The sequence below is a fragment of the Loxodonta africana genome, chromosome 2 (assembly GCF_030014295.1).
Source record: "Loxodonta africana isolate mLoxAfr1 chromosome 2, mLoxAfr1.hap2, whole genome shotgun sequence".
Classification (NCBI taxonomy): Eukaryota; Metazoa; Chordata; class Mammalia; order Proboscidea; family Elephantidae; genus Loxodonta; species Loxodonta africana.
Genome location: NC_087343.1, coordinates 19,745,511 through 19,889,689, shown reverse-complemented (window position 1 = coordinate 19,889,689; position 144,179 = coordinate 19,745,511).

Genomic DNA, 144,179 nt, shown 5'->3' with positions numbered 1-144,179 from the left:
GGGTTTTTGGAGCACAGGTATCTGGCTGCAGTAGGGGGCTATGTGTGGAGCAAGGCAGGGGGCTGACAGCTCTTCCCTGGTGCCTGGGTGAAGGGCGTGTCCCTGTCCCCTGGAGCATGTAGTTGGGGGGATGAGTATTACAGCTGGTCCTTGGGCAGCTGGTGCTGTTGGCTGGAGGGACTGGGAGGCACCACTTATTCTCAGATTCCTGTTAAAGGTAGATAGATGGAGTGGGTGGTTTCGCCAGCCCTCAGGCCCTGATGTGGGTGGGTGAGGTCCCTGTTTAATGGGCAGGGTGGTGTCAAATGTCATGAATCTTCAACACCCCCTTGGCTGCTGCAGTTAAAAATGGGCTTCAGGTTTATGCCATGTTGTTAGAGGCTAATGAGGACATGTAGTGTTGAATTGACCCACACAGGTCTAGGCAGAGGTGAAGGGCCCTGCGAGTCTGTGGACCCCTTAGGCCAGTGGCTACACAAAAGGGCAGGGCCTCCCAACCTGCCCTGAGTTCCTGGCTTAGGGAACATGGTGTTTTTTAAAGTCGTGAAACTGGTCTGGGCACAGATAGCCCTGGGTTCCCGGCTTAGGGCACGTAGCAGTTACTGAATACTGCCGGACTGGTGCTGGAACAGAGCAGGGCGGGGGTGGGTGAGGGCAAGGAAGCACTTTTCTGCCGTGAAACTCCCGGAGGGGACAGGGTTATTTTTCCCCCACCCAGTAGATTAGACACTTGCTCTTAACTTTTGCAGGTCCAGCGCTGCTTCCACTGAGCTCCTGGGGCTTGTGCAGACCCGCCGCCACCCGGCCTTTCCTGAAGTGGTGAGACAGGTCCTGAATTCTACTGCTCACCTCAGCTTATGTTTGCAGGCTGACCCAGCCTGCAGGGCGCCAGCTACCAAGAGACTAGCACGTCTTCGCTGCTTTGGATTGTCTGTCCTTCTGCCTGCCACTCAGTCTGACTCTTCAGCTTTGCCTTTGGTGATTAGGGCTCCTAGATTGTCATGTATAATCAATTCACTTGTTTTTTTTTTTTTTTTGGTCTTTGTTGTAAGAGGGATGACAAGAAGGTCTGACTATTCCACCATGTTGCATTACGCTCTTCTAAGAGCTATCTATATGGGATCAAAGTGACAACAACAACTTGAAAGATTTGAGAGGAACCGAGGAACCTTAAGCCAAAAAAAGAAAAAAAAAAAAAAAACCCATACCTATTGCCATCGAGTCAATTCTGACTCATAGTGACTGTATAGGACAAAGTAGAACTGCCCCATAGAGTTTTCAAGGAGCACCTAGTAGATACAAACTCTTGGTTAGCAGCCATAGCTCTTACCCACTACGCCACCAAGGTTTCCAGATGGGAGCCTTAGGGGGCACTCAGCTTATGTTAATGGGGGAGGAACAGTTTAGGAAAGAAGGGTGTGAATTGTTATACAACTTGAAGAACGTACTCAACATCACTGAATTGTGGAAACAGTTGGATTGGTGTGTGTTTTGTTGTGTATATTCTCAACAACAATGAAATAAAATAATAACAAAAAAGGGCTGTCGGGAATAAGCAGTTTAGAAACAAGCCATTTTCCAAACTCTGTGTAGCCATTTCTTTCCCATACAAATGTTCCTTTTTAAATTCAAGATCTTTAAGATCTTCAAGATTCAAGATCTTTTATCACTGACATTAAATCCATATAGAAAGCACCCGGGGATGCAGAGCCCCTTTAACTGAAAGGAAAGAAAGAGACTCTGAAGTGATCCTCTGATAAGACATCATTTATATTTTAGGCTGAATATGTTTTCAAGTTGGCAAACTGATGCTGGAAAATCAACAGTATTTCATAATCTACATTCATGCCTGTTTTGTCAGTATTTGAATGCATGTAGAGATGGTCAATGAAAGGAATAAGTGATTTCCTGCCCAACTTAATGGATGGAAATATACTTAATGGCCTCCCGTGTCTTGGTTTTCATTCTTCTTGTCTGAAGGAAAGGAAATGCGTGGTCTCAACCTAGCAAACTGTGAACAGAGATCTGTGTCATACACCGTGGAGCTGTGACCAGGAACTTGCCCATGGAGTGGGAAAATAATTCTAGCATAATAAGAGAGGTGCCCTCTCTCCCCAGCCTGGAAGTGTTGGGGAGAGCTTGCATCACTGAACAGCAGTGTCAATTCATTGACTATCATAAACCTAAGTCTCACTGAAGCACCGATAAACAATGTCTTCAAAGCGCATAACAGGAAAAGGAAGTAGAGAAAAGCGAAGGATCAAAAGAAAGCTTGAAAGTGCAGTGGTTTGGATAACGCAAGTGTTGAATCAGAGTTTCCCCTGCCCAGGTGTGCCCTAAAAATAACATGCTCCCTTTTTATGGACACTGATCTATAGAACCACTGGCATTTGTGAAGTAGGTAATTGCGAGTTATTTCTGCCACTCTTTTTTTTTTTTTTTAATGATTTCTTTGTCTGATAAAAGTGGAAATATACAGAGACTTGACCGGGGTTGGGGTTACCTCCTCTGACCTCAGTGTAAAGCAAGGCCCACTTGGGCCTGGTCTTGTGCTATCAGCCTCCTTGGGCTCCCAGAAAGGCTATTCTCCGAGTCTTGGGTGGGACTGTAAATTGACCGAATTGGGCTTACTGCAGTTTATTCTGGTGTAAATGGTTAACATGCTTGGCTGCTAATCTAAAGGCTGGAAGTTTGAACCCACCCAGAGACACCTTGGAAAAAAAGACTGGTGATCTTTTGAAAAATCAGTCATTAAAAACGCTATGGAGCACAGTCCTACTTTGGCACATATGGGGTTGCCATGAGTTGGAGTCAACTGGATGGCAACTTATTTTGGTGTTTTGCTGATCTCACAAAGGAGCATATGCCTGGGAGTGTGCCCATTACTTTGCTCCATCCCCGGCACCTCTCAATGACACTGTGTAGTTTGGCGAGGACAGTATTGATGCTACAGGATGCTTTCCTCTCACAAAGTGGTAGAGAGTAAGCATCTCTCCAAGGTCCTAAATGCTCCCTGGTTATTTTGACAGGGTTGCAGAGACCTCTGGGGATGTTTATTGAGGCCCAAAGTATCCTAGAAACTAAATATTTCTCTCTTTGTTTTATGAAATGACCTCAGGTACAGAGAGACAGGCCCATCATAATCCTTATTCTATTGCACGTTGCTCAGTGTAGTTCACTGTCCTCTCTCTATCCCTCTTTCTCCCTCTTATCTCCCCCATCCTGCCTGAAAGGGCAAACATTCTGCTCTGAGATAGAAACCAAATTGATAGTAATGTCACTAATTTGGTGTCTGGGGCAGGGTGATTTCCATATGCTGAGCAGTTATTCAATGAAGCAAATGGGTAATTCAAATAGCTGCCCAGTCCTGTGAATGACACCATGTTCTAATTATTTCTGCAATGCAGACATGTGACCAGAGTTCTCAAAGAGACAACCAAGGCAGCTTGCTCCACTTCTTCCCCAATCTGCAAATCTTTCCTGGGTGATTTTGGATACTTCAATAGCAGGGATGTTGTTAGCTACTGTCTAGTTGGCTATGACTCATGGTGACCCTGTGCACAACAAAATGAAACACTGCCTGGTCGTGTGTCATCCCCATGAATGGCTACAGATTGGACTGTTATGATCCAGAGGGTTGTCATTGGCAGATTTTTAGGAAGTAGATTGCCGGGCCTTTCTTCCTAGCCCGTCTTCAACTGGAAGCGCCACTGAAACCTGTTCAGCATCACAGCAACACACAAGCCTCACTGACAGACGGGTGCTGGCTGGGCGTGAGGTGCATTTTCCAGGAGTTGAGCCTAGGTCTCCCTCACGGAAGGCGGGAATTCTACCCCTGAAAGACCAAAAACCAAACCCACTACTGTCAAGTCAATTCTGACTCATCATGACCCTATAGGACACAGTAGGACGGCCCTATACGGTTTCCAAAGCTGTAAATCTTTACGGAAGCAGACTGCCACATCTTTCTCCCTCGGAGTGGCTGGTGGGTTCGAACCACTGACCTTTCGGTGCAAGTGCTTTGACCACTGCACAGCAGGGCTCCTTTCACTGAACCACCAACGCCCCTAAATAGCAGGAATAGACTACACGACCCGAGCTGAGCTCGCGGAAACTGTGCTTTCTGAAGGCGCCAGGCTCAGCAGAACTTGAGTGGCTGGGTCAGGACTAATTGCTGTACCAACCCCTCTTGTGGGTAACACTTTCTTCTTACGCTATTGAGTGCACAGATTCTTCCAGTAGCCCCATTCTCAGCAGGTGTGATGAAGAAGGGCTTCCAGCAAGAGGTGCAGAATCTGAAAATGCAATGCTACTCGGCCCAGCAAATCCCAGGTCAGCTTGATGCCTCTGCTGGGTGAGATAAACCTCAGGCTCATTTTCCTGGTGGGCAGATGATCGACTGGACAGATGGGGAGGCGGGCTGGCAGTTGCCGGGAGATGGAGACGTTATCGAGAGTGGAACTGGGCAAGGGCAGGCTGCCCAGCTTAGCCGGACTAAACCTTTCCTGAGCCTGCACTGCAGAGGTCGGACAAAGCACAGCCAAAGTAGCTCGTTGCTGCCTGTTATGGATTGAATTGGGTCCCCCCAAAAGATAATGTTGAAATTCTAACCCCTGGGAATGGAGCCCTGGTGGTACAGTGGTTAAGAGCATGGCTGCCAATCAAAAGATTAGATCAGCAGTTTGAATCCACCAGCCATTCCTTGGAAACCCTATGGGGCAGTTCTACTCTGTCCTACTGAGTTGAGTTAAAATCAACTTGATGGCAACTGGTTTGCAGTACCTGTGAATATGACCTTGTTTAGAAATAGGGTTTTTCTCTTATTATCAGTTAAGTCAGACAAGGTCATACCAGAGTATGAGGATCCTAACCCTAACGCCTTCTGAAGGTTTTATAAAAGGCAAAGACAGACACAGAACAGACACACACAGGGGGAAGACAGATGTCATTGATAACAGAGGCAGATGCATCCATGAGCAGCAGAGGAACGCCAGGGATTGTCAGGAGCCACCAGGAGCTATGAGAGAGGCAAGGAGCAGTTTCACTTTCAAAGCTCCCAGAAGGAATCAACGTGGCCCATACCCTGATTCAGATTCTAGCCTCCAGAACTGTGAGACAATACGTTTCTCTTCTTCGACACCACCTACTCTGTGGTACTTTGTTATGGCAACTCTAGGAGACTAAAGGAGTCCCTGGGTGATGCAAATGGTTAGGTCCTTGACTACTGGCTGAAAGGTTGGCATTTTGAGTCCACCCAGAGGCGCCTCAAAAGACAGGTTGAACCCCTGAGGGAGCAGGAGATCAGTGGAATGCAGACCCCAAATTCTCATAAAAAGACCATACTTAATGGTCTGACTGAGACTAGAGGAATCCCGGCGGTCATGGTCCCCAAACCTTCTGTTGGCCCAGGACAGGAACTATTCCCGAAGACAACTCATCAGACACGGAAGGGACTGGACAATGGGTTGGAGAGAGATGCTGACGAAGAGTGAGCTACTTGTATCAGGTGGACACTTGAGACTGTGTTGGCATCTCCTGTCTGGAGAGGAGATAGGAGGGTAAAGAGGGTTAGAAACTGGCAAAATTGCCACAAAAGGAGAGACTGGAAGGAGGGAGAGGGCTAACTCATTAGGGGGAGAGTAAGTGGGAGTATGGAGTAAGGTGTATATAAGCTTATATGTGACAGACTGACTTGATTTGTAAACGTTCACTTAAAGCTCAATAAAAATTATTAAAAAAAAAAAAAGGTTGGTGATCTCTTTTCAAAAGGTCACAGCCTTGAAAACTCTTAAGAGCACAATTCTACCCTGACACACATGGGATTGCCATAAGTTAGAATTGACCGGACGGCTCCTAGCAATAACAACAGGAAATTAAGACAGTAGCCAAGCACGTTAATGAAGAGGCTAGAGGCCTTCCGATGGGGTGTTTTGACCTTGCTGAGTTCCGTGGGCTGACGAATATTGCAGTAGAATGACCTGGATCTTCATCACAATTCTTGTATTCACCAGGGGCAGGGATTCTGGCCCGGAGTCCTGGGTGATGCTGCACAAATGAGGAACAGAGTGAACGCGAGTTAAAGCACTTTCCAGAAAAGGCTGTACATCCTAGTGGATTTGCTCAGATGGAGCATCAGGCTCACCATGAGTCAGGTACTGGCCTGGGGAGAGGGCTGGGAAGTGTAGGCTGCATGGACTGCCGAGTCCTAGTAATTCTGCTTGAAGAGCTTTGTGGCCACTGGGTTAGAGCATGGATACCTGGAGGGATGGATGGTATGATCCTAGTGTGTGTGCGTGTTTAGAGGATAGGGTGAAGAGGAAGCTGAGTTAGTGTTCACTTGAATTTCCCAGCCCCCAGCCTGAGGAGAGATGTACATCTTTGAGGCTAAGTGTTGAGGAGTGGTCCTCGTCTATATTTTAGGCCTGGCAGAGAGAGAGAGATAAAAGTTGACATGCATCTCTCCAAACCAGCTGTTGCTGTCAGGTCTGGTTTATGGAACTGAGAAGAGCTGTATCAGACTTCAGAGTAAAATCCAGCCTCTCTCCATGGCCTCCACTTGCTTGTCTAGCTTTGGAGACGTGTCCCAAACCCTCTCTGTTTGTCCTGCTTCACTGGCTGAGTGCCTTGCTTGGAATGTGGGGGGAACGTGGCCCTTGCTGTTTGGTCCTTGGCCTTTGGGACCTGAGCCAAAAATGAGACAGAGTTTTTTTTCTAACATTCACTTACATGCCCTCTCCCAGGGCAGGGCAAAGGGGAAACACGGTTACTTAAGGAAATGCAAGTTAGGGATTTACGGCATGTTCAAAAGTATCTAGTAGGCACTTAACGTGTGTGCAGGACTATACCAGCTGCTGACATGGGTGTTAGAGATGTATAGTCATTCATTCATTCATTTGATGAATATCTATTAGATACCTACTACAGACTAGCCACTGTTCTGAGCATTGGAGATACAACAATTAAAAAAAAAAAAAAAGACAAAACTTCCCTGGATGGTGTGAACAGTTAATGCGCTCTGCTGCTAACCAAAAGGTTAGTGGTTCAAGTCCACCTAGAGGTACCTTGGAAGAAGGGCCTGATGATGTACTTCTAAAAAATCAGTCATTGGAACTCTATGCTACAGTTCTGCTCTTACACATGTGGGGTTGCCATGAGTTAGAATCAACTCAATGGCAACTGGTTTTTGTTTTTTTCTGACTTCATGGAGTTTACCATATAATGGGGGGGGGGTGGTGTCTGAAACTAAGCAAAATAAATAAGCAATGAAAGTGTGGTGGGTAAGACCATGGACTTGCAAACCAGAGACTGCCTGATATTCAACTCCTAGCTCCATCACTTTGTAATTGTTTGGCCCTGGGCAACCTACTTCATTCCTCTGTGCCTCAGTTTCATCATCTGTAGAATGGGGTAACTAGAGGACCCACCCTACATTGTTTCTGTGAGGGTTCGATGAGGTCTTAGAACAGGGCCTGCTCTAGAGTGAGCCCTCTAGAAGGTTTGCTGTTATTGTGTTGAGGTCAGATAGTGGTGTGTGCTCTAGAGGAAAACAAAACTGGAAAGGGACTGGCAGTGGGGAGGGATGGTTATAAGTTTCAGATAAGGCCATCAGGGAAGGTCTCGTTGAGACGGGAACATTTTGCGAAGACCCAAGGAGGTAAGGGATCAAAGCATAAAGCTTGGAAGGTAGAGGAAGCTGTGAGTACAAAGGTCCTTGTTTGGAGGGAGTTAGGCAGTTACAAAACCAGAAAGAGGCCCAGAAAGAGCCCTGCTGCTAACCAAAAGGTTGGTGGTTCGAACACATCCAGCAGCTCTGCAGGAGAAAGACCAAATGATCTGCTTCCATAAAGATTAAAAAACCAAAAAACCCATTGCCATTGAGTCAATTCCAACTCACAAAGCCCCTATAGGACAGAGTAGAACTGCCCATAAGGTTTCCAAGAAGCACCTGGTGGATTCAAACTGCCGACTTTTTGGTTAGCAGCCATAGCTTTTAACCACTATGCCACCAGGGTTTCCCCCGTAAAGATTACAGCCTAGAAAATGCTATGGGGCAGTTCTACTGCCCAAGGTGTGGCCATCAGTCAAAATCGATTCTACTGCACATAACAACAAAAAGAGGCCTATGTGGCTGGAGTGAGCCAACAGGAGAGGGCACACATGAAGGGGGTGGTAGAGACTGTCACCTAGGGCTCCACAGGTCACTGTAAGGATAAATATATGTAGAGATCTTCTGACCTCAATAAGGTGATGGATTTCTTGGCAAAGCTGACAACCCGGAGGCCATTGACGACAATAATCCTGGGGTTTTTAATTCAGAGTTCAGGGGACTTAGTTAAAAAAGTTCCCCTCCATATGTGTACTATTTGGTCAGCTAGTCTCTGACAGGTAGAATGTGTCCTTGAGTTTCCAGTTGAGTCTATTCTTTTTCTATAACTAAGTAACAGTTTAACAATGATGGGAAAAATAAGTGAAAAAAATTACCTGCGATTCTGTTACCTAAATAAAATAACTAGTTTTAATTTCTCCACATTTCAGGCCGGAAGCTTTTAAATAAAATGGAGAGAATAATATCTCCTCGCAAGGTTGCTGGCAATGGAATAAAGATTTCAGTGAGATTTCACTAAGGCTGGAGGGCGAATTCTGGCACTACCCGCCTTCTAGGAATCCACATAGACAGAAGCTGGGGGCACAAGTCATGGCCACAGTTGGGATGTGGGCACAGGCAGGTGTGTTTGACAGACCGAGGAGGGTCCAGCCAGAGCCAGGTTGCTTGGAGAGAGGGCAAGGCACCTGAGAGGAAAAAGTCACCGTAAGACACAAAGGAGTCAGGAAAACTCGTTTTATAGATGACTAAACTGAGATTCAGAGAGATTGGGAGTGTGGCCCAGAGAGCTATCTCCGTAAACCCTTATTTAAGGCCACCTCTGCTCAGCTAACACTGAGGGAGGTCTACGCTGTCCTGTAGGGTCGCTATGAGTCAGAATCAACCTGACAGCAGGGAGTTTGGTTAGGGTTTTTTTTAGGGGAGCTTTTCACTGGCTATTTTCATAAGTAGATCACCAGGACCATCTTCCTAGTCTGTCCAGCCTGGATGCTCTGCTGAAATGCTGCTCTAGAGGATCTCTGCCCTAGAGGAAAATCCAAGTGCTGATGCTCCCAAGAAATTAAAGAGCTAGAGAGAAATCTCTGGGGGTCGGTTGCACAAAGGTGAGAGCTGAACTCATGAGCTTGGCCAAGAAGATTTAGGAAGAAGAAATAAGAGAAGTCTGCCATTGCTCACAAAGGAAACAGAGGTAAACAGTACAAATGGATCCACATAAATCCTTCATCAATTGTGGGAAAACCCCTCAAAACCTAAGCTGCGTTCACAGAAGGAAGTACTGGATTGAGCGCTGGGAAATGTGGCTTTTACTGAACAGCTTTGATACTAACGAGCAGTATGATCTTAACAAGTCATTCAATGAAAATTTATAGAGCACCTATTATGTGCCAGGTATTATCCTAGAAAGTGGGAATAGGGCAGTGGATGAAACTAACCAAAACCCTCCCCTCCTCGAGTTTACATTTTAGTCAAAGAGACTGGGCTAGATTAACCAACTCCTGTCTCCTTGCATGTCAAGTGTGGGGAAGCACGGTTCTCTAGTGTGCCCAGAAATAATGACGACATGGAACTAGGCATCTTAGTCATTTAGTGCTTCTGTTACAGAAATACCGCAAGTGTGCGTCTTTAACAAAGAGACATTTATTTCCTCACAGTACAGTAGGCTGAAAGTCCAAATTCAAAGCATCAGCTCCCGAGGAAGGCTCTCTCTCTCTGTTGGCTCTGGAAGAAGGTCCTTGTCCTCAATCTTCCCGTGGTTGAGGAGCTTCTCAGGCACAGGGACCCTGGGTCCAAAGGATGAGCTCTGCTCCTGGTGCTGCTCTCTTGGTGGTATGAGCTCCCCCACTCTTTAAGAGATAAAAGGTGGTACAGGCCACAGTCCAGGGAAACTCCCTTCACATTGGATCAGGGACCTGGTAAGGGTGTTACAATCCCATCATAATCCTTTTTACATAAAATTACAATCACAAAATGGAGGACCGCCACAGAATTCTGGGAACCATGGCCTAGCCAAGTTGATACACACATTTTTGGGAGGACATATTCAATCCATGACACTAGGGAGGAAGAGGAAAGGTATGGGCATCTGTTTGCTCTTTGCCTGGAAGGTAAACTGTGTAGCTGCATTGAAGCTCTCCGATTTCTGCGTGGGTTTGATCAATGGGAGTGCGGACATTGCTAGGAGACGGCAGAAAAGGCCATTTATTCCTTCACCTCTCTCCTTGCCAAGTCTCCATGGTTTATTATTTTCCTCTTCTAACGGCCATGACTCCTAGCAGATGGCCTTCTCTGCTTCCTCTGTGGGATCTGGTAACTGGTCTTCCCCTTACCCACTTAAGTCTTAGAGTGTACTGTCCTTATTGATTCCCATAAACCCTGCTTCCACCTTTGTAAAGTGGCACTTTGCTAAACTTCCCAAGTGCACCAGTTTGAGTACGCCATTTGCTTCCAGCTGGGCCCCTGAATGATTGGTTTCAATTCCTACCCAAAATCATGAGCCTAATTATAAACATTTTTGAGTAATGGTAACATCACTGAAATAAGTGAAAAGCTTGCTCAAATGCTCTCGTAATCTGACAAAGGAGTCTCTTTCTTTTGTGGACATTCACTATACTCAGGTATTGAGAGGGCATAAGTTTTGGGGATCATGGATGCTAACTATGACTATAATGCTCTTGAAATCCTTCCAGCAGGACTTAGGTGCTGACCATGCTTTTGGGCATGTTGTTGTTAGCTGCTGTTGACTCAGCTCCAATTTATGGTGACCCCATGTACAACAGGATGAAATGTCGCCTGGTCCTGTGCTATCTTCATGAACATTGGTATGTTAGAGCCTATTGTTGGCGGCCATTTTGTCGATCCATATCATTGAGGATCTCCCTTGCTTTTCCTGGCCCTCCTCTTTACCAAACATGATGACTTTCTCTAGCAATTGGTTTCTCCTGATGATACATCTAAACTACTACTAACTAACCTGTTGCCGTTGAGTCGATTCCGACTCGTGGCGACCCTATAGGACAGAGTAGAACTGCCCCACAGAGTTTCCAAGGAGCGCCTGGTGGATTCAAACTGCTGACCCTTTGGTTAGCAGCTGTAGCTCTTAACCACTACTCCACCAGGGTTTCCGATACATCTAAAGTAGGCAACATTTCATTCTGTTGTACATGGGGTCGCCTTAAGGTGGAGTGGAGTCAACGGCAGCTAACAACATGCCCCAAAGTCTCGGACAATATTCTGTGAACCGTAAGGTTTTCCTTGGCTCGTTTTCAGAAGTAGATTGCCAGAGCTTTCTTCGTAGTCTTCTCAGTCTGGAAGCTCTACTGAAACCTGTCCACCATAGATGACCTTGCTGGTACTTAAAATACCAGTGGTATAGCTTCCAGCATCACAGCAACGTGCAAGTCAGCATGCAAACTGACAGACAGGTGGTAACTTCTGGGCATAGGTGCCCATTTTATGCCAGAAAGTACTTGTTCAGCCATATCCAGTTCCAGGCAACACAGTCACAGAGTTCAGAAAGATCTGGATAGGGATAATGTGGAGAGAGGAGGGGCACTGAGAAGGTCTGGGAAATATGCACGATCACCCTGACGTAAGAGGGGGAGGGACAGCCGAGAATCAGTGCTGGCCTGGGCAGGATCAAAGCTGTCTGCTATTCAGCTTCCTTGTCTCAAAGATTTGAGAGAGTGAAGATGTAAACACCAGCCCCACGGAGATTCCACTTGAAGCAGTATCTTGGGAGTTTTCTATTGAAATCTTCAAGTTAATGTTGAAGAGCCACCAACATATGGTTCTTTTTGCCACAACATCAGCCACGCCTCGCAAGCACCCCAAATGTGCTGGAGAGTGTGAGTAGGTCAGCAGTTGCCAGCAATTGTATAAGCCAGCTGCTTCTAAAACAGGTTGGGAATAGAGCCACTGAACAAAGGCGGGTGAGGGTCCACTTTTCTTTTTTCCCTTTTCCAAGAGCAGGGTAGAAGCGCATGAGATGGAGGGGTATGTCTAGGACTCTCCTGGTTTTAGCACTGAAAGTCCTGTTTCCTGAGAACACCTCAGCCCTGGGCGAACAGGGGTGGTAGCTTATTGATTCTCCAAAACAGCAAAGATTTGAATGCTGCTTTGTTTTCTTTATGGTGACTTGCCTACTCTTTCGTAGAATATTTTCACAGTGAAGTAGGATGTAGAGATACATATTTCCTAGTGTTACATTTGAAATTAAACCTTTTACTCCTGAATTTGGAGAGCTCCATGACTAGAAAACTTAATTCATATTTCCTTTTCTTCTTTTTTATTGTACTTTGGATGAAGGTCTACAGAACAAACTAGTTTGTCATTAAACAGTTAGTACACATATTGTTTTATGACATTGGTTAACAACCCCATGACACATCAACACTCTCCCATCTAAACCTTGGGTTCCCTATTACCAGCTTTTCCATCCCCTCCTGCCTTCTAGTCCTTGCCCCCGGGCTGGTGTGCCCCTTTAGTCTCATTTTGTTTTATGGGCCTGTCCAGTCTTTGGCTGAAAGGTGAACCTCAGGAATGACTTCATAACCGAGCTAAAAGGGTGTCTGGGGGCCATACTCTCAGGGTTTCTACAGCCTCTGTCAGGCCAGCAAGTCTGGTCTTTCTTTTTGAGTTGGAATTTTGTTCTATATTTTTCTCCAGCTCTGTCCGGGACCCTCTATTTTGATCCCTATCAGAGCAGTCCGTGGTGGTAGCTTGCGCCATCTAGTTGTACTGGACTCAGTCTTGTGGAGGCCATGGTAGATGTGTGGTCCATGAGTCCCTAGTATCTTTAGTTCTCTTCATTCTTCCTTTTTCCCAAAGGGATGAGACCAGTGATGGCCACTCACAGGCTTTTAAGACCCCAGATGCTACTCATCAAAGTAGAATGTAGAACATTCTTTATAAACGATATTATGCCAATTGAGCTAGATTTTCCCTGAGACCATGGTTCCCACAGCCCTCAGCCTAGCAATTTCGTCCCTCGGGGAGTTTGAATGTGTCTATGGAGCTTCCATAACCTTGCCTTGTACAAGTTGTGCTGGCTTCCCCAGTACTGTGTACTGCCTTACCTTTCACCAAATTTACCACTTATCTACTGTCTATTAAGTGTTTTTCCATCTCCACTCTCCCCTCTCTTGTAACCATCAAAGATTGTTTCTTTTTGTGTGTAAACCTTTTCATGAGTTTTTACAGTAGTGGTCTCATACAATATTTACCCTTTTGTAATTGACTTATTTCACTTAGCATAATGCCCTCCAGATTCATTCATGTTATGAGATGCTTCACAAATTCATCATTTTTCTTTATTGTTGCATAATACTCCGTTGCGTGTATGTACCACAGTTTGTTTATCCATTCTTCTGTTGATGGGCATCTAGGTTGTTTCCATCTTTTTGCTATTGTGAACAATGCTGAAATGAACATGGGTGTTCATATGTCTATTCGTGTGACAACTCTTATTTCACTAGGATATATTCCTAGGAGTGGGATTACTGTATCATAAGGTATTTCTGTTTCTAGCTAGAAATCTTAATTTATATTTTCTTTTCCTTTTGCTCACTTCTAAAGTTAGATTTTCAGTGAACCATGGCTTGATTTTTCCCTACGGAAAAACCATGATGACGGTGGTGGTGAGGGACAAGAGCATTTAAGTGAAATGTAGGTGGAAGTCCCTCGTGAGTTTCACAAGAGCAGGGCTTTTGGGGAGTGTGAGCAACCTTAGCTAATCTCAACCTTGGCTGCAAGCTGTAGTCACCTGGTGCCTGGGTTCCACCACCAGAGATTCCAAAGTAACTGGTTTGGTGTTGGCCTGAGCATCTGAAATTTAAGAAGCTCTCAGGTGAGTCTAATGAGAAGCCAGGGTTGATAACCTCTGCTCTAGTGACATTAAACACTTGCAGATTCCCCAATTAACAATCTTGCTCCATGTCTTTGAGTCTTTGCTCATACTCTTTCCTCTGCCTGGAATACCCTTCCCACCCCTCTTGACTTGGTTAACTTTTTCCTAACTCTGCTTCTTCTTGGAGGCTTCCCAGATGATCTTGGCCAGGAGCCTCTCCTCTCTCATTATAGCATTTTCCACGTTGTATTGAACAAATCTATATATGTATCTCTATTTGTGTAGTACATAGTTATCCTTTTTGTTTTTTCGTTGGCAGCATTTAATTCTCCTTCTACTCAGGAAGAAATCTCCCACTATATGAGTTTGGTGAAGGTCCAGGAGCAGATCCTTGCTAGGTTAGACTTAAGATTTTTAATCTTGGGAAACTGACAAACAAACATGGTGAAAGTTTCACATTCATTAGCTGTCCAGTGGCAATGATGGTGGTAGCATCCAACAGTGAGCATCTCAGTGGCATCAGTGGTACCACAAGTGGTGGCCCAACCAGACTGTCTTTCAACATGACTTCGGCATCGTTAGCCTCTCTTAGTTCCAGTGTGAATATCCAGTTCTCTTGGTGATTCTCCAAACTAGTCGGTAACCTTATTAAAAAATACTTTTCTGCTGAAAATAGCTAGAGTGGTAACCAGGAAGACAGACTGACACTCTACCCTACCAGGGTTCTCTGCTTCTCAAGGGCAGGAACCACATCTTCTTCCTCCTTTATTGCTCCAGGGCCTGACACATAGTATGTTCACAATAAATGCTGGACCCAAATTAGCAAAGTTTAGTTTAAACTTCATAACCCTCTGTTATTGTTGATAGCTGCCATCAAGTTGGCCCTCAAGTCATGGTGACCCCATGCACGATGGAAGAAAACACTGCCTGGTCCTGTGCCATCCGTGTGACTGGTTGTTATTGTCAGGGTTTTCATTTGTTGATTTTTGGAAGTAGGTCACCAGGCCCTTCTTCCTAGTCCATCTTAATCTGGAAGCTCTGCTGAAACCTGTTCACTATCATAGCAACAACACACGAGCCTCCACTGGCAGACAGGTGCTGGCTACCAACGAGGCACATTGGCCCAGAATTGAACCCACGTCTCCTGCATGGAAGGTGAAAATCCTCCCACTGAACCACCACTGCCTCCATCTTAATTCTCTAGAGAACCCCTTTTGGGAACTTGTGCATGTCAGAGGCAGTGTTTTCAAGTGATGCATAGTATGTCTTGAATTTTACAACATACCGTTCTGTCATCCAGGGTAAATTAATAAGATTGTCAAGATAATTTTTGTGGATGCAGTTATCTTTTTAAAGGTACTGCAGAGAAACAAATCTTTGAAGTCTGATGTCATCTACCACAGACCAAGCGTGGTTCTCCTGGGTGAGATGCATATCCTGTCAAAGCCAAGATTGCAGGCGCTCTCTTCCGTCCCTCCCCTCTCTTACTGGCTCCATCTCACTTCTTCCTTCCCTGCCCTTCCTCCTGCATCCCTTTGACAGATTGCTGACTGCACAGGGGCCGTTGTGGAGTCCCAGACTCCTGGCTCCCCCAAGGCACCACATCCTGCTAGACTGCAGGCTCATTACAGGATGTGCTGAGGCCAGACATCCACCATTGACAGAAAGTTTTATTTTATGCCCCCGGGATCCACAGTGCCCATCAGCTCAATGAAAAGTTCTTGGACTGGGAACAAGGGGAAGCGAGGAAGTAAACGCATGAGAGACATTCCTGGCTCTTAATTGCATTTCTCCATTTCCGCCAGACAGTGCCCTCCCTCAGCTTCTTTCTCTCTCTTTCCCTGGTCTCTCAGCTTTGTTTCAGATGGGCAAAAATAGCAATTGGTTGGTAGCACAAAAGAAAAGGGAGATAAAGGGGGGAGGGGCATAGAAAAGAGTGTGATCAAATGGAAAATGGCAAGAAGTACAGGCAAATTGTATTGACCGGGTAAAGACTTTTTGACGTAAAGGGCAGGGTCTGAAGCTTGAGGGGCAGATACAAGAGAAGAACAGGAAGAACGTTCTCCCAGGGAATTCTCTGGTGAACAGCCAAACCCTAATTTTCATATTCCACTTAATTTTCTCCTTATCTTCTTCCAGTTTTGAACTAGTGCTCCCAATGACTTGGATACACTATTATGCTATTAACCAGTGGAAACTTATCCTTCTACTCTCAGCATTCATCTCTACCTAGTGCTGGATGGAAATTTCTCAAATTCTCATTCAGGGAAGCATCTGGGTTGCATTGGGGGGGGGAACCCCACCCTACTCCTAAATCTCCATATAAAGATGACAAATGATCAGAGCTGACAGGCCATAAGATCATTTAATCCAACCTTTCCCTGTATAGATAAAGGAACAAGACACACACATTTCGAGTACACAGCTGTTTGACAGAAGAGCCCAGAATAGAGACTTTTCTACTGAGTCACGGTAAGAAGAAGGGGAAGGACATAAAGTCAGAGAGGGGCAGAAAATGATGAGGTCAGGGAAGCTCGAGTTAATAATTCATTTCGTTTTTGTGTTGTTCAGAATTGGAGAATGCTTTTTGATAAATTATTTATGGTGGAAGAAGGTAAAGAAAACATCAGATGCCATAGAACATCTGATCTGACCCTTTTGAGAAGGACCATTTCCTGGGTCCAGGCTGGTGCAGTGAAATGAACAACTGGAGGCAGCCAATCCATCAAGGGCCTGTGAATTCATTCTCTTCCATGAGCATCTTCCAGAGACAACAGGCAACAGTACAGAAAATAAAGGCAGCATCTGCCTCAAGAGGCCATTAGGCATCCACTTGCATAAGAAGCCTGAAGAGACGTCTGATGCTTGGAGTTAGGAGAGACCCCTCTCTGAGAGGTCTGGTAGGTGAATGTGAAATGCTAAGTTTCTGCAAGTCACAAAGGCAAGAGGCAATGCCTCCCAGGGTGAGAGGGCTATTAGCGAAAATAAGATGGGGGATTGTCTTAGTCATCTAGTGCTGCTATGACGGAAATACAAGTGGATGGATTTAACAACGAGAAGTTTATTCTTTCAGTCTAGTAGGCTAGAAGTCTGAATTCAGGGCACCAGCTTCTGGGGAAGGCTTTCCCTCTCCATCAGCTCTGAAGGAAGGTTCTTGTCACAAATCTTCCCCCAGTCTAGGAGCTTCTCCATGCAGGAACCCTGGGTCCAAAGGATATGCTCTGCTCTCTTGGTGGTATGAGGTTCCACTCTCTCTGCTCACTTTGCTTTCCTTTTATCTCTTGTAAGATAAAAACTGGTGCAGGCCACACCCTAGGGAAACTCCCTTTACACTGAATCAAGGATGTGACCTGAGTAAGTAATTCCCACCCTAATCCTCTTTAACATAACCCGATCTTGCCTCATTAGTTACAGGCTGAGATTAGGGTTTACGACACACAGGAAAATCTCGTCAGTCACAAAACGGAGGACAACCACACAATACTGGGAATCATGGCCTAACCATGATTTTGGGGGGACCAATTCAACCCATAACAGGAGTCATTACTGGTGATCTATACTGTATTTCATGTCCCTGGTTGGCACGAATTGTCTGTGCTCAACTACTAACCAAAAAGTTGGCAGTTCAAATCCACCCAGTGGCACCACTGAAGATAGTCCTGGTAACCTGCTCCTATAAAGACTACAGCCAAGAAAACCCCGCGGAGCACAGTTCTACTGTGAAGCACACGGGTTTGCCAGGAGTCAGAGTTGACTTGTCAGCAATGGGTTCGTTTGCTCTGTTTTGGGCACTGCGTTTCGACACTGGTATACACCCATAGCCGTGCTGTGGTTGTTGTGTGCTGTTGAGTTGATTTTGACTCATAGCAACCCTGTAGGATAGAATAGAGCTGCCCCATAGGGTATCTAAGGAGCAGCTGGTAGATACGAGCTGCCAACTTTTTGGTTAGCCGCCGAGCTCTTAAGCACTACGCCACCAGGGCTCCTCCATAGCATTACAACGTCTTGCTGTGACGTCAAATCCAGCTTATAGCAACCCTATAGGACAGAGTAGAGCTGCTCCATAGAGTTTCCAAGGAATGCCTGGTGGATTCGAACTGCTGACCTTTTGGTTAGCAGCCGTAGCACTTAACCACTATGCCACCAGGGTTTCCTCCTTGGCATTAGTAGGTACTTAATAAAAGCCTTGGTGAACAAGAACAAAAAAAAGAATAAGTGAATGAATGCATGAAAATGAATTAATGAATGAACTTTCAGAGTTCAGTGGATAAATTTTCCAGCACTTAAAGCAAGAGTATCTGAAAGGCTAGACACACGTTTTGCCTTCTTTTTGTTCTAAGGCCCTTAGCCTGAAAAAACTGAGGGCTGCCTTTGAGACTACAGAGTCAACCTCAAGTTCCATCAGGTTAAAATTGTGAACGAAGCCCCTCTGCGGCTTGGGCAACGTTGAGAGTTCACTGCAGGCTGTGTGTCAGGAGCAGGGATTAAAATCTTGAAAACAAGTTCTAAGTCTTTTAAGAAACAGAAATATTCGTAAAATAGTGGAAGTGTTTTAATTGGCAGTAGTTGGCTGGGGTGATGTCTAGAGCAAAAAAAAAAAAGTTGTAGCTGAGCCGATTTCAACTCCCGGTGACCCCGTGTGTGTCAGAGTACAGCTGTGCTCCACAGGATTTTCAGTGGCTGATTTTTCAGAAGTAGATCACGAGGCCTTTCTTCCGAGGCACCTCTGGGCGAACTGAACTCTCCAATCTTTCTGCTAGCAGTTGAGCACGTTAACCATTTGCACCACCTGGGGACTCCCATGTCTAGAGTAGACATAGTATTCTTTCTTCCTCACTTTTATGAAATTTTCCTTTTAGGATAGCCAAACCAAAAAAAAAAAAAAAAAAAAAATTGTGGATAGGCATTTGTAGATCTCTGCTTAGGGAGATGCCTTAGGTTCTGGAATAACAGAGTGAGACAAAATCTTGGCCAAGTGAATTATGCATAGTATATATATTTAGAGATGAATAGCCAGACAAATGTCTATAAATAATATTGCTAAACTAGCAGAGTCTCTTTCTTTTAAATGGAAAATAAATAACAGGGAGGTAGTGTAATTTCTGAAACTGAACTATATATATTTTTTGTAGGTCCATACAACAAACGGAAGCAGCAATTCAGCCCCTTTGCTTTGTCTGCTGTGTCCCCTGCTTCCCCTACCCCACCCTACCCCAACCTCCGCCCTTGGTACCCCACCAGATCAATGAATTTGTGAATACTGGGTTGGAACCCGGCCAGGAATTTCTGAAAATGCTATCTCACATTGCCTGAATCTGTACAGAGGAAATTATTCAGACAATTGATGGGTGGAACGTTAAATTGATCCTTTGGCAAGGAATCCCTCATGTAACTTAACACGGTAATTCCCATAAATATCAATGCGATTATCAGCCAGGAGGAGGACTTGCCTATTTTCTCAAAACCAGACAAGAAGGAGTTCTGAGTACCTTTCTGCGTAGCTGTTGTGTTTAATATGTGTGTGTATCTTGACATGCTCAGATCAACTATTACATAAAATATGCTAATGAAAGTGCTTTGTCAGTCAAGCCACGTGCTTGATGAAATGCTTCATTGTAAGACTTTGTTTTCCAGTACATGCCTTTCAAATAAAATTATCCTCTGGGTTGACATTTCTTTTTTTGCTTTTTCTTAGCTAAATGGAATTCCCTTTTCAACAGGAGATTTTATTGTATTTCCTTTTGCTGCATTACTATCATGTCTTAGGGATATGAGCTTATAGAAATTCAGTCTATTTTGCGTTGTTATAAATTTAAAACACTTCCATAAGTGTTCTCTCCTCAGGATGGCACTTCTTGCATTCTTTCGTTCATCCCTGTACCATCTACTCATTCATTCGGTAGGTGTTGCGCAAGTGCCTGCTTTATGCAATTGTTCTGTTGTTACTTGAGTTGACTCCAACTCACAGTGACTTACATGTAAGAGAATGAGACGTTGCCCAGTCCTGGGCCATCTTTACGATCATGATAATGCTTGGGCTTATCTTCCAGCACTATAGCAGATAATATTCTGTTGTGATCCATAAGGTTTTTATTGGCTAACGTTTGAAATTAGATTGTCAGGCCTTTCTTCCTAGTCTGTCTTAATCTGGAAGCTCTGGTGAAACCTGTTGTTATGGATTGAATTATGTCCTCCAAAAATGTGTGTCAACTTGGCTAGGCCATGATTCCCAGTATTGTGTGATTATCCACAATTTTGTCAACCGATATGATTTTCCTATGTGTTGTAAATCCTACCCCTAAGATGTTAATGAGGGAGGATTAGAGGTTTTATGTTAATGAGGCAGCACTCAATATACAAGATTACGTTGTATCTTGAGTCAATTTCTTTAGAGATATAAAAGAGAGAAGCCAGCAGAGAGACAGAGGAAACTCATGCCACCAAGAAAGCAGTGCTGGGAGTGGATTGTGTCCTTTGGACCTGTGGTTCCTGTGCTGAGATGCTCCTAGACCAGGGAAGGATTGATGACAAGCACCTTCCCCCAGAGTCAACAGAGGCAGAAAGCTTTCTCCTGGAGCTAGCACCCTATATTCGGACATCTAGCCTCCTAGACTGTAAGAGAATAATTTTCTGCTTGTTAAAGCCATCTGCTTGTAACTTTTCTGTTATAGCAGCATTAGATAACTAAGAGACCTGTCCACCACGGGTGACCCTGCTGGTATTTGAGATACTGGTGGCATAGTTTCCAGAGTCATAGCAACATGCAAACCACTATAGTAGCACAAACTGACAGACAGGTGGTGGACTGGTATTCTAGACACTGGGTGTTCACTAGTGACTAGAGCAGGCATGGTCCCAGGTAATGATAAAGGGTTATGACGAAAAATAAAATCGAGTAATTAAATTAAATAGGTGATTTATATTGAATAGGTGATAGAAGCTGTCTTAGTCATCTAGTGCTACTATAACAGAAATATCACAAGTAGATAGCTTTAACAATGCGAAATTAATTTTCTCACAGTCCAGTAAGCTAAAAGTCCAAATTCAGGGTGTCGGCTCCAGGGGAAATCTTTCTCTCTCTGTTGACTCTGAAGGAAGGTCCTTGTTATCGATCTTCCTCTGGTTTAGGAGCTTCTCTGTGCAGGAGCTGCAAGTCCAAAGGACATGCTCTGCTCCTGGCACTGCCCTCTTGGTGGTATGAAGTTCCTCACTCTCTGCTCACTTCCCTTTCCTTTATCTCTTGTAAGATAAAAGGTGATGCAGGCCACACCCCAGGGAACTCCCTTTACATTGGGTCAGGGATGTGATCACAAAATGGAGGACAACAACACAACACTGGGAATTACAACCTAACTAAGTCAACACATATTTTGGGGGGATACAATTCAATCCATGACAGAAGCATTGGATAAGAGTGCCATTTTAGACAGGGTGGGCCAGGAAAAGCCTCTCTGCAGCGACCAGAAGGAAGTGAGGAGTGAGCCAAGCAGACATCTGAGTGGAGAGCGCTTGAGGCAGAGGAAACAATGAGTACAAAGACCTAGGAGAGAGAATGTGGTGGGCGTTGCCATATCAAGTGCATGTGGCCCACCCTACCTGTGGCACAACATGCCTCCTCTTAAAACTAACGATCTGAGGCCACAGGAATTCAATTGCTTCCTGACTTCAGATACAACACCTGTTCCAGTGACCACCAATTTTGGGAAACTTGGCTGTTTCAGAATTTGCAAAGTGGGTATTCCATATTTGGAGAGCAGAGCAGTGGGAGAGAACGTTGGCATGACACGCTTCGGCAAGCTCATCACTGGAACAAAGAGATGAATAATTAAAGCTATGTGACAATGATTGCATGAGGTTTTTTGAAAGGGTCTCATACGAAAGTAGTTAAAATAACACTTTCCTCCAATTGTTGTCAAGCTGTAAAAAGCTTCATGGGATTTTGAGAAAGACGGTGCTATTCCCCTACCAATAACACATAACTGGTTGTTCATTTTATTCTGTGGATTTGGGTGGGTGTTTGTGAGCGAAATGGAAGGCAACATCCTGGTGTGCATTTAGCAGTCAGGATCTTACGGCCTCCAGGCTGCTGTGTATGCAGTATGTCACAGCAGGAAGGCTTGGCGGATTCGGAGTGTCTCCACCCACCAGACCCAGTTCACCCACAGGGGACAACCAGCCTGCTGTGGCTGGGTTTGTCAGGTCTCATCCACTCTAACTGCGTATTGTAGCAGACGAACCAATCCAAACTTGGTCCTTTAGGGGCAGTTCTCTATAATCCTTCCTCATGACAACTGTTGCCTTGTCCCCTTCCTTAAAGATTTTAGCTCTTGGCTTACTTTTTCTCCAACACTACACCAGTTGCTGCCGAGTTGATTCTGACCCATGGCAACCCCATGTGTGTGTGTCAGAGTACAACTGTGCGCCATAGGGTTTTATTTATTTATTTATTTATATTAACTTTTATTGAGCTTCAAGTGAACATTTACAAATCAAGTCAGACTGTCACATATAAGTTTATATACACCTTACTCCGTACTCCCACTTGCTCTCCCCCTAATGAGTCAGCCCTTCCAGTCTCCTTTCGTGACAATTTTGCCAGCTTCCAACTCTCTCTACCCTCCCATCTCCCCTCCAGACAGGAGATGCCAGCACAGTCTCAAGTGACCACCTGATTTAATTAGCTCACTCTTCATCAGCATCTCTCTCCTACCCACTGTCCAGTCCCTTCCATGTCTGATGAGTTGTCTTCGGGAATGGTTCCTGTCCCGTGCCAACAGAAGGTTTGGGGACCATGACCGCTGGGATTCCTCTAGTCTCAGTCAGACCGTTAAGTCTGGTCTTTTTATGAGAATTTGGGGTCTGCATCCCACTGATCTCCTGCTCCCTCAGGGGTTCTCTGTTGCGCTCCCTGTCAGGGCAGTCGTCGATTGTGGCCGGGCACCAACTAGTTCTTCTGGTCTCAGGATGATGTAGGTCTCTGGTTCATGTGGCCCTTTCTGTCTCTTGGGCTCTTAGTTATCGTGTGACCTTGGTGTTCTTCATTCTCGTTTGATCCTGGTGGGTTGAGACCAATTGATGCATCTTAGATGGCCGCTTGTTAGCATTTAAGACTCCAGACGCCACATTTCAAAGTGGGATGCAGAATGTTTTCATAATAGAATTATTTTGCCAATTGACTTAGAAGTCCCCTTAAACCAAGGTCCCAAAACCCCTGCCCTTGCTCCACTGACCTTTGAAGCATTCATTTTATCCTGGAAACTTCTTTGCTTTTGGTCCAGTCCAGTTGAGCTGACCTTCATGTATTGAGTATCGTCCTTCTCTTCACCTAAAGCAGTTCTTATCTACTAATTAATCAGTAAAAAACCCTCTCCCACCCTCCCTCCCTCCCCCTCTCCTAACCACAAAAGTATGTGTTCTTCTCAGTTTATACTGTTTCTCAAGATCTTATAATAGTGGTCTTATACAGTATTTGTCCTTTTGCCTCTAATTTCACTCATCATAATGCCTTCCAGGTTCCTCCATGTTATGAAATGTTTCATAGATTCGTCACTGTTCTTTATTGATGAGTAGTATTCCATTGTGTGAATATACCACAATTTATTTAACCATTCATCCGTTGATGGACACCTTGGTTGCTTCCAGCTCTTTGCTATTGTAAACAGAGCTGCAATAAACATGGGTGTGCATATATCTGTTTGTGTGAAGGCTCTTATTTCTCTAGGGTATATTCCGAGGAGTGGGATTTCTGGGTTGTATGGTAGTTCTATTTCTAACTGTTTAAGATATCGCCAGATAGATTTCCAAAGTGGTTGTACCATTTTACATTCCCACCAGCAGTGTATAAGAGTTCCAATCTCTCCGCAGCCTCTCCAACATTTATTATTTTGTGTTTTTTGGATTAATGCCAGCCTTGTTGGACTGAGATGGAATCTCATCGTAGTTTTAATTTGCATTTCTCTAATGGCTAATGATAGAGAGCATTTTCTCATGTATCTGTTAGCTGCCTGAATATCTTCTTTAGTGAAGTGTGTGTTCATATCCTTTGCCCACTTCTTGATTGGGTTGTTTGTCTTTTTGTGGTTGAGTTTTGACAGAATCATATAGATTTTAGAGATCAGGCGCTGGTCTGAGATGTCATAGCTGAAAATTCTTTCCCAGTCCGTAGGTGGTCTTTTTACTCTTTTGGTGAAGTCTTTAGATGAGCATAGGTGTTTGATTTTTAGGAGCTTCCAGTTATCTGGTTTCTCTTTTTCATTTTTGGTAATGTTTTGTGTTCTGTTTATGCCTTGTATTAGGGCTCCTAAGGTTGTCCCTATTTTTTCTTCCATCATCTTTATCGTTTTAGTCTTTATGTTTAGGTCTTTGATCCACTTGGAGTTAGTTTTTGTGCTTGGTGTGAGGTATGGGTCCTGTTTCATTTTTTTGCAAATGGATATCCAGTTATGCCAGCACCATTTGTTAAAAAGACTATCTTTTCCCCAATTAACTGACTCTGAGCCTTTGTCAAATATCAGCTGCTCGAATGTGGATGGATTTATATCTGGGTTCTCAATTCTGTTCCACTGGTCTATATGCCTGTTGTTGTACCAATACCAGGCTGTTTTGACTACTGTGGCTGTATAATAGGTTCTGAAATCAGGTAGAGTGAGGCCTCCCACTTTCTTCTTCTTTTTCAGTAATGCTTTGCTTATCCGAGGCTTCTTTCCCTTCCATATGAAATTGGTGATTTGTTTCTCTATCACCTTAAAAAATGACATTGGAATTTGGATCGGAAGTGCATTGTATGTATAAATGGCTTTTGATAGAATAGACATTTTTACTATATTAAGTCTTCCTATGCATGAGCAAGGTATGTTTTTCCACTTAAGTATGTCCTTTTGAATTTCTTGTAGTAGAGCTTTGTAGTTTTCTTTGTATAGGTCTTTTACATCCTTGGTAAGATTTATTCCTAAGTATTTTATCTTCTTGGGGGCTACTGTGAATGGTATTGATTTGGTTATTTCCTCTTCGGTGTTCTTTTTGTTTATGTAGAGGAATCCAAGTGATTTTTGTATGTTTATCTTATAACCTGAGACTCTGCCAAACTCTTCTATTAGTTTCAGTAGTTTTCTGGTGGATTTGTTGGGGTTTTCTGTGTATAAGATCATGTCATCTGTAAATAGAGATAATTTTCCTTCCTCTTTGCCAATCCGGATGCTCTTTATTTCTTTGTCTAGCCTGATTGCTCTGGCTAGGACTTCCAGCACAATGTTGAATAAGAGTGGTGATAAAGGGCATCCTTGTCTGGTTCCCATTCTCAAGGGAAATGCTTTCAGGCTCTCTCCATTTAGAGTGATGTTGGCTGTTGGCTGTTGTCTTTGCACAGATGCCCTTTATTATGCTGAGGAATTTTCCTTCAATTCCTATTTTGGTGAGAGTTTTTATCATAAATGGGTGTTGGACTTGGTCAAATGCCTTTTCTGCATCAATTGATAAGATCATGTGGTTTTTGTCTTTTGTTTTATTTATGTGGTGGATTACATTAATGGTTTTTCTAATATTAAACCAGCCTTGCATACCTGGTATAAATCCCACTTGGTTGTGGTGAATTATTTTTTTGATATGTTGTTGAATTCTATTGGCTAGAATTTTGTTGAGGATTTTTGCATCTATGTTCATGAGGGATATAGGTCTGTAATTTTCTTTTTTTATAATGTCTTTACCTGGTTTTGGTATCAAGGAGATGGTGGCTTCATAGAATGAGTTGGGTAGTATTCCGTCATTTTCTATGCTTTGAAATACCTTTAGTAGTAGTGGTGTTAACTCTTCTCTGAAAGTTTGGTGGAACTCTGCAGTGAAGCCGTCCGGGCCAGGGCTTTTTTTTGTTGGGAGTTTTTTGATTACTGTTTCAATCTCTTTTTTTGTTATGGGTTTATTTCGTTGTTCTGCTTCTGAATGTGTTAGTTTAGGTAGTTAGTGTTTTTCCAGGAATTCATCCATTTCTTCCAGGTTTGCAAATTTGTTAGAGTACAATTTTTTGTAATAATCTGATATGATTCTTTTAAGTTCAGTTGGGTCTGTTGTGATGTGGCCCTTCTCATTTCTTATTCGGGTTATTTGTTTCCTTTCCTGTATTTCTTTAGTCAGTGTAGCCAATGGTTTATCAATTTTGTTAATTTTTTCAAAGAACCAGCTTTTGGCTTTGTTAATTCTTTCAATTGTTTTTCTGTTCTCTAATTCATTTAGTTCAGCTCTAATTTTTATTATTTGTTTTCTTCTGGTGCCTGATGGGTTCTTTTGTTGCTCAGTTTCTACTTGTTCAAGTTGTAGGGACAGTTCTCTGATTTTGGCTCTTTCTTCTTTTTGTATGTGTGCATTTATCGATATAAATTGGCCTCTGAGCACTGCTTTTGCTGTGCCCCAGAGGTTTTGATAGGAAGTATTTTCATTCTCGTTGCATTCTATGAATTTCCTTATTCCCTCCTTGATGTCTTCTATAACCCAGTCTTTTTTCAGGAGGGTATTGTTCAGTTTCCAAGTATTTGATTTCTTTTCCCTACTTTTTCTGTTATTGATTTCTAGTTTTATTGCCTTGTGGTCTGAGAAGATGCTTTGTAATATTTCGATGTTTTGGATTCTGCAAAGGTTTGTTTTATGACCTAATATGTGGTCTATTCTAGAGAATGTTCCATGTGCACTGGAAAAAAAAGTATACTTTGCAGCAGTTGGGTGGAGAGTTCTGTATAAGTCAATGAGGTCAAGTTGGTTGATTGTTGTAATTAGGTCTTCCATGTCTCTATTGAGCTTCTTACTGGATGTCCTGTCCTTCTCTGAAAGTGGTGTGTTGAAGTCTCCTAGTATAATTGTGGACGTGTCTATCTCACTTTTCAGTTCTGTTAAAATTTGATTTATGTATCTTGCAGCCCTGTCATTGGGTACATAAATATTTAATATGGTTATGTCTTCCTAATCAATTGTCCCTTTTATCATTATGTAGTGTCCTTCTTTATCCTTTGTGGTGGATTTAAGTCTAAAGTCTATTTTGTCAGAAATTAATATTGCCACTCCTCTTCTTTTTTGCTTATTGTTTGTTTGATATATTTTTTTCCATCCTTCGAGTTTTAGTTTGTTTGTGTCTCCAAGTCTAAGGTGTGTCTCTTGTAGGCAGCATATAGACAGATCGTGTTTCTTTATCCAGTCCGTGACTCTCTGTCTCTTTATTGGTGCCTTTAGTCCATTTACATTCAGCGTAATTATAGATAAATAAGTGTTTAGTGTTGTCATTTTGATGCCTTTTTATGTGTGTTGTTGACAATTTCATTTTTCCACTTACTTTTTTGTGCTGAGATGTTTTTCTTTGTAAATTGTGAGATCCTCATTTTCATAGTATTTGACTTTATGTTTGTTGAGTCGTTACGTTTTCCTTGGCTTTTATCTTGAGTTATGGAGTTGTTATACCTCTTTATGGTTACCTTAATATTTACCCCTATTTTTCTAAGTAAAAACCTAACTTGTATTGTCCTATATCGCCTTGTATCACTCTCCATATGGCAGTTCTATGCCACCTGTATTTAGTACCTCTTTTTGATTATTGTGATCTTTTACATATTGACTTCAATGATTCCCTGTTTTGAGCATTTTTTTTTAATTAATCTTAATTTGTTTTTGTGATTTCCCTATTTGAGTTGATATCAGGATGTTCTGTTCTGTGACCTTGTGTTGTGCTGGTATCTGATATTATTGGTTTTCTGACCAAACAATTTCCTTTAGTATTTCTTGTAGCTTTGGTTTGGTTTTTGCAAATTCTCTAAGCTTGTGTTTGTCTGTAAATATCTTAATTTCGCCTTCATATTTCAGAGAGAGTTTTGCTGGATATATGATCCTTGGCTGGCAGTTTTTCTCCTTCAGTGCTCTGTATATGTCATCCCATTGCCTTCTTGCCTGCATGGTTTCTGCTGAGTAGTCTGAACTTATTCTTATTGATTCTCCCTTGAAGGAGACCTTTCTTTTATCCCTGGCTGCTTTTAAAATTTTCTCTTTATCTTTGGTTTTGTCAAGTTTGTTGATAATATGTCTTGGTGTTTTTCTTTTTGGATCGATCTTAAATGGGGTTCGATGAGCATCTTGGATAGATATCCTTTCATCTTTCATGATGTCAGGGAAGTTTTCTGTCAGCAGATCTTCAACTATTTTCTCTGTGTTTTCTGTCCTCCCTCCCTGTTCTGGGACTCCAATCACACACAAGTTATCTTCTTGATAGAGTCCCACATGATTCCTAGGGTTTCTTCATTTTTTTTTAATTCTTTTATCTGATTTTTTTTCAGCTATGTTGGTGTTAATTCCCTGGTCCTCCAGATTTCCCATTCTGCATTCTAATTGCTCGAGTCTGCTCCTCTGACTTCCTATTGCGTTGTCTAATCCTGTAATTTTATTGTTAATCTTTTGGATTTCTCCATGCTGTCTCTCTATGGATTCTTGCAACTTATTAATTTTTCCACTATGTTCTTGAATAATCTTTTTGAATTCTTCAACTGTTTTATCAGTGTGTTCCTTGGCTTTTTCTGCAGATTGCCTTATTTCGTTTCTGAGGTCATCCCTGATGTCTTGAAGCATTCTGTAAATTAGTTTTTTATATTCTGTATCTGATAATTCCAGGATTGTATCTTCATTTGGGAAAGATTTTGATTCTTTTGTTTGGGGGGTTGTAGAAGCTGTCATGGTCTGCTTCTTTATGTGGTTTGATATCGACTGCTGTCTCCGAGCCATAAAAAAAAAAAGATATCGTAGTGGTTTATTCTGTAATTGCTCACTGAATCTTATCTTGTTTTGTTTTCTTTCAATATACGTGTATGGGCTACTAGATTGTGCTGTCTTGTTTTTTGTAGCCCTTGACTTATGACCTATTACCAGCTGTTTTGGGCTGTTGCCAGATATATTTGCCTGAGTCTATTCACTATTCTTGAATAGAATCTGATTTTGGGTCATCAAGTGTGTGCTGCACCCTAACACCTATCCACCTCGAGAAGTAGTGGTGATAGTTGTGTGCATCAGATTCTATTAGCAGCTGGGGTTCACCCTCCGGGGAGGGGGGGCAGGATGCTGACAGGCTTCCCCCAAGTGTCAGTGAGGTAGGTGTGTCTCTGTTCCTGTAGCACCTTGGTGGGAGGGCACTGCAGCTGTACCTTAGGCCCCCAATGCAAGTACCTCTACTGATTGGTAGGTGTCACCCTCCTTAGACCCCTAAGGCAAGAAGCTAGGTGGTCTGGGGAGAGCTTCAGCCCTCAGTTCCCTGTTGTGGGTCAGTTAGGGCTCTGTTGAATAAGCAGAGATATCAGACCTGGGAAACTTGTTTTTCCAGAAAATCCGCCAAGAAAAAAATGCAGTCAGATCCCTATCAGAACTGCCTTTGGATTATAACCACCACCTTGTTCCCTGTAAGGATGAAAGTCCGAGATTTGGATCATATATGATTGGCTGTAGCTGTTTCTGTGTTTTTAGTCCAATTAGGGATGGATTTTTGGTCCCTGGGTTTTTTGTGGTTCCTTCTCTCAGGTCGGAAGAATGGGTTAGGAAAAGACCAAAAAAAAAAAGAAAACAAAAGGGAAAAGCAAAGCCGCAGAGGAGCCGGAGCCATTCTCCCTCTGGCTGAGGAAATTCCAATGTTAATGAAGCCTCCTGGGAAGGGTGGGGGAGGGTTCAGAGAAACAGGAGAGTAGCACCCCGGAATATAGCCAAAATTGCTTATCTTGCTTGGAATGACTATTTTATCTGAAATTCCCGAGGGGCGTGTCGCCTATGTGTGCTGGCTGTGTGGAGATTGCCCCCGAGGGTCTGGCCCGCTGAAGCCGTGGTCAGATCCTCCGCTGCCAGTCCAAAGCCCAGCGTCAAGGTTCCCCTGCTGGGATGCTGCACTCCCAGCTCCAAAATCAGTCACTGTCTCCCGGGGACTTCTCCTCCCGCCAGCCGCTTCACCGCACCGCCCCTGCGGACCGTCTGGGCCCCCTCCCGGGGTTAGTTCAGGGGAGTAGGGCTATGTCCCGTGCTTGTGCCGTGACAGCGCCCAGTCAAAAGCCCAGCGCCAAGGTTCCCCAACTGGGACGCTGCACTCCCAGCTCCCAAACCACACTGCCTCCCGGGGACTTCTCCCACCAGCCACGTTGCCACGCCGCCCGCGCGGACTGGCTGGGCCCCCTCCCGGGGTCAGTTCAGGGGGATAGGGCTGCGCCCCTTGTTTGCGCTGTCACAAGATTTTGGGTTCAGCTCCCCTGGGCCCAGACCTAAGCCTGGCGCCAAGGTTACTTGGCTGGGACGCTGGCTCCAAGCTCCAAAAACAGTCGCTGCTTCCCCGTATTTTTTAGTTCTCTGTCTCTAAATCTGTGTTTGTTGTTCAGGGTTCATAGATTGTTATGTATGTGATCGATTCACTTGTTTTTCCGAGTCTTTGTTGCAAGAGGGATCCGAGGTAGCATCTACCTAGTCCGCCATCTTGGCCCCGCCTCCCCATAGGGTTTTCAGTAGCTGGTTTTTTGGAAGTAGATTGCCAGGCTTTTCTTCTCAGGCATCTCTGGGTAGACTTGAACCTTCAACCTTCTGATTAGCAGAGAAGTGTGTTAACCATTTGCACCACCCAGAGACTCCTCACCAACAGTACTCCAGTCTTAACTTTTGACTGTCCACCCATGTCCACCTAGCCTCTCAGTTCTTCGATTTCCTCTTGCTGATGATCTTCTCCACCCCCCATCCCAGACTCTCACTCCCTCCTTGTCACTCGGCAGCTATAAACTCTGCATCTTTCCCGACTCTTGCCTTTGTAACTCTCTCCCTGTGGTGCCCTGACTCCAATGATCCAACAGTCTCTCTATCCTCAAATGTCCTACGACCTTTTCACCGTCCCTCACTTCCCTTCCCTCCTTGACTTCCCAAGTCATTCATTAAAGTCATTGCTTTGCATGTATCTTCATTCCCATTTCCCTTTTTTGATTAGTAATGTTTCCTTGGCTCCATGAACACGGCAGCAATGAGGAATGGTCTCATTCTGTGGTCATATTTACCAACATCAAGTCTACCATTCATGCTGCTTGGCCATCATGCTGGATTTCCCAAGGTCATCTACGTTCCTGTTCTCCTAGATGACAATCTCACCTTTTTTCCTCTCAGATCTCCAAATCTAAGCTTCCTATTCTCCTGAAAATGTTGACATAATAAAAAGAGAACTTGCATAAGTTCCCCCCACAACTACCACCTGTGCCCATGTAATCTTACTTCTCTCTCATTGTGGATGAACCCTCTTTGTGAATATCTCATTAGCTGGCATCTACACACTGATCTTATTCTAGCAATTTTAACCCCTCTCTAATGCAACAGAAATTTTCCTCGCTCTACTAGATAATTACTAGATAATAGCCACCATCATACAAGCATACTATTTCTCCATTCTTAGGAAAAAAGAAAAGGAAAGATCCTTCTCTTGACCCCATTTCACCTTCCAGCTATTGCTTCATCCTTCTCCTTCCATTTATAGCAAAACATTTTTTTAAATTGTGTTTTAGATGAAGTTTTACAGAGCAAATTAGTTTCTCATTAAATAATTAATACACATATTGTTTTGTGACATCGGTTGCCAGCCCAGTGATGTGTCAACACTCTCCCCTTCTCAACCTTGGGTTCTCTGTTTCCATTTGTCCAGCTGTCCCCTCCTGCTGTCTCTTCCTTGCCCCTGGGTTGATGTACCCATTTACTGTCATATATATGGTAGAGCTACATGTATTATTGTTTGTTTTATGGGCCTGTCTAACCTCTGGCTGAAGGGTGAACCTCAACAGGGACTTTAGTACTGAGTTAAAAGGGTCTCTGGGGGCCATACTCTCAGGGTTTCTCCAGTCTCTGCAGAACAATAAGTCTGGTCTTTTTTTGTGAGTTAGATTGAATAGGTATGGTGAAAGGATACAACCCTGATGCATACCTTTCCTGACTTTAAACCACTGAGCATCCCCTTGTTCTCTCCTAACAACTGCCTCTTGACCTATGTACAGGTTCCTCATGGGCACAATTAAGGGTTCTGGAATTCCCATTCTTCTCAGTGTTATCCATAATTTGTTATGATCCACACAGTCGAATGCCTTTGCTTAGTCAATAAAACACAGGTAAACATCCTTCTGGTATTCTCTGCTTTCAGCCAGGATCCATCTGACGTCAGCAATATCCCTCATTCCACATCCTCTTCTGAATCTGGCTTGAATTTCTGGCAGTTCTCTGTCAATGTACTGCTGCTTTTGAATGATCTTCAGCAAAATTTTACTTGCGTGTGATATTAATAACATAGATAATTTCCGCATTCGGTTGGATTGTCTTTCTTGGGAATAAGCATAAATATGATTCTCTTCCAGTCAGTTGGCCAGTAGCTGTCTTCCAAATTTCTTGGTATAGACAAAGGAGCACTTTCAGCGCTGCATTCATTTGTTGAAACATCTCGATCAGTATTCCGTCAATTCCTGGAGCCTTGTTTTTTGCCAAAGTTACCTCCTGAGTTGGTTGAATGTTGATCAATTCTTTTTGGTATAGTGACTCTGTGTATTCCTTCCTTCTTTTTTTTGATGCTTTCTGTATCATTTAATATTTTCCCTGTAGAATCCTTCAGTATTGCAACTTGAGGCTTGAATTTTTTTTTTTTTTTTTTTTCAGTTCTTTCAGCTTGAGAAATGCCGAGTGTGTTCTTCTCTTTTGGTTTTCTATCTCCAGGTTTTTTCACATTTAATTATAATACTTTGTCTTCTCGAGCTGCCCTTTGAAATCTTCTGTTCAGCTTTTTGACTTTGTTTCTTCCTTTCGTTTTAACTACTCGAGGTTCAAGAGCAAGTTTCAGAGCTTCTTCTGGCATCCATTTTGGTCTTTTCTTTCTTTCCTGTCTTTTCAATAACCTCTTGCTTTCTTCATGTATCATGTCCTTGATGTTATTCTACAACTGGTCTGGTTTCAGTCATTAGTGTTCAACGCGTCAAATCTATTCTCAAAATGGTCTCTAAATTCAGGTGGGATATACTCAAGGTCATACTTTAGCTCTTGTCAACTTGCTCTAATTTTCTTCAGTTTCAGCTTGAACTTGCATATGAGCAGTTGATGGTCTGTTCTGCAGTTGGCCCTTAGCCTTGTTCTGACTGATGTTGTTGTTGTTGTTAGGTGCCGTTGAGTCGGTTCCGACTCATAGTGACACTATGCACAATAGAACGAAACACTGCCCGGTCCTGTGCCATCCTTACAATCATTGTTATGCTTGAGCCCATTGTTGCAGCCACTGTGTCAGTCCACCTCATTGAGTGTCTTCCTCTTTTTTGCTGACCCTGTACTTTACCGAGCATGGTGTCCTTCTCCAGAAACTGACCCCTCCTGACAACATGTCCAAAGTATGTAAGACACAGTCTCTCCATCCTTGCTTCTAAGGAGCATTCTGGTCGTACTTCTTCTAAGACAGATTTGTTTGTTCTTTTGGCAGTCCATGGTATATTCAATATTCTTCGCCAATGCCACAATTCAAAGGTCTCAATTCTTCTTCAGTCTTCCTTATTCATTGTCCAGCTTTCACGTACTCATGATATGACTGAAAATACTATGGCTTGGGTCAGGTGCACCTTAGTCTTCAGGGTGAAATCTTTGCTTTTCATCACTTTAAAGAGGTCCTTTGCAGAAGATTTACCCAATGTAATGGGTCTTTTGATTTCTTGACTGCTGCTTCCATGGGTGTTGTTTGTGGATCCAAGTAAAATGAAATCCTTAACAACTTCAATCTTTTTTCCGTTTATTATGATGTGGCTTATTAGTCCAGTTGTGAGGGATTTTTGTTTTCTTTAAATGGAGGTGTAATCTACACTGAAGGCTGTGGTCTTTGATCTTCATTAGTAAGTGCTTCAAGTCCTCTTTGCTTTCAGCAAGAAAGGTTGTGTCACCCGCATAATGCAGGTTATTATTGAGTATTCCTCCAATTCTGATGCTCTGTTCTTCTTCACGCAGACCAGCTTCTCAGATTATTTGCTCAGCATACAGACTGAATAGGTATTGTGAAAGGATACAACCCTGATGCACACCTTTCCTGACTTTAAACCACTCGGTATCCCCTCGTTCTGTCCAAACACCTGATTCTTGATCTATGTACGGGTTCCTCATGAGCAGAGTTTAGTGTTCTGCCAGGTCCTTCTTCCTAGTCTGTCTTAGTCTGGAAGCTCAGCTGAAACCTGTCCTCCATGGGTGACCCTGCTGGTATCTGAATACCAGTGGCATAGCTTCCAGCATCACAGCAACATGCAAGCCCCCACGGTACGACAAACTGACAGACACGTGGGGGTTCTGACTAATAATATTGAGATTTTCCATTGTCTCTTTCCACAGATGTAGTTGATTTGATTCCTGTGTATTCCATCTGGCGAGATCCGTGTGTCTTGTTGCCATTTATGTTGGTCAAAAAAGATATTTGCAATGAAGAAGTTGTTGGTCTTGCAAAATTCAGTCATGCAATGTCCAGAATCATTTCTATCACCAAGGCCATATTTTGCAACTACCAACCCTTCTTCTTTGTTTCCAACTTTTGTATTCCAATCACCAGTAATTATCAATGCATTCTGATTACATGTTTGATCAATTTCAGACTGCAGAAGTTAGTAAAAATCTTCAATTTCTTCATCTTTGGCCTTAATGGTTGGTGTGTAAATTTGAATAATAGTCATATTAACTGGTCTTCCTTGTGGGCATATGGATGTTATCACTGACAGCATTGTACTTCAAGAAAGACACTGAAATGTTCTTTTTGACAATGAATGCAACACCATTCCTCTTGAAGGTGTCATTCCCAGCATTGTAGACCATATGATTGTCCGGTTCAAAATGGCCAATGCCAGTCCATTTCAGCTCACTAATGCCTAGGATATTGATCTTTATGCTTTCCATTTCATTTTTGATGATTTCCAGTTTTCCTAGATTCATACTTTGTATTCTATGTTCCAATTATTAATGGATATTTGCAGCTGTTTCTTCTTGTTTTGAGTCATGGCACCTCAGCAAATGAAGGTCCTGAAAGCTTATCTCCAACCATCTCATTAATGTTGACTCTACCTTGAGGAGGCAGCTCTTCCTCAGTTGTCATTTGAGTGCCTTCTGACTTTGGGGGGGCTCATCTTCTGGCACTATATCAGACAGTGTTCTGCTGCTATTCATCAGGTTTTCACTGGCTAATTCTTTTCAGAGGTAGACCACCAGGTACTTCTTTCTAGTCTGTCTTAGTCTGAAAACCGAGCTGAAACCTGTCCACCATGGGTGACCCTGCTGGTATTTGAATACCGGTGGCATAGCTTCCAACATCACATCAACACGCAAGCCTCCATGGTATGGCAAGCTGACAGACACATGGGGGATTCAACAACTATGCTCCTACTATTGTCAGACACTGTTCCAGGCATTGGCAATCTAGGGGTAAGCAAAGCCAATGAGGTCTCTGCTCTCGTGGGCTTCACAAAGTGTAAACTAGTTTAGAAACTATTTAATTTCAGTCTGAGATAAGTGCTGTTAAGCTGTTAAGCCAACAACAAAGAAGTAAAGGGGAGAAAGCCAGGGGGCAGGAAACAACCAGGGACCAGAGAAAACACAGGGACAGAGACAGGAGGCCAGGCAGGAGGTGACCATCAGAGATGAAGTAAAAGCCTAAGCGTCACACTCCCTTCTAGTTGGAGGCCCGTGGAGAGCTAAGGCAGACAGAACTGGAGGGGGATGTACTGGCAGTGTCATATGGAGACCATCAGACTCCGAGAGCTTGACCATGCGGTGTGGCCAAGCCTCAAACTGAGCTAGAGGAAGTGCAAGGAGTAGAAGAGAAAACTGGCTACAGCAGGTATGGCCCAGGTATGAGAAGGTGGGGAGGCCTCCGTCCTGGTTGTTTCTTGTTAGTTGCCATGAAGTTGGCTCATTGTGACCCCATGTATAACAGACCAAAACATTGCCCAGTCCTGTGCCATCTTCATGATTGTGAGTATGCTTGAGTTCATTTTTGTAGCCATTGTATATTTTGAGTGCCTTCTAAGCTAGGGGGCCCATCTTCCAGTGCTATATCAGACAGTATTCTGTTGTGACCCATAGGGTTTTCACTGTTAATTTGTGGAAGTAGATTACCTCCTTCCTAATCTGAGCCTGGAAGCTCTGCTATAACCTGTCCAACATGGTGTCCCTGCTGATATTTGAATTATCGGTGACACAGCTTCAAGCATCATCACAACACATAAGCCAGCACAGTATAACAAACCGACTGATGGGTGGTGGCTCTCCCTTCTAGGGGCCCACAAAATCAAGGCAAGTGGAGGAACATTGAAACCAGAGAAATATAGGGGCTGTTTGCACTCAACACAGAGTATTTCTGGGAGGGCTGGAGAAAAAAATCTCTATTTCTGAAACTCATTTCCCACTTCTAACTTTTTGGATGAACTTGGCAGTTTATACAAAAATCTACAACTCAGGCATGTTGCAAAGATGGACCTTAAACGTTCTGACCTTGTATAATAAACTGTTAGTATATAATTCAGTGCTTTAATTCTTGCCATAGTTGGAAACGACAGTTGATCTTCCTGCTGTAAGTCTCAAGCAAGTAAATGGGAAATGTGTAAAACCAGCTGCATTGAGCTGTTCATTTATTTTAAACTTAGGGCCATTCTTGTATTTTTTTTATGATGTGACCGGTTACCACTTCCAGCCTATGGGCGTGAGAATAGTTAACTCTACTGGGATCAAGAGGTAAACTGTCTACTGTTTTCCAAATGTAAAACAACTTCAACAAAATTGATTTCTCAGGCTAGTGTCTTTAGAAAGAATTTCCCATTAAGCTGAAACGCAGACCTCACAGCATGTCACCCTTAAAACTGGGTTCCTCCCATTATAGTCCCATAAATACACATTAGCCATTTTGGGAGTGTCCCTTGTATGGAATGAAACAAAGTCTGATTTAGATGGGGGGCAGGGCAGAGTAAAATATTCTGTTGAGTGAAGGAGAAGAAAGTAAAGTAACAACTATTTAGCAAGATGCCTGGCCATCTATTCTCCAATCTACTAAGTAGAGGAATGACTGGAATTTTCCGAGTTCAATGTCATATGGTTCAATGCCATCATTCTGAAGAATGACACCATATTCCAGGACAAACCATGAAGCTCTTCTGCAGTACCCAAAAGACTAGAGCCAGACAAGACAGGAGATTGTAGGAATCTTCTCCTAAAAAGAAACAATTGCTTGAGTTTTTATTAGGTTCTTGGTGCCATTCAGACCAGGGTACCCAACAGTCCTTAGAGTGGCCTTCAGAGCTGATGCAGTCCGGCTCAACTTCATGTATGTTAATAGCCTTTGACTAGTTTCTCATACTGAGTACTTAGCCTCTGCTACTATGGGGCTTGGGTTAAAAGCCTGGCCTTATCACTTACTTGGCTGGGGGACCTGGGGAAAATTACTTAATTTTTCTGAGTCTCACGTTCCTCATCTGCAAAATGGATGTGGATTGCTGCACAGGTGTGCTCTGTTGTTTTTTGTACTACTCTGTTTTATTGTGGTGCTTTATAGAAGCCACCTATTTTTTTAAATAAAAATCTCTTGCTGTCAACTTATAATTGGTGTGGATAAAAGACAAGGAAATAGCCCATGATATAAGCCGACATGAGTATAATTTACTAAAAACAAATGAAACAAAACAAAAGCCAAAAGAGAAGAGCTGTTTGATTTCCTGCAGCATCCATGAATGGCTCACATGGGAGTGATGCCTAATAGCGTTTCATTTAAGTCTGGGGCTTGCTGACTTCTTAATGCCATAAGCCCACCTGTTTAACCCTTTCAAAGACCTACTGCCTTTCTTAATTCAATATTTAACTTCCATGTCAACTAGTATCGCACTGTGCCAGGTGCTGCCTGAGTAGCAGAATTTAGCAAGAGCCTTCAGCTAAAGTCACTGAAGGTTCTTGGTATCATCCAGACCAGAGCACCCATCAATCCTTGGAGTGGCCTTCAGAATTGATGCAGTCTGGGCCAATCACATGTCTGTTGAAGACCTTGGGTTTGTACCTCATACTGAGTACTTAGCCTCTGCTGCTAGGCATAGGACTTGGGTTAAAATCCCAGCTCCATCACTTACCTGGCTGGGTGACCTGGGGAAAATTATTTAATTTTGGGGGTCTCAGGTCACTCATGTGCAAAATGGATGTGGTAATGTCTGTTTGATGGGCATCTTGTAAGGACGGCATGAACCAAGAATTGCTGTCCTCTGTACTTAATGAGGCTCCATGGTTACTTGAACAGCAGCTTCACCTGGGCCTTATCCCCTTGTTCTTCCTCCATACCTGATCTGCCAACCTCTACTCCTAAAGAAAGACCACAATACTGTTTCTCAGTTCTTGCTCCTGGGTTGCAAACATTCCTAGAGAAAAGCTCACACCTCTGCCAGCCAGCCTCACCTAACTCCTAGTATTTTCTGTTGCTGTTAGTTGCTGTCAATTCTGTCCAACTCATGGCGACCTTATGCATAATAGAATGAAAAATTGCCCAGTCCTATACTGTCTTCGGAAACCCTGGTGGTGTAGTGGTTAAGTGCTACGGCTGCTAACCAAAGGGTTGGCACTTTGAATCTGCCAGGTGCTCCTTGGAAACTCTGTGGGGCAATTCTACCCTGTCCTATAGGGTCGCTATGAGTCAGAATCGACTTGACGGCATTGGGTTTGGTTTTTGGTTTGGTGTACTGTCTTCATGATCATTGGTATGTTTGAGTACATTGTTGTGGCTGTGTGTCAACCCATCTCATTAAGGGTTTCCATCATTTTCTAGCTATGGGTCTTTCCTGATGACATGTCCAAAGCAAGCCAGCTGAAGTCTTGACATCCTCACTTCCAATGAACATTCTGGTTTTACTTCTTCTAAGACTGATTTGTTTGTTCTCTTGGTAGTCCACAATATATTCCATATTCTTTGCAAATACCACAATTTGAATATAACAATTCTTCTTCTATCAACTTTTTTCACTATGCAGATATCGTGTGCATATGAGGTGATTGGGTCAGACTCACTTTGGTCTTACACCATTTTGCTGCCTTTTAGGAATGGAAGTTAAATACAGAAATAGGAAAGGGTAACTTGCAAAGACTGTCAATAGTGGTCCACAATCCTTTTTGTGTCTCTCATCTTTGGCATGGCCCCCAACCCATATCACCTCTCTACTTTCACTCATCTCTCAGCTGATGATGTAACCTTTTACCAAAGAGAAGGTGGCCTATTGGAGAAACACTCTACACCTTCCCTCTTTTCTACTTTAGAATTGAAACTAGCCCCTGTCTTGGAGGAAGAAAGGTCCGCCATCTTCTCCATCTGGGTGCCAGGCTCTGTCCCACCACAACTTGTACCTTACCCTCCCTTTCCTCCATCCTCAGTACTTCCTTCATCTCTCTTCTCTTCTGACTATAAAGTTAAGAAATTGTTCCCTATTGAAATTTTTTTCATTTTTAAACTACTTTCTTTCAAATTACTATTCTGCTTCTCTCCTTTCTTTTGCTGCCAGCCTTCACAAGAGAGTATTCCACTCCCCACCCACTTTTACACTCCCATTCCTTCCTTGACCCATTTCAATGTGACTTCTAACCCCATACTCCCAAAACTATTCTTGCCAAACTTTCATCCTCCCAAAACTATCCCTGCCAAGGTTACGAGTGTCCTTCATTAATTATCAAATTCAATGATCTGTTTTGGGCTTCATTCTGTATTTTTTTTTTTTTTATGGAAAACTTTGGAAATAAATTAAGCAGAAAGAACAAGCTACTCAAAATAGATGATCCTTGTTAACATTTTGATGTATGTACCATATTTGATTGACTCTACAAAGTCATTGACTATAAGATATACTACCAAGAAAGATAAAAACAACCAAGATGGGGGTCTAATAGGAGCCAGCCCCAAGTAAATATAGGATACCAAGGTCCACACTCAACAAGAGGAAACAGAAGGAAACTTTTATTCTTAATTTAGTGCGAGGTGGAAAAAGGCAAGACATCCTCCCTTGAGAACTTGAATCACAAGCTGGTACCTATGCAGGGTTGTGGTCTGATTTCACAGCTCCTGTGTGGTCCAAAATTCCTAAAGGAGAGACTTAATTTAATTAAAAAACTGGTAGAAACAATTCCAAATATTCTCTGGAAGAACTAAACTTCTGTACTCCAGACTGTCAGCAATTCGAAGACACAATTGTAAGATGCAACCACATTGAAAAAAAAAATGTGCATCTGAGAATAAATAAAATCTTTTACTTTGTATATCTATGAATGTATTTTCTCTTTAGAAAATAAGATCACATTCTGCATGCTTTTCTGTACAGTGCTTAGAGCATTTAATTTAGAACCAGACAAACCTCTGTTGAAACCACAGCTTTGCTACTTATTGGTTCTGGGACTTTACACAATGTACTTAACCACTTACAGGTCCAGTTTCCTCGTGTGAAATTAGGTAACAATAATGTGTACACCTTGTTAGTTGCGTTCAAGTAGGCTCTGACTCATGACGACCCCATGCACAACAGAAAGAATTGTTGCCCAATCCTGTGCCATCGTCACGCTGTTGGTATGATCGAGTCCATTGTAGAGGCCACTGTGTATTTTGAGTGCCTTCCAACCTAAGTGGCTCATCTTCTATCACAATATTGGACAATATTCTGTTGTGACCCATAGGGTTTTCATTGGCTAACTTTTGGAAGTAGACCACCGGGTCTTTCTCCCTAGTATGTCTTAGTCTGCTAGCTCCACTGAAACCGGTTCACTGTGGGTGACCCTGCTGGTATTTGAAATACCGGTGGCATAGCTTCCAGCATTATAGCACCTGCAAGCTACCACAGTAGGACAAACCAGTAGACTGGTGGTGGAGGGGCTGGTTACAGGGGTTCAGATGAGATAAACACAGGAATTTACACACAGTAGGTGCTCATGACATCTTTTTAATAGCGTCATCATTCTGATTTCTCACTTGGCGATGGATCACAAGCATCTTTCCATTACAATAAATGTAGAGCCCCAAGGTCATGTTTGAGAGCTGCCTTGTATACTGAGGGCAAGAGGAGGCTCCTCTCATTCAGCATTTAGATCATTTCCAATTTTTTTAAACACGTATTACCAAATCTGGCATAGAAATCCTCATACCCACATTTTCACATACTGTTTCTTTTTAAGAGAAATTTCTAGATATGCTGTTCATCCTTTTTAATGCTGTACTTTAAATTTTCCTTGTAGCCCTATAATTGCCTGCTTTGCTTTTACCACTGCTCCTCATTTCATTCCAATGTGACCATGGACTCCGCAACCCGTTCTTTTATTTGGTTTCTTAAAGACTTCCTCACAGTTCTGATGGCGAAGAGCCCATAATCAGGGTGTTGGTCATGTTGGTTCCTTATGAGGGCTTTGAGAGATAACCTGCTCCATGCCTCTCTCCTAGCTTCTGGTGATAGCTGGCTACCCTTGGTGTTCCTTGGCTGGTAGATGTATCACTTCAAATCTCTACCGCCGTCTTCACATGGCTGTCTTCCCCTATACATCTCTCTGCGTTTCTTCTCCTCCTTTACAAAAACATCACTTGAATGGGATTAGGGTCTACCCTACTCCAGTATGACCTCATGTTAACTGATAACATCTTCAAAGACCCTATTTCCAAACAAGGTCATGCTCACCGGTACTGTGGGTTAGGACTTCAACATATTTTTTTGGAAAACCCAATTCAGTCCACAGCACTGGTTAATAAAATTTCAAGCACATTGAGATAACACAGCTAACAATGCACCAGATAATACAGAACATAAAGTAGCCCCGAGCAAACGTCTGTCGCTAATTAATGAATGTTGTACCAGCACAAGGAAAAAAACACTGCCACGGAAAGACTTACAAGGTCAATGTAATAAGCAGAGACAACACTGTGTTTTCAATACTGTGACAAGTAGTTCAGTTGAGTGAACGCAATTAAAACAGTCCTAACAATATAAATTGAAAACATTGTTTAGAGTCATTTGCTATAACATAGGATGTTGTTGTTGTCAGGTGCCGTTGAGTCGGTTCCGATTCATAGTGACCCTATGTACAACAGAACAAAACACTGCCAGTCCTGTGCCATCCTCACAATTGTTATGCTTGAGCCCATTGTTGCAGCCACTGTGTCAATCCATCTCGTGGGAGGTCTTCCTGTTTTTTGCTGACCCTCTACTTTACCAAGCACCATGTCCTTCTCCAGGGACTGACCCCTTCTGATAACATGTCCAAAGTAGTGAGATGAAGTGTCGCCATCCTTGCTTCTAAGGAGTGTTCTGGCTGTACTTCTTCCAAGACAGTTTTGTTCATTTGCCATAAAATAGGATTAAAAAAAAAAAAAAAACCTTTGCCATCGAGTCGATTCCAACTCATAGCTGCCCTATAAGACAGAGTAGAACTGCCCCACATTGTTTCCAAGGAATGGCTGGTGGATTTGAACTGCTGACTTTTTCATTTACCGGCTGCGCTTTTAACCATTGTACCACCAGGGATCCTAACATAGGATAAGTGAGTGTATTTATTGGCTTTTTATGTTGCCATAACAAATAACCACAAATATTGCTGTTGTTGAAAACCCTGGTGGCGTAATGGTTAAGTGCTACGGCTGCTAACCAAGAGGTCAGCAGTTCGAATCCATCAGGTGCTCCTTGGAAACTCTATGGGGCAGTTCTGCTCCGCCTATAGGGTTGCTATAAGTCGGAATTGACTCGATGGCAGTGGGTTTGGTTTTTTTTTTTTTTTTTTTTTTTGCTGTTGTTAGATGCTGTCATAGAGATCCCATGTGACAGAGTAGAACTGCCCATAGGCTTTTCTAGGCTAGGAAGCCCTGGTGGCATAGTGGTTAAGAGTTCAGCTGCTAACCAAAAGGTTGGCAGTTTGAATCTACCAGGCACTCCTTGGAAACCCTATGGGGCAGTTCTACTCTGTCCTATAGGGTTGCTATGAGTTGGAATCAACTGGATGGCAATGGGTTTGGTTTTTGGTAATCTTCACAGGAGCAGACTGCCAGGTCTTTCTCCCATGGAACTGCTAGGTGGGTTCAAATTACCATCCTTCCAGTTAACTGCCGAACGTCTAACTGCTGTGTCACCAGAGTTCCTTAACACAAATACAGTGGCTTGAAACAACACCCATCTATTAACTCGTGGTTCTGTAGGTCAGAAGTCTGGGTAGCCTTGGCTGAATTCTCTGCTCAGGAGCTAGCAAGGTTAAAGACAAGGTATTGACAGGTCTGTGTCCTCTTCTGGAGGCTCTGGGAAAGAACCCACTTCCAGGCTCATTCAAATTTTTGACAGATTCCAGCTCCTTGCAGTTGTAGGATTGAGGTTCCTGTTTCCTCCTGGTTGTCAGCCAGAGCTTTCTCTCTCAGCAACTTAAGTCCCTCTCGTGTGGCCCCTTCTGTCTTCACACAGCAACAGTATGTTAAGTTCTCATGCTTCGAATCTCTGACTTCCTCTTCTGCCTTCCTCTTCTGCCACTAACAGGAGAAATTTCTCTGCTTTTAAGGGCTTATGTGATTATATTAAGCCTGCTCAAATATATATATATATATTATATATATATATAATATATATATATAATATATATATATAATATATATATATAAAGTGCTCCATAGGGGTTTCAAGGCTGCGGCCTTTCAGAAGCAGATCACCAGGCCTTTCTTTCAAGATGGCTCCTGGTGGACTTGAACCACTAACCTTTTTAGTTAGCAGTGAGCCCTTAACTGTTTGCACCACCCAGGGACTTCCAGCCCAAATAATCCTTTCCTTGTGATGTCAACTGTGCCATATAATATAATACAGTCACAGGGTGATATCATGTCACGTTCACAGGTTCTAGGGAGTAGGATGTGGACCCTTGGGGGCTAGTCATAGAAATTGTGCCAACCACAGTGGGTTACCGGAAGCACACACAATCTCCTGCCTTATGAACCCAGAAATTAGAAACCCCTAGGAAAACACATTTGTGGAGAAATTTTCTTTTTGAGCTTTCTTTTGAAGAATGGTTTTGATTGTAAAACAACTTCACTTCAAGCTTCTGTAATTATTTTAGCATTTAAAGTTTGTTTTTTCCTCTTTGAATAATTAGCCACTCTGGGTTTTGAACAGGACGTTTGATATCAAGATGACCATGGGTTCGAAAAAGAAGCGGATAGGTTTGTAAGGAACATGAATTTTGTGTATAGTAAAAACTTGGAGATGAAACACATCCATGCAGTAATTCTTTTAGTGTGCAATGTTTTTATACTTTTTTGTTTGGGGATAATATTTCCTTTGAAATATTATTAGTATTAGTTTTCAAGGGCTACGATAACCAATGACCGCAAATTGGGTGGCTTAAAACAACAGAAATGCACAGTTACGAAGAATCCCACCAAAAAAACAAACCTATTGCTGTCAAGTCAATTCTGACTCATAGCAACCCTACAGGACAGAGTAGAACTACCCCACAGAGTCTCCAAGGACTGCCTGGTGGATTCAAACTGCCGGCTTCTTTTTGGTTAGCAGCCGTAGCTCTTAACCACTCTGCCACCAGGGTTTCGGGTTACAAAGACTAGAAGCCTGACATCAAGGCGTCAGCAGGGCCACAAGCCCTCAGAAGGCCCTAGGGGAGGCTCCTTCCTTGCTTCTTTTAGCTTCTCATGGCTCCAGGCATTCCTTGGCTCTTGGCAGCGTAACTCCAATCTCTGCTTCTGTCTTCGCATCACCTTCTCTTTGTCTCTGTGTCTTCTCCTCCTCTTAGAAGGATGCCTGTCCTTAGATTTAGGACCCACCTGCTTAGTCCAGAATGATCTCAAGATCCTTAGCTTATTACTGGTCTGACAGAGACTGAAGGAACCCCCGAGACTAGGGCCTTAAGACATGGTTGTGAACTGGAACTGAAGCCATTGCTAGAGACCACCTTTCGGCCAAACCATAGACAGGCCCATAAAATAAACAATAACACCCGAGAGGAACATACTCCTTAGACCAATCAACTATACGAGATCAAAAGGGCAACATTTACTGAAGAGGAAAAATGAGAAGGCAAAAGGGGGCAGAAATCAGGACATAAGGAAATGGGGAACCCAGGGCGGAAATGGGGAGAGTGCTGACACATTGAGGGGAATGAAACCAACGCGGTGAAACGCTTTATGTACATACTATTGAATGGGAAACTAATTTGCTTTGTAAACATTCACCTAATACGCAATTAAAAAAGAAAAAAAAGATCCTTAACTGCATTATGTCTGCAAATGTAACTCTTCTTCCAGATAAGGTCAGATTCACAGGTACGGGGGTTGGGACCCAGACATACCTTTTTGGGGGCCATAATACAACCCACTACAGGCACTAGATTTTCCTTGTATATAGGCCTTTGTAGAGCTCATGATTTGATCTGAGGAGTAATTGAATCTGTGTAACATTGTGACTAAGGCTAATTACATAACTGTGGAATTTTATTACTTACCCTTTCTGATCTACCTTTGGAAATTCTCAAACAATAAAGGCTTGTCTTGCACCTGCCCTTCCTGGTGGTCATAAATATCCTTTCCTTTATTTTTCCCCTGGGTTCTCATCTTCTGATGTATTATGTGTTTATTTATTGCCTTTTTGACTCCCCCACCCCACATCCAGAATGTAAGTCCATGAGTACATGAACTCTGTTTTATTGTGTCTGTAATTCTTGTGCCTAGAACAGCACCTGGCACATAGTTTTTGCTGCTGTGTGCTATCAAGTCGATTCCTACTCATAGCGACTCTATATGACAAAGGAGCACTGTCCCATAGGGTCTCCAAGACTGTAATCTCTACAGGAACACATGACCAGATCTTTTCTTCCAAGGAGCTGCCTGTGGGTTTGAACTGCTGACCTTCCAGTTAGCAGCTGAGCGCTTAACCATTGTTCCACCAGGGCTCATTGGCACATAGTCTATACCCAATAATATTTGTTAAATGAATAAATACATGAAAATTACGCAAGCCGCCAATTTTCCTGGAGGGAACCTCAAGCATCTGAAAGCATTTACCTTTATTTTATTAGAAGCTTAGGCTGCTCGGAGAAGTGAAAAGTTTCAGATTATTTAAATGTCCACTGGGGATATGTGTGACATCTGACTCTTGGTAGCCAAAATGGGAGGCATTTCTTTCGGGTATTTCAGGGAGAGTGGCAGACAGGCTTCCAGGGAACTGCAACTTCTTTAAGTCAGTCAGGAGCCCTGGTGGTGCAGCAGTTAAAGCGCAGCTGCTAACCAAAAGGTCATCGTTTCTAACCCACCAGCCGCTCCTTGGGAGAAAGATGGGACAGACTGCTTTGATAAAGGTCACAGCCTGGGAAACCTGGGGCAGTTCTACTCTGTCCTTTAGGGTTGCTATGAGTCAGAATTGACTCAACAGCAGTGGATTTGGTTTTTTGTTTTTTTAATTTGATCAGTCACTTGGCCACTAGAACTCATTCCTGGGGCCATTTTCAGTGAACTGGAGACACAGTAGAGCATCAGGATTAAGAGCATGGACTCTGGAATCAAGAGCTTCCAGAATCAAATTCTAGTGCTGCCACTTTCAGCTGCGTATGCACAGGTAGGTTTCTTAATCATACTGTGCCTTGGTTTCCTCCTCTATTAAATGGAGGTGATAGTAGTGGCTCCATCAAAGCTGTGTCATGAGAATTAAATGTTTGTGTATGTAATGTTCTCAGACCAGTGTCTACCACAGAGCAAGAAACGTGTGTTACCTATTGTTGCTGTTCAATGTGACTTCAGTCTCACTGGCTTTTGACCCCCAGTTCCCTGCGGAGTCTACTCAAAGTATTTCTCCACGTTTTGGTGGCAGTGGAAGATCAGTGATGCTCAGGGGCAGGCTTGTCAGGATTCGGTCATCAGCCATGAGATTTTCCCTTCCCTTAGCTCCCCTCCTCTCCCTGCTACACAAGGCATCTCCCTGCCAGCTGGCCATTGTGCTGGTTCTAGTGGGTGTGTGTCTCATCCTGGGGACTGCTGTAATCTCCACTGGGACAGTCACATCTCCCTGGCCATGTCATCCAGCCAAGGACCACAATGTCCACTACCATTTCTAGAGATACTGTGCTGGGCTCTATTGCAAAGCAGAAAAAAGGAGTTCTTCCAATTCCATGTTATACTGTATTAGGAAGGCACCTAGGAAGTGTGTCTTGTCTCCAGTGTCCTGCAGGGTTAGAAGTCAATAGCTCATCTTAGATTTTGTTACGGTAGTAGTGCATGCCCAACAACCACAAAATCTTAGCAGCTTCGTCATGCTCATGGGTCTGCAGGTTGGTTGTGATTTGGCTGACCTTGGCTGTTCTTGGCTGGGATCAGCTGATCAGGCTGGGTCTAGACGTGCTCCGTATGTCTTCAATATGGTACCCATGCTTGGAAGAAGCCATGACTCTTAGAGTGTGCTCTTCTCATGGTGCAGAGTAGAGACTAGAGAGGGCTGTTGGAAACCTGCCATGACTCTTACAGCCACAGCTTGGAACTGGCACATTGCCATATCCTATGGACCAAAGAATGTTCCATGGCCATGCCCACCTTCAATGGGTCAGGTAGGTATGCTCTGTATCCTTCAGTGGGAAGCACACAAACTCACCAGGCAGAAAGTGTGGGTGGATGATTCTATTACAGGGGTGGTGCACAGAGTTTGGAGCAATAACTCAATGTCCACAGAACCCTTTTAACTAATCTTCCCCAAAGAGGGCAGTGGGGGTTCAGTGGTAGAATTCTCCCCTTCTGTGTGGGAGACCTGGGTTCAATTCCGAGAGAACGCACCTCATGTGTAGCCATTACCAGTCTGTCAGTGTTAGCATGTTGCTAAGATGCTGAAAAGGTTTCACCGTCACTTCTGGACTAAGGACTAGGAAGAAAGGCCTGACAATCAGGCAATAAAAACCTATGGCTCTCAGTGATCCAGACTGAAACTGATGATGGGGATAACATAGAGATCAAGCAGCATTTCATTCTGCTGTACATGGAGGTGCCATGAGCTGGGGGCTGCCTCACTGGCAGCTAAGAACACCACCACCCATAAGGCTCAGGTATGAGTGCAGTGGGCCCCGGACTGGGAGACAAATCTGAGTGAGCGGGACCAGCTTTTGTGAGAAGGCCCACCCTTTGATTACTAAGGGTCTGGATAAAGCCAAACCCGCTCTACCTGATTTCTCTTTCCTCCCTTTCATACGATCTCAGCTCCGCAGTGTAATTCTGGCAAAAAGCCCAGGCACATCTGAGTCCCAGTAGTGTTCTAAATTCAAGATGGCTAATTTATAAATATGTGGGTAGGTAGGCAACTATTATTGTGACTTGTTCTCTTTTTATGACTTGTTTTCCCTTGAGAAAATCCTCCCTTTGTTACCATTTTTTTTTTTTTATACGTGTGTATAGAGAGCTTGCACAACTCTCATTGCATTCCATTTCATATATTAAGGTGCTTGAGTGTGTGATGACTTGATTTCTGATCTCTATTTCAGGGTCATAACTTGACGAGGTAGGCAGTTGGGGAAATTTAAATCATTATCGTAGAAAATTTGGAGCTAGGTGGAACCTTGGAGGATCTCTGGTGAATTCTAACGTCCTTGCATTGCAAAAGGTTAGAGAAAGTAAGTGACTTGTCCAAGGTCACAGTTCTGCAATGCAAGCTCCTATGTTACCGACACTCCTGAGTGGAAAGTGGTGGGAGGGAAGGATGACCAGCAGATAAAGAAATGGCTGGCTCCCTCTATCAAGGGCTTGTCAATAGAGAAGCTATGTTAGGAGTCTCTGATCTGACTTGGGCCCGCAGCAATGTCTGATCTAAGGAGGTGGGTGAAATAAGGCTGCAAGTTTTCTAGATGGGACCAATCAAGAGATGCCTGATTCTATAGAAGAATCCTAATCAAAAGGGGGAAGATGTAGAACAGAATTTCAAATTCTCATGCAATCCAGACTTTCTGAAGCCACTGAGGCTGAGTGAACCCCTAAAACCATTGCCTTGAGATAATATTTAAACCCTAAAACAACTAAAAATATCCCCTGAAGTCTTCTTTAAACCAAACAATAGCTTAATTAGTAAAGAATGTCTGCCTTGAGCATTATGCTCTTTTAAAGAACTACCTATATAGAAAAAATTGATAATAGCAACTCAAAAGGTTAGATAGGAAGCTTGGGGGGGGGGATCATTTTTATGTTAAAAGGGGAAGAATAATTTGGAAAAGGAGGGTGAGAATGGTTGCATGACTTGAAGCATGTAATCATATGAATTGTACATGTAGACGTTGTTCAGTTGGTATATGTTCTGTTGTGTATAGTTTCAACACCAACAAAAATAAAAAAGAAAGGAGGGAGAAAGAGACTCCATCTGAGTTAGTGCACAGGTTACCATAGATGCAATCTGTCTCTGGGGCAAGGACTGGGACGCCCTGGCTGGAAGGAGAACAGTAAGAGCCAAAAAGAAGAGGTCTCCTAATAGCTTAAACTTCAGAGGTGCCAAGGAAACCAAAACTTTTGCCAAAGACGACATAAACAAGCAACATTTTCTTCAGCGGTTGACATTAGTCGAAAACTGATTATCAGTGACATTTATTGCAGCTGGTTTTCAGAGCTGGTTCCATAGCCCCTTCATAGCCCCTGCCTTTTGTCTTTATAATAAAATCTACCCAATTTGTTTAGAATGATCTGTCTAGATGCGGGTTCCACAGATTCCCCCAAGAGGTTCATGGATAAAATTCAGGGACTTCGTGAACTTCCATAAGAAAAAATTTACATCTTTATTTTCATTAGCCTCTAACTGAAATATAATCTTTCCTTTGATTGTAAAAGTAGACAAAAAAATCACAGTACTATTAGCATCACCTGGCACAGCGGTCAAGGTGAGAAAGCTCAGCAGTTGGAAAGCGCCAGGGGCTGTGCAGGAGAAAGATGTGGCAGTCTGCTTCCGTAGAGGTTCACGGCCTTGGAGACCCTGTGGGGTCGCCTGTGTAGGAACTGACTCGATGGCAGGGGGGTTGGCTTTTATGGCTTTATTACCAATAGAAATTATGTATGAGTTCATATCATACTAACTTGATGTAAATTTCTTAAAATACCATTGAAACTCATTGCTACATTGCAATTTTGGTTATTTTTAGATCTGTCATTAATGGGTTAATAAAGAAGTGCATACGTTACTATAGCGCAAATTTATTTTTTAATATTTTGGTAATGATATTTCAATATTATTGGTTTCCTCTATCATCCTGTTTATTGTCGTTTATTATATTAAAATGAATTATAAGGAATATTCTTAGTCCATACACTTCACTGGAATCCCAAAACGGTCCATGGCACAAATGTATTTAACTCTCTGGTCTAAATGAGGAGTAACTGGGTGGTGCAAATGGTTAAATGCTCAGCTACTTACTGAAAGGTTGAAGGTTTGAATCCATTCAGAAGAGCCTCGGAAGAAAGGCCTGGCAATCTACATCTGTAAAATCAGTCATTAAAAACCCTATGGAGCACAGTTCTACTCTGACACACATGGGGTCGCTAGGTGCCAGAATCAACCCAATGCCAACTGGTTGGTCTAAATGAATAAAAAAAAATGAATAGGAAACAAAAAATTTTACTTTGGGTTTCATTTTGCTGTGTTTAGCCATGGTGTCTTTCAACTTGGGTAGTGATTTAATTAAGCTTTACGGCAATGGGTGAGAATATTATGAAGTAGTTTCACAAAATAAATGAATCCTGTGGCAATCAACACTCCCTCAGCATCTCTTGTGCATGAGCTCATTCTCCCCTCCCAAGTCTTGGCTCTGTGCTAGGTGGCTTGACCCTGAGTCCCCTCAGGTAATAATCGGAGGGTCAGTGTGAATGGGAAGGGAAAACGGGATGAATCGAAATATGATAAAATCTGTTAAAGAAAATAATCTGCTCTAGAGCACCACTTTGTAAACCATTAAGGAAGAGGTTAAGAATAGAGAGTGGAATTGAGGTGTGGATCTTCTCCTGCAAACCACTGTGATCATCACACAGATTCTCACTTGATAATTGTCTCAGACCCTGTGTGTTGTTTCAAGCACTTAAAAAAAACTCATTGCCAGACGTCTTAGTCACCTAGTGCTGCTATGACAAAAATACCACAAGTGGATGGCTTTAACAAAGAGAAATTTATTTCCTCACAGTAAAGTAGGCTAAAAGTCCAAATTCAAGGTATCACCTCCTGGGGAAGGCTTTCTCTCTCTGTCAGCTCTGGGGGAAGGTCTTTGTCCTCAATCTTCCCCTAATGGAGGAGCTTCTGAGGCACAGGACCCCAGGTCCGAAGGATGCACTCTGTTCCTGGTCCTGCTTTCTTGGTGGTATAGGTCCCCAACTCTCTGCTTGCTTCTCTTTCCTTTTATCTCTTGATGGATGAAAGGTGGTACAGGCCACACCCCAGGGAAACTCCCTTTACCTTGGATCAGGGAGGTGATCTGAGCAAGGATGCTATTACAATACCACCCTAATCCTCTCAACATAAGATTACAATCACAAAGTAGAGGACAACCACACATGGCCTAACCAAGTTGATATACACATTTTCGGGGAGACATAATTCAATCCATGACACCAGAATAGGCCCTGGGTTAGGGTTCTGGCCAGCCTCTCAGTTCTGACAGCTGCTCCCAGCTAATGAAGCAATGAATGTCGGCACTGCATAGGACCCGAACAAGAGGTGCAGGATGGAGAACCCCAGACGGCATTCTCGTCCGCTGAAAGCCAGGTATCCACTCAATTTCCATGAAGCCTGCTGCTCCCCTTGGCAAACCTGATGGCAAGTTCCAAGGTTTCACTCGGTTCAGGCTGCTGGCAGAACCCTGGGTGGTGATGCCTTCCAGAAAGGCCAGAACAAATTAAATGGCTAGTGGAGAAGAATGTGTATTGACAAAATGGCCTGAGCCCATTTTTCAAAGCAGAAACTGAAGCTGTGCTCTTGGAAAATACAGACATGGATCACTGCAAGCAGGTTTAGTTTAAAGGGAAAAAAAGTAATAAAAGGGCACATTTTTTCTTGCTTCAGCTCCTCTATTATTTCCGAAAGGACTAAAGATAAGGATACCATCTGAGGAAATGGCTTAGTGTTGTGGGTTGAATTGTGCCCCCCCGCCCCCGGCCAAATGTGTGTCAAATTAGCTCGGCCATGATTCCCAGTATTGTGTGACTGTTCACCATTTTGTCATCTGATGCGGTCTTCCTATATGTTGCAATATCTACCTCTATGATGTTAACAAGGCAGGATTAGAGGCAGTTAGGTTAATGAGGCAGGACTCAATCTACAAGATTAGGTTGTATCTTGAGTCAATCTCTTTTGAGATATAAAAGAGAGAAGTGTGCAGAGAGACGGGGGGACCTCATACCACCAAGAAAGTAGTGCCAGGAGCAGAACACATCCTTTGGACCCAGGGTTCCTGCACTGAGAAGCTCCTAGACCAGGGTAAGATGGATGGCAGGCGCCTTCCTCCAGCGCTGATAGAAAGAGAAAGCCTTTCCCTGGAGCTGGTACCCTGAATTAGGACTTCTAGCCTCCTAGGCTGTAAAAGAATAAGTTTCTGTTTGTTAAAGCCATCCACTTGTGGCATTTCTATTATAGCAGCACTACACAACTAAGACGGATTAGTTTACATGGCTCCTAACTACATAAGTTATATAACAGCAACACTTGTATCCTTTGTAAGAAAGAAGCCACTAAAGAATTTCATGATTTCTTTATTCAAATGACCTTCTCTTTAAAATAGTTGGAGAAAAAAAGAATACTAAAAATTTTTTGTCTAGGGACAGCTTAAATAATCTTCAACCATCTTTCAGTCCTTTTTCCACTTACCAAGGAGTGATTATTTACCTAGGATTTGCTGGAAAACAAAGACAAACGTTGCTGCTGTTGTTAGTTACCACTGAGTCGGTTTCCATTCGTTACGCCCTTATGTACAATAGAACAAAGCGTTGCCTGGTCTTGCACCATTCTCACATTCATTGGTATGTGTGAGCCCATTGTTGTAGCTACAGTGTCAAGCCATCTCATTGAGGGTCTCCTCTGTTTTCGCTGACCCTCAGCTTTACCAGACATGATGTCCTCCAGGGATTGGTCTTTCCTGATGATGTGTCCAAAGGAAGCTAAACAATGTCTCACTGTCCTTCCTCCTAAGGAGTATTCTGGTTCTTCTGAGATGGATTTGTTAGTTCTTCTGGCACTCCATGGTATATTCAATTTTCATTGCCAACACCATAGCTCAAATGCATCGATTCTTTTTCTTTCTTTTTCATTTTCCAAATTTAGCAGGCATACAAGCCAATTAAAAAGACTAGGACTTGGGTCCGATATACCTTAGTCATCAAAGTGACATCTTTGCTTTTTAATATTTTAAGGAGATCTTTTACAGCAGGTTTGCCCAATGCAATATGCCATTTGATTTCTTGACTGCTGCTTCCATGGATATTGATTGTTAATCCAAGTAGAATGAAGTCATTGATAACTTCAATATCTTCTCCAGAGACAGAAGTAAACAGAGCTAAAATTTTCCAAGTGGTTCTCAGACCATTTAGCAAATTCTCACTCTATGATGAAAAGAATGTTTCATAAATGAACCAGTATATGTGAATGAGAAAGAAGAGAAAAACCAAGGAATTGACATACGCATGACTGAAAGATTGTACTGAGGATTTAATTTCAAGTTTCAGCTGTGTGGCTCAAGCACCTTTGTTAAGGGTGGAACAGCTAGGGAATCACTATAGACGTAGAGTAACACTGTGGCTGATCAAGAGAAAATAAAGGGAAGGCCACAGAGAAAAACGCGAAGGTCTGAGCACTCACTGCTCAAACCTTTACGTCTTCAGCAGTGACTTTCTTCTTGCCTGCATACGGGTAATCTACCTAGTGTGATCAGGCTGGAGAAAAGACCACATAATATTATTTAAAATTAGTTAATTATGGAAAATGTTTATTTTCAAAATGTTTGAAAGAGTAGGAGGATTATATTCAAGATGGGGCGAATATTTGCAACCAGTCTGGTAGATTAAAAAAAAAAAAAAAAATCGAACCAGAAAAAAAGAAAGAAGTTTGCCTACAACGTGGACATAACACACACGCTTCAAATGGATTTTGTCAGGGCCGGCCGCTTCGCCAGGTGTCTGTGTGCCATCGTGTCCAGGGAAGCTGCAAATATGGGTGGAAAAAATTGCATTCTTACTTTATCAAACCTCTAACTGAAATGGAGTTTTCCTTTCAATTTACAAATACAGGTTTCATCAGACTGCTACAGGGATTCGTAGCACAAAAATGGTTAAAAGCTTTAGATTAGTGATGGCTTCACCAATAAATGGGGAAATAAGAATTTCCTATGTTTAAACCAAAATATCAGTGTATTCAACTAGTAAATGTGTGAATCTGGTAAGAAGTGACTTTGATTAAAGTTTAATGTGACCCACCGCATCCTAAAGATGTATCATCTTAGTTTCTGCAACCAATATTTTCCATTGATTCTGTTTGTTTACTGAGTATCAGAGGAGCCCTGATGGTGCAACGGGTAAGAGCTCGGCTGCTGACTGAAAGGCTGAGGGTTTGAACCCACCCAGCAGCTCCTCGGGAGAAAGACCTGGCGATCTGCTCTCGTAAAGATTACAGCTAAGAAAACCCTATGGGGCAGTTCTACTCTGTCACATGGGGTCGCTATGAGTCAGAACGGACTCAATGTCACCTAACAACAATGACATTGACTGTCTACTGTGAAGCAGGTATTATGCAAGGCTCTTGGGGCTACAGTGATTAGAAAGGCTGATAGTGTTTTGGAGGAGGCTGTTATGGACATGGAGCCCTGGTGGCACAGTGGTTAAGAGCTCAGCTGCTAACCAAAAGGTCGGCAGTTGGAACCCGCCGGCTGCTGCTTGGAAACCCTATGGTCCAGTTCTACTTTGCCCTATAGGGTTTCTGTGAGTCTGAAATGACTCGACAGCAACAGGTTGGGTTTTTGGGTTTGGTTATGTACACGCTTACGGTGAAAGGAATGGTGCGAAGATTTTTTTTTACCTGGAGATTTAAAAACAATTGTTCAGTAACTTTCTCACACTCTGCATGTATTAGCAAAAGCTTAAGTCCTCGTAGTTTTCACTTATGCTTTGTTTCATTCCTTTTTAGATCCAATTTTTTTGAGAGCCCATCTTGTACAAGGCATGACGCCAGAGTAGGGGATAGTGTTTGGGTGGGCAGTTGGAGACCTTCCACACCCTCCCACACATACAAAACTGCCTGGTGACCTCGTCTAGCCCTGTCTTGAAAAGGTCACCTCTACCCCCCAACCTTAGGTAAAGACCTTATTAACTAACATATTTCTGAAAATGTTGCCAGCCTTAATGACTGGCTTCTCTTTGGAATTCCTACAACATTAGACGCTAATGCACAAGATTTACCAATGAGTGACTTTCTGCCTTGGGCTGTAGACAGGTTGTTTTGTTTCGTTTTTTTTCATGTATGCTAGTGTTGGCTCTTGATCTAGGACATAAACTATTTGGGGGCAGAACGTATGTGTTATAAGCTTTTAAAAATTTTTCTCTAACCTTCGGCTTTGCTTACAGTGTTGTTAGATACCACTGATGATGACCTTATGCACTATGTAACAAAACACTGCCTGGCCCATGGAATAAGACTAAAAGGGTGCACCAGCCCTGGGAAAGGGATTGGAAGGCAGGAGGGAGCCAGAAAGTTGGTAACAGGAACCCAGGGTTGAGAAGGGAGAGTGCTGACATGTCGTGGGGGTTTTTAACCAATGTCATACAACAATGTGTGTACTACCTGTTTGATGAGAAACTAGTTTGTTCTGTAAACCTTCATCTAAAGTTCAACTAAAAAAAAAAAAAAACACTACCTGGTTCTGTGCCATCCCATGATTAGTTGTGGATCAGACCATTGTGATCCATAGGATTTTCACTGGCTGATTTTTGGAAGTAGATTGCCAGGCCTTTCTCCTAGTCTGTCTTAGTCTGGAAGGTATGCTGAAACCTGTTCAGCATCGTAGTAACACACAAGCCTCCAATGACAGACAGGTGTGACTGTGCCTGAGGTGCGAGCGCTGGGAATTGAACCTGGGTCTCCTGCATGGAAGACAGAATTCTACTACTGAACAACCAAAGTCCCTTACTCACAGTAAGTGCTCAGTTTTCACTGATTAATTGCTAGTTACTCTCACGCTTAGGTCAAGTAAGGAAAGTGTGTGCTCATGGGCAATTAGCAGGGAATATTTCCTGACAGCATTGAGGATAGAAGAGGCATTCTTCTGCTTAGAGTCTTACAGGAACTCAAAGAAATGGACTCAGAAAACCATGGTAGTCTCTCAGGTCTGTGAGTGTGCACTTGACAAAAACAAACGGCTTTTAAAAAATCAGGCAAGGTATTGTTTGGTGTATCTCATACCAAACAACCCATGTGATTTTTTTTTAAATACGAAATTGATAAAATAACCCAATTGTTTTGTCTTTGTGACTCTGGGTTTCTATTGATGAAACCACGTTTTCGTGCTCTTGCTCAGAGCCAGCTATAGTTTGCCGATTTGAAATAACTTAATGAAGTATTGATCGTGCCTGCTCAATGTACTCAGAATCAGCCACCAAGATTGTGAGAGGCGACATCGTAAGGGCAGCGGGGGAAAGAAAGGTGAATTCTTCGTGAAGACAGTAGATGAGTTCCTGAGAACTCGTTATCCGAATCAGGTGCTTTAGAATTGGAGAAATGAATTATTTAATTGGAGATGAAACATACAAGTTCATTTTGCTCATTTGGAATTCTGAATTGGAACCGAATCTCATGCACGGCAGGGAGCATAAAAGTTTAACAAGAAAACAAAAAACGAGCTAAGAGATGAGTTCTATTGGCGAGTTATTTTTCCCAGCCTATTTTTCAAACTGGAAGAAATGGAGAAAACCTTGGAGTAGAAATAAGACTCTAGGGAAAGGAAATAAAGGAAGTGTTCCTTTTGGATGTTTCCTAAATACTCCCTGGTGGCTCTTAACGAGCTGCGTTATTGCGTCTTGGTGCTGGGGTTGGATGGAACTCTGCTGTGAATCAGTGAGATGGAGGGAATTCAAACGAAGTACCATAGAGGCAGGCGTGCTGGAACCTCTCCCCCATTTTCCATCTGGCTGGATTCTGATTGCATAGATGAATGGTTGGCATCTTGAGTGCTACCTCAAAGTTACCCAACTTTGCAAAGAACTTTCTAAAATCACTGGCCCAACTACTAGGCTAATCAGGAAAATTTACCTTGACCAGGCGTATTTGCCTAAGCCACATCTCCACTCTTTTCCAAGTCTTCCCAGCTCCTTTCATTAAGAAGACACAGCCATTGATTATTTGTCTGAATGAAATAAATTTGGTTGTCTCCCGCAAACATAGAGTGCTTCTATTACAAAACAGATCGGATCCAACAAGGACGGCACAGTATGCCACAAAAGGAAATGGGCTTGAGGCAAAGCAGCACAGGTTTGAGGGGGTAAAGAAGACTTTCCACCGAATTGTGTGTACAGAGGCCTCCTGGGAAAAGAAAATCAGCAAGAAGAAAGCAAGCAGTCATCCATTTCCAGGCAGTTTTGCCATCTCCTCCCTGGGTGGTTCAAATGGTTGCTGCGCTTGGCTGCTAACTGAAAGGTTGGAAGTTCGAATCCACCCAGAGGGGCCTCAAAAGAAAGGCCTAGCAATCTACTGAAAAATCAGCCACGGAAAACCACACGGAGCCCAGTCATACTCTGACGTATCTGAGGTCGCCGTGAGTTGGAACCGACTCCACAGCAGCTGGCTTTACCTTAAGTGAAACATCTTCTTAGGGCCCTCCAACTTGCAGGTGCTTACTCCAATTTAAATTTTAGATAGCTTCTGAGTTTCTGGCAGAGTCTTTTAAAGCAGTGGCTCTTGGGGCAAGAGTGATTTTGCCTCGCAGGGGGCATTTGGCAATGTCTGGAGGCTTCTGTTTGTTACAACTCAGGGGTGGGGGATGCTATTGGCATCTAGGGAGTAGGGGTCAGGGATGCAGTTCAGTATCCTACGACGCATGGGACAACCCTTCACAACAAATAATTATCCGGCCCAGAATGTCGACAGTGCCAAGGGCGAGGAACCCTGGCAGGAGGGGCCAATTTTTATGGTCATGGAAGAATGAATGAGAAACTCCGAAGGTCAAGTTCTGTTGACTAAAGGAGGAAAACACATACCAGCAAGGAGAGGCAAAGATGTCTCAGGATGATTTAATATTCTTGCCGAGTGTGTGGAGTTACTGGACAGAATCACCTTGGCTACTTGCCCAGAGCCTCAGGGGTATAACTGATTTGCATATAATAATATGTTTACATAAAATATGTAGTTATAATAAACACAAACAACAGTGGCTATTTTTTATAGTGTATTGCTTCCATTGCCAGATAATTATCGTTTACTGAGCACCTACTGGGCCCTGGAACTGTGTTCAATGTATGTTTTCTTAAGCCATTCACATTTGGGTTTGTTTTGTTTTGTTTTAAAATAAAACATCAGCTACCTACCATCAGCTATTCTTATGAGGATAGATTGTTTGAAAAACAGAAGGAACTTTCTTTTGGGTCTCTTGCTTTCCCAAGTGTAGAGTAAATTAGTACAAAAGTGATAAAGCTTGGGATGAAAATATGTCAGGAATTAGACACAAAATGACACTGAGCTTCATGCATTTGAAATACTCACAATCTCAAGGAGCTTAACGGGTTTTGCACTCCACAACCTTAACCGAAGTTATTCTAGATCTTTTTCCTCACGTCTAAAATGAGAATGTTGGCTCTGATGAACTATAAGGTCCCTTACTACCTAAGAGTCTAGGGTTCTGTCCTTCTCTATCAGCCAGTCGGGAGTGAGACTGTTGGGTCATGCGCTCATCTGAACAAATGATTGGTAATCATTTATTTCAGGGGCTTCAGGAAGCTGATAAAATTGGATTCCAATTTTTTTTTTTTTTTAATATATGCATGGATTCTTTATCCTAGGGTGAGGGTCCATATCTACAAGATAATCTCAAATAGTCTGTGACTCTAAAAAGTTAAGAACCACTGGGTAGTGTGGGGTGCTAAGAAGTTCAGAATGACAAGTTTGCACTTCCTGTGGCTATTAGCTTTAAGTAAAGGAACTCTGTCATGAGTTGAATTATGTCCCCCAAAAAACGTGTGTATTAACTTTGTTAGGCCATGATTCCCAGTATTCTGTGGTTGTCTTCCATTTTGTGATTGTAATTTTATGTTAAAGAGGATTAGGGTGGGCTTGTAACGCCGTTACTAGGTCCCACCCCTGATCCAATGTAAAGGGAGTTTCCCTGGGGTGTGGCCTGCACCACCTTTTATCTCTCAAAAGATAAAAGGAAAGGGAAGCTAGCAGAGAGTTGGGGACCTCTTACCACCAAGAAAGCAGCGCAGGGAGCAGAGCGTGTCCTTTGCACCTGAGGTTCCTGCATCGAGATGCTCTCAGACATAGAGAAGACTGATGCATCACAAGGACCTTTCTCCAGAGGCGACAGAGAGAGAAAGCCTTCCCCTGGAGCCAACATCCTAAATTTGAACCTGTAGCCTACTGGACTGTGAGAGAATAAACTTCTCTTTGTTAAAGCCATCCACTTGTGGTATTTCTGTTACAGCAGCACTAAATGACTATGACAAACTCTATCCTGTCCCCCTTGACCTCACATCTGACCTGAGAACTGCACGCAGATGTGTGATATTGCTCACAGAGGGACGAGGAGAAACAGCATATACGGATCAGGGTCCCCACCATCTCTACCTGCCATGGTGTCACCGATAAAGACGAGTTGATGAAGTCTCATCGATCACAGCTACATGTAGGGCTTTGAAGGACTAAAAAATGACACCTTTCTCTCCAGATTTTGGAGCTAGTGGAAAAACGAGGGACGTCCCTAGGTGCACAAACAATTAAGCACTCCACTACTAACCCAAAGGTTGGCAATTTGTGCCCACCCAGAGGTGCCTGGGAAGACAGTCCTGGCCATCTGCTCCTGAAAGGTCCACAGGCTTGAAATCCGTATGGAGCAGATCTACTCTGCATAGACTTCTGGCGCAGTGGAGTTTTTTTTGTTGTTGTTGCTCTTGGAGCCAGAGAAGATAGACAGAGAGGGAGTAAAAAGAAACTTCTTTTTATTATTGATTAAGCTGATAGGAAAACATAGCTTTAAATGTAGACCAACCAAACCAAACCAAACCCATTGCTATCAAGTCGATTCCGACTCATTGCCACCTTGCAGGACAGAGTAGAGCTGCTCCATAGAGTTTTCAAGGAGTGGCTGGTGGATTTGAACTGCCCACTTTTTGTTTAGCAGCTGAGTTCTTAACCACTGTGCCTCCAGGGCTCCAAATGTGGGCCAAATAGGCATAATAGTACTCCCTTGTATTCCGAAGAGTTACCCTACCTGTTCCTGGCCCAGCTGGATGAGGACAGGTGAACTCTCTCCCTTCCCCCATCAGAATGTCTGATGGTGATCATCTCTCAGAAGGAGCCCTGTCTCCACATCTCACCAATCAGATGTTGCTCCCAGGGGAGCAATGAGCTTGAAGGGGAGAGAGCGCCTTTCCTCAATAATTTTTCCTTCTGCAGAGTTGTATGCATATATCCTGCCCTCTTCAGAACATAAGGAGTTAGGAATAAAAGACTTTCCACATTCAAGTGCATCTCAGATTTAAAAACCACCCGGGTGGGGAAATAGCTTGAGTGGCTTATTTCAAAAGATGGAAATAACAGCCCTTCAAGGTCATGTAAAGCAGAAACAGAATTGAGCAGAAGGGTTTTTGAGACACTGCCCATAGTTAGGCGACTCTCTTTTGCCAGTATATCTTAGGGCCAATTGATGAAACTTAGACATTTTTAAGTAGAGCTAAAATTTGCTGGGAGGAAGTGCTTCAGTTGAGAACCATAGAAGTGGGCAGGAGGGAAAACTGCTGAAGCTGTGTCAAGTTCTGGAAGGGACATTTACTTCTGTTTTTCTTTTTTAATTTTACTTTCCTTGGCTCTTCAGGAAGTTCTGTGACTTTCTATCAAATATTCTATAAATTTTAAATGTTTTCAAATATTAACAGTAGTTATCTTTGGGATCTTTGGGAAAGACAGGAAAACCCAGCCTTAGAGGGGAGGCATGATATTCTCAAGGAGTTTTAAGGTTATTTATTGTCTGTACAGTGACCAAATGGCCCACTTTGTTGGGTCAGTCTTATTATACACTTGTATTGCTATATTACATACCCCTATTATAACTGTTAGTAGCTCTTCTTTTCACCCTAAAGAGTGTCCTAGTCTGGACAATAAATTATATTAGGGATAGTAAACTCCTATTTTTCCTTTAATGCTTAATTTTTTTCTTTTAAAAAGACCGACTTTATTGTTATTCATGTAATTAAAATTAATTTTATAAAAGGCTATGACATGATTGAAGTTGTCAAGGATTTCATTTTCCTGGGATTCACAGTCAACGCCCATAGAAGCAGCAGTCAGGATATCAAATGACGTATTGCATTGGGCAAATCTGCTGCAAGAGACTTCTTTAAAGCGTTAAAAAGCAAAGATAACAACTCAAGCCATTATTTTTAGATTACCTCACATGCATGTGAAAGCTTGACGAGGAATAAGAAAGACCAAAGAAAACTTGGTGCCTTTGAATTATGGTATTGGTGAAGAATATTGGATATACCATGGGCTGTCAGAAGAATGAACAAGTCTGTCTTGGAAGAAGTACAGCCAGAATGCTCCTAAGAACCAAGGATGGTGAGATTTTGTCTCATATACTTTGAGCATGTTCTCAGGAGGGACCAGTCCCTGGAGAAGGGCTTCATGCTTGGTAAAGTAGAGGGTCAGTGAAAAAGAGGAAGACTCTCAATGAGATGTGTTGACACAGTGGCTGCAACAATGGGCTCACGCATAACAATGATTGTAAGGATGGCACAGTACAGGGTAGCCTTTTGTTCTGTTGTATATAGGGTCACTGTGAGTCAGAATTGACTTGAAGGCACCTAACATGACATGTTTCCCTGCTATCAAGGAGAATCAACTGATAATAGTATTAAAGCAGGCATTAATACGGTGTTTTTGGCTTAGGGAATACTTTAACAAGTATATTTAAAGGGTCAAATGATGGGGGTTCAATTTATTTTAAATAGATGAATGAATAGAAAAAGTTGGAGTGACAGGTTCAGCAGATACTCCTAGATTTGCTACACATGAATCATCATCACCATCGCATACTTGCCCTATGTTTATTCCCACCCAACCTAGTGACTCTGTTGCGTGGAGCCTCTTTCTTTCTTGCCATTTTCCTTGTGGTCAATGGTACTAGGAATGGTGATTATCTTTCAAAACGTTGGCACTTCCTCCCAACTCCTGATTCATACTTTCTTTAATCTTTGCAAGCATTAGTACTCTTCATTTTTCTAGTACTCCATCAAGCTGCCAATTGTAGTAGGCATTACTGTATGAAGGGAAATGAAACTAGTAAGTGGTCATGCCATTGGTTTCATCTCAGAACAATCTCCTGTGGGACATTGGTTCCAAATGGCTTCTGGCTGACATGGAGTCACTGAAACCCGTCTTTGTTTATGATTCTCCAGCCAGATCCTCCCAACCTTATTGTGGGGCCCAGCCTGCTGTATCTCCATTTATTAATGGCTGTGTCACACACAAGAGAAAGAAATGCCCAGATAAATCGAGACAGATTGTCTCTCTCCTTTCCTTGTCTTCGAGCTCACTGTCAAGGAAGAGGGTTGGTGTGGGGGGAGTGGCAGTATCTGGATTCACACTGGTGGTTGTTCCCAGGGCTTATAGCCAACCCGTAAGCCCCTAGTATAGTAGTACCAGTAAACCAGTTGCTGTCGAGTGCATTTTGACTCATGGTGACCAAATGTGTATCCTAGTAGAACTGTTCTTCACAGGATTTTTTATGGCTGAGTTTTCAGAAGTAGATTGCCAAGTCTTTCTTCCAAAGTGCCTCTGGGTGAACTTGAACCTCCAAGTTTTTGGTTAGCAGCTGAGAGTGTTAACTGTTTGCACCACCCAGGGACTACCACTACGATGGTACTATTTGTTAAAAGATACAATTTTGGAACATGATACGGTGCTTTGTTAAAAAGCTAGAAATAGACATACCATATGATCCAGCAACCCCACACCTAGGAATACATCCTAGAGAAATAAGAGCCATCATATGAATAGATATATGCACACCCATGTTCATTGTAGCATTATTCACAATAGCAAAAAGATGAAATAAACGTAGGTGGCCATCAACAGATGAATGGATAAACAAACTATGGTACATATACACAATGGAATACTGTGCAACCATAAAGACCAATGATGAATCTGCAAAGCATCTCACAACATGGATGGATCTGGAGGGCATTATGCTAAGTGAAATAAGTCAATCACGAAAGGACAAATACAGTGTGAGGCCACCATTATAAAAACTCAGGAAAAGGTTTACACACATAAAGAAACAATCTTTGATGGTTACAAGGGATGGGAGGAAAAAACACTAACTAGACAATAGATCAGTGGTAATGTTTGTGGAGGGTAAGACAGTACACAATCCTGGGGAAGTCAGCACAACTTGACCAAGGCAAGGTCATGAAAGCTTCATAGACACATCCAAACTCCCTGAGGGACTGGATTACTAGACTGATGGCTGAGGACCATGGTCTCAGGGGACATCTAGCTCAATTGGCATAACATAATTTGTAAAGAAAATGTTCTACATCCTAATTTGGTGAGTAAAGCCTGGGGTCTTCAAAGCTTGTGAACAGCCATCTAAGATGTCTAGTGGTCCCACCTGTTCTAGAGCAAGGGAGAATGAAGAAAACCAAAGACACGAGGTAAAGATTAGACCAAAGGAATTGACTCCACAATGACTTTTTTTAGTTGTTATTGCTGTCTACCTCATGCTGCCAATTGATCATCTAGCTCACTCAACCAACTGTTCCACTCTAATAACAGATGTGAAATTCTGTTTTCCTTTTCCAAATCGACTGGTTGATGGAGGCAGAATTGCATATCACCCATTGCTTTCATATCATGAAAATTCAATGTATCTACTCCCCCGCTGAGTCAGAAGGTGACAATTTGGATTAATATTTTATTATTTCAAAATGCCTCGAAGATACTATCTGATTCATACTCTCGACAATTTTGGGAGACAGGAAGGAAGCAGGTAAATGTGCACTTCCCATCATTTTTACTTACTGGCAAATTTAGTGCTGTTTGGTCAAAGATGAGCAATGAAGAAATTATTCATGTGGAATCCAATTTAAACTCATCATTCTTGGTGACATTTATGACTCGCTTCTGGCAGGAACTTTGTTTGTTGTAATAATGTGAGGAATAGTGTACTCTTTGTATTTGAAGGTGACACCACTATCCTCCCATTAGTTGGGCATGTGCTTTGAGATGTTTTTCCAATAGAAAGGATAGGTTTTCATTAAGCCATTTGTACTCTGTCTTGACATTGCGATGATCGACACACATTTCTGACGCCTGACTTGGGATAGGTATTCCAGCCATCATCACAAGCAGAGAAAAATAAATTGCCTGCCTGGGGATTTGAACTCATGCCACTGGCCTCATTAGCATGGTGTGCTAACCAACTAGGGTAGCCACGGGCATGCAATTATAACTCAGCACGAATCAAATCTGGTGCAGGGTCCTGAGACTTAACCTTTAAAAGTGTCCATTAGCCTAAACAGATCTCTACGGAAGAATGTGATCTTTCCCTAGAAACATACTGCAAATGGCTTGCTGTTATCATTAAGAGAAATTTATTTTTAAACTTACTAAAGATGGAAACAGTGAATTGTAAAGAAATAAAATTGAAAGTTTTCTAATATGAGGTATTGATCTGTGAATGGTTTTTACAAATAGGTCATTCATCTGTGACTATTGCTCTCAATAACTTCTTTTTATGGTAAGGGCATGCTTGAACCATATCTGAATTTGTGTTTATTCGGTTTTAATTTTCACATGTGGGAGGGAATAACATATTAGAATTAGTTCCCAAATGTCAGAATACTACCCCAAGTGAGAGCTTCACAGAAATGGTAGGAAGTGTGAATGGGAATCCAACCAAAAAAAAAAAACCCCAAATCCATTGCCATCGAGTCGATTCTGACTCATAGTGATCCTATAGGAGGGAGGAGAACTACTATGTTGAGTTTTCAAGGAGCACCTGGTGGATTTGGACTGCTAACCTTTTGGTTAGCAGTCGTAGCCCTTAACAACTACGCCACCAGAGTTTCCGGAAGGGAGTTCAGGAAGGCATTATTTAAAACTAAAACAAAAAACACATTCTGTGCAGTTAACATATTCCTGCAAACTATTTTGAAATCACTTAATGACATTATACTGTGAAAGATGCGAGAGCCGGAACTCAAATGGGTGGCCTTGTTTTTCTGGGTCTCACAAGTTTTCCGCCTTTGACAGGGTGTAGTGTTACCATTTTTCTATCGCTCATTTTAGTGGACAATATTTGAGTTCTCCTTCTTTGACTGGTTTCCGCCTTACACAGGTTTTACTGTAATTATTAACCATTTAAAACCAGTGGAGGTTATATGGATATAAAACCATCAGAGGAAGCGAACATACCATGGAAATGGACATTAAATCTCTAAGCTCAAAGCAGTTCGACTATTTTGACTAATGATCAGATGCCTCCATCTCCTTTTTATTCAGTCAGTCATTAAACCTTTTGGATTCTACTGTCCAGATATTTCTCTAACCCACACAGCTTGTGCCGTGGCCAGGACCACTGTCTGGTCTAGACCACCCTCGTTTCTCCTGTGGATGGCTGTTGCAGCTCCCTCCTGTCTCTTGCCTCCAATCCTATCTCCCTATAAATACATTTCCCATCATTTAGAATATGCAAACAAAGAGTACCTTCCTTCCTTGCTTCAACTCACCTCAAGAGTTCTCATTGCTCATATGATAAAGTCCTCAAATCTTATCATGCCTTACAAGGAAGAATTTTTACACGAGTGTTATATGGATACTGGGCGGTGTGTACGTGTGTGTGTGTGTGTGTGTGTGTGAGAGACAACCCTGATCATTACGGTGTCACTGAAGCCTAGCAGAAAACTAAGCATCTCATGGACACGGAATATATTCTGTGTGAGTTCCATGGCAGCAGAGGCCTTATTTCGTCCATTGCAGGATCCCCAGCACCTATGACCATGCCTGACTCATGGTAAACCAGTTGCCATCGAGTCAATGCCAATTCATGGTGACTGCATGTATGTCACAGAAGAACTGTCCTCCACAGAGCTTCCGATGGCTGTTTTTTGGAAGTAAATCACCGAAGCCTTTCTCTTGAGGTGTCTCTGAGGGGACTCAAACCTCCAAACTTTCAGTTAGCAGCTGAGCATGTTGCCAGCTCATTGTTGTTGTTGTAGGTACCATCAAGATGATCTTGACTCATAGTGACCCTATGTACAACAGTAGGAAACACTGCCCAGTCCTGTGCCATGCTCACGATTGTTGCTATGCTTGAGCACATTGTTGGCTCATAGTAAGTCTGCAATAAATGTTTTCTGGATGAATCTCACCCAAGTTATGGAACTGACATGACACCACTAAAGGAGCAGAGATGGTTGCTAAGTGCTGGAAATGTTCATTCTTCATGTGCATATCCAGGACACAGATGCCATCCTCTTGCAAACACTGACACATCAAAGAACCAATCCACCATATCCCTGGTCTACCCTATGGCCCATCAGTGGTGTGTCCTTAGAAAGTAGAAAGTCATGCTTGTCAGCCACCTATTTTCTTTTGAATATATATATGTATATATTTAATTTTTAATGAATTTAAAGTAACTTGCTTCAGTGGGAAAAAAACTAATGAAAAATTATTTTAAAAAATGAACAGTCTGGAAGGAAGGGGGCCAAGATGGCTGACTAGGTAGATGCTACCTCAGATCCCTCGTGCAACAAAGACTCAGAAAAACAAGTGAATCGATCACCTACATGACAATCTACGAACCTTGAACAACAAACACATATTTAAAGAGTTGACCTGAGTGACAGAGACGGAGAACGAACAACTACAGGAAAGCAGCGACTGTTTTCGGAGCCTGGAGCCAGCGTTCCAGTCAGGTAACCTTGGCGCTGGGCTTAGGACTGGGCGCAGGGGAGAGCTGAACACGGCATCCGGTCACAGCGCAAACACAGGGTGCAGCCCTACCCCCCTGAACTAACCCCGGGAGGGGGCCCAGCCAGTCACACAGGCGGCGTGGCCACGTGGCTGGTGGGAAGAGAAGTCCCCGGGAGGCAGCGACTGGTTTTGGAGCCAGGAGTGCAGCATCCCAGCCGGGAACCTTGGCGCCGGGTTTGGACTGGGCACAGGGGAGCTGAACACAGCACCCGGTCATGGCACAAACATGGGGCGCAGCCCTACTCCCCTGAACTAACCCCGGGAGGGGGCCCAGCCTGTTCGCGGGGGCAGCACGGCGACGTGGCTGGCAGGACGAGAAGTCCCCGGGAGGCAGCGACTGATTTTGGAGCCGGGAGTGCAACGTCCCAGCAGGGGAACCTTGACGCTGGGCTTTGGACTGGCAGTGGAGGATCTGACCACAGCTTCAGTGGGCCAGACCCTCAGGGACAATCTCCACGCAGCCAGCACACATAGGCGGCACGCCCCTCTGGAATCTCAGATAAAATAGTCATCCCAAGCAAGATAAGCAACTTTGGCTATATTCCGGGGTGCTACTCTCCCCTATTTTTCTGAACTCTCCCCTCCCCTTCCCAGGTGGCTTCGTTAACATTGGAATTTCCTGAGCCAGAGGGAGAACGGCTCCAGCTCAGCGGCTTTGCTTTTCCCCATTTTTTTTTTTTTTTTGGTCTTTTCCTAACCCAACCACAAAAAACCCAGGGACCAAAAATCCTTCCCTAATTGGACTAAAAACACAGAACCAGCTCTAGCCAAGCATATATGATCCAAATCTCCAGCTTTCATCCTTACAGGGAGCAAGGTGGCTGTTATAATGCAAAGGCAATTCTGATAGGGATCTGACTGCATTTTTTTTAGTGGATTTACTGGAAAAACAAGTTTCCCAGGTCTGATATCTCTGCTCATTCAACAGAGCCCTAACTGACCCACAACAGGGAACTGAGGGCTGAAGCTCCCCCCAGACCACCTAACCTCTTGCCTGAGGGGTCTAAGGAGGGTGACACCTACCAATCAGTAGAGGTACTTGCATTGGGGGCCTAAGGTACAGCTGCAGTGCCCTACCACCAAGGTGCTATAGGAATAGAGACACACCTACATCACTGACACTTGGGGGAAGCCTGTCAGCATCCTGCCCCCCGCCCCGGAGTGTGAACCCCAGCTGCTAATAGAATCTGGTGCACACAACTATCACCACTGCTTCTCGAGGTGGTTAGGTGTTAGGGTGCAGCACACACTTGATGACCCAAAATCAGATTCTACTCAAGAATAGTGAATAGACTCAGGCATATATATCTGGCAACAGCCCAAAACAGCTGGTAATAGGTCATATGTCAGGGGCTACAAAAAACAAGACAGCACAATCTAGTAGCCCATACACGTATATTGAAAGAAAACAAAACAAGATAAGACTCAGTGAGCAAATATAGAATAAATCACTACTTTTTTTTTTATATCTTAGTGATGGCTCAGAGATAGCAGTCGATATCAAACCACATAAAGAAGCAGCCCATGACAGCTTCTACAACCCCCCCCCCCAAAAAGAATTAAAATCTTTCCCAAATGAAGATACAATCTTGGAATTATCAGATACAGAATATAAAAAACTAATTTACAGAATGCTTCAAGACATCAGGGATGACCTCAGAAATGAAATAAGGCAAACTGCAGAAAAAGCCAAGGAACACACTGATAAAACAGTTGAAGAACTCAAAAAGATTATTCAAGAACATAGTGGAAAAATTAATAAGTTGCAAGAATCCATAGAGACAGCATATAGAAATCCAAAAGATTAACAATAAAATTACAGAATTAGACAATGCACTAGGAAGTCAGAGGAGCAGACTCGAGCAATTAGAAGGCAGAGTGGGAAATCTGGAGGACCAGGGAATCAACACCAACATAGCTGAAAAAAAATCAGATAAAAAAATTAAAAAAAATGAAGAAACCCTAAGAATCATGTGAGACTCTATCAAGAAGGATAACTTGCGTGTGATTGGGGTCCCAGAACAGGGAAAGAGGACAGAAAACACAGAGAAAATAGTTGAAGATCTGCTGACAGAAAACTTCCCTGACATCATGAAAGATGAAAGGATATCTATCCAAGATGCTCATTGAACCCCATTTAAGATCGATCCAAAAAGAAAAACACCAAGACATGTTATCAACAAACTTGCCAAAACCAAAAATAAAGAGAAAATTTTAAAAGCAGCCAGGGAGAAAAGAAAGCTCTCCTTCAAGGGAGAATGAATAAGTTTAGACTACTCAGCAGAAACCATGCAGGCAAGAAGGCAATGGGATGACATATACAGAGCACTGAAGGAGAAAAACTGCCAGCCAAGGATCATATATCCAGCAAAACCCTCTCTGAAATATGAAGGCGAAATTAAGATATTTACAGATAAACACAAGCTTAGAGAATTTGCAAAAACCCAACCAAATCTACAAGAAATACTAAAGGAAATCGTTTGGTCAGAAAACCAATAATATCAGATACCAGCACAACACAAGGTCACAGAACAGAACATCCTGATATCAACTCAAATAAGGAAATCACAAAAACAAATTAAGATTAATTAAAAAAAAAATGCTCAAAACAGGGAATCATTGAAGTCAATATGTAAAAGATCACAATAATCAAAAAGAGGGACTAAATACAGGAGGCATTGAACTGCCATATGGAGAGTGATACAAGGCGATATAGGACAATACAAGTTAGGTTTTTACTTAGAAAAATAGGGGTAAATATTAAGGTAACCACAAAGAGGTATAACAACTCCATAACTCAAGACAAAAGCCAAGAAAAACGTAACAACTCAACAAACATAAAGTCAAATACTATGAAAATGAGGATCTCACAATTTACAAAGAAAAACATCTCAGCACAAAAAAGTAAGTGGAAAAATGAAATTGTCAACAACACACATAAAAAGGCATCAAAATGACAACACTAAACACTTACTTATCTATAATTACGCTGAACGTAAATGGACTAAATGCACCAATAAAGAGACAGAGAGTCTCAGACTGGATAAAGAAACACGATCCGTCTATGTGCTGCCTACAAGAGACACACCTTAGACTTTTAGAGACACAAACAAACTAAAACTCAAAGGATGGAAAAAAATATATCAAGCAAACAATAAGCAAAAAAGAAGAGGAGTAGCAATATTAATTTCTGACAAAATAGACTTTAGACTTAAATCCACCACAAAGGATAAAAAAGGACACTAAAAAAAAAAAAGGACACTACATAATGATAAAAGGGACAATTGACCAGGAAGATATAACCATATTAAATATTTATGCACCCAATGACAGGGCTGCAAGATACATAAATCAAATTTTAACAGAACTGAAAAGTGAGATTGACACCTCCACAATTATAGTAGGAGACTTCAACACACCACTTTCGGAGAAGGACAGGACATCCAGGAAGAAGCTCAACAGAGACACGGAAGACCTACTTACAACAATCAACCAACTTGACCTCATTGACTTATACGGAACTCTCCACCCAACTGCTGCAAAATATACTTTTTTTTCTAGCTCACATGGAACATTCTCTAGAATAGACCACATATTAGGTCATAAAACAAACCTTTGCAGAATCCAAAACATCGAAATATTACAAAGCATCTTCTCAGACCACAAGGCAATAAAACTAGAAATCAATAACAGAAAAACTGGGGAAAAGAAATCAAATACTTGGAAACTGAACAATACCCTCCTGAAAAAAAGACTGGGTTATAGAAGACATTAAGGAGGGAATACGGAAATTCATAGAATGCAATGAGAATGAAAATACTTCCGATCAAAATCTCTGGGACACAGCAAAAGCAGTGCTCAGAGGCCAATTTATATCGATAAATGCACACATACAAAAAGAAGAAAGAGCCAAAATCAGAGAACTGTCCCTACAACTTGAACAAATAGAAAGTGAGCAACAAAAGAATCCATCAGGCACCAGAAGAAAATAAATAATAAAAATTAGAGCTGAACTAAATGAATTAGAGAACAGAAAAACAATTGAAAGAATTAACAAAGCCAAAAGCTGGTTCTTTGAAAAAATTAACAAAATTGATAAACCATTGGCTACACTGACTAAAGAAATACAGGAAAGGAAACAAATAACCCGAATAAGAAAAGAGATGGGCCACATCACAACAGACCCAACTGAACTTAAAAGAGTCATATCAGATTATTACAAAAAATTGTACTCTAACAAATTTGCAAACCTGGAAGAAATGGATGAATTCCTGGAAAAGCTCTACCTACCTAAACTAACACAATCAGAAGTAGAACAACTAAATAGGCCCATAACAAAAAAAGAGATTGAAATGGTAATCAAAAACTCCCAACAAAAAAAAAGCCCTGGCCTGGATGTCTATACTGCAGAGTTCTACCGAACTTTGAGAGAAGAGATAACACTAACACTACTACTACTAAAGGTATTTCAAAGCATAGAAAATGACGGAATACTACCCAACTCATTCTATGAAGCCACCATCTCCCTGATACCAAAACCAGGTAAACACATCACAAAAAAAGAAAATTACAGACCTATATCCTTCATGAACGTAGATGCAAAAATCCTCAACAAAATTCTAGCCAATAAAATTCAACAACATATCAAAAAAATAATTCACCACGACCAAGTGGGATTTATACCAGGTATACAAGGCTGGTTTAATATTAGAAAAACCATTAATGTAATCCACCACATAAATAAAACAAAAGACAAAAACTACATGATCTTATCAATTGATGCAGAAAAGGCATTTGACAAAGTCCAACACCCATTTATGATAAAAACTCTCACCAAAATAGGAATTGAAGGAAAATTCCTCAACATAATAAAGGGCATCTATACAAAGCCAACAGCCAGCATCGCTCTAAATGGAGAGAGCCTGAAAGCATTTCCCTTGAGAACAGGAACCAGACAAGGATGCCCTTTATCACCACTCTTATTCAACATTGTGCTGGAAGTCCTAGCCAGAGCAGTTAGGCTAGACAAAGAAATAAAGAGCATCCGGATTGGCAAAGAAGAAGGAAAATTATCTCTATTTGCAGATGACATGATCTTATACACAGAAAACCCTAAGGAATCCTCCAGAAAACTACTGAAACTAAGAGTTTGGCAGAGTCTCAGGTTGTAAGATAAACATACAAAAATCACTTGGATTCCTCTACATCAACAAAAAGAACATTGAAGAGGAAATAACCAAATCAATACTATTCACAGTAGCCCCCAAGAAGATAAAATACTTAGGAATAAATCTTACCAAGGATGTTAAAGACCTATACAAAGAAAACTACAAAGCTCTACTACAAGAAATTCAAAAGGACATACTTAAGTGGAAAAACATATCTTGCTCATGGATAGGAAGACTTAACATAGTAAAAATGTCTATTCTACCAAAAGCTATCTATACACACAACGCACTTCCGATCCAAATTCCAATGTCATTTTTTAAGGGGATAGAGAAACAAATCACCGACTTCATGTGGAAGGGAAAGAAGCCTCGGATAAGCAAAGCATTACAGAAAAAGAAGAAGAAAGTGGGAGGCCTCACTCTACCAGATTTCAGAAGCTATTATACAGCCACAGTAGTCAAAACAGCCTGGTACTGGTACAACAACAGACACATAGACTGGTGGAACAGAATTGAGAACCCAGATATAAATCCATCCACATATGAGCAGCTGATATTTGAAAAAGGCCCAGTGTCAGTTAATTGGGGAAAAGATAGTCTTTTTAACAAATGGTGCTGGCATAATTGGATATCCATTTGCAAAAAAATGAAACAGGACCCATACCTCACACCATGCACAAAAACTAACTCCAAGTGGATCAAAGACCTAAACATAAAGACTAAAACGATAAAGATCATGGAAGAAAAAATAGGGACAACCTTAGGAGCCCTAATACAAGGCATAAACAGAACACAAAACATTACCAAAAATGACGAAGAGAAACCAGATAACTGGAAGCTCCTAAAAATCAAACACCTATGCTCATCTAAAGACTTCACCAAAAGAGTAAAAAGACCACCTACGGACTGGGAAAGAATTTTCAGCTATGACATCTCCGACCAGCGCCTGATCTCTAAAATCTATATGATTCTGTCAAAACTCAACCACAAAAAGACAAACAACCCAATCAAGAAGTGGGCAAAGGATATGAACACACACTTCACTAAAGAAGATATTCAGGCAGCTAACAGATACATGAGAAAATGCTCTCGATCATTAGCCATTAGAGAAATGCAAATTAAAACTACGATGAGATTCCATCTCAGTCCAACAAGGCTGGCATTAATCCAAAAAACACAAAATAATAAATGTTGGAGAGGCTGCGGAGAGATTGGAACTCTTATACACTGCTGGTGGGAATGTCAAATGGTACAACCACTTTGGAAATCTGTCTGGCGTTATCTTAAACAGTTAGAAATTGAACTACCATAAAAAAAAAAAAAAGAAAGAAATAGAACTACCATACAACCCAGAAATCCCACTCCTCGGAATATACCCTAGAGAAATAAGAGCCTTCACACAAACAGATATATGCACACCCATGTTTATTGCAGCTCTGTTTACAATAGCAAAAAGTTGGAAGCAACCAAGGTGTCCATCAACGGATGAATGGTTAAATAAACTGTGGTATATTCACACAATGGAATACTACGCGTCGATAAAGAACAGTGACAAATCTGTGAAACATTTCGTAACATGGAGAAACCTGGAAGGCATTATGCTGAGCGAAATTAGTCAGAGGCAAAAGGACAAATATTGTATAAGACCACTAGTATAAGATCTTGAGAAATAGTATAAACTGAGAAGAACACATACTTTTGTGGTTACGAGGCAGGGAGGGAGAGAAGGTGGGAGAGGGTTTTTTACTGATTAATTAGTAGATAAGAACTGCTTTAGGTGAAGGGAAGGACAATACTCAATACATGGAAGGTCAGCTCAACTGGACTGGACCAAAAGCAAGGAAGTTTCCGGGATAAACTGAAGGCTCCAAAGGTCAGCGGAGCCTTGGCGGGGGTTTTGGGACCATGGTTTAAGGGGACTTCTAAGGCACTTGGCAAAATAATTCTATTATGAAAACATTCTGCATCCCACTTTGAAACGTGGCGTCTGGGGTCTTAAATGCTAACAAGCGGCCAACTAAGATGCATCAATTGGTCTCAACCCACCTGGAGAAAAGGAGAACAAAGAACACCAAGGTCACACGATAACTAAGAGCCCAAGAGACAGAAGGGGCCACATGAACCAGAGACCTACATCATCCTGAGACCAGAAGAACTAGTTGGTGCCCGGCCACAATCGATGACTGCCCTGACACAGAGCACAACAGAGAACCCCTGAGGGAGCAGGAGATCAGTGGGATGCAGACCCCAAATTCTCATAAAAAGACCAGACTTAATGGTCTGACTGAGACTAGAGTAATCCCGGCGGTCATGGTCCCCAAACCTTCTGTTGGCACAGGACAGGAACCATTCCTGAAGACAACTCATCAGACATGAAAGGGACTGGACAGTGGGTAGGAGAGAGATGCTGATGAAGAGTGAGCTAATTATATCAGGTGGACACTTGAGACTGTGTTGGCATCTCCTGTCTGGAGCGGGGATGGGAGGATAGAGTGAGTTGGAAGCTGGCAAAAGTGTCACGAAAGGAGAGACTGGAATGGCTGACTCATTAGGGGGAGAGCAAGTGGGAGTACGGAGTAAGGTGTATATAAACTTATATGTGACAGTCTGACTTGATTTGTAAACGTTCACTTGAAGCTCAATACAAGTTAATAAAAAAAAAAAATGAACAGTCTGTAACTTCATCTCATGAAAACCTGGCTACTTTTGTGCTCAGATGACAAAAGGTTCAAATTATTGAAAAGACTGCTGATCCTAATTAGCTAAGAATGCCAGTAGGGCTTTGTGTTGAACTTTTTCTACCATAGTTCTGAATTCATAAATATGAAAAGAGGAAAGGCTACTTACATGGCTTTTAACTCATTAAAAATTGGAAATAACACTTCAATGTTTAAAAATGTTTCTACAGGCTAAGTTTCCCAAGATCTGTGCCTATGATATACCAAGTTATGAAATAAATCCAAATCTTACCTATAAAAAGTATAAAATAGACTTGAAATAAAGGTTGATCAGATTCTTAGAAGTTAAGATTCTTTACGTCAATTTATTTTACCGTGGTAGCCTACGTGTTGCTATGAGGCTGGAAGCTATGCCACCAGTATTTCAAATACCAGCAGGGTCACCCATGGTGGATTCAAACATACGAATGTCATGAAGATGGCGCAGGACCAGGCAAAGTTTTGTTCTGTTTTACGTAAAGTCACCATGAGTCAGAGCCAACTCAATGGCTACTAATAATGGCAGCAAGGTCCTTTTATTATTGTGTAAATAATTAATAGGAATAGCAACTTATAATAATTACTTATATTTGCATCTGTTTCCAATTTACTGTCACTTTCACAATATATAAATACAATTTAATCTTCCAACTATATCTGTAAGCCAAGTGTGCTAATTATTTCTATTTTATAGAAGGGAGACTGAGGAAGAGTGGTTAAGTGAAAACACACGGATAAGGTAGCTGTGGAGTTTAAGCCAATGGCTCTTCCCCCTTCCTCTGGGTGTCTCAGACTCTATTTTCAGGACTCTCCAAAGAGCTATCCAAACCATTGTTAAATATTACTTTGCTTGTCAGATATTTCTGGAAGTTAGTGGGCTGTCAGGGAAGGGTTTTAAAAGAGTAGTCTTCACACACCTGTTTCCACTTTCTCACCTCCTATTCAGCTTCCACTTCAGTGTTCCCACTGGTTCCATTGTTGATCTCTGAATCGGCACATTTGATGGAGTCTTAGCCTTTCTATCCAGCATTTGTAACTGCCAACTTATTTTCCTTCTAAAAATTGTCTCCCTTGTTGGTTTAAGGATTAGGGTGTACCTGACCTAAGCCACGGTATTTTCAATCACTTCATATGCTTTTGAAGGCTGGACAATGAATAAGGAAGACTGAAGAAGAACTGATGCCTTTGAATTATAGCGTCGGCAAGGAATATTGAATATACCATGGACTGCCAAAAGAACAAACAAATCTGTCTTGGAAGAAGCATAGCCAGAATGCTCCTTAGAAGCCAGGATGATGAGACTGAGTCTCACGTTCTTTGGACATGTTATCAGGAGGGGCAGTGCCTGGAGAAGGACATCATGCTTGGTAAAGCAGAGGGTCATTGAAAATGAGGAAGACCCTCAATGAGGTGGATTGACATGATGGCTGCAACAATGGACTCAAACATGGCAATGACTGCGAGAATGGCACAGGACCAGGCAGAGTTCCATTCTGTTGTACGTAGGGTCGCTGTGAGTCAGAACCGACTTGATGGCAACTAACAACAATAACAACTTGTTGGCATGACCCAACCACATCTCTGTGGTCTGGTACAGGTCCATATATCAAATTGGCGTCTAAATAGACTGCTTGGCTGGCCAATAGGCATTTCTAACTGTACGTGTCTGAATCCGAATTTCCTGTCCTGCTCAAACCTCTTCCTCCCCTTGTGTTCTTGAACTTAAAGATTAGTGCCACAATCACCTTAGCTGCCTAAGCAACAAACCAAACAATTTTCTTTACTTCTCTGTCTCATTGACCTTCTCCACCTGTCATCCAGTCAGGTATCAAGTCCTATAGATACCCCCTTCTTAATATCTACCAAATCCATCTCCTCTTCTCCAGCCCCTCATCCCTTCTTGCCTGGATTATTCCAGTAGCCTCCTAAAGGGTCTCCCTGCCTGCAGTTTGGTCCCCCTCAATCTGCTGTATTGGGAAAAAAAAAAATTTTAAATCCACCGATGGCCAATTCCCTTCACCTTTAGGAAAACCTGGAAACTCTGGTGGCATAGTGGTTAAGTGCTATGGCTGCTAACCAAAAGGTCAGCAGTTTGAATCCACCAGACACTCCTTGGAAACTCTATGGGGCAGTTCTACTCTGTCCTATAGGGTCGCTATGAGTCGGAATCGACTCCATGGCAACAAGTTTGGGTTTCTTTTTTTTTTTTTAGGAAAACCTGCACTCAAGCATGTGTGTGTATGGCTCTCTTTGATTAAATTCTTCATTATTTCTGGACCCTCATTTCTTCTGCCATCCCACATTCACATTTTGATGCACACAGAAAGACTTCCTTTTCCCATAATGGATATTGACATTTTATACATCTAGAGTTTTCATCACTCTTGAATGTTCTGTCTCCCCTCTTGACCTAAACAACTCCTTTCAAGACTCAGCCAGGGTCATCTTTCCAGGATTCCAGTCTGTTCTTTTATAGCTCCTTGCTCACACTGCAATCAGGTAATGGCCCCACTGACCTGGAGTAGTTGGTTTGTTTACTCTGTTTTTTAGAGCAGAGTCTGTGTGCTTCTATCGCTATGCATCCAAAAGCTGGTATTTTGTTGGTACTTGATAAAGGGATGTAAGAAGAGTGAATCAATAAAAAGATGAATAAATTGTGGCTTGGGAGCCTTTGTCATATGACGATTCTTCCACACGATAGCCATAATTATGTAAGTGAGTCTATGAGGCAAATGGTAAGGGTTGGAAGCCTCTTACTTTGAACACCACCCTGTGGGGAAGTTGCAAGTCTAAGCAATGGGGTGAAGGAGAAAAGAGAGGAAGAAAGAGAATCAAATGTTAGAGTAAAAGGAAGAGGTTGGGAAAGAAGAAAAATAAAGGAGAGAGAATGCAGGAAAGGAAGCAAGAAAGAATAAAGGAAAGTAAGTGGTGGGCCCAGGGAGACGTGATTAGAACCTCAGGACTTCTCTGCAGCAGCAGGAGCATGAGATTCTTGTTATCCACCTGAGTCTGGACCTATGTCACTACCAGGGATCATATTGCCCTTAGATCCAGGGAGCCCAGACCCCTGCATTTGGCCTCTCGCATTTACGGGGCCCTTTTTGATCTTGACTGTGTACACCTTCTCCCAGGGCGAGGTATCCGCAGTACCAAGGGGACCTGCCCACCTGGAATCTACATCTGGGTCTTGGGACCCTGGGTCACCCTGCCCCAGTGTCCCTCAGCCTGGCTCCAGGGCCACCTAGGCCTCCTTGCCTCAACATTCCTACAGGCAGACAGCTTGGAGATGAGCTCACTCTTGGACTCAAGGGCACTCCAAATTAGGGTCACAACCCTGTGGAAAGCTGTACACCTGGGCCATGACGAGTATTTCTGAGGCCCTAGACAGATAGGAAAGAACCCTGGTGGCACAGTGGTTAAGTACTCAGCTACTAACCAAAGGTCAGTGGCCCCAAACCACTATCCACTCCATGGGAGAAAGATGTGGCAGCCTGCTTCTGTAAAGATTACAGCCTGGGAAACTCTCAGGGGCAGTTCTACTCTGTCAAAGTTGCTATGAGTGGGAATTGACTCGACAACAACGGGTTTGGTTTGGGATGGGACAGGCAGCATGGGTCTAGAATGGCTCTGAGTTGTAAACATATTGAGTGAAGAGATGAGCCCTAGGATGTCCAGACCCCACCCTGATTCCCCAAAACCCCCATGGAATTTCACCTGTACTTGGACTTAACTTGCTCTCCTATAAGTCCCCCATGTTTTTTTTCCCTTTCTTAGAAATGTGAAAAACATAAAATCACAAAAAATGTTTAAAAACCCAATCATTCTTACTCCTACCTCCAGAATTAATTTTGTCAACATTTTGACATATTTATTCCTGGTCCTTTCTTTCTATGTAGATACTACAAACAATTAATGCAGGTAATATATAGATATATTACCATTTTTGGTCACCTTTTTGGGAGAAATTTCAAACTTGAAGGAGAGTTGGACTAACACTACAAAGAACTCCCCTATATCTTATACACAGATACATCGGTTGTTAACATTTTACTTCATTTGCTTTATTACGTTCTGTTTATGGGTGTGTGTGTGTAATTTAGTTCCTGAACCACTGGAGGATACCTTATAGCATTTAGTTTACCCCTAAATACTTTATGTGTGTTCCCTAAGAATAAAGACCTTTTTTTAATGATCAAAATCAGGAACTTTAACGTTGACACAACACTATCATTTAAGTCACAGACCATTCGAATTTTTCCAATCATCCCAGTAATGTCCTTTACAGCTATTCTTTGTTGCTGGCGCAGAATCCAGGCTCCAATCCAGGATCAGGAATTACATTTAGCTGTCGTGTCTCTTTAGTCAGTTCCTCTGCTCCTCTTTGTATTCATGACCTTGACCCTTTTGAAGAACACAGGCCAGTTATTTTGTAGAATGCCCTCAAATTGGTTTGACTGATGTTTCCTCATGATTAGATTCAAGTTATTTATTTTTGGCAGGAACACAACAGACTTGATGTTGGATCTTTCTCAGAACTTTGAGATAAATAGCCGGGAACCCTACAAATAAAGCAGGTGTCTCCTTTGACCTCCTCCCCCCGTCCAGATTCCTATAGCTGCCTCCTGCGCTTCCCTCCCCACCCCCAACTTGGATGTAACCATTGTTGATGCTGCTACTTGCCGAAGAGTTGGCTCTGACTTACGGAGACCTTATGTATAACAGAATAAATTGTTGGCTGGTCTTGTGCCATCTCCATTTTCTGTGATATATTTGAGTCCATTGTTGTGGTTGTGCTGTCAATTCATCTCATTGAGGGTTTCCCTCATTTTCACTGACCCTCTCCTTTACCAAACATGAAGTCCTTTCCTAGCAATTGGTCTTTCCTGATGATGTGTCCGAAGTAAGCAAGGCAAACTCTCACCATCCTCACTTCCAAGGATCATTCTGGTTGTATTTCTTCTAGGATTGATTTGTTCTTCTGGCAGTCCACAGTGTAGTCAGCGTTCTTTACCAACACCACAATTCGAATGGGTAATTCTTCTTCGGTCTTCCTTTTTCATTGTCCAGCTTTCACAGGCATATGAGGTTATTGAAAAGACCATCGCTTGGGTCAGGTGCACCTTAGTCACCAAAGTGACATTTTTGCTTTTTAACACTTTACAGTGGTCTTTTGCAGCAGATTTGCCCAATGCAATATGTTGTTTGATTTCTTGACTGCTGCTTCCATGCACATTGAGAAACTGTTTTAATTCTCCTAGAATCCAGATTTCTGGGTCCATGGAGTTGAGTGACCCACCCAGGCCATCTGACCTTAGGTGTCCTTGTGAACCATGAGTCTTTAAGGAACTGTTTTCCTAAAGTCACCTGCAAGTCCAACAAAAGCCTGGTAAGCAGCTTCGTGGAGATGGTTTGGCCTTAGGCACTGGGCTCTTTTAGAGAATTATCTATGTGCAGCCAGGTTCCAGGAGCAGGAACCCCAGAGTCTGCCGGAGAAGTGCATGGCTTGTCCTTAGTGACTCTGTGTTTACACTCACCGACCCTGGAACTTTCCCTGTGCTTCAGTGCTATCTTCTGAGAAATTACCGTGACAATGACCTATATATCTTGTTTTCATTGTCCCCTCTTAGGAGTGCCTTCCTGATACTTTCCTTGCTCACAATAAATATATTCTGTGACACTGATTTTTAGTGTTTCTCCATGCATTTGGGTTTTGACAACATTGACTGTTGATCCAAGTAGAATGAAATCATTGGCAACTTCAATATTTTTCTCCATCTATCTTATCACGATGTTATTTATTGGTCCATTTATAATGATTTTTGTTTTCTTTATGGTCAGGTGTAATCCATACTAAAGGCTGTAGTCTTTGACTTTCATCAGTAAGTACTTCAAGTTGTCTTAATTTTTGGCTACTCTATCCCTTACTCTATGGGGCGGTTCTACTCTGTCCTATAGAGTTGCTATGAGTCAGAATTGACTCGACAGCAATGGGTTTGATTTGGTTTTGGTATTTCTTACCTAAGAACGTCATGGTGGCGCAATGGTTAAGTGCTCAGCTGCTAACAGGAAGGTTGATGGTTTGAATCTACCAGCTGCTCCTAAGTATAAAAAGACCTAGCCATCTGCTCCCATAAAGATTACAGCGTAGGAAACCCTAGGGGGCACTTCTACCCTGTCCTATAGGGTCACTATGAGTAGCAATCAACTCAGTGGCAGAAAACAACATCCCTTATCCAGGGCCTTTCTGTGTAGGAGCTCAGTTAATGTCTGCTGAATGGATGGAATCAAGTGCCATGATCAGAGGAACTTTCCAGGCCAGCTCCAAGGCAGCTTCCCATACCTGGCCCTCTCAGCCCCAGGAGTGCTAATGACCCCAAAGACTGATGCATTCGCTCCTGGATCTGAAAATTCAAAAATGAAACCTCATCTTCCTGAAAGCTTTCTTAAAAAAAACTCTTTTTGAAGTCAGGTTGAGAGAGTAGAACTGGTAATCAAGATTGATGTCAGCTGTTGGATGCACTTCCTTACTGTCATATAAGAGCATCATTAGTATTTGAGACCAGCAAGTCATCATATATTGCTGCTATTAAAACTTCAACACAAAACCCTTTCAGGATGTTTTAATGATCAGTGAGTGACTTAATGAATGTTGAGCTGCAGGCTATTAACCCTGACTCTGACCTCTATTAGCTATGAATTAAGGCAGGGTTGTAGGCGGCTAGGCAGGGATTAGAGTAAATATGGAGAGTAATTAAGCTTCAGCGGGTCCCCAGATTTTTGCATTTCCCATTGTAGTACTCTGTGTAATTGCCAAAGAGAGCTGATCACAGTGAACCTCAAAAACCAAAAAGTTTCCTATTCTTTGATCCTGAATTTGCACGTGAATGAAATGGAGTGTATTCTTCTTTTCACTTTGAAGAGAGTAGTGGGAAAAGAAAGAGGCTTCAGGAGCAGGTGATGAAAGAGGAAAGCAACTATCACACTTGTGACTGTGTAATACAATTGTCTTTGAGGGAAATGGCTTAGTATTTGTGTTTTCACTCAGATTACAGCTACCAGTAGCCATCCAAACAATTCTGACTAATGGCAACACCACGTGAGTCAGAGTAGAACTCCATAGGGTCTTCAGTGGCTGATTTCGAACAAACAGATCACCAGGTCTTTCTTCCACGGTACCTCTGAGGGGCCTTGAACAGCCAGTCTTTTTGTTAGCAGTGAGCATATTAACTTTTCCACCCAAATCTATTGCAATAATTGGCCAAATGCAAGCACAGAGGCTTTCACCTTCTCACATGTACCAGGCAAAGCACTTCTTCAAATCAACAGAATATTTGATTAGGCAGTATATTGTTCAATTCCACTATGACACTGTCAATGTTCTTTGATATTTATGAACAATCTGGAATTCCACCAATGTATTTACCCTGTAAGGTTTTACATTTGTTTTTAATTTGTAGATTTGAACAAAACAAATACTATGCCCCAAAGGTGACGATTTTAAAGCAAGTTTCCCTGTTGTCTGTACCAAATTGGGTCAAATTATATTTCCTTGTTTTTATCAGGGAGCCCTGGTGGCGCAGTGGTTAAGAGCTCGGCTGCTAATCAAAAGGTCGGCAGTTTGACTCTACCAGCCACCTCTTGGGAACTCTATAGGGCAGTTCTACTCTGTCCTATAGGGTTGCTGTGAGTTGGTGTTCAAGTATAGAAATTTAAACATCTGGAGATTTTTGTTTTAAATCCTATTTTTTCCTTTTAAAGAAAGAAACGAAGGAAATGTTAAAAATAATCAAAACTCAATGAAATTGAACATAAGGTTTAACCTGAGCAGTTATTCTAGATGCATCTAGGGAGACCATTTTGATTTCGGAAAAAGCAAATAGCTCAACGCAGCTAAGTACAATGAGGCTTATAAAGAGAAGAGCGGGGAGAAAGACAGAAGGTCAAACATTGGCTAATCTTAATATGATTGATGGAAACCCTGGTGGCGTAGTGGTTGAGTGTTACGGCTGCTAACCAAAAGGTCAGCAATTCAAATCCACCAGGTGCTCCTTGGAAACTCTATGGGGCAGCTCTACTCTGTCCTATAGGGTCACTATGAGTCGGAATCGACTCGATGCAGTGGGTTTTTTTAAATATGATTGATTGAACCCCACCCTCTCCCTTTTACTGAGATCAACAAGGTGGTCTCTGCCCCTCCGCTCAACTATATCTTTTGAAATTCAAATTTAGCAAGCCTGGCTTCAAAGAGGAAAGAAAGGCTTTGCTGAAAGAAAAACCTCTGGCAGAGTTAATTTTGGTCAGGAATTTCTGTAAAGCGAATATTTGGTTTCGTAAATAAGAAACCCCCAAAATCAAGGCAAGATATCTGCCATCAACTTTCCTCTTTGACAGAAGGAAGAGAAAGAAAGAATGAAAAAAAGAAAATAGTTCTTTTTATAAAATTATGAGATAGTCCATTCATTTTTCTTCTGAGGGGCAGCCAATTTCCCTTTGCATGAAGGACGCCTAAGCTCCCCTGGATTGTAGGTGTGAAAACTCGTTGGAGGGGTTGGTTATCAGTGATCGGCCACGTCCTTCACAAGGAAAAGGGTACCCGTGACCTGTCGGCCAACGCACAGGGCTTCTGACAATATCTAATGTGCGTCTTCTGTAAAAAAAAGATGAGGGATCACAAGAGATGAACAGCTTTCCTGATGGAAATTCTCGGAGGACTTCATCTCCTTTTTCTTCCCTCCATACTTGGTGGATTTCTTGGGAAATATGTGTTATCTAAGAATGGTTGTTGAAGAGGCAAATGAAAAAACAAATCGATTATGTGTGTATCTATCTATGTATATCCCTATCTATCTATGTATATGTATATGGAAACCCTGGTGGCGTAGTGGCTAAGTGCTGCGACTGTTAACAGTTCAAATCCACCAGGCGCTCCTTGGAAACTCTATGGGGCAGTTCTACTCTGTCCTATAGGGTCACTATGAGTCACGATCAACTCGATGCCAACGGGTTAGGTTTTTTTTTTTGTTTATAGACATATATACATATATATGCACATATATATAAACACATATACATATACATACACATATATACACACACACACATATATATATGTATAAAACCTGTTGTTACCGAGTCAATTCTGACTCATAATGACCCTATAGGACAGAGTAGAACCCTCCCATAGGGTTTCCAAGGAGTGGCTGGAGGACTCGAACTGCCAGCTTTTTGGTTAGCAGCCCAGCTCTTAACCATTGTGCCATATGTACACAGATATACATAGATATTTATATACATATACATAGTTATATATACGTTACCTGGAAAGCCCAGGCTCTTGCTTGGCATGGCTCGTATTGGCTAAAAAACAAGAGACTGAGGTGGGAGAATAAGAAAGACACCTTTATTTTGTTGCGCAAGGAAAAGGAGTCAGTCTGAGCTACTGCTGCTAAGACTGCTTTCCAAGGGTGGGCAGGCAAGTTACTTTTAAGGGGTGTACAAGTAGAGAGTTCATACAAGTTAGGTCAGCAACACTCTTTATCGTACTACTACTACACAGGTGCCGTTGGGTTTACATAGAGACTCCAAGCAAAAACAGGATTCAAATGCAAAGCTGGGGTGGGAGTGGGGAGAGGGAGGAAGCTCAGCAAAGCAAACAGGATTTTTAATATAACACTGTGTGGGGGTGGGGGCAAGCAAAGAAAACAGACTTTTTTTTAACACAGCACTGTGGAGTCTTCTGTCTCGGTATATACAGATACGTACAGCCAGAATGTTCCTTAGAAGTAAGGAGGGTGAGACTGAGTCTCACATACTTTGGACATGTTATCAGGAGGGACCAGTCCTTTGAGAAGGACATCATGCTTGGTAAGGAGGAAGGTCAGCGAAAAAGAAGACCCTTAACGAGATGGATTGACATAGTGGCTGCAACAATGTGCTCAAACATAGCAACGATTGTGAGGATGGCACAGGACCAGGCAGTGTTTTGTTCTCTTGTACATAAGATCACTGAGTCTGAACCAACTCGACACCACCTAACAACAACATACACACACACACACGCGCGTGCACACACATATGTGGTGTTGTTGTTAGCTGCCACTCAACCAGCCCCTAACTCACGGCAACCCCACTCGCCACACACAATAGAGCTGATCACTGTCTGGCCCTGTACCATCCCCATGATCAGTTGCAGATTAGGCCATTGTGATCCGTGCGGTTTTTGTTGACTGATTTTTGAGAGCGAGCTTCAGGTCTTTCAACCATATATATGACCTTTTTTTCATCTTCTATTTCTCTTAAAAAACTGTCTCTTGTGCTTATTCACTGATGTGTTTCTTCTAAATTAGCCTTTGTTTCCAAGATGATGCTTTCTTGTATTTCAAATTCTTCCCTGAATTCTGTCACCTCAATTTTAATTTTTCTAATTTTATTTCACGTTTGTAACATTTCCAGTGTATTTTAGAGTTGTAGGCAACAGTTTTGATCGGTGCTGTGGCATGTCTGTAGGATGTGTTTTTATTTCCTATGAAAATGTTATTCTGCTCCTCATTCCATTTTTCCTTATGATAAATTTGTATGGGAGTTGGCCTTGATATTTTTTATTGCTTATTTTTATATTAAATTAGTTTTTCTGTACTTTTAAAATCGTGGCATGAATGGAACCATTAAATGTTTGGCTGCTAACTGAAAGGCTGGTGGTTCAAGCCCACCCAGAGGTATCCCGGAAGAAAGGTCTAGCAACCTACCTCTGCAAAATGAGACGTTGAAAACCCTGGGGAACACGGTTCTGCTCTAACACGCATGGGGTCACCACGAATCAGAATTGACTCAGTGGCAACTGGTATAATAAAGTAGGATCCAGGAAAGCTTTTCCAACTTCTGAGATAGAGTATAAAATATAGGACGTTCAAAGATATGATGGCTTCATTTCTGAGATTCTCTGGCTCTGATCCTTTCTCCGCTTTGGTCTGGGCCTTCTTTTTTCTTCATCTCTCTTGTCCCTACCCTGTTCAATTCCTTTTTCATTCCTGGCAGTTTCTCGTCAGTGTGGGGCGCTGTCCTAGAAAGGAGCTCCTGCCTTGTCAGTTCCTTCTTTGCAGTCTGGGGCTCCCCTGGGGTTGGAGAGGGAGCCCGTTCCTATCCCCACCCTCACTCCCAGTATTAGTGACTATGCTCAGACTGACCGGCATTGCTTTCCAGGGAATATCTGTTGGATATTTTGGGGTACTCTCAGGTCCGTGGAGCCCTGGTGATGCAGTGATCAAAAGCTCAGCTGCTAATCAAAAGATCGGCAGTTTGAATCCACCAGCCACTCCTTGGAAACCCTATGGGGCAGTTCTACTCTGTCCTATAGGGTGACTATGAGTTGAAATCGACTCCATGGTAACAGATTCGCAGGTCCATCAGACCCTGTCCTTTTGCTTACCTCTGCGTGTTCCTGTCCAGACACCACTACGAATATCATTGATTTGCCCTCACTGAGTGTATTTTGGGGTTCATGGGGATACCTCATACACTAGTGTTGTTTGGTTTTTAGTTTTATTATTAATTTGGTCTTTTTTTGTGTGCAAGATCCAGAGAGATTGAAAAGTTACCCTGCTGTTGCCATGTTCCCAGAAGCCCTAGTGGGCCAAATGTGGAAGGAAGAACAATGGCCCCTGATACATCCATGTTCTAATCCACAGAGTCTGAGGATATGTTACTTCCTACAGAAGAGGGGGGCTTCACAAATGTGATTAAGCTAAGGATCTTAAAATAGGGAGATTATCCTGGATTCCCCAGTCGGGCCAAAACAAGGAAGCAGCAGACAGAAAAGCAAAAGAGATGTGGCAACAGAAGCAGGGCTCAGAGGCAGGAAGGTGATTTAAAGACACTGCTGCACTCCTGGTGTGGAAGATTAAGGAATGGAGAGGGGTCGAGGAACATACACGTCCTCTGGGAGCTGAAAAAGGCAGAAAGGCTCCTCCCTAGAGCCTCCAGAAGGAATGCAGCCCTGCCAACACCTTGATTTTAGGCCAGTAACACCCACTTCACACTTCTGACCTCTAGAATGGTAAGATAATAAATTTGTGGGTCTTTTTCTTTTTTTATTGTTATATATATATGCTGTTGAATTGATTCTGACTCATACAGACGTTCAAGGACAGAGTATAGGGTTTCCAAGAAGTGGCTGCTGGCTTTGAACTGTAGACCTTTTGGTTTACAGCAGTAGTTCTTAACCACCATGCCACCAAGGCTCCAAGCAAACATCTATGGCCTGTACAGGGATTGAACCCACAACCTTGGCATTATTAGCACCGTGCTGTAACCAACTGAGCTAACTGGCCACTCCAATAGCTCTTGTAAATCTGTACAAACCGGCTCCAGCATACCTTGGGAAAACATCTCAATTGGATCTTAAAAGATGGGGTGGTGTTGTTGTGTGCCATCAAGTTGATTTTGGCCCATAGTGACCCTATAGGACAGAGTAGAACTGCCCCATAGGGTTAAAAGATAAGGTAGAGTTTGCCAATTCTATAAATTGGGCAGTGGTGTCTCTTTATTGGGGGCACAAAGACTGGGAAGAAAACAACCTATCTGAGGCAGTAACAAATTGGAAATGTTTTATTTAAGAATACTTTGTATCAAGACTTTCAAGCCAAGCATTAGAAGGTTGTAATTTCACATGGTAAAACAAATTTTAGCTACTAAGTTTTAATTTAAGATTCACATCATATAGTCACTGAAGAGAAATCATTTGAAAAATTATTTTGTGAGTTTGGACTTTAAATGATGGCTATATATTCTTACTTTTGTGATGAAAGGGTAAGTTACTGCTACATTAAAGGAAAATTAAAACAGAATATTTTGGAAATTTTGTGTCTGTGCAAAGACTAAATTAAATGGAACCTCCTTAAATTTGTTTAATAAGTCAAATAAATTATTATTATGCAAATATTTGAGAGTGTATAATTGTCAGCCTGGGACTATACTTAAGGTAAATTATAATTTTAATAATCATGTTTTTAGAAAATGGTTCTTGTAAAAATCTAACAATGTCACAAAGTATGTGCCTTTGTAAAAATAGTCCGCTTAAACTATCCGGGAAATATTGGAAATATTTCAAGTTTTTTTTTTAAGATTCTTACTATTAAAAAAATGGTATTATTCTTTAATGTTAGTTTAAGTATATTTTCTAAAATCCCTGTTGAAATTTTGGGCCTTTAAACTGATTCAGTATTTAAGGTATTAATAGTCTACATTTATCTAAAGTTCTTCTAAAGAACTTAAAAGTACCATAAAACAATTTCCAGTGATGAAAGAAAATTATATAGCAGTTATGACTGTATGTTTATTAAATATGTTTTTTTAATAAATGAAAACTTGTATTCAACAGAGTAGGCAAAGAGCCCCAAAAACTTAGAAAAAGAAAGAAAAACAAAAAAACAGGATAAATAAAATTGTATTGACATAAAGCATAGAAAAGGGAATGCTTGCCCCTTTGTCTACCAAGACAAAGGACCCCTGGGGTTTGCCTCCCTGCCTGAATCCTTGTGTAGCTTGTGCATCAACTTGTTCTAAAACTCTGCCTTCGTCTTTGAAGTGGGCAGGTCCTGTCAACAGGACTCACAAGGAAAGTTGGTCTTTTGGGTATGCTATTTTTTTATCTACTTGCAACATAAGAAAATGAAAGCTCTTTGCCTTCTGTGTATCCTGCCCAAAGAGCAAACCTAGTTGTATTCACTCTATGGGGTACAGCCTACTTCTTTAAAATTCATTAACGCTTGCATAGGCTACAGACAAATGAGATGTTACTTGGTATATTTATTATAAAATATTGTTACTCTGGCTAAAAATGTAGTCAAGACTGTTGTTATGGATTGAATTGTGTCCCCCCAAAATGTGTCAACTCGGCTAGACCATGATTCCCAGTATTGTGTGATTGTCTACCATTTTGTCTTCTGATGTGATTTTCCTGTGTTGTAAATCCTACCTCTATGATGTTAATGGGGTGGGATTATCTGCAGTTATGTTAATTAGGCAGGACTCAATCTGCAGGATTAGGTTGTATCTTGAGCCAATTTCTTTTGAGATATAAAAGAGAGAACCTAGCAGCGAGACAAAACCCAAAAAACCAAACCCATTGCCATCGAGTTGACTCCGACTCATAGCAACCGTATAAGACAGAGCAGAACTGCCCCACAGAGTTTCCAAGGAGCACCTGGTAGATTCCAACTGATGACCTTTTGGTTAGCAGCCATAGCACTTAAACGCCACACCACCAGGATTTGTGGTAGAGAGACAGGGGAACCTCATCCACCAGGAAAGTAGTGCCAGGAGGGAACTCCCCTCGCAATTCTGAGTCACACCTACGAGAGGGGCAAGAGCACTCCACTGGCATCCCGTGCTGCAGAGATAGAGCATCCCAAGGCAGAAATCAAGAGAGATGTGCACAGGCCTAAGCAAGGTACCATCACGTCAAACTTGCATGAAGCTGGTGGAACATGCACAGAACTGGAAGCCAGAGCTGGAAGGAGATATTTCAGTGGACTAAATAGTGTGAAAGGTGTATCTGAAGTAGACGATGTTAGTTTTCGCCATGTATGCTGCAGTAACAAATAAGCCCAAGATGTCACTCACTTACAACGACAAAGGTTTATTTCTTGGGCTTTCAGACTGAAAGAGCAGCCTTTATTTAGGACATGTCATTCTCGTGGCAGAAGGCGAAGAACAAGAGAGGAATCACATGATGGCTTTTAAGGTTTTTCACCCTGTCATGACACATAGTCACTTCTGTTCACATTCCACTGGCCAAAGCAAAGCAAATGGACAAGCCACATGGGATAGAGAAGTAAGCTCCTTCCACAGGGAAACATTGCAAGTCACAGGGCAGCAGGCAGGGCTGTATCATCTTCTTACAGGAAGGGCAGAGAGGAACCAGGAACAATAATATAATCTAAGGCAGGGGATTTTCCCATAAGAAGCTTCTACAGGAAGGCCTACGAGATTTCTTAATACTTCTTCAGTAGTTGCCAAGGATTTCATTTTACTTGGATCCACAATCAACACCCATGGAAGCAGCAGTCAAGAAATCAAAAGACGCGTTGCATTAGGCAAATATACTTCAAAAGACTTCTTACAAATGTTGAAAAGCAAAGATGTCACCTTGAAGACTAAGGTGAGCCTGACCCAAGCCATGGTGTTCTCAATCTGCCTTATATGCATGTGAAAGCTGGACAATGAATAAAAGAAGACTGAAGAAGAACTGATGCCTTTGAATTGTGGTGTTGGCAAAGAATATTGAATATACCATGGACCGCCAGAATAAGGAACAAATCCGTCTTGGAAGAAGTACAACCAGAACGCTCATTAGAAGCAAGGATGGTGAGACTGCCTCTCACATACTTTGGATATATTATCAGCAGGGATCAGTCCCTGGAGAAAGACATCATGCTTGGTAAGGGAGAGGGTCAGTGAAAAAGAGGAAGACCCTCAACAAGACAGACTAACACAGTGGCTACAACAATGGGTTCAAGCATAATAACAATTGTGAAGTTGGTACAGGCCCAGGCAGTGTTTTGTTCTCTTGTACATAGGGTCGCTATGAGTTGGAACTGACTGGACGGCACCTAACAACAACGACAAGAGTGATTCTTGTTATTTGCAGTAGTTACATTCTATAAGGAGCCCGGGTGGCACAGTGGTATATTCTATAAAGTCCCAGCACACATTCAATTAACCAAAGCAAAACTAAACCCTTTGCCCTCAAGTCGATTCTAACTCATAGTGACACTGTAGGACAGAGTAGAACTGCCCCATAGGGTTTCCTAGGCTGTAATCTTAACAGATAAAATCCTGTGGGGGCAGTTCTAGCCTGTCCTATAGGGTCACTATGAGTCAGAACAACTAGAAGGAAACAGGTTTGGATTTTTTTTTTTTTTTTTTTGGTTACTCTTTATGAAAGCAGACTGCCACATCTTCCTCCATCAGAGAACCTTGAGGGTTCAAACCACCAACTTTTCAGCTAGCGGCCAAACACTTAACCACCACTGCACCACCAGGGCTCCCTTAAACACTCAATTAGCAAATAGCAAACCAGCCTTGTTCTACCTCAACAGGGAATGTGTGCTTGGGGCACCTCAAATTTTTCTCCACTGGGCATGCATGTGTCTGTGAATGACCACAAATTTGCAAATCAGGATTTTGAAAAAGAGGAATCCATGAGTAATGATGCTCAACTGTATTCCATTCACAGGTGTAAGGGGCCCTACCCACTGAGCTAACATGTCTGATAAGGCGCAAAGCACAGAGAATGGGTGCATCTCAAGATTCATCAAAGATACCGTTTTCCAGTGGCCACCCAGGCTGTGGTCAAGAGCAGAGTCTCCCATTTCTCATTCATGCCACTCACTAAAAGAAGACAATGGCTCTAACTTTAAAAAAAAAAAAACCAAAAAAAAAAAAAAAACTTATTATTAATTTCTCTTCTTCCCTCAGACACAGAGACTAAAGATAGAAACTCATGATTTGAGTATCAGAAAGGTGGTGAATTCCACAGGCACTCTTGGGTGCTCTGAAATGGTTTGCTTCCAGCTCTTAGACCTTCTCAAACCATGACCTGCATACAAGTAAAACACAACCAAAGTTTCAGAACTGGCCTGCTACCACCCAGAAGTCCTCCACATGGGTTCTGTCTTACATACTGAAGATGCTCATGGAGATAGCACAGGGAACTGCCTTTCATAGAGAGAAGAGTTTGTGTGTATATATATGTATCATAACTAATTAATAAGACCTTTATTGATTGAGCCTCCATTGTTTCCTTTTTTTTTTTTTGCCATTATAAACAATGGTACAATGAACACCCTTGTACTTGTATCTTTCAAACAGTATGTAAATATAATTGTAGAAAAAAATTTGAAGTAGAATTCACTGCTTAGCACTTTTTATCCTGGAGTGACGGCTTGGAGATCCCCCACCTGACTGGACACTAGAGAGCCTTTTCTCCCCCTCGCATTTGGTTGGGGCCAAACTGACAAAGGAAAAAAATGAGAAGATGCAAATAACCAAAAGAAGAGATGAGATGGGTGACATTACAATAGAACAAACAATATTATAAAAACTGTACTCCAACAAATTTGAAAACCTAGAAGAAATAAACAAATTTTTAGAAACACACTACCTACCTAAACTAACACAAATAGAGGTAGAAAATTTGTGCAGACTCATAGCAAGAGAAGAAATTAAAAGGTCAACAAAAAAAGTCTTCTCCCAGATGGCTTCACTGGAGAATTCTATCAAACATTCAGAGAATTCTTGACACCAGTTCTACTCAGACTATTCCAGAACATAGAAAATGAAAGAATGCTCCCTAGTTCATTCTATGAAGCCAGCACAACTGTCACACCAAAGCCAGGCAAAGACACCAATAAAAAAGAAAGTTACAGACCAATATTCCTCATGAATACAGATGCAAAAATTTTCGACAAAATTCTAGCCAACAGAATTCAACAGCATATAAAAAAAATAATACATCATGATTTTTGATCAAATGGGATTCATGCCAGGCATGCAAGGATGGATCAACATTAAAAAACCAATCAACATAATTCACCACATAAAGCAAAGGAAAAGAATCATATGATCATCTCAATCAATGCAGAAAAAGCATTTGATAAAATGTAACACATTTTCCTTATAAAAACTCTTAGCAAAATAGGGACAGAATGGAAAATCCTCAACTGAATTCGGGGCATATATTCAAAATCGACAGGCAACAATATTTTCAACTGAGAAAGATTGACAGCATTCCCCTTGAGAATGGGAATGAGACAAGGATGCCCTTTATCACCACTCTTAATTTTGTATTGGAAGTCCTAACTAGAGAAATAAGGTAAGAAAAGGAAATAAAATGTATCATGATTGGAAAGGAAGAACTAAAACTATCTTTATTCATGGAAGACATGATCCTATACATAGAAAAACCTAGAGACCCCACAAGAAAGTTACTGGAACTAATAGAAGCATTCAGCAAAGTGGCGGGGTACAAGATCAACATTCAAAGATCAACTGGATTCCTCCACACTAACAAGGAGGACTCTGAAAAGGAAATCAAGAAAACAATACCATTAACAATAACCTCCAAAAGGATAAAATATCTAGGAATAAACCTAATCAGGGATGTAAAAGACTTACACAACAGAAACTATGAAACAATACTGCAGGAAACTAAAAGAGATCTACATGAATGGAAAAACATTCCAACCTCGTGCTTTGGAAGCCTTAACATTGTGAAAATGTCAATACTACCAAAAGCTATCTATGGATATAATGCAACCCTGATACAAATCCCAACAACATTCTTCAATGAAATGGAAAACTAATATCCAACTTTATATGGAAAGAAAACAAAACCCACCCAGCGCTGTCGAGTCGATTCCGACTCATAGCGACCCTATAGGACAGAGTAGAACTGCTCCATAGAGTTTCCAAGGCATGCCTGGCGGATTTGAACTGCTGACCCTTTGGTTAGCAGCCTTAGCACTTAACTACTACGCCACCAGGGTTTCCACATATGGAAAGAAAGGAAGCCCCAAATAGCTAAAGCAACAGTGAAGAAAAAGAACAAAGTAGGAGGCCTCTCAGCTCCGATCTCAAAACTTACTATATAGCTATGGTAATCAAAAGAGCCTGGTACTGGTTCAATGACAGACACATAGACCAATGGAATATAATTTAGAATGCAGAAGTAAATCCATCCATTTGCGGGTGGCTGATCTTTGACAAAGGCTCAAGTTCCACTCAACGGGGAAGAAACAGTCTCTTTAACAAACGATGCTGGCAAAACTGGATATCCACTTGCAAAAAAAATGAAACACAATCAATACCTCACACCATGCACAAAAATTAACTAAAAATGGATCAAAGACCTAAATGTTCAAGCTACAACTGTAAAGTTCCTGGAAGATAACATACAGTCAAGACTAGGGCATAAATAGTCTATCAAAACTAAAAATGCATGAATGACAGGCAGTAAGTTAGATAACAGGGACCTCCTAAAAATTAAGTACTTATGCTCATCAAAAGACTTTACCAAGAGAGTAAAAAAAGAACCTACAGACTGGGAAAAAGTCCTTGGTAAAGACATATCCGATAAAAGTCTAATCTCTAAAATATATAGAAAACTTCAACTCCACAACAAAAAGATAAACAATCCAATAAAAAAAATAGGCAGAAAACATGAACAAACACTTCATCAAAGAGGACATCCCAGTAGCCAACAAATACACGAAGAGATGCTCTTGGTCATTACCCCTTAACAACAACAACAACAAAAAACCAAACCTGTTGCCCTCGAGTCGATTCCAACCCATAGCGACCCTATAGGACAGAGTAGAACTGCCCCATAGAGTTTCCAAGGAGTGCCTGGTGGATTTGAACTGCCAACCTTTTGGTTAGCAGCCATAGCACTTAACCACAATGTCACCAGGTTTCCATTAAAAATGCAAATCAAAACTACAGTGAGATAACATCTTACCCCTGCAAAAATGACAGTGATCAAAAAAACAGAAAACAACAAATGCTGGTGAGGTTGTAGGAGCACTGGAACTCATACATTGCTGCTGGGACTATAAAATGATGCAACACTATGGAAAACTATATGGCACCTCCTTAAAAAGCTAGAAATAGAAATACCATATGATCCAGCAATCCCACTCTCAGGTATATATCCTAGAGATATAAGAGCAGTGACACGAATAGACATGAACACCTATGTTCATTGCTGCATTATTCACAATAGCTAAAAATGGAGACAACCTAAGTGTCCATCAACACTGAATGGAGAAACTATGGTATATACACACAATGGAATAGTACCCAATGATAAAAAACAATAATGAATCTGTGAAACATCGCACGACATGGATGAATCTGGAGGGCATTATGCTGAGTGAAATAAGTCGATCCCTAAAAGACAAATATTGTATGGTCCCATTATTATAAAAAGTTTAAAATACATAAACACACAGAAAGCAAAGTTCTTTCATGGTTACTGGGGATGGGAGGGAGAGGGAGAGGGAATCGCTTGTTAAGTACTAGACACTACTTTTGATGATGAAAATGATAAAACCATATATGGGTGAAGTGAGCACTACTTGACCAAAGTAAATAAAGACACTAAGAAGTACACAAGAAAAAGGAACAATTTTGTTAAATGGTATAACATACAATTTTACAACAACAAGTAAAAACAACCAAAAAAATAGGTGTGTGGTTATGTATGTAGGCATGAATGCATATATGTGTATAGAAAGGCAGGTGTAAGTAAGTACACATGCGTGTATGGGTGTATCTGCTGTTGTTGTTAGATGCCATCAAGTCGGCTGGACTCAGAGAGACCCTATATACAACAGAGTGAAACACTGCCTGGTCACGCACCCTCCTCACAATTGTGCTTGAGTTCATTGCTGCAGCTACTGCGTCAGTCCATCTCGCTAAGGGTCTTCCTCTTTTCCGCTGACCCTCTACCTATCATGCTGTTCTTCTCCAAGGACTTGTCCCTACTGATAACATGTTCAAAGTAGGTGGGACGCAGCCTTGCCATCTTTGCTTCTGAGGAGCATTCTGGCTGTACTTCCTCCAGGACAGATTTGTTTGTTCTTTTGGCAGTCCCTGGTATATTCAATATTTTTCACTAACACCATAATTCAAAGGCATCTTCTCTGGTCTTCCTTATTCATTGTCCAGCTTTCGTATGCATGTGAGGTAATTGAAAACACCATGGCTTGGGTCAGGCACACCTCAGTCCTTAAAGTGACATCTTTGCTTTTTAACACTTCAAAGAGATCTTTTTGCAGCTGATTTGCCCAGTGCAATGCATCATTTGATTTCTTGACTGCTGCTTCCACGGGCATTGATTGTAGATCCAAGTAAAATGAAATACTTGATAACTTCAGTCTTTTCTCTGTTTATCATGATGTTGCTTATTGGTCCAGTTGTGAGAATTTTTGTTTTCTTTATGGTGAAGATTGTGGTCTTTGATCTTCATTAGTAAGTGCTTAAAGTCCTCTTCACTTTCAGCAAGCAAGGTTGTGTCATCTGCATAACGCAGGTTGTTAATGGGTCTTCCTCCAAACCTGATGCCACGTTCTTCTTCATAGAGTCTGCTTCTCAGGGTATTAGTTGTCAGTGTCTGTCAGTTTGTCGTACTGTGGTGGTTTTAGTGTTGCTGTGATACTGGGAGCTTTGTCAACGGTATTTCAAATACCAGCACGATCACCCTTGGAAGACAGGTTTCAGTGGAACTTCCAGACTAAGGCAGAGTAGAAAGAAGATGTATCTGTAGGTGTTATGGATTGAATTGCATCCCCCCCCAAAAAATGTATGTCAACTCGGCTAGTCCATGATTTCCAGTATTGTATGATTGTCCACCATTTTGTCATCTGATATAGTTTTCTTACGTGTTGTAATTCCTACCTCCATCATGTTAATGGATGGAAACTGTGGTGGTGTAGTGGTTAAGTGCTACGGCTGCTAACAAAAGGTCAGCAGTTCGAATCCGCCAGGCGCTCCTTGGAAACTCTATGGGCCAGGTCTACTCTGTCCTATAGTCGGAATTGACTCAACAGCAACGGGTTTTTGTTTTGGTATCATGTTAATGAGGTAGAATTAGTGGCAGTTATGTTAATGAGGCAGGACTAAATCTTCAAGATAAGGTCGTGTCTTAAGTCAATCTCTTTTGAGTTATGAAAGAGAGAAGTGAGCAGATAGACAGGGGGACCTCATACTACCAAGAAACAACAGCTGGGAGAATAGCACGTCTTTTGGGCCTGTGGTCCCTGCACTGAGAAACTCCTTGACTGCAGAATATTGATAACCAGGACCTTCCCCCAGAATCGACAGAGAGAGAAAGCATTCCCTTGGAGCTGGCACCCTAAATTTGGACTTCGGACCTCCTAGACTGTGAGAGAATAAATTTCTCTTCGTTAAAGCCATCCACTGGTGGTATTTCTGATGTAGCACAGTATAAGACAGTAGGCGTGTGTATATACACGTTTGTGTGTGCTGCACATATGTCCACATATATTAATAAAGCACGTAGGCAGCACAGTTACGAGGCTTCCTAGACATACCCAAACAGCTCTTGGGATTAGTTTACTGGGTAAAAAGCTTGGGGCCATAATCTCAGAGGACAAATAGTCAACTGGTGTAACGTAGTTCACAAGGATAATGTTCTACATTCTAGTTTGATGAGTAGTGTCTGGGGTCTTAAAAGCTTTCGAGTGGCCATCGAAGACACAGCTATTGGTCTATACTCACATGGAGCAAAAGAGAATGAAGGAAATCAAGACTCAAAGAAGAAACTAGTCCGTGGTACTAACAGCCCACATGAACCACGGCCTCTTCTAACCTGAGACCAGAAGAGCTAGATGGTGCCCGGCTACCACTACTGATTGTTCTGACCAGGGACACAATAGAAGGTCTGTATAGAATGGAAGGAAAATATAGAACAAAACACAAATTTCTAAAAAAGGCCAGACCTACTGGACCGATAGACACTAGAGGAACCCCCAAGACTATTGCCCTAAGATAGTCTTTGAACTTGGAGTTGAATTTATTTCTGCAGGTCACCTTTCAGCCAGATAATAGATTGGCTTATACAGTGAACAATATTACCCCTGAGTAATGTGCTTCCTTAAACAATGAACTATATGAGACCAAACAGTCAACGTTTACCCAAAAACAAAGATGAGAAGGCAAGGAGGGCAAGGGTAGCTAGGTCATTGGAAACAAAACAAACAATGGAAATAATGAGAATACTGACACATTGTAAAAGTATAACCAACGGCAGGGAATGATTTGTAAAAAACAAAACAAACAAACAAAAAAACTGTTAAAGCGAAACCAAATTGCTGTCTAAGCTTCCACTTAAAACACAATAAAATATTATTTTAAGAAAATGATATCACCTAATTTAATAACTCACACCACACTCCATTGTTGATTCTAGGTCTAACCCGGAAACTCACCCATCCTCCAGGGTTAAAGGCTTATTGCCACGAAGCAAGTCTAAAGAATTTGACACAGGGTCTGAGAGCAATTTCGCGAAGGGAGCTGAAAAACTCTTTTAGCTGTCGTTCCATCAGTGGAATCGGTACACAGCTTCCGCAGTTGACAGCTCTGAAAGGCTCGCTCTCATGTTCTTGTGCAAATGCATCGTTTGTTTTTTAAAAAGTCATTACTTAACAGATGTGAGAGTAAAGTATGAAAAAACAAAAACCAAAAGCTTGGGACAGAAGAGAAAGGCGTATATTCCACATTCAATAAAATCAACATTTCTTGTGTTTCCTTCATTCTACCCCAAGGCTCCCAAACCTAAAGGGGGGTAAAGGATTCCTGCTGTTCCAATTAGAACCAGGTATTTGGGGGCATTCTTGCACAGGATATCAAAGCAAGATGTCCATCATTCAGGTTTACATGGCCTTCGGCCCCCTGCCAGCTGCTCAGTCACCAATGCCTGAGACAGAGACCAAACCAAAGCAGTTGCTGTTGATTCTGGCTCATGGTGACCCCATGTGTTGTAGAGTAAAGCTGCCTTTTAGGGGGGTCGCCACAGTTGTGGCCTTCCAGAAGCTGATCACCAGGCCTTTTTTCTAAGGTACCTCTGGGTAGATTGGAACTGCCAACCTTTTGGCCATTTGGCATAGTGGTTAAGAGCTACAGCTGCTAACCAAAAGGTCAGCAGTTCGAATCCACCAGGTGCTCATTGGAGACCCAATGGGGCAGTTCTACTTTGTCCTATCGGGTCGCTATGACTCAGAATCAACCCGACAGCAATGGGTTTTTTGGCTTTTTGGGGAAAGTAGAGGCTGGGAGAGGAAAAAAAAAATCACCTCATAGCTTTAGTTTTCTTGACTTTTATTATATTGTTTTATTTCAAACAAAAAGTAAATCTGACCCCCTCGTCTTTACCCTCTGCCCCAGCCTCATTTCTCATTCCTTCTCTTCTCTGTTTATATTCCCTTTCCTATCTTTCCACTCTCCCTTGTGTCCTCAAAGTGGAGAATAGCAAACATAGGAAGGGCAGTTGGGGGCGCACCAAGTTGGAGTGAATATATCCACGTTCATGCTTGGATGAGGCTGGGCGAGGAATGTCATCTTCCTTTCATCCCAATTGCTGTCTCCTACAGGGCTGACGCATTCTGGGTCTCCTTTTATGTCATTCAGTCTTGTTTTCCCCCAAACCTTTTTGGGTTAATCAATGACTGATGCTCTCCAGGTCTCCCCAACTGCCCACAAGAGTATGATGTACATGTATGGGGGTGTGTGTGTGTGTATGTGTGTGTGCGCGCACGCATGTGTGGAGAGAACCTAACTGAACTGATGAGAAAAAAAAATCTCGTAAATATTTTTTTCATAATGCTGAAGTCCTATAAGTGAACAATGAAGTTGTGGTAAAAAGCGTACTTTCATTCAAGAGAACAGAGTCCAGCTGTCAGCCTACATGGGCTGCCATTTCCCATATCCAGAAATTGCAGTTTAAGAGGTCATTTGGTAGAAAATGGCTTTGTCAATACCACCACTACAGCTGTATTCTCCTCTCCTATACTGAAGTACAAATGGACTTCGTAAAAGTGCTCGGGTGGATGGAGGTTAACGTTTCTCAGCACTTTAATGGAATTCCTGTACTCACTTTTCTCAAGGTAATAAGGGCACTTGACCTCAATGGAAAAATACCTACTTATAAAAATACACGCAGGTTCCTCAGCTGTGCAAACGCAATAGAAAGACTAATGGGGAGAAATGAGGTGTTTTAAGGGATTTATCTTCACGTGTCCAGGGGATTGAAACAATATTGGTTATTGTCAACATATGTCAATCCCATCATGCATGTTAGAGTAGGGAAATGAAGAGAAATGACTCCCTGAGAATATTTTCCCTTATATTGCCAGTTTAAGGGTCTGAAAAATTTTGTGCCCATAGACTTAAGGAGGGATTGGAATAATTCAAAATATGTTTGTTAACTGCAGACAACATGCCTAGTATCACGGGTAACTCTCAGAATACAACACTGACACTCAAATCCCTTACCTCACTAAACTTATTACCAAGTACATTAGTTTCTTGGGCAGTTTGTAACAAATTATACAAACTGGGTGCCTTAAAACGATAGAAATGTATTCCGTTGTAGTTCGAAGTGTGGGCAGGGGTGGTTCTTTCTGGAATCTTTGAGGGAGAAGGCATTCCGTGCTTCTCTCCTAGCTGATGATCCTTGGTGTTCCTTGGCTCATAGACGAATCACTCCAGTTTTTGCCTCCATCTTCACATGACCTTCTTAACTGTGTGTCTCTATGTTCTCTTCTCATTAGATTTAGCATTCACCCCAAATCCAAGATGGTTTCATCTTGAAATCCTTGGCTAATGACATCAGCAAAGACCCCATTTCCAGAAAATATCACCTTGTAAGGTTCTGGGTGAACATGAATTTTGGGGGGACACTATTCAACCCACTATGCTAAGCAAATATGTCAGAAACAACCTGAACAGCACTTCTTAAAATACAGCCTAGGCACCAATGGCAGCTCATAAGAATTTTCTCTGCATTTGACCTCAGCCAGTCTGCAAGCCACTTGTGTTTGTGGGAAGGACACACAGTGATGCCCCCCACACAATGATAACACCTCTGTCACCCCCATGAATGCCTAGACACCAAGCCCAAGAGGGAGTTAATTAGACCTGATTTCCCATATACTTCATGAATGCATCAAGCCTAATCACCATGTTTTACGTACCATCAGAGACCCAAGTGTCCCAGGTCATCCATCTTTACCAGGACACCAATTCCCACCCATCCACAAATCTAACCAATTACACATTTGTCTGAACCTGCCCCTCACTGGCACTATTGGTCTACCATCAACAAAATCCCGTATCTCCAATTTCCTCCTTGAATGGTCCTTTGGCTTCTAGATCTAATGGAAACTCACCCCCTAAGGGCCTGGATTCCTCTATAACTACTCACAGGGCACTGCTTTTCTCCCACACACAATATACCTCATGGCTGGAGGTGGGGCTGGAGACATTTTTCTCCTCATTACCACTTTCAGACAACGTCTTCTCTCTTTGCCCTAAAAAGTCCCTAAATTCCTCATCAGAATCCCTCACCCGCTGCCTTTCCTGTTTGTAGTCATCCACTGACATCCTAAGACATCCTCATTCCCTGGGGTTTTCCCACCTGGCTCGTGGTCTTTTTCTCCAGCACTATTCCAGGTGATCTCAACATAAGTGTACATGACCCACCCACCCTGACATCTCAATAGCTTCACCTTCGCTACCCTGCCACACCCACCCCTCTAGAACAGCATGCACCAACAGAAATAAAATGTGAGTCACAAATACAAGCCATTTGTGTAATTTTAAAAGTTACAGTAGCAACGTTAAAAAAGTAAAAAGAAACAGGTGAAATTAACTTTAGCAATGCGTTTTATTTGACCCAGTATATCCAAAATTTTACCATTTCAACATTTGCCTCTGAGACCTATTTTTTCATAACACGCCAGAAATTATCACTGTACAATTTTAGGTAATTTATGTGTCAAATTATGTTTCACAGAACTACACTTACAAAGCCAAACTAATAAAGCAAAGCTTGCTATAATAAGGTTAGTAAGTAAACATTCTTCTTTTCTTCAGTCTGGTGTAAAAATATGATTTCCACTCATTAAAGCTTTTAATGTGACAATACCCGTATTTTGATTCTGGACCCAAATGAATAATTTATCAACAATCATTGTTGTGTGCCCTAGAGTCGATATCGACTGAGAGCGACCCGATAGGACAGAATAGAACTGTCCCATAGGGTTTCTTAGGCTGTGACCTTTATGGCAGCAGATCACCGGGTCTTTTCTACCACGGAGTGACTGATGGGTTCAAACCTCCGACCTTTCAGTTAGCAGCCAAGCACTTAACCATTGCACCACCAGGGCTCCTCTTACCTGTGTTGTTGCTATTCAGTGCCGTAGAGTCAGTTCCAACTCATAGTGACCCTATGCAGAACGAAACACTGCCCGCTCTTGTGCCATCCTCACAATCGTTGCTATGTTTGAGCTCATTGTTGCAGCCACTCTGCCAATCCATCTCATTAAGGATCTTCCTCTTTTTTGCTGACCCTCTAATTTACCAAGCATGATGTCCTTCTCCAGGGACTAGTTCCTTCTGATAACATGTCCAAAGCATGCGAGACATAGTCTCCCCATCCTTGCTTCCAAGGAGCATTCTGGCTGTACTTCTTCCAAGACAGACTTTTTCATTCTCTGGCAGCCCATGGTATATTCAATATTCTTCACCAACACCGTAATTCAAAGGCATCAACTCTTACCTGTGGTATCCTTTATTAAATAATTAATTGAGGTAAAATTTTTGGTTTAGTTATTTGTCACCATCCAAAGGGGAAAATTTACACCCAAAGGGGAAAATTGTATCCAAAGGAGAAAATTGCACACTAGGGAACAGCTGTTCATTGCACAAACAGTGGCAATAGAAAGAGCAGAATGTGTATTGTGTTTTCACAAATAACACGCCCACGTAAATGACATGCACACACATATAACTTGCCTATCGCACCTAGGAAAATAATGCGTGAGGGGGTTGCGCCATTGATGGAAAACATAGCATGTGTGTTATTTGTGTAAAAATACAGCAGCTGTTGCAGTTAAGAGCTTGACCTGGTTGGAAACAAGAAGCGCAGATATGTATGGATATGAATGGAAGTCACAACCAGCAGAGACTCTTTCAAGCAAGCAGTCAGATAGGAGACTACTAGGCAGTAGGGAGCCATGTGGGTTCTGGAGGGAGAGCAAGGACATGATGAGCATGGTATTTGAGACCCATGACCCTTTAGCTGACTGCAGGAAGGGCTAGAGGATAGGGAATGGACTTGCAGATTCGTGTCAGGACCTCGACATCCTGTGATGGAGTCCACATGGTGGCAGTGGACTGACCTGACCCGGCTAAAGTAAGATGTAAACAAGACTGCCTGGGTGGCACAAACGGTTAAGTGCTCAGCTACTAGCCAAAAGTTTGCCTGTTCGAGTCCACCCAGAGGATCCTTGAAAGAAAGAGCTGGTGATCTACTTCCGAAAGGTCACAACCATTGGAAATCCTATGGAGTACAGCTCTACTTTGACACCCATGGGGTTGTCACGAGCTGGAATTGACCCAAAGGCTACTGGTTTTTATTGTTTGTTTATACAACGTGAGAACTGCCTCATTTTTTTTTTTTTTTAACTGTGTGAAAGGGGACTACATGTATTTTTTTAAAGGAACCGATGTAGCACAGTTCCTTCCTGACTTCCTTTAAGCAGCTGGTAGGGTAGGCTGGAGGAAAGTCAAGTGATTTGTCATGACTGGATTTGTTCTGGAGGCAGAAAAATGTGAGCCAAAGGGAAAAGCACATTAATAATTTGTCTTTTTGTAGAGTAGAATCCAAACTGCATTTTTTGCAAAGAATAGGAGAAATATTCTCCTCATTGTAAGTTCAAATTCACTTTCTACTTTCCACACTGTAGAGGGATACACTGAAACATTTCTGTGTGGAGTGATAAGATTGCTCAGGATTTGTTTTAAAATAGTCTGGGGGATGGAGAATGGTGGTTATTGACGAAACAAAATTGCTGAAGCTGGAAATTCGTCGTGCTATTTTCTCTATATTTATGTATATATTCAAAAGCTTCCCCACTGAAAAGCTTGAACAACAACCACAAAAAGACCTAGGACTTCACCCTAGCTTTTCTGATACCAAAAAACAAACAAGAGGGAGAAAAAAACTACCAAAATTATTTTAAAAGCCCTCTTTTAAAATAAAAGTTGCCACTGGGTCATCTCTGACTCATGGTAACCCCATTTGTTTCAGAGTAGAGCTATGGTCACTAGGGTTTTCAATAGCTGATACTATGGAAGTAGATCACCAGACTTTTCTTCCGAGGTGTTTCTGGGTGGATTCGAACATTCAACCTTTTGTTTAGCAGCTGACAGCCTGTTAAATGTTGGCACCTCCTAGGAATGCCAAAGATATTGAAGGTACTCAAAATTCATGACAACTAGAGTGATGAGAACGCCGATCAATACCAGTACAGACACAGACAGCTGACAACTCAACAGGCCTTCCCACTGTGGACCCCCTGACTATCAGCCCTGTTTCTGGTGCTCCCCCAGTTTTTGAAATAGTAAATCCATACTGGAAACTGGAATTCCATGTTCAATTGATTGAACAGGATCAGAAGAAGATGAAAACAATCAAAACAACTTATGAGAAGATACATACTGCTTACCTTTTAGGAGTATCATAGGTTAACTGTGCCCTGCAAAAATGTGTGTCAACTTGGCTAGGCCATGATTCTCGGTATTGTGTGGCTGTCCTCCATTATGTGATTTGATGTAATTACCTATGTATTATAAATCCTAAACTCTAAGATGTGAAAGAGGCAAGATTAGAGGCAGTTATGTTAGTGAGACAGGACACAATCTACAGGATTAAGGTGTATCTTGAGTCAATGTCTTTTGAGATATAAAAGAGAGAAGCAAGCAGCAAGGAGAGGGATCTCCTACCACTAAGAAAGAAGAGCTGGGGAACGGAGCTTGTCCTTTGGACATGGGGTCACTTTGATGAGAAACTCCTGGACCAGGGGAAGATTGATGACAAGGACCTTCCCCCGAAAGCAAACAGAGAGAGAAAGACTTCCCCTGAAGCTAGTGCCCTGAATTTGGACTTCTAGTGTCCTAGACAGTGAGAGAATAAATTTCTGTTTGTTAATGCCACGCACTTGTGGTATTTCTGTTATAGCAGCACTAGGTAATTAAGACAAGTAGTCAGGGCAACATGGACTGCAACAAGTTTGGTGGTGCGTGGCTTGTCATACTGTGGCAGCTTTCATGTTGCTGTGATGCTGAAAACTGTGTCATCAGTATTTCAAATACTGGCAGGGCCACTCGTGGTGGACAGGTTTCAGCAGAGCTTCCAGACTAAGAGACACTAGGAAGAAAGGCCTGGTAACCTACTTTTAAAAATTAGCTGATGAAAATCCTATGGATTATGACAGAATTCTGTCCTATACCATGCTGGGAGATGGATCCCCCCAGGCTGGAAGGCACTCAGAATACACAGTGGCCATAACAATGGACTTGAGCATACTTGTGATCATGAAGATGGCATAGGATACAGCAACTTTTTGTTCTGTTGTACGTGGGGTCATCATGAGTTGGAGCCAACTCTATGGCAGCTAACAACAAAAAGCAGTGCTTGGCAGCTTGGCATATTCTGGATGGAAATTTTAAGAGATTTAACATATTATTGCCATGGATTGAATTACATCCCCCCAAAAACGTGTGTATCCATTGGGCTGGGCCATGATTCCCAGTACTGTGCAACTTTCCTACCTGTTGTAAATCCTGCCCTATAATGTTAATGAGGGAGGATGGGCAGCAGTTGTGTTAGTGAGGCAGGACTCAATCTACAAGATTGGATTGTGTCTTGAGGCAATCTCTTGAGACACAAAAGAGAGAAGCGAGCAGAGAGATGGGGGTGAGGGGGACTCATATCACCAAGAAAGCAGTGTCGGGAGCAGAGCGTGCACTTAGGGCCTGGAGTCCCTGTACTGAGAGGCTCCATGGCCGGGGGAAGATTGATGAGAAGGCTGACAGAGAGACAAAGCCTTTCCCCTGGAGCTGACGCCCTGAATTTGGATATTCAGCCTACTTTACTGTGACGAATGTGTGTATGTCTGTTATAGCAGCGCTAGATAACTGAGACAATTATGGAGAAAGTTCTGAAATTCCACAGGCATCAGTCTCCTTGCTTATCTGGTGGAGGTAACCTGAATTCCTTCCTCCCTCACCTGGTTATGACAGACATTCTAACACAGGTGTGTTCAGACATAGCTTACACTCATGGTCTACATTTGCTGAGAGGTGTCATTACTCATACAGTGAAAACATAGAGCAACTGATTCTTTTTAAACGCATACTAACATGTACCTCTCCATATGATTACTATCCTTTTCACATGGATGACAAACACACAATTTGATGGCACTCCGGGGGTCAGGACATTTCCTACAGCTCCTCTTTGGAATTGCTTTTCATAGAGCTTTTGGGATATTTGTGATCGTAATGGCAGGCTGTTTTACTCTGAGGATGGATTCAATTTTTTTAAACAACTCTGTTAGCTAGGATATCCATTTGGTCTTGAGTGACTAAGCTCTAAAATAGCAATATCTTAGACAAGATACAAGTTCTTTTTTCTCTCACTTAATAGTCTGGGCTGGTGTTGTGACTGCTACAAAGTGTCTAACAGTCCCAGGATCCTTCTATCTTGTTGATCTGTCATCACCGTAATATTATTACCTGTTCCAAAATGGCTCGCCATCCAGCAAAAAAGGGGAAGGGGAGAAGGTAGAGTGCACGGTGCACTGTATACTCCTCGCCTAAAGGCACCAATCCAGAAGTTGCATGCACCATTTCTACTAACACACCATTGGCCAGAATTCTGTCATGTGACTTTGCTTAGCGAGCTGCATGGGAGGCAGAGAAATTTGTCTCTATTCTTGGCGACACATCCTAAACACCAGCTAAGTATCACGGGGTTCATTATTACAGAAAGGTTCCTGGGTGATGCAAATGGTCTGTGCTTTACTACTAACTGAAGAATTGGCAATTCTAACCCACCTAGCAGTGCCACAGAAGAAAGGCCTGGTGATCTGCTTCTGTAAAGATTACAGCCAAGAGAACCCTATGGGACTCAGTTCTATTCTATAACACGTGGGGTTGTCGCATGTTGGAATCAACTCAGTAACAAGGGGTTTGGTTTGGTTTTTATTATTACAGAAAAAGAACTGAACTATAATTGATTGATATTGGACCAACTTGGATAATACAATTCTGACAAAAAATAATCACACACACACAAACTAGAGTGACCATATTATAATCAGCTGGTGTGAGTGATTAAATCCTTGAAAGACTGATAAACTTCTCCCAAAGAGGAGTTCAAAAAGGCTTAAAGAGCATCACTGGAATAAGCTATACCCTCCCAGGAGCATGACTTTAAAGAGGATATCAATAATTTAAGGCCTTAACACCTGATATGTTTATGCTTTATACAAATGTGTGGTGATGAACATTATACTTTCTGTATTAGGAACATAACGTGATTTTATATCTGCCTAACCAGATAGGTGATATGACAAAGAACTTCTTAATCTTCTCTTATTATAGCAAGCAATCAGGACTGTCAACACGTATCAGTATGCTTATGGGGTTATTAATACCTATGGATTATTCAAGTATGATTTTAGGTGAGGTAATGGTTTCTCCCCCTTCTCCTTTTCAGCGTTGCCTCTGCTGCTGTTAAATGCTATCCTTTTAATCAGCCTTGATTGTTTTGCCTTGCGCTAAGACTTGCCTAGGGACTCCTCAGGGGCACATTGTTTCGTGGGATACAGCTGTTCTTTACTAGCTCAGACTGACTGGAGTTATATATAGAGATGATAATAATAAATTGTCTACACATACGCACACAGCACTTGGGGACCCACTGATGAAAATTAGTGTTTTATGCATATGTAGTGGTTTCTTTGATTGCATTTACAAACATTCCGCTTAACTGTCTCCTTCCAGCTGCTACGTTGTGCCTCCTTGGCTCACAGAGGGGTCAAAAGTCGGCCCCTCAACCTCCCAGACTCCCTTGCAATTTCGTAATTAACACACTTACTGTTAAGTTTCTCCTTCCAGTTCTGTTGTGATAAGAAGCCATTCAGGTCTCCAGGGTTTAAGTTCTGCTCTTATTCTGTGGATATAAAGAGAATCCTTTTTTAGTTAAGCTCCACTTACAAAAATGCAATGTGTGTGAAATTTATATATATTTGCAAGATTCAGCTCCTTTTCCTCTTCCCAAGAGCTACTGGTGACTGTCAAAAGCAAAGGAGGCCTTGGTTAAAAAATATTGATTACCATTGGAAAGAGAAGTGGAATCGGATTTCTTATTACTGTTTGGTAATAGCTCTCTTTGTTTAAGATAGCCAATCTAAGTTTCTTTGCTGATCATAGTGTATTTGAAAACAGTCACTAGAAAAGGACATTATGTTTGATAAAGTAGAGGGCCATCAAAAATGAGGGAAACCCTCAATGAGATGGACTGACACAATAATCACCACAATGGGCTCAAATCTACCAATGATCATGAAGATGGTGCAGGACCGGGCAACATTTTGTTCTTTGATACATAAGGTCACTATGAGTTGAAGCTAACCCAATGGCAACTAACAACAATGACGACGACAAAAATAGAGATCATCTACTTGGAACAAACATACAGTAAAGGCTCATTTTGAAGCTCCCCTCCTCAAATGCCTTGTTTTTGCCCTTGATGCCAGTCTAATCAGGTCTGGGATACACAACAACAAACATCTCCTCTGCTGTCCCATGAAACATCTCTGAATCAGAAATTACAGTTGTTCACCACACTGGACTTTCAGTAGCAATCTATCCTGAAGTTGACAATTAAACTAACAGGCGTAATATGTATACTAGAACAAGCACTCTTCAGGATCTCTGGTTTATTTACTTTTAGATCTTCACATTAATGCTGTATTTTTGCCTTAGTTTATCCTAAGTTTTCATTGGTACGGGAAGCCCTGTGATTTTCCTTTTGTTTTCATTTTTCCATTTTGGATGTCAGCCTAGGATATCATTCCATCATCTTTACCACACTTATCTCACAGTTTACCAAAGCAGTGTAAGTTGGGGCCATGATTTTTCTTTGATTTCCATTGGGACCATTTCCACAGTGTGAGCTAGCTTCCCCCAAAGACAGAGTCCTGTGGAAGGCACACAGTATCTAAGGCCAGAAATAACCACACTTGTCACATTGCTTGCGGTACCCAAGGACAATGTGGTGAAAAGGAAGGGGAAAGTGACTCCTTTCACTTAAAGCCTCTTGGCCATTTTTCCAGGCTGGCTTCCTTCTTTCTGCAAACCTCTTTTCTCTGAATGTGGTCTAGTAGAAAGAGCACTAGCAGAGGGTTCTGCTCTGAGCTCTATCTCTTCCTGCATCAATTTTGATACAATAGATGGTATCTCTGATCCTATTTCCTTATCTTTAAAATGGATGTAGTAAAAGGCAAAGAACACTGGTGTAGGCAGACTTGGGTTCTAATTTTGATTTTATCTATTATTATTAGCTGTATGACCTTGAGAAATTTACTTTCTCTTAGGAATTTGGATGCAACGCATGAAATCAAGCATTTAAAGGGCCTGCCTCTTAACAGAGGTTTATACGTTTCTTCTGTTTTCTTATCCAATATGCCTCACACCACCTCTGTGAGGGTCTGGTGAGATAATTTGAAAGAACTCACTTTGGAAATGGCCTGGCAGTATATAGACAGCTTTCTATGGGAGAATACATAATCAGAAGTTTATTTTGATCAGACAAGCATTAGTGATGACAATAAGAGGGTGAACACTTGGCCTGTCCCGGTGATTTTAAAAGTGGTTTAAATGTGGGTCAAGTCCTTGGAGATATTTTGTTCAAGTCTACTTTCTATTTTTCAATAATCCTTCATACTTTGTTGTGAACTTTAAAATGCGGATTTAGGCCTAAGTTACTCAAAGTTGGAGCCCTGGTGGTGCAGTGGTTAAGAGCTCGGCTAGTAACCAAAAGGTCGACTGTTTGATTCCATCAGCTGCTCCTTGGAAATCCTATGGGGCAGTTCTACTCTGTCCTTTAGGGTCACTATGAGTCGGAGTCAACTCTATGGCAGTGGGTTTGGTTTGGTTTTGGGGACTCGAAATTATGCCATCTTATTCAGCTTCAGCTATGATTGCTAAGGTATCCAAGTTTGCCAAATGATGCCTGTACACAGTCAATAAAATGGAAGCCAATTAGTGCTTATTGGTTTTGTCAACTAGCTAATTCAGTGAACACCCTATATTCATTCCCTAACCTCCCCCACCCTGCTCCTTACCCTGGAAAGCTAATAGCTGAGTAACTGCAACCCTAGGGCTCCTCTGTCCTTCTGATTGGGTTTTGACAAGGAGAAGCACTGGCAGCGTCAGAGGGTGAGAGGAGAGAGAGGCCAGAGTATTTCTTCCTCACTTTCTCAGTAGATGTAACTCTCTCGACAGCTGATTCTCTCAATGATGACAGCCACGATTCCGCCTCCAAGGCTCTATCTAGCTCTTACTGAGCTCATTTGACACTACTTCCCGTCCTTGCCCTTCTAGTCCTAGGATTAGAAAGGACTTACTGCTATCGCTAGGTGCCTCAGCATCCCTGGTTGTTTTTTTTTAACCCTTTCCCTGACTTTGTGAATACTCACTTCTTTATTGTTACTTGCTGTCGAGTCAACCCCGACTCTTGAAGACCCTATGCACAGTGGAATGAAATGCTGCCTGGTCCTGCGCCATCCCCGTGATCTCCAGGCCTTTCTGTCTACTCTGCTTTAGTCTGGGTGCTCCACTGAAACCTGTTCAACATCATAGCAATGGGCAAGTCTCCACTGACAGAGGGGTGGTGGCTGTACTTGAGGCACATTGGCTTGGAACCCAACCTGGGTCTCCTGCATGGCAAGCAAGAATTCTACCCCTGAACACCAGTTTTCCCACAGTCCCTTCTTTGCAGTCCAGTCCAGTCGCCTTCAAGTTGGCTCCGACCTATCGCGACCCCATGGGTGTCAGAGTAGAATTGCTTTTCTGTAGGGTTTTCAATGTCTGATTTTTTGGAAGTAGGTCACCAGGCCTTTCTTCTGAGGTGCCCCTGGGTAGACTCAAACCTCCAACCTTTCAGTTAGCAGCCCAAGGCCTTAACAGTTTGCACAACCCAGATGTTATGGATTGAATTATGTCTCCCAAAACATGTGCTGTAAATCCTAACCTCTATGCCTGAGGTTATAATCTCATTTGGGAATGGATTGTCTTTGTTACGTTAATGAGGCAGATTAGTGTATACTTGAGCTTATTTTTTTTGAGATATAAAAGAGATTAAAGGAGCAAGCAGAGCAGAGATGGAGGAAAGGAGATGCCAAGCCACACGAAGATCACCCAGGAGCGGAAGCTCAAAGAGACATGGACATTCCTCCAGAACTGACAGAGAAAGAAAGCCTCACCCTAGAGCTGGCAACCTGGATTCAGACTTCTAGCCTCCTAAACTGTGAGAAAATAAATTTGTTAGAGCCATCCACTTGTGGTATTTCTGTTATAGCAGCTCTAGATGACTAAGACACCAGGGAATCCATCTCTTCCTTAGAGCCTATTTGAACCATCCTGAGTGAATTCCTTTACCTGCCAGGACCCCAATCTTTACTCCTTAATTCACCATAAGTCTGCACAGTACTTATGCAAATTCTTGGTTTTCTATTCTCAGTTCCACTACCATATTAGATGGTGAAAAAGCTTCATTCCTGGGCTCTATCTGATTGTTTCTGTTAGAAATGCCTTCAGTTAATTATACTTTTATATTTTCACTTCAAATAAGGTAGGGATTGAATCCTAAGTGAAAGGATGAAAAAGATTTCTTCATCTTGCCTAAAACTGTTATTTAAGAGAATACCCAAAGTCACTCAGGTAAGAATCCACGTGCTACACTTCTCCACCACGAAAAAGTTTCTTTTATGTCACTACAAAATGTGACTCTTGAACATGTGAATTTCTCTGAAAACTTCCCAAAGCCTTTTAGGCAGTAGTCAGGGTATAAATTACACATAAATAAAACACCATTAACATTATTTTTATTATGTAATAAAGCCAGGGGTCTTTTGGCACACAGCCATGCCGCTCTGGCTAATGGACTCTTCACTACTTAGTGTTAAAATGGGCAAATAGCAAGAAAAGTTGAGTGGCGTAAATATGGATATGATACTGAAGTTCCCACAGGATGGAGAAGATTTCTATATTAAAGCGATGGAAGGAAGAGGGAAAGAGAGATACCAATATTCAAATTTTTAAAGACAATTGAGAAGCAAGATATAAGAGGACAAAGCATTTTAGACATGCAAGAAAGGCAGAATTTTACAAAACCAAAAAAACAAAACAAAACCCATTGCTGTCAAGTTGATTCCAACTCACAGGACAGAGTAGAGCTGCCCCATAGGGTTTCCAAGGAGCGCCTGATGGATTTGAACTGCCGACCTTTTGGTTAGCAGCCATAGTTCTTAACCACTGCGCCACCAGGGTTTCCAGAATTTTATAAGGTCTCATAATTTCAGCTAAATAGTCCCCCGATCTTTTGAAAAGCTGGACAAGTTAAAAAAAAAAAAACAAAAAAAAACCCTAGGACTTCATGAAAGAGTTGAAGATGCAGGAGGAAGTTTTGTTGATTAAAATAGAAATATTGTTGATAATGTAAAAAAGACTAGAAATCTTCCAAGGAATTAAAATTTAGAGAGAAAAGGGGGAAATATATGTGCTGGGGGTTGGGGACTCAGAATACTAACATAAAGCAAATGATTTTGAAATGTTTTAATAATACAGGAACAAAAAGAAGATTCTCCAGAAGAAAGCAAATATGTTAATAAATGAAACAAAATTCCATGACTTTTTCAATGGCTTACAGAAATCAATATCCAAGATTTTTTTTTAATTCTGTCTTATTAAAAAAACAGAAAAACCCCAAGCCTGGATATACACCCTTCAGTATTTTGCCACTAAGGAAGAATTGGCTGTGCCATGTCAAATGAATCATTTGCAAAGTCAGTGAGGACCTACCCCAAGGGATCCCTTCCCTGTGAAGGCAAAATATTTCAGCTTTGCAGATTGAATTGTGTCTCTCCAAAATATGTGTTGTAAATCCTAACCTCTATGCCTGTGGTTGCAATTCCATTTGGGGATGGGCTGTCTTCGTTATGTTAATGAGATAGGATTAGTGTAGGGTGTGTCTTGAGTCAATCTCTTTTGAGGTATAAAAGAGATTAAACAAGCAAGTGAGAGAAGCAGATTTGGGGAAAGAGACATGGTAAGTCACATGAAGGTGGCCCAGGAACAGAGCTCAAAAGAGACAAGGACATTCCTCCATAGCCAACAAAGAGAGAAAGCCTTGCCCTAGAGCCAGCACCCTGAATATGGACTTCTAGCCTCCTAAACAGTGAGCAAATGAACTTCCGTTTGTTAAAGCCACCTCCTTGTGGTATTTCTGTTATAGCAGCTCTAGTTAACTAAGACACGCCGTTAATAAGCACTAAGATATCATAAACTTCCCTTTTCATTTTTCTTCTACTTCGTGACAATGGCTTACTGAAGTCAGGGCCATGGGAGTAGTATTGGGCACAAGAAATAAGAGGATAAATTGTTTATAGATAATTTATAAATAATAATAAAATAAAACTAAAAGTTGGCCTGCTCTTTTTTATCACTATACTTCAGCAATTCCAAATTATGTCAGTTATCAACAATTACTCCTCCCCACAGTGTTTGGTAGTATGCTGGACAATGTGAAAAAAGATAGAGAAGAACTGGTGCATTCAAACCATGATAGACTCTTCTTAAATATTGGTGAAGCATAGTGAATATACCATGGACTGCCAGAAGAACAAAACAATCAATCTTAGAAGAAATCCAACCAGAATGTTCCTTAGAGGCAAACATGGCCAGATTTCATCTTGCTTACTTTGGATGCGTCATCCAAACTTGTTGCCCTCAAGTCAATTCTGACTCATAGGACAGAGCAGAATTGCCCCATAGGGTTTCCAAGGCTGTAATCTTTACGGAAGCAGACCACCATATCTTTTTCCTGTGGAGCAGCTGGTGGCTTCAAACTGCCAACCTTTGTGTTAGCAGCCAACTACTTTAACCACTGTACCACCAAGGCTCCTCAATGTGAACACTAGGAGTTTTTATTTGTGTTTAAAATTTTTCAGTAGAGGGAGAAATTTGGAAAGCTGCTAGAAAAGATACCAAAGATGTGGGGAATAGTGTGACTTCTTGCATTTGTTATGAAATAGGATTTTATGAATCTCTGCTAAACTTATCATCAGGTTTAAAGCTTTCTCTAATAACTTACAAATCTGTGGCTTCATGTGAAGAAACCTTTCTAAATTGAAATAATTAAAAAGTATTACTCAACCACCCATGACTGAAAATAGACAAATCTGGCTATACTCTGTACTCAACGTGAAAATGTGAAAAAGATCAATGTTGACAAAAAAAAAAAAAAGTAATTGACAAATTTAGATAGTTAGACTTGAAAACGGAAACTGGTAGTTATTATAATTGACAAATTTAGAAAGTTAGACTTGAAAACGGAAACTGATAGTTATTATTCATTACTGTGATGAACATAAATGTAGGGATGCAAGCATTAGAAATCAATAGGATATATACTATATATAAATGTATATCTATATCTATATATATATCTATATCTATATATATATGTCCTTTCACCATACTTGTTCAATCTGTACCCTGAGCGAATAATTCAAGAAGCTGAACTGCATAAAGAAGAATGGGGCATCAGGGTTGGAGGAAGACTTATTGACAACCTGTGATATGCAGATAACACAACTCTGCTTGCTGAAAGTGAAGAAGACTTGAAGCACTTACTAATGAAGATCAAAGACCACAGTCTACAGTATGGATTACACCTCAACATAAAGAAAGCAAAAATCTTTACAACTGGATCAATAAGCAACATCGTGATAAATGAAGAAAGTACTGAAGTTGTCAATGATTTCATTTTACTTGGATCCACAATCAACACCCATGGAAGCAGCAGTCAAGAAATCAAAGGATGCATTGCATTGGGCAAATCTGCTGGAAAAGACCTCTTTAAAATGTTAAAAAGCAAAGATGTCACATGCATGAAGACTAAGATATGCCTGACCCAACGCATGGTGTTTTCAATCGCTTCACATGCAAAAAAAAAAAATTTTTTTTTTTTCACATGCTTGTGAAAACTGGACAATGAATAAGGAAGACCAGAGAAGAATTAATGCCTTTGAATTATGGTACTGGTGGAGAATATTGAATATACCATAGACTGCCAGAAGAATGAACAAATCTGTCCTGGAAGAAGTACAGTCAGAGAGCTCCTTAGAAGCAAGGACGGTGAGACTTCAACTTACATACTTTGGACATGTTATAAGGAGGAATCAGTCCCTGGAGAAGGACATCATGCTTGGTAAGGGAGAGGGTCAGTGAAAAAGAGAAAGACCCTGAAGGGGATGGGTTGGCATAGTGGCTGCAATAATGGGCTCAAGCGCAACGATTGTGAGGATGGCACAGGACTGGGCCATGTTTCGCTCTGTTGTCACTGTAAGTCCAAACCGGCTTGAGGTATCTATATGTTGTTGTTGTTAGGTGCGGTCGAGTCAGTTCCGATTCATAGCGACCCTATGCACAATGGAAAGAAACACTGTCCACTCCTGAGCCATCCTCACAATCGTTGTTAAATCTAACTATACATGTATATATATATATAAAACATATATGTGTGTATATATACATGTAAAAAATATACATGTGTGTATATAAATTATTTCATATAAATGTATGTATGTATATGTGTGTCATGGATTGAATTGCATCCCCCAAAAATCTGTCAACTTGGCTAGGTCATGATTCCCTTGTATGATTGTACGATTGTTTACCATTTTATCTTCTGATGTGATTTCCCTGTATGATGTAAATCCAATCACTATGATGTAATAAGATGGACTGGTGGCAATCATACTGATGAGATCTACAAGATTAGGTAGGGTCTTAAGCCAATCTCTGTTGAGATATAAAAGAGAGACTCGAGCAGAGGGATATGGGGACCTCATACCATCAAGAAAGCAGTGCCGGGAGCAGAGTGAGTCTTTTGGACCTGAGGTTCCGGCGCTGAGATGCTCCCAGACCAAGGGAAGACTGACGACGGGGACCTTCCTCCAGAGCCAACAGAGACAGAAAGCCTTTCACTGGAGCTGGCACCCTGAATTCAGACTTCTAGCCTACTAGACTGTGAGAGAATCTTTGTTAAAGCCATCCACTTGTGGTATTTCTGTTATAACAGCCCCAGATGACTAAGACAAGGTATATATGTACATATGTATAAAATATATATATAATAAATTTCTTATAGAGTCTCAATTTTTTTTTATGGAAAGAACATAGAGAAAATCAAAAGCTAGCTCAGTCAAATAATACACTACTCTCTAAAATACTTACATTGTATAAATTTAGTCTCAGATATGTTAAATGACAGCCACTTAGAAATGCATCACAGAATTCCATTAATAAAATGTAAAATCCAGATTTAATAGCTATACATATTTTAATAGAACACATTTATTGCTACATATAATTCATTGCATACATTAAGCTTGGGATTTCCTGTGAGCAGTAATAAATATGATTTATAAGTCACAATATTGTGCAAAGTCTATTTCTTATTCTCTTGAGGACAGTTTCAAAAATCATCAAAAAGTAGAAAAAAGTTTTTAAAAAATTGGTGATTTATTTACTTGGGGAATCATCTTTGTTTTAGTTCATTCTACAGAATATTCTTAAAAATGTAAGTGTATTTATATTCCTGTTATACAAACTATACCAAAGTAAAAAGGTCTAATTTTCAGGCTTTCTTTATTTTAATCACTTGAGGTACATACTAGTTTTTGAGGTTTTGGGTTAATGCTTTTATTTTGTATATTTTAAATTAAAAATAAAATTTTACAAAATCAGGAAATGCACATTATAAACAATTTAAAAATAAAAATAACAAAAATACTCTACTCTCAAAGCTACTGTTGTTGTTAGGTGCCGTCAAGTTGGTTCCAACTCATAGCAACCCTATGCACAACAGAACGAAACACTGCCCCATCCTGAGCCATCCTTACAATCATTGTTATGCTGGAGCTCATTGTTGCAGCCACCGTGTCAATCCACCTCACTGAGGGTCTTCCTCTTTTCCAATGACCCTGTACTTTGCCAAGGATGATGTCTTTCTCCAGGGATGGATCCTTCCTGTCGACATGTCCAAAGTATGTAAGATGCAGTCTCACCGTCCTTGCTTCTAAGAAGCATTCTGGTTGTACTTCTTCCAAGACAGATTTGATCATTCTCTTGGCAGTTCATGGTACACTCAATATTCTTCTCCAACACCACAATTCAAAGGTGTCAATTCTTCCGTCTGCCTTATTCATTGTCAGCTTTTACATGCATATGATGAGATTGAAAATACTATGGCTTCAGTCAGGTGCACCTTAGTCTTCTAGGTGACATCTTTGCTTTTCAACACTTTAAAGAGGTTCTTTGCAGCAGATTTACCCAGTGCAATGCATCGTTTGATTTCTTGACTGCTGCTTCCATGGCTGTGGCTCCAAGTAAAAGGAAACCCTTGACAACGTCAATCTTTTGTCTGTTTATCATTATGTTGCTCATTGGTCCAGTTGTGAGGATTTTTGTTTTCTTTATGTTGAGATGCAATCCATAATGAAGGCTGTGGTCTTCATTAGTAAGTGCTTCAAGTCCTCTTTGCTTTCAGCAAGATTGTGTCATCTGCATAATGCAGGTCGTTAATGAGTGATGCCCCGTTCTTCTACATATAGTCCAGCTTCTCAGATTATTTCCTCGGCATACAGATTGAATAGGTATGGTGAAAGGATACAACCCTGGTGCACACCTTTCCTAACTTTAAACCAATCAGTATCCCTTTGTTCTGTTTGAGCGACTGCCTCTTGATCTATGTAAAGGTTCCTCATGAGCACAATTAAGTGTTCTGGAATTCCCATTCTCTCAAAGCTACCAGCACTTGGTAAAGTAGAGGGTCGGTGAAAAAGAGGAAGTCCCTCAATGAGATGGACTGACACAGTGGCTGCAACAATGGGCTGAAGCATGGCAACATTTGTAAGCACGGTGCAGGATCGGACAGTGTTTTGTTCTGTTGTACACAGGATCACTACGTGTTGGAACTGACTCCACAGCACGTAATCACAACAATACCCAAAAAGTCTTTACAACTGGTTTTCCCAGAAAGAATCTAAATTGGAACCATACATGGCATGTTGTTGTTATTTCACTTAAGTCTAGAATGAGAGCCACAGGGCAAATCCATCAGACTTCCTGTTTTTTGTAAATAAAGCTTTTTGGAAACTCAGGCACTCCCATTTGTTTAAGTATTGTTCATCTCTGCTTTCAATCTACAGTGACAGAGTTGCTTGTAACAGAGACCATGTGGCCCACAAACCTACCATATTTACTATCTGTCCCTTTACAAAAAGTTTTGCCAACTTCTGATCTAGAACAGTCTTCTTTTTTCATGACACTTAACTGTTGATGCATCTGGACCAGGTGTCTTCCAGAATGTTACACCTGGATTTGTCTGGTTATTTCTTACAGCATGTTTTAGCTTATTCTTCTTACTTTTGCCCATCCTGCTACAATAATCTCAAATACCTTAGTGTCAGTATGTGCGGCCTTTCTGACAAATTAAAAGAACCCATTAAATGGGTTAAATCAGGGAATTTCATGGTCTTGCTGAAAATTTCTTAGTGTTTTCTGAAACTTCTTTTAGGAGATACATTCTTTCATTTTATCAACATAAAAGAGATCTGCAGTGAAAATATCTTGGGAGAGAATGTGGTAGAGGAGATAGCATAGGCAAGGGTTTAAGGCAAGGGGTGTGGGGAGGTGGGGAAGATAAAGCACTGTTGGAAGCCCAATCATACCAGGGTATGAATGATTGAGAAAGCCCAGGCCTATGGGGAATGGAAGCAAGAAGCCTAAAGGAAGGTGTTCATTTCCCGAAAGAGTGGAGAGAAGAAAAACTCTAAGGAAGAGAATATGGGAATTTCAAGGGTAAACTCTGTCTATTCCAAGTTTTTGCTTGGGGCCAATTCTGGGCAGAAAATATTGGGTAGGTAAGATGGATTGCCCAAACATTCAAAACTCATTCATGTTTCAGTCTTCTCCCAAGAGTGGCATTGAATAGTCATGTAGAGCAATAAGGAAAACATGGCACTTGCCTGGTAAAGTTCAGTTTACATTTCTATAACATCATTATCTATAAACTCCAAGTATACTTCAATGGTCTATCTCTATCCTTCATCTCATAATGTGCAGTGTTCAATATCAGCCAATGTCTTTATGACAGAACATTTGAACACCACCATAAAGTTTGCAATTGTTGTTTTTAGGTGCCGTCATGTGGGTTCTGACTCATATTCACCCTATGTACAACAGAACAAAACACTGCCCAGTCCTACACCATCCTACAATTGTTTATATATTTGAGCCCATTGTTGCAACCACTATGTGTCAATCTGTCTCATTGAGGGTCTTCCTCTTTTTCACTCACCCTCTTCCAAATATATCCTTCTCTAGGGACTGGTCCCCCCCGATAGCAAAGTTCTTGAGACAAAGTCTCACCATCCTCACTTCTAAGGAGCACTCTGGCTGTACTTCTTGCAAGACAGATTTGTTCATTCTTCTGGCAGTCTGCGGTATAGTCAATATTCTTCACAAACACTGTAATTCAAAGGCATCAATTCTTCTTTGGTCTTACTTATTCGTTGTCCAACTTTTGCATACATATGAAGAGATTGAAAATGCCATGGCTTGGGTTAGGTGCACCTTAGTCCTGAAAGTGACATCTTTGCTTTTTAACACTTTAGAGAGGTCTTTTGCAGCAGATTTGCACAGTGCAATGTACCATTTGATTTCTTGACTGCTTCCTCTATGGGTGTTGATTGTGGATCCAAATAAAATGAAATCCTTGATAACTTTAATCTTTTCTTTGTTTATCATGATGTTGCTTATTGGTTCAGTTGTGAGGATTTTTGTTTTCTTTATGTTGACATGTAACTCTAGCTTTTACAATACTATTTGTTTTGTGATCTTCGAGTATAGCATGTTGATTAATTCCTGCTGTAAGATCTGTTGATTAAGCAAAGCTGAGCTTATTAAACTTCCTGTAGCAAGGGAGAACCTCACCTTGTCTTAAAATGGTGAAGTCTGAAAAGGGTTTTTATAGGATTTTGAGGTCTGGGCCAAATGGTTTAAGATGCGTCTTTCAAGGCAAGCACTAAGTGGAACTGCAAAGCCCATGACATAAAAATATAGGCCTGATGAACATAACAAAACAAGGTTCTGATGAGCAGACTTTGCACAGGTGATCAAATTGTTGTTCTTAAAATGAGCTGTTTGCTCAGATGATCAGACTATTCCAAACCCAAAAAACCAAACCCGTTGCCATCAAGTCACCTCTCACTCATGGCAACCCCATGAGTTTCAGAGAAGAACTGTGTTCCATAGGGTTTTCAACGGCTGATTTCTCAGAAGTAGATGGTCAGGCCTTTCTTTTGTGGCACCTCAGGATGGACTTGAATCTCCAGCCTTTCGGTTACAGCTGAGCTTGTTAAACATTTGTACCACTGAGGGACTCCAAGGGGGGACTACTGGGTGATTTTTTTCCTAGCAAGACCTGAGCAGGAGTTTTACTGGGTGGGTATAAGAGAGGGCAGAGAGGCTCAAGGGGAGTGAAGTTACGTAGTCCATCGTTTAATTCTCATGATACTCTTATGATCACCATTTTAGAGCTGAAGGAACTGAGACTTGGGTCAAATAATTTTCTAAAATATCACACTGTATCCAATCCTGTTACCATCTCTGTGGGTTCAGTTAACCTTGCCTGTCTCCTGGGATTTGGCTACTTGCTCAGTGGAGACACACACTGACCCTCTCAGCTTGGGGGTGGGGATACTGACCTTTAGTATGACCTCCATCATGCTTCTGAAGAAGGAACTGCTCCTGTGCTAAAGTTCACCTCCTCCTACCTCTCCTGGGCTCAGAGGAAACACTGTGCCACAGGCAATGCAATATGGCATCTAAAGCAGCTGGCCAGTGGGTCCAGGTAACCACTCAGGTGCGTGTGAGGTCAGTGCCCTATGGGGTGAATTGAGAGACAAGAGACTGGATAAAGCTGGTAAGTAAATTCCCTTCCATTGATGGGTGGTTCTGAGGCTCAGGGGTTCTATATGGCCCAACTGGATGGCATCCTGTGTGACTGAGATACAGCTGTGTCTTTCTGGGAAGATGGGGCTGGCTCAGTAGGGTGCCATTCTGAATTTGTTTTCCATCCTTTCTCCCTCATTCTTGATGCCTTGAGATTGTACCCCTTGATGAAGCCTTAGCACACAAGCTCTACCTCAAGTTCAATTTCAAGGAAACCTGGACTAGGATGTTTATCTAAGGGCAGAGTCAGGGCCATGTGCTGAGCACTCCTTGAATGCCATGCACTGTGAAACCCTAGTGGTGTAGTGGTTAAGAGTTACGGCTGCTAACCAAAAGGTCAGCAGTTCAAATCCACCAGGCACTCCTTGAAAACTCTATGAGGCAGCTCTACTCTGTCCTATAGGGTCACTATGAGTCAGAATCAACTCGACGGCAACAGGTTTGGTTTTTGGTTGGTGTTGAGCTCTAGGAATGCAAGTTAAACAAGAAAGTTGTGATCCCTAGGTTTTCCCGTCTCTCAGTCCTGGTATTTCTAGACTACATAATGGCCATTGCAATAGGCTACTCATTTCTAGTAATGAATGGAATGGAAACTTTCACATTTCTCCCCATGCAGAAAGTTAAATTCCTCCTTCACATTTCTTAGAATTCATTAATTTAGTTTTCTGAGTGGATTTTATATGAAAGTATAACTTGCTTTTCTTGTGTATATAAGACAGAAAGAGAGTAGAAAACAATATACTCCACAAAAATAATTTACCTCAAATGAGAAGATTTTTTCTTTCTGTAATACATGCTTTTTATTCACTCTGTTAACATCTGACAAGTCTTATGGTAGTCTAGGTTATTAGCCATTCTAACAATGAGAAACTACATATCTGTGACCATTAAGGTTGTGTCTCAACTTGGCTGGGCCATGATTCTAAGTGGTTTGGCAGTTATGACGTAGTGTCACAGTCATATGATAATGTGATCACCTCCACGATGAGATCTGCTGTGAGTAGCCAATCAGTTAAAAGGAAGTTTCCTTGTGGGTGTCGCCTGCATCAAATATAAACGGACTCACTGGCAAGGCCCAAGGGCTTTTGCTCTCTCTAGATCCTGCAGCTGGCTCTTCTTCGTCTGACCTCCGGTTCTTGAGACTTGAGCTAGCAGCTTACCTGTGGTCTTGCCTGACGATCCTGGGATTCCTTGGTTTTCACAGCCTGTGAGCCAGAGCCCTGCTGTCTGATCTGCTGATCTTGGGTTCACCAGCCCCTGTGGCTATGTGAGTCAGGAGAAGCCTCCAGCCTGACCTACAGATTTGGGGCGTTCCAGCCTCTACAACTGCATGAGTCATTTCCTTGATATAAATCTATTTATATAGATATTTATATGCTTTACTGGTTTTGCTTCTCTAGAGAACCCAGCCTAAGTCAATATCCAAGCTTCTTGTTCCCCTTGCCTCTGATGTAAGTACTTGGTTCCTTCTTTCCTTCCTCCCTCCCTCTCTCCCACCCTCACTCCTTCCTTCTTTCCTTTCTTACTTCACAGAGAAAGGGCTGTAACCCTGAACTTAACAAAATAAAGTTTTGACTTGTGGTGTGATCTCAGTTTTTGGTGAAGAACTTAGTGGTCTGCCTTGAACAATGAAGATGAACGTTTGGGTGGATTCAAAGCTTGTATAGAATGGACCTTAACTAAAAAAACAAAAACAAAAACATTGCTGTTGAGTCAATTCCAACTCATAGTGAGCCTGTAGGACTGAGTAGACCTACGCCATAGGGTTTCCAAAGAGCTGCTGGTGGATTTGAACTGCCGAGCTTTTGGTTAGCAGCTATAGCTCTTAACCAATGTCCCACCAGGGCTCCAGAATAGACCTTAGAGATCATCATTTTACGGAGAGGGAAACTAAGTACAGGGAAGGTCATGTGATTCCCCAAAGTTAGTAAGCTGTAGCGCGAAGACTACAGCCTAATCCAGTCCTCTTGCCTTTGTGATGTTGGGAGACTATTTTCATTATCAGAAAAAAAAAATCTATTTTGATATTTAAGAATTCATCCACCTACTGCAATTCCCTCTTAACAGTGAACAACTGGGATGAAGTCTACTGCTTACAGAAAGGGCCATAACCCTGGAGTTCAACATTTATGAGGCAAGCATTCCTATTTATAACTGCCACCGAAGAATTTGGGAACAGCTGTAGCACATGCAATGACATACAGCACCTCCTCCCCCATTCAGTGGAAAAGCCAAGGTTATCTTTGCTAAATTATCTAGGTGATTTCCCCTGCTTTACAATTTGTCCAGATTTCAAATGTCCAGAACAGATTTCAAATGTGCAGAACAGTCAACACATAGTTTTGGGGAATTAAAAATATTTAAGGATGCTTTTTTTTTTTTAACATCTTGGTAATCATTACTTTGAAAATATATGGCTGACTTTCTGGCCTGAATAAGGGAAAATGCTTCTCTCATCGTGCCGTTTAGTGAATTTTAAAAATGAATCGATTCCCTGGGAAAGAGTTTATATGAGATTGTTCTTCTTTTTCCTTTAAGTTAATTTTTAAAATTTGCTGCATAAGAATAATAAAATGAAGTCCAATGAAATTAATTTAGTATAATCTTTTCTATTACTAAATTCCAACTTAAGTACTGCAAATGTGAGTAATCAACGAAATTAAATATGTTTTAATTTTAGGCCCTGACAAATTGGAAAATCTACGCTGGGGCCAAGAATTCAGGTATTACGTGTGAAAAGGGCATTTCTTATATGATATCGATCTGTAAAATGAAGCTTGTATTTCTTAAAGTATAGACAAAAGTCTAGATTCACTGTCCTCCTTACATTTGAAACATATTCTCTACATCCCCTTCCCCCTTACATTTTAAATATTGGCTATGTTAGCATGAAAAATTGGAGGAAATTTCTATGGTCAGTGTGGGATAGTAGAGAGAGCTCCAGATTTGGATATAGGAGATTTGGGTTCTAGTCCCAGCTGTACAACAAAACTGTTACATGACAAAACCACTTCATCTCTGTTTCATGATCTGCAAAATGAGGAGTTTGGTTAGCTGGACAATACCTGTGTTTCCTGTCCAGCTCAATGACTCTAAATGAATATCTGTTTGGTCCGCTCTTTAATTGCACATTTAGCTCTGCTGTGATTTTCATCATCACATATTGGGAGATCTTATAGTGCACTGGGTTGGGTTATACTGACCCAAGTTGCTTTGTGCAATAATGTAGAAGGAGATAATTTTATAGATACTCATGTTTAGTAATCAATAATAGGCCTTGAAATTACTCAATGTCAGCCAGATTCTAAACCCTTCAGACACATCATATTCTCAAATTATGGCAATAAATGTCTTTCTAGAAGGTACTTCATAAATGAAAGGAAATACTGAGTGGATAGAATCACTTCCAATTAGTGAAGAAATACATCAGACCTCTTGTGGTTTACCACAGTCAGGTGAAAAGCTTAGTTGGCTAAATTATGTGCTTGGAATACACTTCCTGACAGCTTCGTAAGTTTGTATGTATTCAGTCAAAGATTTGAACTTCAAAGAACCCCCATGAATAAATTTCTTTATGGTAAATAGAACATTGTTGAAATATCACTTTGGTCTTTGACCAACTCCATGGGTTGGACAAGATTTATATTTATATTCTAATTTTATGGAGAAGAAATTCAGTTTTGGAGAGTATTAGCATCTTCGCCAACCTTATACAGCTATTCAGAGGCCAAGCTGGGACCAGACTCTAAGTCTTTGACTCAGCGACTCTACTCATAACACTACAGGCTTTTCTGAGTTACTTAAAAAGAGAAGAAAAATTGTACATGGAAGTCAAGAAATGCCACTTTATACAACTGGATAAGAGAATAATAAAGCAAAGGCAGACAATTTGCCAAAAGGATCACAAGGGAATTTGAAAATATCCAAATGATTTCTCACACATATAATTGCTCTTGCTTCTCTCCCCTTATTAAAGATAAAATTTAATTGTTCGAAAGATAAGTTGAAAAAATAGTTTTCATGTGAAATGTTAAGGCTTAAACTGGGCAATGAAAGGAAGCTATAAAAACTCAGCTGTCAGGGAAACGCTTCTCTCTTGCATCCGTAGAAGGTAGGGAACCTCCAACTAGTTGCCATCAAAGTGACTTCAACTCATGGTGACTGCGTTTGTGTCAGAGGAGCACTGTGCTCCACAGGGTTTTCAATGGTTGATTTTTTGGAAATAGAGTTCCAAGCCTTTCTTCCAAGGCACCTCTGGATGAACTCGAACCTCCAACCTTTCAGTTAGCAGCCCATCTCGCTAACAATTTTCACCACCAATAGACTGCTGAGAACATGGGGAAAGAGGCAACTATCAGTAAAGTGAGGATGCCAGTGGAGGTGGTGGGCCTTGGTGAAAGGCTCAAAGGGCAGTTGAATAAAACCTGAACAAAATAGTTCGGTTCGAACTTATGTAGATTAGAACACAGAGAGTTGATAGATATTTAATTATGTATTCCAAGTGATTAAAATTATAAATAAATGATGTAGAACAAATATAGTCTGTTTACTATATCCGAATTTTCTGAGATAAAAAAAAATCTTATGTTTATACAAGTAAATGTTGGCACTACTTAGCACCATTTGATCATCAGCTAACAGATTATTTAAAAAATAAGCTTAAAGAATGCCACCCTTTGTTAAATTGCCTTGAGAACGTATTTTTGAAATAGTTAAGCCTGTATTTAACTATAAGAAGTGCTAGGAAAGGTAGTGCCATGCAGTGCTTTTCAACCCTGGTTGCCCATTAGGGGATTCCAACTTGCAACCCCGGTTAAGAGCCACTTATGTAAGGAAAGGGCCTGGAATCTGGATGTCAGAAAACCTGAGTGTGAGCACCCATTTTGGAATTTATTAATTTAATTTAGAAAATTAATTTTATTAATCTATTATCTGTAAGGAGCCCTAGCGGCATAGTTGCTAAGAGCTCAGCTGCTAACCAAAAGGCCAGCAGTTCAAATCCACCAGCTGTTCCTTGGAAACCCTATGGGGCAGTTCTACTCTGTCCTATAAGGTGGCTATGAGTTGGAATAGACTTGACGGCACTGAGTTTGGTTTTTTGGTTTTATTATCTGTAAAATTCGGAATATAGTTCTTATCCAGGGCTAGATTCAAGTTGTGTAGAGCCCGAAGCTCATACAATTTGGAGGTTCTCCTTAAGAAAAACAATTTCTAAAATTTTGCTTTTGCAAATATTAGAAAACCGTACCATCATATGAATGCAAACTTAAGTGTCAATAAAAACAAACAAAAAAACCCAAACCCATTGCTGTCAAGTCAATTCCGACTCTTATCAATGTTATAGGACAAGGTAGACCTGCTTCATGGGGTTTTCAAGGCTGTAAATCTTTACGGAAGCGTATTGCAACATCGTTCTCCCATGGAGCGGCTGGCGGGTTTGAAAGGTCCACCTTCCAGTTAGCAGCCAAGCGCTTAACCACTGGACCACCTTAAGTGTCAATAATGTCACAGTAAATCCCACTCCGATTCTACCACCACATTATTAAAGGCGTCTTGTTGAAGAGTGGACGTCAGACTGTGTCACGGCTTTAACGTACTGTAGACTTGTGGGCTATTATCATGGTGACGGAAGAGCAGAAGGATGAGGTGTTGGGAGTGGCAATGATCGCCCTCTATTACCTTCATTCTCCTGTCTGTGACCCTCACTAGATTGGAAACTCCTTCTACACAGTGACTATCCTTAACCTCAGGATTCCTGGTGCTTGACGCGTAGGAAGTGTCAATACATACGTGTTGAATGCATAAAAGGAAAAGTATTATGTACCAGGAACTGTCATGAAGGAGCAGTTTGGCATGAGCCTACACTGAGGCCATCATGCAGCCTTCTTTGGACCCTTAAAAAATCTCAGTTAGAAACCTCTATGACATTTGACTTTATAATCGCCAGTGCATACTGACTACACCACGGTGCCTGTGAGCACTGATTCTAGGCCAAACTACAAAGATAAGATGCTTGCCTCCCAAGCTCCTCTAATTCCCTTTCTGTATCCTCTCCTCCCCTCTGACATTTCCTCTTTTCCTCTAGGGGACTTTTAGTTCCTCCTGCCCATCTACACGTGCTTGCAAAATATACCATTTTGGGGCCCAACAGACAATAAAGTAAGTGTAAAGCTAATATCTATATGAGCACAAATGATCAATCACTCATCTATCAAATATATATTGAGCTTGTCTTTTGTGCCAGGAATGGGGAAGTCAGCAACAAACAGAAGAGTCAAATATGGTCTCATGAAACTTGCAGTCTAATGGGAGAAGGACCCAAAACAAACAAATACGTAATATAAAGCCAGGTAACGACAAATATTATGAACGCAAGTGCAGTTAGCTGAGATAAAAAATGAGCTCCGGCAGGGCTGTAACTCTCAGCAAATAACTGACATTACCCAGTGATGAGATCACAAGCTTTATTACTTATACAATAATTAGGAAGAAGAGGAATTGGGTAAGATTTTTTCATGGTATCAGTCTCCCTCAGGCCAGCATCCCAGGGTGAGTAGACAGGAAAACCTCCTCTACGCACACCTAGCAATGCATTGTGAGTGAAAAGTGAAGGCACAAAGGGACTCAGGGCTTTTATGACTTAAACTGGAGGAGAATATGTGCTGGAGTGCATGGGAAAAGGGGTAAGAGGAAGGTGCTTTTGTTCAGGTGCAGGTGGCCTGGCCATTCTGTTGCCAGGAAGGTGTCTTTGTTCAGGTGCAATCAGCATAGCCATCCTGTGACCAGGGTGTATAACCAAAAAGGAACATTCCTTCCCCTTCTAGCTACAAGATTAATTTTGTAAGCCTGAATTTTCTCATTAATGATACAGTGGGTTAAGTCACCAGGAGAAACTGCATACCCTGGGGCGCATACTTGGTACAGTTAATTGGTCATGGAGATGGCAGGACATGAAACTCATGCTGGGTAAGGGACTGCTTCCTTTGCAAAAAGTAAAGCAGATAAAGTGACAAGGGCAGGGCTTTGCTCTTCTCTATGGAGTGGTCTGCAGAGAACTCTTTCATTTGGCAAGCTTCTACCATAATACTGAATGACGTAAGGGAGAGAAGGCTGTGGACTCTCTGGGGAAAATGTGGTTTAGGCAGCAGAAACTGGAAGTCCAAAGGCTGGAGACAGCATGCTTTGGGGCTCTGAGGGACAATACACAGCCGGTGTGGCTGGAATGGAGTGGTAGGGAGGAGTGGTAGAGGAAGGTCAGAGAGGTAGCCAGAGGCCCAATCACACAGCTTTGTGGGCCCTGGTAAGGATGCGGGGTCTTATTCCAGTGAGATCTGAAGCCATTTTGGGGTTGAGAAAAGAGGCAGAACTAAATCAGAACAAGAAGTCTGCTTATCATTATTGAAGAGGAAGAACAAAGTAGGAGGCCTCACACTACCTGACCTCAGAACCTACTATACAGCTACAATAGTCAAAACGGCCTGGTACTGGTACAACGACAGACACATTGACCAATGGAACAGAATCAGGAACCCGGATGTAAATCCATCCACCTAATGTCGTCTGATCTTTGACAAAGGCCCAAAGTCCATCGAATGGGAAAAAGACAGTCTTTTTAACAAATGGTGCTGGCAAAACTGGCTGTCCATCTGTAAAAAAATTAAACAGGACTCTTATCTTACACCATGCGCAAAAACTATTTCAAAATGGATCGAAGACCTAAATATAAAACCGAAAACTATGAAGATCATGGAAGAAAAAAACAGGGTCAGTGCTACCCAGTGCCGTCGATGCTAGGGGCCTAATATATAGCATAAATAGGATAAAACTATAAATAACAGTACACAAACACCAGAAGATAAGCTAGATGACTAGAATCTTCTAAAAATTAAACACTTATCCTCACCCAAAGACTTCACCAAAAGAGTAAAAGGAGAACCTACAGACTGGGGAAAAAAATTTTGGCTATGAGGAAGGTCTAAAGCCTAAAATCTATGGGAAAGCCCAACACCTCTACAACAAAAAGACAAATAATTCAATTAAAAAATGAGCAAAACATGTGAGCAGACACCACCACAGAAGACATTTAGGCAGCTAACAGACACAGGAGGAAATACTCAGGATTACTAGCCATTAGAGAAATGCAAATCAAAACTATGGCGAGATACCATCTCCCCCGACATTACTGGCACAAATCAAAAAAACAGAAAATAACAAATGTTGGAGAGGCTGTGGGGAGATGGGAACTCTTATGCACTATGGGTGGGAATGTAAAATGGTACAACCATTTTGGAAAATGATATGGTGCTTCCTTAAAAAGCCAGAAATAAAAATATCATGTGATCCAGCAATTCCACTCCTAGAAATATATCCTAGAGAAATATAAGCCGTCACATGAATGTGCTACCAGGTGGAAACCCCACTCTTTGCTTGGCGTGACTCATATTGGCCAATAAATGAGAGACTGAGGTTGGAGAATGTAATGGTGCCTTTTATTTCATTGCGAAAGGAAGGAAGTAATCCAGCTGCTGCTGCCAAGAGTACTTCGAGAGGACGAGGGAAAAGATTTACTTTTAAGGAGTGGACAAGTAGGGAGTTCATACAAGTTATGTCAGCAACATTCTTAATCACTGCGCAGGTGCTAGGATTTTCATTGGACAGGCCAAGCAATGGAATTGGAAATGGCGAGGCTGGGCATGCAAGCTACAGGGGAATTTTCTGCAGCCTGGGGACCTCTGTATTAAATAGACATACGCACACCTATGTTCACTGCAGCATTATTCACAATAGCAAAAAGATAGAAACAACCAGGTGCCCATCAACAGATAGATGGATAAACAAATTATAGTATGTCCACACAACGAAATACTATGCAATGATAAAGCACAATGATGAATCTACGTAACTTCTCACAACATGGATGAATCTGGAGAGCACTATGCTAAATGAAAGAAGTCAATCACAAAAGGACAAGTACTGTATGAGACCACTATTATAAAAACTCATGAAAAAGTTTACACACAGAAAGAAAAACAATTTTTGATGGTTATGAGGGATGGGAGGGGTGGGGAGGAAAAAACACTAACTTTAGACAATAGTTAGACAATCCATCTCTACAAGATTGACACGGTGGCTGCAAGAATGGGCTTAAGCATAACAATGATTGTGAGGATGGCGCAGGATAGGCAGTTTTTCCTTCTGTTGTACATAGGGCCGCTATGAGTCAGAACGGACTCAACAGCACCTAACAACAACAGACAATAGATAAGTGGTAGCTTTGGTGAAGGGTAAGACAGTACACAATACTGGGGAAGTCAGCATAACTTGACCAAGTCAAGCTCGTGGAAGCTCCATAGACACATCCAAACTCCCTGAGGGACTGAGTTACTGGGCTGAGGGCTGGGGACCATGGTCTCAGAGGACATTTAGCTCAATTGGCATAACAATTTATAATTTATAAAGAAAATATTCTATACCCTACTTTGATGAGTATAGCCTTGGGTCTTAAAAGCTTGTAAGTGGCCATCTAAGACACGTCTACTGGTCCTACCTGTTCTGGAGCAAGGGAGAATGAAGAAAACCATAGACACAAGGAAAAGATTAGTCCAAAGGACTAATGAACCACAACTACCACAGCCCCATCAGACTGAGTCTAGCACAACTAGATGGTGCCCAGCTACCACTACCAACTGCTCTGACAGGAATCACAATAGAGGGTCCTAGACAGAGCTGGAGAAGAATGTAGAACAAAATCCACACACACACACACACACACACAAGTCCAGACTTACTGGTAAAACAGATTGGAGAAACCCTAAGAGTACGGTCCCTGGATACTTTTTAATTCAGTACTGGAGTCACTCATGAGGCTCACCTTTCAACCAAAAATTAGACAGGCCTATAAAATAAACAAAAACACATGTAGTTCAACCACGTACATGAGACTAAATGGGCACATCAGCCCAGGGGCAAGGACAAGAAGGCGGGAAGGGACAGGAAAGCTGGATGAATGAAAGTGGAGAACCCGAGACGAGAAGGGGAGAGTGTTGTGGGGCTGGCAACCAATGTCACAAAACAATATCTGTATTAATTGTTTAATGAGAAACTAATTTGCTTTGTAAACTTTTACGTAAAGCACAATAAAAAATTTAAAAAAAGTCTGCTTACTTTGGGATTGATATGCACTTCTTTTCCTGGAGTCTTAAGGTAAAATCTATTGTTGATTTCAATCGTCTTCTCTTTTCTAATGTAAGCAAGAAGAGATACAAAATCTTCATCAAGCATTAAAAAAAAAAAAAACATTTTTTTTTTTTTGGTGCCACAAATTGGATTGTGTGATGTTGTCATTATTATTCAATTAAAAATACTCTCATTTCCCTAGTAATTTTTTCCTTGATGTAGGATTTTTAAGAGCTAGATTGCTTAATTACCAGATATTTAGAGGCTTTTCTGATATTTTCTTTTTCAATCAAATTGTAATATAATTACTTTGTTGTCAGGGAACAAATCCCATATGATTTCAGTTCTTCAAATCTATTGTAACATGTTTTATGGGACAGTATATCGCCTCATATTCATGTGAAAGCTGGACAACGAATAAAGAAGACTTGAAGTGCCTTGAATTGCAGTGTTGGCAAAGAATAGTGAATATCCCATGGACTGCCAAAAGAACAAACAAATCTATCTTGGAAGAAGTACAGCCAGAATGCTCCTTAGAAGCAAGGATGGTGAGACTACCTCTCACATACTTTGAACATGTAATCAGGAGGGATCAGTCCCTGGAGGAGAACATCATATTTGGTAGAGAGGTCATTGAAAAAGGGAAAGACTCTCAATGAGATGGATTGACACAGTGGCTACAACGATGGGCTCAAGCATAACAACGATCATGAGGATGGCGCAGCACAGGGCAGTGTTTTGTTCTGTTGTACACAGGGTCACTGTGAGTCGGAACTGATTCAACAGCACCTAACAACAACAACATATGGTCTATATTGATGAATGCTCCATGCTCACTTGGCAAGAAAATGTGTGTTGAGCTAATCAAATTGTTTAATAGTGCTATTCAAGTCTTTCACATCCTTGAAAATTATTTTGCTATGTATACTTATTCTGTTACTGAGAAAGGAGAATTGAAATTTCCAGTATTAATTGTGTAATTTCCTTTTTCTTCCTTCTGTTCTATCAGTTTTTCTTTCGTGTATTTTGAATTTCTGTTATTAGCTGTATACGCATTTATGATTTTAATGTCTCCTTGATGAATCAACCATGTTTTCATTAAGAAATATCTCTAAAACCTAACTTGACTGATATTAACATATCAGCTCCAGAATTTTGATGATAAATATTTGAGTGGCATATTTTTTCCATTCTTTCTTTCACACATACAGTATATATTTGAGTCTTACGGAGCCTTGGTGGAGCAATGGTTAAAAGTGTGGATGTTAACTGAAAGATCAGAGGTTAGAACCCACCAGCAGCTGTGTGGGGGGAAAGACCTGATAATCTGCTCCTGTAAAGATTAAAAAATACAGCCTAGAAAACCCTATGGGGCAGTTCTACTCTGTCCTATGGGGTTGCTATGAGTCACAATTGACTCGATGGCACACAACAACAATAACCACAGTTGAGTCTTGCTTTTTTATCTAGTCTGACAATATCTTCCTTTCAATTAGATTGTTTATAGTCCATTTAATGTAACTATCAAATATAATGATGTTTAAATATACCATCTTGCTATTTGTTTTTGTTTTTTGTCCCATCAGATCTTTATTATTTTTTCTCTCCTTCTCTTGCTTTCTTTTGGACTAAGTATTTTTCAGAATTCCATTTTATGTCCTGTACTGACATTTTTTAGCTATGCATTTTTTTTCCTTTCTCAAAAAAACTGGCTGATCTTTAGCTTACAAAATACATCCTTGACTTACAGTGGTCTACACAAATTAATATTATACCACATTCCGTATAATGTGAAGTATGTAACTTTACCATGACATACTTTCATTTATTTCTCTCCCATCTTTTAGGCTATTGTTGTCATACATTTTACTTCTACATGTTATAAACCCTACAATAATTTGTTCTTATTTTTGCTTTAAATCATTATTACCTTTTAAAAGAATTAAGCAATGAGAAAAACTTATTTATATTTATTCATACATTCATCTTTTCTAGATGTCTTCATTTTTTTGTGGAGTCTGAGTTTCCATTTATTATCATTTTTCTTTAGCCTGAAGAGCTTCCCTTAATGTATTTTGCACTGATTGTCTGCTAATGACAGATGTTTTCAGCGTTTGTCAGAAACGGTTTTTATCTTCCCTTCATTTCTGAAGGATAGTTTCACAAGTTATTAAATTTTTCTTTTGTTTTCATTTTTCCACTTTAAAGATGTCGATCTGTTGTAGTCTGACTTGAATTGTTTCTAATGAGTTGAGAAACAGAGTTTTAATTCTCATGGAATTTAGATTTCTGAGGTCCATGGAGGTGGGATGACCCACCTAGGGCATTGCCCTGAGTTGTTCTTTTGAACCAGGAGCATTGAGAGAACTGGTTTCTAAAAGTAACCTTTAAGTCAAAGAATGTTCTAGATATGCTAGTAAAGACCATTTTGCCTTCGGCATCGTACTCCTGACTATGTGCATTATTGACTCATAGTAGAGTCGATTCCTAGATATCCATTTGATTCCTTTTTAAAATCTTCTTTCCTCTTTATGACTTTCTTTAAACACTTGAATATACTTATACTAACTGCTTTAACATCCTTGCCTACTATTATTATTAACTGACATTTCTTCTAGTAATGTGTCACATTTTCCTGCTTCTTTACACTGCCTAGTAATTTTTTTATTTTATGTTGGCTACTATGAAAGTCACGTTGGTGAGTAGCTGGCTTTTGTATTCTTCCTCAATAGAACTGAGCTCTGTTCCAGGAGACATTTAGTTTGCTTGCAAATAAGCTCAATAACTTGAAGGCTTGTTTTTAAGTTATGTTATAGAAAGTTTAGAGTAGTTTTTACTGTAGGACTAGATTAAACCTACTCTTTAAACATGGCCTTTCCTGGGGCTCTACTAAATACCAGAGTTATTTCATGAGATGTTTCCACTAAGACTGGTCAGTATTCAAATGCCTTTCAAACCTGGATGAATTCTAATGATTGTTCAGCTCAAAGTTCCCTGGTAGTTTTTCTTTCCTCAGCAGTATTTTTTTTTTTTTCCTCCTGTCTTAGTCATCTAGTGCTGCTATAAGAGAAATACCACAAGTGGATGGCTTTAAGAAAGAGAAATTTATTTTCTCACGGTCTAGTAGGTTACATTTTTAGTAGGTTACAAGTCCAAATTCAGGGTGTCGGCTCCAGGGGAAGGCTTTCTCTCTCTGTGGGCTCTGGAGGAAGATTCCTTGTCCTCAAACATCCCCTGGTCAAGGAGCTTCTCAGGTGCAGGCACCCTGCTCCTGGTGCTACTTTCTTGGTAGTATGAGTTCCCCAACTCTCTGCTTGCTTCCCTTTCCTTTTATCTCTTGAGAGACAAAAGGTGGTGCAGGCCACACCCCAGGGAAATTCCCTTTACCTTGGATCAGGGAGGCGACCTGAGTAAGGATGGTGTTACAATCCCACCCTAATCCTCTCAACATAAAATTACAATCACAAAATGGAGGACAACCACACAGTATTGGGAATCATGGCCTAACCAAGATGATATACACATTTTGGGGGGGGACATAATTCAATCCATGACATTCTACCCTTTGGTCCCCCAAAAATCACATTCTTGCAACATGCAAAACATATTCATCCCATCATATCATAGCAGAAGTCTTAACACCAAGTCCAAAATCCAAAAATTCCTCCTCATCTGAAATCTAGAATAGAAGTTATCTGCTTCCGAAGATACAATGGCGGAACAGACACAAGCTAGACATTTCCATTACAAATAGGAGAAATTGGAGGGAAAGAAGGCATAACGGGCACCGAACAAGCCAGCAGAACAGATTACGTTAGCCCTCAAAGCTTTGAAAATAATCCTCTGTTCTCTGAGATAATTTACACAATAACCCTGCCCTCCAGCCTCTACGTATTGACCACACTCTCCGAATTCTGAGTGGAGGCACCTCCACCCTGGGCTTCAGCTCCCCTTTCCAGGCCCCCTGGGACTGCAACTCTGCTCCCTCGGCTTTAGGTGCACAATTCGTTTAGTTCATCTGAGTGGCGGCTCCACCCTTAGAAACACCAGAGGCCATGGCTCCACGCTTTGAAACCCCCAAGGTCCTGGCCATACCTTTTGAGACTGAGGCAGCTCAGCTTCTTATGTTCCGTGTCTCTTCAGCTTCTGTTTCCTGGTTTCTTGGCCTCTCAGCTCCTAGGGCCTCAAGCCCCGATCTGATCTGCTGGGGCAAGTGTTCCAAAGCTCAGTAGCTCCGCTGATAAGTGCCCAGAGGCACCGCACTCCACCAGGAAGCCTCCTGGACACAGGCATTCAGGTCTCTAGTTCTGTGTGTCGGCTCCAGCACCGTCTTGCTCTGGTCTCCCAGTTCTGCTGCTGTTGGCTCCCTGCTGCTGCTGCTACTTCTCTGCCACTGCGGGTTCTATGCTGTGCTAGTCCTCTGCTGCCATTGCTCCTGTATTCATTCACAGTTTCAAAACCACTTCCGCATCTTAGGTATCTGTTAGAGCAGCACCCCACTCTCTAGGTACCAAATTCTGCCTTAGTCATCTAGTGCTATCGTAACAGAATACCTCAAGTGGGTAGCTCTAACAAAGAGAAATTTATTTCCTCACAGTAAAGTAGGCTAAAAGTCAAGTTTCAAGGAGTCAGCTCCAGGGGAAGGCTTTCTGTCTCTGTTGGCTCTGGAAGAAGGTACTTGTCCTCAATCTTCCCCTGGTCAAGGAGCTCCTCAGGCACAGGGACCCCGGGTCCAAAGGATGCACTCTGCTCCTGGTGCTGCTTTCTTGGTGGTATGAGGTCCCCCACCTCTCTCTCTGCTTGCTTCCCTTACCTTTTATCTCTACAGATATAAAAGGTGGTACAGGCCACACCCCAGGGAAACTCCCTTTACCTTGGATCAAGGAGGTGACCTGAGTTGGAGTGGTGTTAAAATCCTACCCTAATCCTCTCAGTATAAAATTACAATCACAAAATGGAGGACAACCACACAATGCTGGGAATCATGGCCTAACCAAGTTGATACACACATTTTGGGGGGGGACGTAATTCAATCTATGACATCCCCCATCTTGTGAATTCCTGCCCCGTGCATACACAGCTTTGCTTGGACCAAAGACCAATGGGACCCTTAAGGAGAATTCTGGAGCCTCTTTCTGCACAGTTCTCTTCTTTCCATTCCTGTTCCATAATTTCAAGCCACCTCAGTAGCCCAGAGCTATGATATCTGCTTACTCAGCTCAGGCAGCTCTCTGCACTCTGCTTGGCTCCTCTCCCCCTGCACCACAGTTTAGGGATGTCATATAGGGTCTTATCTTAAATATAAATGAGGAAATTCATAGCGAGGTACTCAGGTTTGACATGCATAAACTCATTTACTTTATTGCAAGGCAGTCAATGCAAGGCACACAAGTGAGACTTCATGACATTCATTCAGAAACAGAGAATCAGAACAACTACAATTACAATGTTAGTTCAACGGTTAGAGTCCCAATCTTTAGACTTCAGACATCCACCTTCTATGAGTGGTCTCAGGAGGAAGGCTTAATCATTGCTTGAAATCAGTGGAGGTTCCTCGTAGCCAGGGTCTGTGGGTGGTACAGTGAACGGAATCTTGGTCCAGAGTCTCAGTCTTCAAAAAGAGTCAAACTTCAGAGGGAGGTCCCATTTCTGCCTTCTCTCACTGAGTGAGCAGAAATTCAGCGTTCATATATAAATTTTTTACCTTGGCCTCACACCATAAGGGCCAGTATGATGTCAAAGACTAGTACGTAATATCTTTTCTCCAGGGTTAGAGATTAGGCACATGCCACATTTTTTCTTCAAGACTAAAGATTAGGGAGGTTGTTTAGATTTATGTCTCAAGGCTAGTTTACAAAGATTATCTATGTTATGGTTTCTTTTATCACAGCGTGCAGATTTGAAGTCAACTTCAAGGTTATTTATATTCTTCACATACTTCACATGCTTCTATGCGTAAGTTCAGAAATTTTCTAAATAACTTTCCAATGAATTACAGGTTTCTGAAAACTTATAGTCAGTCAGTGTTAGAGAACGTCACAAAGGTAATCATATTGCTATTTATAGTACATATACCTTATGTAGTTTGACAGCATTATAGAAACATACAAAGGAGGGGAGTAACTCCAGACAGGAAGCTGAGGTAACTGTGAGGCTCATTGTATTTATTCCCCTTTTCTCATAGGTTGCAGACCTGTGCTACTTTTTGACAACCATCTGAAAATAATTGTTTCATATACTTTGTCCAATCTTCCAGTTTGTTTTTTTCTTTTTTTTTGTCAGAAAGAGTCTATTCTAGTAGTGGTTACTCTGTTATGACTATAATAAAAAAAATCCTCCAATGCTTTTTTAAAATAGATCTTCTGAGGTAATAGCCATCTTTGCAAGTTTTAAAAAGTCATTTGTTTTATGAATATTACATGAAGAAGAGTTTCATCTATTTTGACAAAGTTGACTAGACTCTCCCAGGCCCTGATAAGTAAACTTTTCCCTGACGGAAACTTGGAAACCTTCCCAAGGTTTGCCAATTCCAAACTGAAATGGCAGCAAGAATGGGATAATCAACAGTCCACAAGCAGCCTTACGCCCTGGACAGCCCAGGGAAATTCTAATGCTGTTTTAGAGAAGGCAGAGGGAGATTTATTTTTTAACTTTGGAATGGTTGATGAGTTTCAAAGATCACTAGGCTAAATATCAGAAGATATGGAGTCTTGTCCTGGCTCTGTTACTTACTAACCATGTGAGTTTGGGTAAAAGTGTCAGTTTCTTCATCTATGAAATTGTATCTGGCTTATCTACCTCATGAGATTGGCATGTGGTTCAGATACAGTTAAAAAGATTGGAAAGGACTTTGTAGACTACAGAACACTATATAAACAGAAGGCCTCTATACCTTGGGAAATATGAATCAAATGTACGAATAAAGATGACAGTTTCAAGTGCAAAAAGTCGAAAGCAAGAAAGTCAATAATTGAACGGAAATAGAACTTACTTGGAAGGGATAACGTTATTTGTTCTTATTCATAACAAATGAGTTGAAAACCGCTTGCGTGTTCTTAGAAAAAAAAAATTTCTCTCAACTTAAAATATGTTTCAATGTGGTGTGATCAATTGCTTTTTATTACTTTAAACTTAATTTTAATTATGGTGGGTGTTCTGGAAATAGTGATTACACTGACAAGATTTCTTTGAGAAAGAAATTTCTCAGTAGTTATTATTTATTACAACCATTCTGATACAATCACAGATGCTATGCCTTCAAATTTTGGCCCCAATTCAAAAGAATATATTTCTATAATCAAATATATTTAATTACAAATGTATGTTTGGAATCTTCAATGGTCGAGATTTATTCCATGTTGCTAGAAACAAATTATTGTTGTTGTTGAGCCAAACAATTTTTTCAGGGCATCATCATGGGTAACATTTTTCCTTCCCCCATTTAATGGGCATATTTCTCTCAAAAGAATTTGCTTCTGCCACTAATCTTATAAGCACAGAATTCTAGGACATGAGAGCCCGGAGAGGTCATGAACACAATCTGAGCCAAGACTCCGTTTTAAAGAATCAAGCTCTGTGGTGGTGACCCACTCAGGGAGTCTGTACACATGTCCACCCTTTACTATAAAACATATCATTTTGTTTTCAGGAGTAATTTAATCTATTCATATTTCTTCATGCTTTTGTCAGCATTAGTGGAAAGCACTGTACTCAGCATTTTGGGAAGTTACAGAAGAAGTTAAATGATAGCAGTTCTTCCCTCAAATATCTTCCCCTGAGATGAGAAGGAAAGCTCAGTGGAGACAGACTGTATTATCATTTCGGTATGTATGAGTTTGGTCAGTGTACTGGATTGAAAAGCATCTTCCAAAAAGATACCTCCAACTTTTAACCCATGGTATCTGTGAAAGTAATGTTATTTGGAAATAAGGTCTTTGAAGATGTAAGTAAGTTATGGATCTTGAGATGAAATCATCTTGAATTTAGGGTGGGTTCTAAATCCAATGACTGATGTTGTTATAAGACAAAGAAGAGGGATACTTGAGATATGAAGAAACAAAGAGAAGAAGGCCATATAAAGACAGAGGCAGAAAATGGAGTTATGAAGTCCCAAGCCAAGGAACAGTATGAGTTACCAGCAACCACCACAGGCTAGGAAGAAGTCATGAAACAGATCTTGCCCCAGAGCCTGCAGAAGGAGCTCACTTTGCCAACAGCTAGATTTCGGACTTCTGACTTCAAGAACTGTGAGAAAAATCTATTTCTGTTCTTATAAGCTGCCAACTTGGTGGTAAATTGTTATGGCAGCCCCAGGAAACTAATATAGTCAACTTAGTTGAACTTCGCTTCATAAGGGTTTGCCATGTGCCGGATTCCTATACCATGTGCTGTAGTTGTAATGGGTACAAAAAGGAAAAAAGAAGGTCCTCGTCCTTCTTGTACCTTAAACTCTAGTAGTGATAAAATTACGCAATCAAAGAAATAAAATCGAATGTGCTACGGACATTAATACAAACAGGTCCTGGATTAAATCTTTTAAGAGGCCTAGGGAGGTGGTAGGAAATGACGCCAGAGGCGAAAAGCAGTGGCATTAATGAGGAAAAGGAGGGCGCAGATGTGTGAGATATTTAGGAAGTAGAGTTGCTAGGAATTGGTAACTAAGTGGATGTGGTAGGCAAGGGAGAAGAAGGCACCTAAGGTGACAGGTGGTAGTTTGTTTGAATGATTATGAGGTGGTGCCACCAATCAACAGAGGGAATACTAAAATTTGGAAAATGAGTGGTGTTTAGGGAGTGTTATGGATCAAGTCATGTCCCCCCAAAATATGTGATGTAATTCCTAACCTCTATGCCAGTGGTGGAAACACTGGTGGCTAAGTGGTTAAATGCTATGGCTCTTAACCAAAAGCTCGGCAGTTCAAACCCACCAGGCACTCCTTGGAAGCTCTATGAGGCGGTTCTACTCTGTCCTATAGGGTTGCTATGAGTTGGAATTGACTTGACAGCAACGGGTTTTTTTTTTTTCGGGTTTATGCCAGTGGTACCTTGGTGGTGTAGTTGTTAAGTGTTACAGCTGCTAACCAAAGGGTCGGCAGTTCAGATCCACCAGGTACTACCTGGAAACTCTATGGGGCAGTTTTACTCTGACCTGTAGGGTCACTATGACTCAGAATCGATTCAGCCTCCACAGGTTTTTTTTTTTTTTTTTGGTTTTTATGCCAGTGGTAGGAGTCCTGGTGGCACAGTGGTTTAGAGCTTGGCTACTAAGGTGGGTAGTTTAAACCCACCAACTGCTCCTTGGAGACCCTATGGGGGCAATTCTATTCTGTCCTATAGGGTCACTATGAGTTGGAATCAACTCCAAGGCAGTGGGTTTGTTTTGGGTTTGGTGGTTATAATCCCATTTGGGAATGGGCGGTCTTTGTTACATTAATGAGACAGGATTAGTGTAGGGTGTGTCTTGAATCAATCTCTTGATATATAAAGGACATTAAATGCAAGCTAGAAGCAGAGATGCAGGAAGAGAGATGCCAAGCTACGTGAAGATCTCCCAGGAGCAGAAGCTCAAAGACACAAGACCTTCCTCCAGAGCCGATAGAGAAGGCCTTCCCCTAGAGTTGGCGCCTTGAATTCAGACTTCTATCCTCCTAAACTGTGAGAAAATTAATTCTTGTTTGTTAAAACCACCCACTTATTGTACTACTATCATAGCAGTGCTAGATAACTAACCAAACAAAATAACGAATCACATTGCCATTGAGTTAATTCTGACTCATAGCGACCCTATACGATAGAGTAGAATTGCCCCATAGAGTTTCCAAGGAGCACCTGGTGGATTCAAACTGCTCACTTTTGTTTAGCAGACATAGCACTTAACCATTTACACCACCATGGTTTCCAGACAACTAACACAGGGTGGCAACAATGAGTTCCATTCTTTGATACATTGACTTTGAGGTGATTGTGGAAAATCCTGGTAGACATGTTAGGAATACATTTGAATACATGTGTCTGTAGCCAAGAAAAGAGATCTGTACTAGAAAGAATGATTTAGGAATTTAAAATATTAAGGGTAAAATGAAAATAATGAACATGAATAAGATTATCTGAAGGGAGCATTAGAGAGAGAAGATGAGTCCAAGGAAGAAATCCTGGCAGAGTTAAAGTTTCAATGTGGGCACAGTAAAGTGTATAAATATATATATATATATATATAGACAGATTTGTATCAAGGAAACAGCTCACATGATTGTAGAGTTTGGGACATCCCAAGTTCATGGATCAGGATAGAGGCATCTCCCAATTCACTCAGCCACAGAAGCTGGTGAACCCAAGATCAGCAGGTTGCAGAGCAGGGCTCCTGCTCACAGGCTGTGAAGGTCAAGGAATTCCAAGATTGGCAGGCAAGACCGCAAGGTTTCTTCTGATTTATGTAGCTGCAGGGGCTGGCACTCCAAGATCTTCAGGTCTGGGAGCAGGACTCTTGCTCGCAGACTGTGAAGATCGAGGAATCCCAAGACTGATAGGTAAATTGCTAGCTCAAGTTCTCAAGAACCAGAGGTCAGACAAGAGGCAGCTGCTGAATCCAGAACAAGCCAAAAACTTTGGCAAGGTGAGCAGGAAGGAAGTAGGCAGTGGAGGGCAGAGGGATGAAAGCTGAAAGGGTGGTGAGCTGCCACAGGCCCCACTCCTGACTGGTACCACTCAGCAGATTCTAGCATGGGGTGATTACATATCAAATTTCAACAGTGAAGTGATCACAACATCATACAACTGAGAATCATGGCCCAGCCATGTTGACACAGTCTTAATCATCACAGTGTTTTAGTGGTAGAATTCTTGCCTTCCATGTGGGAGGCCCGGCTTTGAATCCCTGCCAATGTATCTCAAAACACTTACTGATGAAAATCAAAGACCACAACTTTCAGTATGAATTACACCTCAACATAAAGAAAACAAAAATCCTCACAACTGGACCGATAAGGAATAACATGATAAATTGAGAAAAGATTGAAGTTGTCAAGGATTTCATTTTACTTGGATCCACAATCAACACTTATGGAAGCAGCAGTCAAGAAATCAAAAGTTGCATTGCATTGGGTAAATCTGCTGCAAAGGACTTCTTTAAAGTGTTGAAAAGCAAAGGTGTCACCTTGAAGACTAAGGTGCACCTGACCCAAGCCATGATATTTTCAATTGCGTCATACGCGTGCGAAAGCTGGACAATGAATAAGGAAGACTGAAGAAGAATTGACACCTTTGAATTGTGATATTGGCAAAGAATATTAAATATACTGTGGACTGCCAAAAGAACGAGCAAACCTGTCTTGAAAGAAGTACAACCAGGATGCTCCTTAAAAGCAAGGATGGCGAGTCTGCATCTTACATACTTTGGACATGTTGTCAGGAGGGATCAGTCCCCGGAGAAGGACATCATGCTTGATAAAGTACAGGGTCAGTGGAAAAGAGGAAGACCCTCAATGAGATGGACTGACACAGTGGCTGCAAGAACAGCCTGAAGCATAACAATTGTGAGCGTGGCACAGGATTGGGCAGTGTTTCGTTCTGTGTTGTGTAGGGTTGCTATGAGTCAAAACCAACTCAATGGCACCTAACAACAACAAAAACAATGTATCTCACGTGCAGCCACTACTTGTCAGTGGAATCTCTCCTGTTGCTGTGATGCTGAACAGGTTTCATAGAGCTTCCAGACTACGACAGACCAGGAAAAAAGGTCTGGCGAACTACATCAGAAAATCAGCCAATGAAAATCCTATGGATTGCAATGGTTCTGTCTGCAACTGACAATGGGGATAGTACAGGATGAGAGAGTATTTTGCTCTGTTATTCATAGGGTCATCATGAGTGGGGCCTGACCCCATGGAAGCTAACAACAATAACATTACCCCAGGGAGGGTGAATATTGATTAGACTACGCCAATTATGCAAATGCCTCTTGCCAGCAATTTGATAATCCTAGCGCACATGAGGTAGTACTGATTAAGGAACAATAAGGGGAAGTCTGAGGGCTGCTATTGTTTTCCGTGCTCTTAAAAAATGGACCTACGACATGGATTTGTCTGTTTTCAGCCTCTCAAGAAAGAAATCTGAGGATAAGATCATTATAACTGTGGCATCCATTTTGGGACTCTGAAGAAATGAGCATGACGATGAGGACAGCAGAGAGGAAAGAGTGAGGCACCTCCGGGGTTTTCTGCTGTGTTAAGCCATTCTAGACCTGTTCATCTTTGCCTTTTTGTTGTTGTAAAATATACATAACAAAACATTTTCCATTTTAACTATTTTTATGTGTATAATTCAGTGACATTCATTACATTCACCATGCTGTGAATCCATCATCACTATCTATTTCCAAGTTTTTTCCTTAACCTTAGCAGAAACTCAGTGTCCCTTAAGTAATACCTCCCTTTTTCTCCCTCCCCCAATCCCTGGTAACCACTAATAAACTTGGTCTCTAAGCATTTACCTTTTCATATACATGGGATTATACAATATTTGTCCTTTTGTGTCTGACATTTTGACGCAGCATAATGTTTTCAAGGTTCATCCATGTTGTAGCACGTATCAGAACTTCATTTTTTCAATGTATGAATAATATTCCATTGTATAGATATATCACATTTAGTTTATCCATTTATCTGTTGATGGACACTTGGGTTGTTTCTACCTTTTGGCTATTGTGAATAATGCTGCAATGAACATTGGTGTTAAAGTATCTGTTTGAGTCACTGCTTTCAAGTCTTTTGTGTATATACCTAGGAATGGTATTTCTATGTTTAACTTTTTGTGGAGATGGCAAACTGTTTTCCACAGTGGCTTCACCATTTTACAATCCCACCAGCAATGAATGAGTGTTCCAATTTCTCCACATCCATGCCAACACTTGTTGATTTCTGTTTTTCTGATAACAGTCATCCTACAGGGGGTGATGTGGTATCTCATTGCGGTTTTAATTTGCATTCCCTAATGACATCTTTTCATTTGCTTA